Consider the following 114990-nt stretch of genomic DNA (forward strand, 5'->3'; position numbering starts at 1 on the left):
GCGCCCCAGAATTTGCAATTTTCTGGGCAAAATTTCCTCTTCAGGGCCAGGGCCTTTGGCGCCCGTGGCGGCATCCACCTGCCTGGCCGCGGAGCCCACGCCCCAGCCGCAGGCCCGTACCCGAGGCAGGCCGCTTCACGTCCCCACCCCGCCTCGTTTGCGGAACAGGGATAACAATAACCTCAGCGGGTTTCTCCCCCGTGGGGTTGCGGGAGAAATGCACGGCGTTTGGCATACATTCAGCATCCAGCTTGGCAGCTCCCGGCGGCATCTGCATCGTCCTGGGCGAGGTGGGCCGGGCCGCGCTGGGCGGACCGGCGCTCGGAGAGGGTCGGGGGACAGGGGCCGGGCGGGCGCGGCTCACCCACCTGCAGGCGGACGTTGAGCATCATGGAAGCCACGATGTAGAGGTAGGGGAAGTTGATGCGCAACCGCCAGGCCAGGTCGAAAAAGATGAGCAGCGTGCGGGTCAGCCCCTTGCAGAAGACCCCATAGGAGCGGGCGGCGGCCGAGCGCGACAGCCGGACAGCCAGGCCCGACAGAGCCGCCGCCATATAGACCGGCGCCCGCCGCCCGCCCGCCGCGCACCGACCGGCCGCGGACCCGGCCCTCCCGGCTCCGAAGCCTGCCCGCCCGCCCTCTCGGCGCCGCGACGCCTCCGGGCCTCCACCCCGGCCGCTGGCCCGCTCTGAGGGAGCGAAGGAGGCGGCGGTGAGGCGGGCGGGCGGGCCGCGGGGAAGGGAGTCCACGGGGAGGGGAGTCAACACGTCACGCTCGGGGAAGAGCCGCAGCGAGCCGAGGCCAGGTCCTAGCCCGGCCGCGCAGCCTGACGTCACACTGCCCGCGCCGCGCCTGCGTGCCCCGGCCCCGCCCCGAGGCTCCGCCCAGGCCCCGCCCCCGTTTACCTTCCCCAGGTGAGAAGCGCATGCGTAGACTAGGTGGCGCGAAGAGGCCGGCTGATTGCGCTGTGTTCGTCCGCCCCCTAGTGGAGGAGCTGAGGAGCTGAACAGTGGGTTTAGGGTGGCACAACGACGTGAATGTACTTGATGCTGCTGAACTTTAAAATTATTAGAATAGTAAATTTTGTGTTCTGTGTCTTACCACAATTAAAAAAAGAAAAAAAGGAAAGCTTGGGGCCAACAGGCAGAACTTACTCCTCGTGTAGATTACAGTGTCAACTTACATATAGTTTAATCTTTTAATAGTTATGATATTAATTATAAAGCCTCTGATGTAAAAATTTAAAATATTGAAACTTTCAAAACTTCTAGTGTTCTGTGGTTTTAAGCGGATTTTTTTTACAGTGAGTTTTTACATTCCTGCTTAAGCATATAGGTTTCTATTAAAGATTTGTGGGCGGTGTTTGTGTTTCTCGTTTCAGACACAGTATTTCATGTCATTACTTAAGCCCACCCAAGAGAAAGTCTGGGAATGTAGTTCAGGTGGGAAAAAAGTTTCATTGGTTAAATGAAAAACAAGTCAAGTCCTTTAAGAAAGAGACAATAGAAAGCAACAGTGTAAGATGGATTTAAATGTATTTAAATTTAAAAATCCTTTGTCCCCAAATGGATTTGTGATAATAATTGTTTTAAAAAATCACTTAAGGGACTTCCCTGGTGGTGCAGTGGTTAAGAATCCGCCTGCCAGTGCAGGGGACACGGGTTCGAGCCCTGGTCCGGGAAGATCCCACGTGCTGCAGAGTAACTAAGCCAGTGCGCCACAACTACTGAGCCTGTGCTCTAGAGCCCACGAGCCACAACTACTGAGCCCACATGCCACAACTACTGAAGCCCGTGCGCCTAGAGCCCGTGAGCCACAACTACTGAAGCCCGCGCACCTAGAGCCCGTGCTCTGCAACAAGAGAAGCCACCGTAATGAGAAGCACGCCCACGGCAACGAAGAGTAGCCCGCGCTCGCCACAACTAGAGAAAGCCCGCGTGCAGCAACGAAGACCAAACGCAGACAAAAAATAAATAAACAAAAAGTAAAATAAAAAATTTAAAAATCATTTAAGAGAATTCCCTTGCGGTCCAGTGGTTAGGACTCCAGGCTTACACTGCAAGGGGAGCGAGTTCGATCCCTGGTAGGGGAACCAAGATCCCGCAAGCCTCCCGGCGCTGCCAAAAAAAAAAAAAAAAAAAAAATCAATTAAAATTTCTCTACCACAAAATGAATTCATATTCAGAATCTTTTTTAAACATGCTTTTTTTTCCCTCTGTAGTGCAAAGGGGAAGATTATAAACTACATAGGGCATTTCTAGTATTGTCATTGTAACTATTATTTAGATTATCATTTTTCTTTATATGTCTACTGTTTAAAAAGAATTGTACTTTTTTTAAAAAATAAATTTATTTATTTAGGCTGCATTGGGTCTCTGTTGCTGCGCAGGGGCCTTCTCTGATTGTAGCGAGCGGGGACCACTTCGCTGCAGTGCGTGGGCCTCTCGTTGCCGTGGCCTCTCTTGTTGCGGAGCACGGGCTCCAGGCACACTGGCTTCAGTAGTTGCAGCACATGGGCTCAGTAGTTGTGGCTTGCGGGCTCTAGAGCACAGGCTCAGTAGTTGTGGTGCACAGGCTCAGTTGCTCCGCGGCATGTGGGATCCTCCCGGACCAGGGCTCGAACGGTGTCCCCTTCATTGGCAGGCGGACGCTCAACCACTGAGCCACCAGGGAAGCCCAAGAATTGTACTTTTTGATGTTCAGTGTTTTGGGCCAAGAAATAGATATTTGAGGGTTTTTAGCTTTTGGCTAGTTTTTTTAATATATAAATTTATTTATTTTATTTATTTATTTTTGGCTGCGTTGGGTCTTCGTTACTGTGTGTGGGCTTTCTCTAGTTGTGGCGAGTGGGAGCTACTCTTCGTTGCAGTGCACGTTCTTCTCATTGCGGTGGCTTTTCTTGTTGTGGAGCACAGGCTCTAGGTGGACGGGCTTCAGTAGTTGTGGCACATGGGCTCAGTAGTTGTGGCTCGCGGGCTTCAATAGCTGTAGTGCACAGGCTCAGTAGTGTGGCTCACGAGCTCTAGAGCGCAGGCTCAGTAATCGCGGGCTTAGTTGCTCTGTGGCATGTGGGATCTTCCCAGACCAGGGCTTGAACCTGTGTCCCCTGCATTGGCAGGCGAATTCTTAACCACTGCACCACCAGGGAAGCCCGCTTGTGGCTAGTTTTGTTATTATGAAAATAATATTTTTTCAAAGGATTTGCACAAACTTTTAATTTCCCTTATTTTTGCAGCATTGCATTTTGCCACATTTATCACTGACCTTAAAAAGCTCACTTCGCTTTTTTTGTGAGCCATGTTTTCCTTTCGGTGCATAGTGGATGCTATCTTTGAGGACAACAGAACACATGCTGCTGAATTATCATTGTTTTTCAATCCATCCCCTCCCAAAAGGAAAATGAACTATTCTTTATACAGTTTTTAGAAGACTAAATGTTAAAGGCTAGGGTCTTCCATGGAAAATTTACCAAAAGACACAAAACCAGTCTGACAATGTGCAAACAGGTTTGGAGATCAGCTAAATTTATTCTTGGGCCTATAAAGATTTTCATGGGTGGAGAATTGGCAGTCCTGTTTATTAGAACTATGTTGAAGAACCAGATGGGCTTCGGAGATGTGAGAGATATATATATATCTCCTCCCTGGTTACTCATTCTTTGTCTCCAAATGCCATTGAGGCAATGAGGCATTTTTAACAAGCTCTGCGGTTGCTGTAAACAATGGCAAACAAAATTACCATAAAGCTTAACTGAGCAAGGTGAGAAGCCTATTGTAATTAGATGTAATGAGAGGTCAAAGAGAAGACATGGGAACCCGAACAAGATTTGAAGTTTACTATATATCAAGGTTAACTAGTTCCTTGCTACAAAGCAGGCGGGTAAATCAGTGTAGCCTCATGACTTAACATTTAACTCAGCCCCAATCTTCTGACATCTCTGGGAAAGGCAGTCTGCTAGTTATAATTTGAGAAACAAACAGAACTAATTATGTCAGTGTGAAAAGTATTTTCATAGACGTACAATGGATTATGAGAGGAAAGAGGAGAAAAGAGGCAGAGGCAAAGAGGAAAATATAAAAATTTTTAAAAAAAAGGAAAATAATTTTATTAACAATCCTGATTGTTGATCAACAAGATCCAGGTGATTTGCCTGTAATCTTCTCTCTTGCCATCAGAGCAGCATCTCAGGTGAGGAAAATAGTAAAGCCTTTTTTTCTTTTCAGCATGACCTGGTGAGAAAAGCACAGAGAGGTCAGGTTCCAGGTTCAGCAACTGCTCGATGCCCTGTGAGCTGGTTCTGTAAAATGAGGATAAGGACACCCATCCTACAGCATATTTTTGAGAAATAAGTGAGATCAGGGATGCACAGTACCTGGCACATCCTAGGCAGACAGAGGGCACCCAAAAAGTAGTAGCTATTTTCATACTCAGAGCCCTTGAGTCCTTAGAAAGCAAGTTCAGTTGATTCTAATCATTATAATTAATAATGTTTAACTCTGGATCACAAGCACCTCGAAGAGAAGATGGACACAAACGATCCAAAATGTGGGTCAGAAGTAATTAAAATTCTTGTGCTCATTCCCATGGAGACTTGGAAAGGGGGGGTAGATTTCAACACACTACCTTAATTGTCATTTTGGGAAAATGCAAGTTTCCAGTCTCCTGCTAAGGGGTTATTTTCAGGCACCTGACTTACTACTTCAACAGATCAAAGTCAACATGAGTTGCTGAGTCAGTACTAGCATGGAGCATTCTTACGTGAAAACGTATTCATAGAATGCCACTGTTCAGCTAAGAAAAGGAGAGGAATGCATACTCATATACACACACATATATATATACATCTAAATATACACATATTTTAAAATACATATTTATAGGGTTTGAGAGGGGTCTTTTGTTTGTTTATTCTTTAAGTAAAACGATAAACCATAAATTTCTTTTAAAGTGGTTAAGTATCAGAAATAGTCTCACAGACATAGAAAAAAAACTTATGGTTACCAAAGGGGAAAGGGCAGAAGAGCGATAAATTAATAACTTGGGTTTAACAGATACACATTGCTATATATAAAATAGATAAACAACAAGGACCTACTGTATAGCACAGGGAACTATATTCAATATCTTGTATATAATTGAAAAGAATATATACACATATATATATATACATATATGTAACTGAATCATTTGGCTGTATACCTGAAACATTGTAAATCAACCAGACTTCAATTTTTAAAATTAACTTTTTTTTTTTTTTTTTTTTTTTTTTTGGCAGTACGCAGGCCTCTCACTGTTGTGGCCTCTCCCGTTGCGGAGCACAGGCTCTGGACGCGTAGGCTCAGTGGCCATGGCTCACGGGCCCAGCTGCTCCGTGGCATGTGGGATCTTCCCGGACCGGGGCACGAACCCGCGTCCCCTGCATTGGCAGGCGGACTCTCAACCACTGTGCCACCAGGGAAGCCCTTAAAATTAATTTTAAATAAATAAATAAAATGTTTATCTATAGTGAGAGGGAGGGAATAGAGCCAAGGCTACAGAGATAAAAGCTATTCTCTGAATATACCTTCTTTTCTAGAATTTGAGTTTGGAACCATGTAAATATTTTACACGATTATAAAAACTTTTTTTTTAAATTTAAAACCCTTAAAACAGAAAGCAAAATGAAACAAATGAACCTGTGTATCCAATTGGTGGCATAATACAGAGCGAGCAGCTGTTCCCAGAAACATCACAACTGTAATTTCACTGTATAAAAAAAATTAAAAACCAAGATAAACTCCTAAACTGTTTTCACTAACTGTATTGTGGGTAGAGGCTTCGGTATTGTTGCTCTGAAACTCATATGTATGTATTGTAATCAGTAATTATTTTGGTGTTTCTGAGAACAAGGAATTTTGGCATGGGAGAAGGGAGTTGCCCACATAAACTTGATGGGTTTAAATAAAATACTGTAATTCTGAATTTGAATTGGAGGTATGCTGTGAATTCATATGTATTTATCTTAAAAAGATGAGTGTGTGTTTATCTGAGTAGGACCCTATGGGGCCTTCCCAGGACAGACCTCCAACCATGTCCTCTGCCTGCCTCTTGTTTGTAGAAAAACTTTAGCCTCCTAGGCTTTCCCTGAGTTCCAGAGAGCAAATTTAATCCGAGAAGTAAGAAAATGCAGAAGCAAAGGAAAACAGTCAAGCAAGACAAAATAATAGTTTAGCCATAGAACAAAGTCAAGGACCTTTGGCTCCTCTTCAAGGGCTGTAGGTAATATCTTGAGCCTTATCTTTGAGCTGTTTTGCAGAGACTGAAACCCACCTGATGATGCAAACTCCTGATTACCTCACCACCAACCAATCAGAAGAATGTCCACGAGCTGATCACACACCCCTTTACCCTCTCCCTAGCCCTGTCTCTAAACAACCCTTCCCTGAAATCCACTGGGGAGTTCAGGTTCTTTGAGCATCAGCTGCCTGTATCCTGGCTTGGCCTTGCAACACATGCTGCACTTTCCTTCACCACAGCCTCGTGTCAGGAGATAGGGTTTACCGCGCAAGGGCAAACTGACCCAAGTTTGGTTCGGTAATGTACGTGTGTTTCCTAGCTCTATTCACCGAAAAAGCCTAGGAGTAGTGACCAATCTAGTAGCAATGAGCACCCCTAGTGTCCAGGTTAGAGTCTCTAAATACTGCTTCCTACTCAGAGGCAGATACCTGATCTGGGGCAGACGATGTACAAGATGAGCCTAGAACTTCCTGTCACACCAGACAGCAGGGAAGTTCTCATAGATGCTAGGGTTGTGTCAAAAAGACTCAGGAACCAACTTAAAGAGGATCTCACTGGCCAAAATGGGATGGTTTGAGCACCAATAAGGATAACTATGATGAAATGAAACACACCAAGCATGGGCAAATCCCTGAGTTCATTATGGTATTTGTATGTCTCCTAAGGCTGCTGTAATACATTAACAAGCCAGCTTAAAACAACAAAGTTTATTCTCAGTTCTGGAGGCTGTGAGTCTAAAATCAAGGTGTTGTCAGAGCCACACTCCCTCGAAGGCTCTAGGGAAGAATCATTCCTTGCTTTTTGTGCTTCTAGAAGTTGTCAGGAATCCTTGTCTCCCTTGGTTTGTAGCTAGGTTGCTCCAATCTCTTCCTCTGTCTTTACACGGGCAACTTCCCTGTGTGTGTCTCTCCTCTTCTTAGAAGGACACCCACCAGTCATTGGATCTAAGGCCCTCCCTATTCCAGTAAGACCTCATCTTAACTATGTCTACAAAGACCCCATTTCCAAACAAGGTCACATTCTTAGGTTCTGGGTGGATATGAGGTTTGGGGGACATTATTTAACCCAATACAGTACTCAATAACAAAACAAAAGGAAACAAAAACAGCCTCACTGGTCCCCTTAGGAATATGCTTGGAGACAAACTTTTTTTATAAACTAGTCAGTAAAGGGAAGAAATGAAGCATTTATCTTACTTTACCTGTATATACTGTACTTCAGGATAAGTAAGTAGTTGATGAGGTCACTTTCTATATATGGGTCCAGCTAATAAGTAAAACAGGAATGCCAGAATGAGAACATCACCATTTTGCAGAATTTAATGAATGAATGAATCTAAGCAGTGATCGCTGATGACTGCTAACATCACGAAAAGGAAAAACTGGGACTTTCCTGGCAGTCCCATGGTTAGGACTCCACGCTTCCACTGCAGTGAACGGGTTCAATCCCTAGTCAGGGAACTAAGATCCTGCATGCCGCTCGGTACAGCCAAGAAGCAAAAACAAAACAAAAACAAAAAAGCACACAAAGAGGTAAAACTACATATGACTCCTGACGAAATATTATTGGGAAAATATGTGACCCTAAATCTAGATCTAATTACCAGAGGAACATATTAAATGTCTACAATGATGTGGTCAGCAAAATCAAGACTGTGACATTTTTAAAAAGGTACTTTAAAAAGGAAAGAGAAAGAGTGGTGGGGAGGTGATGGATTAAAAGATGCTTGTGAGATTTAGCTACCAAATCTGATGTTGGACTTTATTTCAAAAAAAGTCAACTGTAAGAAAGACAGGGGGCAACAGGGAAAATTTGATGATCTTAGGAATTATTCTTATTTTTAAGGAGTTTATCCTTTAGAAATACCTGTTGAAATATTTACAGATGTAATGTATGATACAAGGAATTTGCTTCCAAATAATGAGTGTGGAGGAGAGTAGATAGAGATGACCCAAAAAGACCCATAAATTGATGACTGTTAAATCGGGTGATGCGGGGACTTCCCTGGTGGCACAGTGGTTGAGATTTCACCTTCCAAGGCAGGGGGTATGGATTCGATCCCTAGTCAGGGAGCCAGGATTCCACATGCCTCTTGGCCAAAACACCAAGACATAAAGCAGAAGCAATATTGTAACAAATTCAGTAAAAGACTTTAAAAAAAATCGGGTGATGCCTATAGATGGAGATTCCCTCTACTATTCTGCTGCTTCTGCATACATTTGAAATTTTCCATAATTAAAAAAAAAGGTTTTTTAAAAGTTATTTTTGGGCTTCCCTGGTGGCGCAGTGGTTGAGAATCTGCCTGCTAATGCAGGGGACACGGGTTTGAGCCCTGGTCTGGGAGGATCCCACATGCCGCGGAGCAACTAGGCCCATGAGCCACAACTACTGAGCCTGCGCGTCTGGAGCCTGTGCTCCCCAACAAGAGAGGCCGCGATAGTGAGAGGCCCGCGCACCGTGATGAAAAGTGGCCCCCGCTTGCCACAACTAGAGAAAGCCCTCGCACAGAAACGAAGACCCAACACAGCCAAAAATAAATTAATTAATTAATAAACTCCTACCCCCAACATCTTAAAAAAAAAAAAGTTATTTTTGAGATAGAGAAATTTGGCCATGAATTAGGTATAATATTTCTAATATTAAAGAATTATTGCGTTAGGTGTGCTAATATAATTATAGCTATTTTATTGAGTTTTTATCTTAGAGATTCATACTCAAGTAATCATGAACAAAATTATATGATGAGGGGAGTTTGCTTTAAAGTACTCCAGTGTTGACAGTAGGGAGATAGATGAAACAAGACTGGCCTTATATTGATAATGATTGAAGTTGGGTAATAGGTACCTAAGAGTTTGCTACTCTCTTCTATTTTTCTGTATATTTGAAAATATCTTTAGTTAAGGGTTTAAATAAAAATAAAACCCAGGGACTTCCCTGGTGGTCCAGTGGTTAAGACGCTGCGCTTCTAATGCAGGGGGCACGGGTTCGAAACTAAGATCCCACATGCCGCATGCAGTGGCTAATAAATAAAATGTTTCTGTTAAGCCACAAAGTATCAAAAGTTTTCCTTAGCTGTAAATTGTTTTTTGTTGTTACCAATATCAATTAACAATAATGTTCATGATGTAGCAGATGGAAAACAGATATTTTTTGACTGAATCATCACTCCAAGAATGTGTCAGAATAAAATGCGTGACATTCCGAAAGTCAGGGTCATCGAGGTAAACTCAGATTATTCTCTTTGATGTTAACTGTCATGAAATAAATTGCAAAATCCAAGTATCCGGGACTTCCCTGGTGGCGCGGTGGTTAAGAATCCGCCTGCCAATGCAGGGGACACAGGTTCAAGCCCTGGTCCAGGAAGATCCCACATACCACAGAGCAACTAAGCCCGTGCGCCACAGCTACTGAGCCTGCGCTCTGGAGCCCGTGTGCCACAACTACTGAAGCCCGCGTGCCTGAGAGCCCGTGCTCCGCAACAAGAGAGGCCACTGCAATGAGGAACCTGCGCACCGCAGCGAGGAGCGGCCCCCGCTTGCCGAGGCTGGAGAGAGCTCGCGCGCAGCAACGAAGACCCAATGCAGCCAAAAATAAATAAATTAATTTATTAAAAATAATCCAGTTATCCATGAGTAATCCATGAAATACTTAAAAGTTTTATACAGCTTGACAAAAAGCTAAGAGTAATGAAAATTATAGATGAATTTTTAGGAATTGATATGGTGATCCTCTATTTTCTCATTTCAAACAAAATTTTTGACCAAAATAAGTGTCCCTGTGATGCCTTTTTAAAAATTTTGTTTTATTGAAGTATAGTTGATTTACAGTGTTGTGTTAATTTCTGCTGCACAGCAAAGTGAGTCAGCTATACATATGTATACATTCTTTTTCATATTCTTTTCCATTTTGGTTTATCACAGGATATTGAATATAGTTCCCTGTGCTATACAGTAGGATCTTGTTTTTTATCCATTCTATATATAATAGTTTGCACCTGTGATGCCTTTTTTTGGGGGCGGGGGCTGCATTGGGTCTTTGTTGCTGTGCGCGGGCTTTCTCTAGTTACGGTGAGCGGGGGCTACGCTTTGTTGCGGTGCGCGGGCTTGTCATTGCGGTGGCTTCTCTTGTTGCGGAGCACGGGGTCTAGGCGCCCCAGCTTCAGTAGTTGTGGCGCATGGGCTCAGTAGTTGTGGCTTGCGGGCTCTAGAGCGCAGGCTCAGTAGTTGTGGTGTACGGGCTTAGTTGCTCCGCGGCATGTGGGATCTTCCCGGACCAGGGCTCGAACCCGTGTCCCTTGCATTGGCAGGAGGATTCTTAACCACTGCGCGACCAGGGAAGCCCCTGTGATGCCTTTTATAAGGAGTGCTACTTGAAGACAAAAAAAAAAAAAAAAAAAAAGGAGACACTGAATAGCCTGTTAGTGTTTCTCTCTGCTTGATAAGTTAGTACTCTCCCACTCTAGTATTGTGAGTGTGTACTCCTGGGGCGTCACCAGCTCCACAGGATGACGTAGAAGTGTTCACAGTCATTCTACAAAACCCTGCTTGCTGTTTATTGTTCTTTTAAGCCTTCAAGTTTGGGAGTCGTTAATTACCCAGCAATAGATGACTGATCCATCAAGGGTAAAGGTTTTAAAAGATGCCAGAATCCCTACATGTGCTGGACCATCAGGGACTTAGACCTCTTAGGAATGAAGTTTTGAGCAAATTAACTAACTAACTAGCTTTGACTCTGGCCAAAGGCAAGGGGATCTCAGAAAGGGTAGTGAAAAGGGAAGTGATAAACGTCAGCTACAGGATTATGACTGCAGAATGGGGACTGTGGATAGTGCCTACCTGCATTTTCTTGCATTCTGTGTCATATTATTGTTATTTTAAAAAGTTTACATCTCTTTCCTCCTCCTTTTCCTCATTATTATATATAAGGTGAGTTGGCACCTGCTAAACTTCTGTTTGGTCCACAAGTTTCAAAACACTGAGAAGGGATGGAAGAAAGAGGACACTCCCCAGAGGTGCTGGACTTGGTGCTCTTGCAGCACCTGGACCTGAGGACGGGGAGTGTGTTCTTGGTTGAGTGTGAGATGTTGGTGGTTCCATTGTGATAGGTGGGAACATTTAAAAATATTAAATGTGGGGCTTCCCTGGTGGCGCAGTGGTTGAGAGTCCTCCTGCCGATGCAGTGGACGCGGGTTCGTGCCCCGGTCCGGGAGGATCCCACGTACCGCGGAGCGGCTGGGCCCGTGAGCCATGGCCGCTGAGCCTGCGCGTCCGGAGCCTGTGCTCCGCAACGGGAGAGGCCACAACGGTGAGAGGCCCGCGTACCGCAAAAAAAAAAATTGAATGTGGGGAACGATGTATACGTGTGAGTACTGGGCAGCCAGATGGTGGCTATGGTAGGACCTGGTCACAGTCCTGGATCCAGGCTTTTCTTCCTTAGGAGCAAAGGAATTTTTAGCAGGGACGATATTTCCCAGCCTGCACTGCAGCTTAGTGTGGTCGTGTGACAAAATTCTGGCCAGTGGGATGCAAGGAGAACCATGACGTTTTCCCAGGATTGTGTGGACACACACTCTGCTCCCTTTCTGCTCTGTTTCTCCATCCTGTACTCGGAACTTAGACGTGCTGGCTAGAGCTCCGTCTTGGTATGTGAGGAAGGAGCTGGGCCCTGAGACTTCACAGATAAGAGGGATATACCAGCCTGAACCATTTACCTCTGGGTTTTGACACACACAGGAGGAGTCAACTTTGATCTTGTTTAAGCTGTTGTCACTTTAGGTCTCTGTCACTGGCACGGAACCTACTCCTACAAATGTTTTTTGGCTTTGCCTGCATAGCCACAACTGCCCGTTGTTTTGGTGGTGGTGGGGGGACTTCCTCTACCTCATTCCTTGTGGTTCTGGTGGGCTGTGAGTCACTGGGTCCCTCCCTTTTCCCCAATAGGCAGGCAGGTAACCAGACCAGCCACCAGAATCCCCCCTCCCCTTCTCCAGGAAGGGCAACCTGGGTGGAGTAGCACAGGGTCCTCAGGCACGTGGGTCTAAGGTATTGTGATGTCTGCCCCCAAAAGAAGATCCTTGAGGGCCCCAGAGTGGTCCTGAATCATGTCCTTTTTGAGTTCTGGTTACTTATCATTTCCTTTGATTCTCTGAGCTCCCCGAGTATTTTTCCTATTAATCTTTTCTCTCTTTCTTAATTTAGAGTAGGTTTTGCAGGACTTCCCTGGTGGCACAGTGGTTAAGACTCTGCACTCCCAATGCAGGGGGCCCAGGTTCGATTCCTGGTCAGGGAACTAGATCCCACATGCATGTTGCAACTAAGAGTTCCCATGCCGTAACTAAGGAGCCAGCAAGCCACAACTAAGACCCAGTGCAACCAAATAAATATTAAAAAAAAAAAAAAAAACAGAGTAGCTTTTTGTTACTTGCAACCCAAGAGCCACAGCTGCTGATGTTCTCCCACATGCCCTTTGCTTCTCTTTCTTCCACCTCTGTTGGTGCCAAGGTCTCTCCCTGGAATCCCTGATACTCCACAGTCACTGTTGTTCCATAACAAATAGCCCCTAAGCGGCTTAAAACAACCACAACCATTCTGCTATCATCTCTCATGGTTCTAGGGTTGAGTGGGCTCTGCTGAGTGGTTCTCACTTGGGGTCTCTTATGTTTTTGCAGTCAGATGGTAGCAAGAACTGCAGTTGTCTTGAAAGCTTCCTGTATTTTCCAACTGAGCAATTCCTTGAGGCCAACTGGGTGTCCAATAATTCAACTCCATTCTGACACTAGACTCCACAGGTGTAAAGGCTCAGTCCCACAAGACAGCCTTCACTTTGGACTCCAGCCACAAGTCCTGGGGGCTGCTCGTAATTCTGACAGGTCGGCTGTAAATTTGGGGGTTTCCACCACCCCTGTTCAGGTTTGATAACTCACTGAAATGATTCATAGAACTCAAGATACCACTATTACTTATGATTATTGGTTTCTTATAAAGGATACAAATGAATAGCTAGATGACGAGTCCAATAGGATACAATGGAATATTATTCAGCCTTAAAAAGGAAGGAAATCCTGCCATTTGTGACAACATGGGTGAACCTGGAGGACATTATGCTGAGTGAGATAAGTCAGACGCAGAAGGACAATTACTACATGATACCACTTATATGGAGGAACCTAAAATAATCAAGCTCCAGATGAGTAGATAAAGAAGATGTGAGACACACACACACACACACACACACACACACAACTGCTGAGCCTGCACTCTAGAGCCTGTGAGCCACAACTACTGAGCCCATGTGCCACAACTACTGAAGCCCGTGCTCCTAGAGCCCATGCTCTGCAACAAGAGAAGCCACCGCAATGAGAAGCACGCACACAGCAACGAAGAGTAGCCCCCGCTCACTGCAACTAGAGAAGCCCGTGCGCACCAAGGAAGACCCAATGCAGACATAAATAAATAAATAAATTTTAAAAATAATAAAACAGTCAAACTCATAAAAGCAGAGAATAGAATGGTGGTTGCCAGGGGATGGGGGAAGAGGGAAACGGGGAGGTGTTAGTCAAAGGGTGCAAAGTTTCAGTTATACAAGATGAACAAGTCCTAGAGAGCTAAGTACATAGCATAGTGCCTGGAATTAACAACACTGTATTATACATGTAAAAACTTGCTAAGAGTGCAGGTCTTAAGTGTTCTTATAACAAATAGTAATAGTAAGTAAAGGAGGCAGGAGAAACTTTGGGGCTGATGCATATGGTTAGGGCATAGATGGTGGTGATAATTTCGCAGGTGTATATTTATCTCCAAGTTCATCAAGTTACATACACTAAATATGTCTAGCTTTTTGTACGTCAATCATACTTCAATGAAATGGTTAAGAAAAAGAAAGAGGGACTTCCCTCATGGTCCAGTGGTAAGACTCCCTGTTTCCACCACAGCGGGCACGGGTTCCATCCCTGGTCAGGGAACTAAGATCCTGCATGCTGCACTGTGCAGCCAATAATAATAATAATAATAATAAATAAAATTTAAAAAGAGTTGAATAGGACGAGCTCCAAGGTGGCGGGAGGCACAGAGCTTCCATGCCCTCTCCTCATAGCATCTAGACACTCCGCCCTCCCGGCATGAAGGTGTGTTCATCAACCCAAATCTCCTCCAGGCTCATGGTCTCAGGTTTGTATCACACAGGCACAACTGATTAAATCACACTCTTGAACCCAATCTCTTGTCCCTGTCCTACCTCTGGAGGTTGGGGATAGTGCTGAAGGTTCCAACCCTCTTTCTGGTGCTTACCTCCACCCTGAACACACCTAGGGACCCAGGTCTGAGTCACCTCATTAGCATAAACTCCGATATGGTGGAAAAGGTCTCCTTATGAGTAACAAAAGACACTCCTATGGCTCAGGAAATTCCAAAGGTGTTAGGATCTCCGGGCCAGGAACTGGACACAAAACCAGGTATGTTTTTTGTTATACCACACTTCCTGCTCACGAATCCGGCAGCTGATGCCAGCTATTGGCTACACCAGTTGAAGCTGTCATTCTGAGCACCTGTCTGTGGCCTTTCCAGGTGGCCTAGGCTTCCTCACACTGTGGCGACTGGGTGCCAAGAGCAAGAGATCCCAGGCAGACCAGCGGAGCCACTTCTGTCAGAGACATAATCCTGCCCAGGCTCAGGGGTGGGGACTGTAGATCTCATCTCTCAGTGGGAGATGTGTCAATATCACTTTGTAGGCGGGGCCTGTAGGATAGGAGATCTTCCAGTGGCCAACTTGGAAAATATAACCTGCCACGAGTATGGAAACCCTATGGACACCTGTCCTTTTAGATCCAGGCCACGTCTTCCTGTGGACACGTCTGATGCATCTCCCTGGCATCATGTTTATCTTCCAAACCACAGATGGTTTCTTTTTGTGAGTGTATTCATGGCCTTGCTATCCTGGAAGCTTCTTGAGGGCAGGGACCAGACCTTTAAGAATTTATAATGAAAGAATGAATAAATGAAGTAGCTTAGGGTAGTGACTAAGACAGAAGGCACTGGCATCCAACGACTTTGGTTCAAAGTGTCATTTGCAAGAGACATAATCTTGTACAAGTTACTAAATGTCAATATGCCTCAATATCCTCATCTGTGAAATGGGTATAATAGTACTGTCTCATCCACAAGCTGTTTTGAGTCTTAGAAAGAACACAATAAAAGTATATGCAAAAAAAAAAAAGTATAGTATATGCAGTGCTTGGTAAATAGTATGTGTTCAATGATTAGTTGGGTTTTGTTCTTGTTATTAATGAGCAATTATTATTATTAATGATGATAATAACACATCCCCCTCAATACCCATAATAGTAAAGGTGAAGGTTAATTTTATGTGTCCACTTGACTAGGCCATAGGGTGCCCAGATATTTGGTTAAACATTATTCTGGGTGTGTCTGTGAGAGTGTTTCTGGATGAGATTAACATTTGAATGAGTAGATTGAATAAAGCAGAATCCACTGTAGGCTTGAGTAGAAAATGTGGGGTAAGGGAGAACTTGCTGACTGTTTTCAAGCTGAGACATCGGTTTTCTGCACTCAGACTGCAACTTCCTGGTCCTTTGGCCTTTGGACTTGGACTAGGGCTACCAGCTCTCCTGAGCTTCCAGCTTACAGCAGGTGGCAGACCCGGGCGCTTCTCAGCCTCCATAATTGTATGAGCCAATTCCTCATAACAAATCTCAGCCTCTTTCTTTCTCTCTCTGTCTCTCCATATTTCTCCTATTGGTTTTCTTTGAAGAACCCTAAGACAGTAAACAGTACTGCATTTTTAAAAATAAATTTATTTATTTATTTATTTTTGGCTGCATTGGGTCTTCATTGCTGTGCACTGGCTTTCTCTAGTTGCGGCGACCGGGGCTACTCTTTGTTGCGGTGCACGGGCTTCTCATTGTGGTGGCTTCTCTTGTTGGGGAGCATGGGCTCTAGGTGCATGGGCTTCAGTAGTTGTGGCGCACAGGCTCAGTAGTTGTGGTTCGCAGGCTCTAGAGAGAAGGCTCAGTAGTTGTGGTGCACAGACTTAGTTGCTCCGCAGCATGTGGGATCTTCCTAGACCAGGGATCTAACCCATGTCCCCTGCATTGGCAGGCAGATTCTTAACCACTGTGCCACCAGGAAGTCCCTTAATGCATTTTAAAAACATTTCCAGGGAGATAAGCCAGCATGACACACCACACCTAGAAACCTTAGGAAACAAAGGAGCAAGCGGCAGCTGGCTTGGGGTCTGGAGGGGTGGGAGACGATCCTAACATCTCTCCCACCTGAATTCTGGGCAGGACTTTCACCTTCAGGCTTCTACCCGTCCAGATGTCAGGGACAAAATCGGTGAACCCTCCAAGGAGGCTGGGGCCCAAGCAAACAGCCTGCCTTTGGGTCAGAGGCCCAAGCAGGTTGGCTGATGCTGCCTTGGTCACTCTCTGTCCAGGCACAGCACCTGCTGGCCTGGGTGAGCCTGATGAGTTATCCTCATCTTACCCAGGAGGATCCAGAGATGATAGTGAGTAAAGCAAAAAAGAGAGGGACAGTATGTTACTTAAAGTTTTACTGGTAACCAAGAGAAGAACTGAAATCATGATATATACAACAAAGGGGGGAATGGTGATAGCAGTGAGCTTAATCTTTATTTATCACAGCACAAAGCCAAGATATAAGGTTGACAGTTGATCAAGCAAGAAATCGTGGTATTGGCTCGTTATTTAGAGATCGGGGAAATCACTGCAGGAAAACTGATAAAACTAGAAATGTACATTTAGGTTTAATGCCTTTTTCTTTCATTTGTTATATTTCACAGTTAAAAAAAAAAAGTGGTTGGCCCTTGGGGGCAGACTTGGGGGTAGGAGATCCAAAGAGAAGTTGGGCTGAGCACCGTGGTCTTTAGTATAAGCTTTGCTGTACTAGTTGCTGGGTTTTTTTTGTTGTTTGTTTTGTTTTTGCGGTACGAGGGCCTCTCCCGTTGTGGAGCGCAGGCTCCGGACGCGCAGGCTCAGCGGCCATGGCTCACGGGCCCAGCCGCTCCGCGGCATGTGGGATCTTCCCGGACCGGGGCACGAACCCGTGTCCCCTGCATCGGCAGGCGGACTCTCAACCACTGCACCACCAGGGAAGCCCGCAGTTGCTGTTTTAACGACGTGCATGTGGCTTTACTTACCAAAAAATTCCAATAACGTAATGAGTGATCGGTACAGCTTGTATCCTCCTCATGGTTACAGCCCTTGCTGGAACTGTGGACCCATAGAACTGAGAGCACAAAGTTCATTGTCATTGTGCGGACCAGCAAAAAAAGGTTTGGTGACTCAGCAAAGCCACAGAGCCCATTGGTGGCGAAGCTGGGCATTCTCGGGCTCCTATTCCAGCGTTCCTTCCACTGTGCCAGGCTTTCAGCATCAAATGTCAGCAAGTTTGGCATGATGAAGACAAGGCAGTCATTTCTTTGGGCCATGGGTGCCCCTTATTGAAGGAATCTGAACCATATCCTGGGGTTTTGCTTCTTTCCATCAAGATAGCAAAGTACAGCCACACTCTTGAGATCTTTTTGATTTCCTTCTTGCAATCTCTTACAGCAAGTTTAATTTTTATTCTGATTTTGAGCTGGTATTCCATGCACATAGGATAAAATATGAAAGGAACAAGGGTAAACAGTGAAAAGTCTCCTTCACAACCCTTTCCCCAGGTACCGAGACCCCTCCGCAAAGCCAGCACTGTCACCAGCTTCCTGCGTCTCCTTCCAGAGAGAGTCTACACGTAAATAACCATGTCTATATGACAGAATTTTTCTTATTGAGGCAGATTTGTGAATTTTTTTTCTGCATTACTGTCCAGAAAAATCAGAAGACTCTTGCTGAGTTATTAGTTAAAAGAGAGGCATGGTGATAATCAAACACACCAAAGTGTTCAACATCATTTGCATTTCCACTAGGAAAAGGCAAATTAATGAGATGCTGCTAGAAACCACCAGAATGACTAAAATCAATAAGACTGATTAAAAAAAAAAAGTCAATAACACCAAGTGTTGGTGGGGATACCTTGATGATGGGAATGTGAAATGGAACAATTTCTTTGGAAAAAAATGTCACAGTTTCTTTTTTTTTTTTTTTTTTGCGGTACGCGAGGCCTCTCACTGCTGTGGCCTCTCCCGTTGTGGAGCACAGGCTCCGGACGCGCAGGCTCAACGGCCATGGCTCACGGGACCAGCCGCTCCGCGGCATGTGGGATCTTCCCAGACCGGGGCAAGAACCCGTGTCCCCTGCATCAGCAGGAGGACTCTCAACCACTGTGCCACCAGGGAAGCTCCACAGTTTCTTTTTATTTTGAGCACAGAACTAATTTATTTCCCTTCAGCCACCCTTGTTAGTGCAAGCTGGGTTTGGTTCAGCAATTGCCCACGGCGGTGAGAAACAGTGGGGGCAGCGCCTTACTTCCAGCTTGAGATGATGCAAATTGTCCTCTTCTCTCTCTCACCTTCCCAAGCTGAACAGAGTGTAAAGCGTGTTTTTGTAAAGCTTGTTCAAGTCCAGAAGCTGGCCCCGACGTGAGTGGCTAGAGGCCACCGTCCTGGAGATGGCCTAGGGAAAGCACGTGAAGCCCTGTTTCTAGGGTTTGGGCCACACATAATGCAGAACTGAGCATCCTTGTATGGACTTTCCCACTTGGGGTTTATAATTTTCATTACTATTATTCTCATGACTCATCTAATGTTCATGTCTAGTCAACCTCGTTAGGGTGAAGTCCAGTCTGCTGTGATAATTTGTAGGGACCAAGTATATCTTTTTTTTAAAAAAAAAATTATTTATTTATTTATTTCTGGCTGTGTCGGGTCTTAATTGCGGCACACAGAATCTTTTGTTGTGGCTCGAGGGCATCGCATAGGTTCTGTAGTTGTGGCACACGTGCTCAGTAGTTACAGCGCATGGGCTTAGTTGCCCCACGGCATGTGGGATTTTAGTTCCCTGACCAGGGATTGAACCTGAGTCCCCTGCATTGGAATGTGGATTCTTAGCCACTTGGACCACCAGGGAAGTCCCAGACCAAGTATTCCCATCAGAACTGACTCGCAGATGCCAAGTGAAGCTTCTGACGCCTCCAGCAGGGGGATGGACAGTGAGACCCAGTTCTTCTGACATCCATTGCCTTCTCCACTTGGGCCAGATTCGGTCTCAGCTGCATCTCAAAGATCCTTTCCAGTTTGATTTTACTTTGGTTCTGGAGCTTCTGAACCAGGCCATCCTCAACCAACTCACTTCTCCTTTGCTGCTGAAACAAGAGGACAGAGTTTTCTCTCTCCCAATCCTGCAATAGGGTCAGACTGTGCCCAGTATCTGAAATCCCCCGCCGTTGTTGGAGAAGCTTTGAACGCGCTGATTAGGGTTCTTTCGGAATGAAATGGGAGGGAAGACGTGTTCTTTTTGTTTACCAGTTTATTGTGAAAAGATATGATAGGGACTTCCCTGGTGGTCCAGTGGCTAAGGCTCTGTGCTCCCTATGCAGGGGGTCCGGGTTCAATCCCTGGTCAGGGAACTAGATCCCACATGCATGCCACAACTGAAGATCCTGCATGCTGCAATGAAGATCCCGTGTGCCACAGCTAAGACCCGGCGCAGCCAAATAAATATTAAAAAAAAAAACTGCCCTAAAAATAAAATCTATTTTTTTAAAAAAAAGGGTATGATAAAGGATAGAGGTGAACATCCAGATGGAAGAGATGTGTAGGGCAAGGTACGTGGGAAGGGGCACGGAGCTCCCATGCCCTTTCTGGGTGTTTCAACCTTGCGGCACCTCCAAGTGTTTACCAACCCCTCACAGTTTCTTATAAAACAAAACACGCCTATCCTATGACCCAGCAATTCCACTCCTAGGTACTTATCCATGATACGTGAAAATACATGTCTAAAAAGATTTGTACAAGAATATTCTTAGCAGCTTTATTCATAATGGCCCACATTGGAAACACCCTAGGTGTCCACAAACAGGAAATCCATAAACCAAGATATACAACACAAATGAATCTCAAAAGCATGATACTGAGGGGAAGAATTCAGATGCAAAAGAGTATATACTGTATGATTCCTTTTAGATGACTTTCTAGAACAGGCCAAACGATCTCATTTCACCTGTGAAAAAGATCTCAACAGAAGTTGCCTTTGTGAGTTGCGGCAGAGATCAACTGGGCAAGGGCATGAAGAAATTGCCTGGGGTGATGGAAATGTTTTACATACAGAGGGTTTTTGCGTTACACAGGTGTATATACCTGTCCAAACTTGGTAAATGGCAAACTTAAGATTTGTGTATTTCATTGTATGTAATTTTTACTTTAAAAGAAGCAAACTATAAGCAACTGTAATTAATGATATGCACACTGAATTGTTTAAGGGTGGAATGTCCTGATTTCTGTAACTTGTTTTGAAATGCATAACATTAGATGAATTGTTGAATGGATAAATGGTCAGATAGCAAGAAAGCAAGTATAGAAAAATGTTAACTATAGAATTTCGACGGATATGTGGGCGTTCACTGTATATGCCTTTCAACTTTTCTGTGCGTTTGAAAATGTTTACAATAAAATACGGGTGGGGGAAAAAGAAAAAAAGAGAAGTATGGGTGGGAGTATACTTCATATCAAGAAGTAAGTACTTTTCTTTTGTTTCATTGTTACCGACTCACTGGTATCACATCCTTGCCCTGTCATCAGAGCTGAGCTGGTCAACACAACTGCAGTACTGTTTGTCTTTCACTATCTCCAGCCATTCGCCCTGAGGGAAGTGGCCAAGAATAAGACTGTGTGTGGTTTCTGGCCATGAAGTTTCCCTGCTCGGAAGTGGCCTGATCATGCAATAGACACTATGCCCGGAGTTGGGGAGGTTGGGGGGATTGCCCTCCGCTCTGCTCCCATTTCTGCCTCTTGTGGTTTATTTCCTTCTACTGGAGGAACACATGTGCCAGTAGCTTCCCGAGACATGATGTGCGGGAATGTTCCTGTTTTACCCGCCCACTGGATCCATAGTTCAGCAGTGAGTAGAATTCTTGGTGGAAGATCATTTTTCTTCAGAACCTTGAAGGTGTGGCTCCACCAGTGTAACTGTTGGGAAACCTGAAGCTGTTTTATTTCCTGTTTCCTTATGCCTTGTGTTTTCTCTTTGGAAGCTTGTGGGATCTTATCTGTTCCCATTGTTCTGAAGTTTCTCAGCGAGGTGCTCTGGGGTGGGGTATTTCTGTTTGCTGGGCTGGTGCTTTCCCTCTGTAAATGCCTGTCCTTCAGATCTGGGAAACTTCCTTCAATTTTTTCATAGATGTTTTCCTTCTTTGCTTTTTCTTTGTTCTTTCTTTTCTATTACAGGATATTATTAGGATGGTTGGACCTTCTGGGCTGGTTCCCTGATGTTCTCACCATTTCCTATTTTCTCTCACTCCATGTTTTTGGGTCCTCTGAGAGACTTCCTCAACTTGCTGTTGCAGCCTTTCTGCCGAGTTTTTTCAGCTGGCTTGTTTTTAATTTCTGAGGGTTTTTTGTTGTTGTTTGTTTTAATCATCTGAACGTTCCTTTTTCTAAAAATAAAAGCACTCCCTTCTTATTCATGGATGAATTATATTATCTTGAGTTATTGATAGTTTTTTGGTTTTTTTTTTAAGTTTCCTTCTCTGCTCTGTTTTTGTTTTCTCCAAATTTACTTATTTTGATTATTTTGATTTCTACCTACCATTCTGGAGGTTTACCTCATGTCTTTTTTTTTTTTTTTTTTTTTTTTGCGGTACACGGGCGTCTCACTGCTGTGGCCTCTCCCGTTGCAGAGCACAGGCTCTGGAGGCGCAGGCTCAGCGGCCATGGCTCACGGGCCCAGCCGCTCCGCGGCACGTGGGATCCTCCCGGACCGGGGCACAAACCCGTGACCCCTGCATCGGCAGGCGGACTCTCAACCACTGCGCCACCAGGGAAGCCCCTTCCCTCATGTCTTTTAACCCATGGTTCCGTTGCTGATCAGAGGTGGGAAACTAGGGGGTAATGGGAAGGTCTAAAGGAGTGGGAGGCTTCCTGAAGACCCTCCCCTGTTTGGTCTTTCCTCCTAGACTGGACAGTTTCCCCAGAGAAGAGCTCCCACCCTCCACCCTCCTACGCTGAAGTAACCTTCCAGCCGGAGCCGAGAAGGAGGGGGTTAGGGAGGTCCAAGATTCAGCCTAGGCTACTCAATCCTCTGGTCTTTGTTCTGTTTTCCAGATCCTATGCCTGGAGTTACCCACCCCTGCCCCCCATACCCTCTGGTTTACCCTCTCTAGAGAGGGACCTCCAGTCCTTTGTAGGGGAAGGCGGTCACCCTGCCTGATGCATGATAGGAAGCCACACAGGCTGCCTGCTCTTGCTTCTCAGCTCTCATCCCATCTTCCTTACTGTACACGCCCAACACCCCCAGTCCCAGAGGTGCCTGGGGCTGCCAGTTCCCAACCCTTTGACAAGTCTCTGCTCTCGATCTGCTGTTGATCACCTTTTCCCACTGCTGGTCTAGGTGGCTAAACCAGTCTGTCCCCTCATTCCACCTTCCACTATCTCTTGTCTTCTCCATACTTTCTGTTCTAGAATTACATGTCTTTTTTATTGAAATGCCTTTTCTGAAATTCTAGTGGAATTTTGGATAGAAGGGATGTTAGATACAGTACTTGCAACTAATCATGTCAACCTGGAAATGAATACTGTCTGTTCATTTGCCTGTTAAGCATCTTCCCCAACAGACTGTAGGTTCCCTGATGGCAGGGATTCATTTTGTTCATTTCACACTTTCAACATCTGGACAGTGACTGGAGCGGAATAAATGACTGACCTTGAATGAAGGACCTAAGTAGGATATATGATTGCATACGTAACAGGTACTTGAGAAACAACTATGTAGCACATTCAGAAACACACATGGTCTGATATTTGCTTATTTAATTTTTTTAAATTGAAGTATAGTTGATTTACAATGTTGTGTTAGTTTCAGGTGTACAGCAAAGTGATTCAGATACACACACACACACACACACACACATTCTTTTTCAGATTCTTTTTATTTAGTTTTAATTTTTAACTTTTTTGGACCATTCGTTGCCATGTGGAACATTGTAAATGGCCACTCAAGGCCAAACTTGGAGAAGTTTTCAATTAAGTTGTAAACTCACTCAGTTTTCATTTAAAGCTGATTTTCATATGTGGTGTGTACATTAACTTTATTATTTTATATATATTATTATTTTATATTCCTGGTCAAACTTCTCATATGATGGAATTTCACTTTATCAATCTAGAGAAATAATGATCTCCATGTGGTCAAGTCACATGTTTGCTCAAAAACTCCTGTCTTATCAGAATAAAGTCCACACCCCGTCTGTAACTCCGCCTGCAGTTACCTCCAGGATTCTAGACCTGGAGCAGCACAAGTGCCTCTGCGTCAGGACTGAAGACGGCCCTGGGCCTCTAAATTCCTGGACTTTGTTCTTTCCGTGGAAAACTCTTTTCTTCTTCTTTTTTGTTTTTAATTTTTCAAATTTATTTATTTATTTATTTTTGGCTGCTTTGGGTCTTCGTTGCTGCGCGCGGGCTTTCTCTTGTTGCGGCGAGCAGGGGCTCTTCTTCGCTGTGGTGCGCGGGCTTCTCGCTGCGGTGGCTTCTCTTGTTGCAGAGCATGAGCTCGAGGCGCGCGGGCTTCAGTAGTTGCAGCACGTGGGCTCAGCTGTTGTGGCTCGTGGGCTCTAGAGAGCAGTCTCGGTAGTTGCGGCTCACGGGGTTAGTTGCTCCGCGGCATGTGGGATCTTCCTGGACCAGGGCTAGAATCCATGTCCCCTGCATTGGCAGGCAGATTCTTAACTGCTGAGCCACCAGGGAAGTCCAACTCTTTTCTTCTTATTCCATCAAGACCCATTCTACCCAGACGATCTTTCAACTCTCATCTCTTTGGGGAAAGCCTTTTTATTAGCATAACTATAGTTTTTTGCCTCCTGATAAGCACCATATTGTCCCCCACTTCTGTAACCGAGCAGGACCCTATGAGGCTTTCCCATAATAGATCCCCCACGCATGTCCTCCGCCACCTTTTGTCTGTAGAAAAACTTTAGTCAAAGAATAAATTTAATCAGAGAAGCAAGAAAATGCAGAAAGAAAGGAAAACAGTGGAACAATACAAAATAATAATACTTTAGCCATTAAACAAAGTCAAGGACCTTTAGTTCCTCCTCAAGGGCTGTAGATACTGCTCTGAGCCATGTCCTTTGAGCTGTTTTGCACAGACTGAAACTCCCACCAGGTGGAAGAAGTAAGTTAACTGCATGCTGCCCACAAGCACGTAGACCCCTGACCAGCTGGAACCAGAAGGCTGATGATGTTGAGTCCCCGTGACCTCACCACCAGCCAATCAGAAGAATGTCCATGAGCTGACCACGCCCTCCTCCTTGAACACTGTAAGACTCCTCACTACTCCCTCCAGGGAAGGACACACAGTCTTGAGGGCATTATCCTGCTGTGGGCCCGGCAAAGCAATAAGAGCTACTCTTTTCCACTTCACCTATGACTGTGTCTCCATGTTTCTGTTAGGCTGAGTTTCGGCAACACTTCCAGCACTGAGCTCAGAAGGACTGAAATCCTGGCAACTGTGTCCTTGTCTGGTTCATTTCCTATCAGTCCATTATGCAACAACAGCACTGAAATATTTGTTCAGTTAAATTGTTGACTGGAGGCCCCACCCTTTTACTTGCTCCTGGTCTAAAGATAGGAAGGTAATTACACTGAGTAGTTGAGGTTTTTCATAGATTCGCTGGACATTTCTATCAGCAAAGGGACCACAGTTGCTCTACAGTCCTTGAAATCTCAACTCCTCTTTAAGGAGGATCTTTTCTTCTTGAACAACAGACATTTATTTTCTCAAAAGTCTAGAGAAACTATGACTAGAAGTCTAGGATCAAGGTGTCAACGAGTTTGGCTTCTGAGGCCTCCTTCCTTGGGTTGCAGATGGCCACCACCTCACTGTGATCTCACGTGGTCTCCCCTCAGTCTATGTGTTGTCTGTGTCCTAATCTCCTCTTCTTAAAAGGACACCAGTCATGTTAGATTAGGGCCCACCCATAGGACCTCATTTTACCTTAATTATATCTTTAAAAATCCTATCTTGAAATACTCACATGCTGAGGCATTGAGGGTTAGAAATTCAACATATGAATCTGGGAGAGACACAGTTCAGCCCGTAACACCCCTCTTCCTTGGACTAGTATTATGTCCTCCTAACCAGCCTCTCCACACCTCCAATACCTTCTAGGGGGAATCTTTTTTTTTTTTTTTTTTTTGAGCAGAGAAAGGTTTATTGCAGGGTCAAGCAAAGAGAACGGGGGGTGGCTCGTGCTCACAAACCCCGAACTCCCTGATGGTTTTGGGGGAAAAGTTTTTTTTCTTTTTTCTCCTTTTTTGCGGTATGCGAGCCTCTCACTGTTGTGGCCTCTCCCGTTGCGGAGCACAGGCTCCGGACGCGCAGGCTCAGCGGCCATGGCTCACGGGCCCAGCCGCTCTGCGGCATGTGGAATCTTCCCGGACCAGGGTACGAACCCGCGTCCCCTGCATCAATAGGCAGACTCTCAACCACTGCGCCAACAGGGAAGCCCAAGGGGGAGAAGTTTTTATAGGCAAAATTTGGGGTGAGGGCTGCAGGCGGCGTGGCCTTCCTCTGATTGGTTGGCTGTGAGGTAACAGGGCAGTGTTCCGGGAATCTTGTGCTCAGCCTGAAGTTGCCATCCTCCACCTGGCTGGGGGCCTTAGTTCCCAGCCAAGTTGTCAATGACTTGCCGCGCGCAGTCTTAATTTGGATATCCGGTGGTCGTCTGGGTCAATCTTCTCGAGTCCATAGAGATAGAGCGATAGGATAATGAGAAAGATTGAGAGGAGAAAAGCCTTGGCCTGTGGGCTCCTTCACAGCCAGAGAACTTGTCTCTGCCAGATCTTGCAGGCAGTGTCAGTCGCCACCTAAGGGCCTCCTGGAATCTACACAGCTCAGGAGAAGTCCCAGCCACCCTTCAGAGGGGAAGCCGAAGCCCAATAGGCAGATCGAGATTCTGCCCTTTGAGTTCCCACGTTGGGCACCAGAAAAGATGCTGCAGGAAAGAGAGTGCGGGGCGAGAGGATGGTCACGTCCCAGGTCTCAGGTGAGTCCCTGGGGCGGCTGCCAAGGGTGGGTTCTTGGCTTTGTGCAGGAAAGAATTCAAGAGCGAGCCACAGTAAAGTGAAGGAAGGTTTATTCAGGGAGATACACACTCCACACACAGTGTGTGGGCCCTCTCCTAAGGTGAGAGAGGCCTTCAAGGGGGATCTTAATGAACAAAGAAGAGATGCCCTTTGCTCTGGAAACGTTTATTTTGAAATAATTGCAAGACAAAAATGTTAAAAAAAATTGTATAGAAAAGGTCTGATTTCAGAAAAATTGTTATAGTACTGAACAACTGAATGAGTTACAGGAAGAGAAGACCTACAAGATGAAAATATTATTGGAAATAACTCCTCCGGAAGATCAGCTCTTAAACAGGGTAAGGGGAGTGTGAACTGGTTATCACCTTGCAGAAGGGCATTGCAGCAACATGTATCAAAACTTTAAACAACTATTCACCTCTTTTTTTCTTTTTTTTTTTAACATTCACCTCTTTTAACCCAGTAACTCCATTTTGGGGGAATGCAGTCTAAAGAAATAAAGCTACAAAGATTCTTGTACATACATGTTCATCCCATCATTCTTTCTCAAATAGGGAAATATCGGCTGTCTGATAATAGAGAAATTGGTTAAATTAAGGCACATGCGCATAATGGAATGAAAAGTAAGCAGTCATGAAAAATGTTCTAACAATGATTCAGCATGATTTCCCACTTTTGTTTAAAAACATGTTCATTATATATATACAGATGTAACTAGGAGGAGATATACCAAAATATTCTCACGTTAATGGTCTGCTAAGAGGACATTATCTCCAGAACTTGGTGCAAATCAGTAGGACATAGTAAACGCTCAACGCATTAAAAATAATTAAGGGGACTTCCCTGGTGGCGCAGTGGTTGAGAATCTGACTGCCAATGCAGGGGACACGGGTTCCAGCCCTGGTCCGGGAAGATCCCACATGCCGCAGAGCAACTAGGCCCGTGCGCCAGAACTACTGAGCCTGTGCTCTACAGCCCACGAGCCACAACTACTGAGCCTGCACTCTAGAGTTGGTAAGCCACAACTGCTGAAGCCTGCGTGCCTAGAGCCCGTGCTCCGCAACAAGAGAAGCCACCGCAATGAGAAGCCAGCGCACCACAACGAAGAGTAGCCCCCGCTCGCCGCAACATGCAGCTCGCTCGCTGCATGCATCAACGAAGACCCAAGGCAGCCAAAAATAAATAATTAAAAAAATAAAAATAATTAAGAATAACTAGAAAATGCATATGCAAAGGAGGAAAGTTCAACCTATTTTTGGCTGAATGAACATTAGTTATCTGATTAATGGTACCATGTATGGTCTTTTCTTTATAGTTCTAGGTTGCGAATTTTCTAGAAGGGCCTTGTCATCACCTAAATTATGGGGATCACAAAGAACAGATGTTCACCCCTTGGGCGGCCTCCGACAGCAGTTGGTCGCGGGCTTGGGGAGCCGGCTCCTGGAAGCCGGGGCCTCCCTCGAGGCCCACCTGGGCGGGCGGGGCGGGGCCAGGACCGCGGCCGAAGCGCACAAAGATGGCTGGCGGCCCGCCCCGCTCCCGGCTCCCGGAGTCCGGAGCCGAGCGTTCCCGAGCGTTCCCGAGCGCTCCCGAGCGCTCCCGAGCGTTCCCGAAGCCTAGAGAAACCCCGGGAGTCGCGCGGGCGGGAGCGGCCCCGCCCCGGAGCCTGGGAGCGGAGGCGCCGGGGCGGGGGAGGGGAGGCCGGATGTGAGTGGAGCGGCCATTTCCTGTTTCTCTGCAGTTTTCCCCAGCTTTGGGTGGTGGCTGCTGCTGGGCTCCGGCTTCCCATCGGCGGAGGGCAAGGCGGCGTGGACAGCGGCCCCGGCACCCCGCGCCCCGCCGCCCGCAGCCGCGCGCCCGCCCGCCCGCCGCGCCCCGAGCTCTCCGCTCTTCGCCTCAGTGCCCGGCCGCCGCCGCCGCGGCCCAGAGAGCGGCCCAGATGCAGGCCATCAAGTGTGTGGTGGTGGGAGACGGGTGAGTGCGCGGGCCGCCCCGGGGGTCGAGGGCCGGGGCTAGGGGCCTGGCGGGCGGGCGGGCGCCGGGGGCTGGCCTGGGGCCTGGCCGGGCCTCTCCCGGGCGGGGGGCGCGGGGCGGGGGGCGTGGGCCGCCACCCTCCCCGGGACCGGACGGCGCGGGCCTGGTTCCGGCTTTTTTATTTTTTTATTTTTTGGTGTGTGTGTGGTGGTGGTGGGGGGAGGGAGGGGATCGGCGATCGGCGGCCGGAGGGAAAGTGAACTCCACCCTCCCGCTTTCTCCCCGGCCCGCTGACCGCCCGGCAGAACTCGACCCGGGCCGCCACCCTCCCTCGTTTGCCTGTAGTTTGGGTGGGTTTAGGGAGTTGCCTTTCTTAAAAAAGGACCCCCTCTTGATTTTCCCATTAACCTCGAGTTTCATTGAGACCTTTCGTGGGTCCCGGCGGTCCCAGCTCGGTCGTGGGGGAGGAATATGTGCACGGGCTGGTTGGGGGTGGATCCTAAACTGATTCGCCAGGGGTGCCTTCCGCTTGTACTTAAGCCACTTTTCTGATTTTTTAAGGGACTCTCTGTTTGCTATTAAGGTGGGGAAACTTTTAGGATTTCTAGCTGCGAGGAGCTGGGTGTGCTTAAGACGGTTCCTTTCTCGGAATGTGGTGTGGTCATACATTTAAAAAAAAAAAAAGGAAAGAAAGAAAAGAAAATAAGAAGAAAAAGCTGGCCTTCGCCTCATGCGTTAGGTTTGGGATGTAGCAGAACAGCCTCCCTGAGCCGGGCCGCCCTGTGACTCAAAACAGTTCTTTTCACTACTGTCTGTGGTGGTTCCCGGCCCTAAAGGAAGACTTGTCTTAGGCAGTTTTTTCCTCCCCTGGAAACAAGAATCTCAGTGTAATCCGAGGAAAATCGTGCGTCTCAGCATGGTTCGAGTACATGAGCATTAACAAGGAAGCTCCAAGAATTACTACCAGTTGCAGCAAAGTCAGAATGCAACTGGTACCTATTTGGAGTCTTGTAAAGTCGAACGAAGAGTTCTGGCATCCCTGTACCCTAAACTTGTTATAAGGGCTGGTTTGCTTTTATGCCTCGATGAATTTATGAGTTCTCGGTTTCTTTAGATCATTGTAAATTAGACATTTGACTTGTTTCTATAACTAATTCAGATCCATGAAGGACAATCAGACAACTGATTGTTTTAAAAAGATGCCCTCTGTATGATTTGTCAGGCTCACAAATGTGAAAGATTATTGACACTTCATAGTTCTGTCTATATTATTAAAAATTGTAAGTTTCTATTTAGGAATATGTATAGTAGTTTTGTGTTTTTTAACCCTTTAAAAGAAAGCTTTAATTTGGGGGAATGTTCAGTTAATTGGTTTAACAGTGAAATCACTAAATTCATTTAAATGAAGTTTTGATCCTTTTGCTACTGAATTAACTGAGCATATGTCACTGTCTTAGGAACATTTTAAATTATCTGAATTTCCTTTAAAAAATAAGAATGCGGAATCAGTAATACATACTAGTTTTTTTAAAGTCATATTGCTGATAATCCATTACCTAATCCTAGAACGTAATATTCTTATTTGAAAAATTTAAAAACATATGCACAGAAGACATATTCAGTTTACTTAATTATACTTACAGACTGTGGACCTCTACTGTTTGCTTGGCTTGTTTATCTAGTTAAATACTTGTTGAATGCCTACTGTGGAATCTGGATCCTTCCTTCATATCCCCACCTCACCACTTACGGGGAAACCCTGAGCATATCACTCATCCCCCAAGAGAGGTGCCTCAAGGGGAAATTGTGAGATTAAACAAGATGCTGGCTATTAAGTGCCTCACAGGTGCCTGGCCCCTACTGAGTGCTTACTGAGTGCCAGCTGCCAGTATTTTTATTATTATTGCTGTTTCTGTTACTCTGAGGCATTGCTAGGCTCTGTGGAAGGAGTGTTAGGCATAAAACACGGTGACCTAGAGTTTATTGTCAGTTTTTTGTGCTGTATTTGACATTGATGTTGACATTAGAAGTGAAATGTACCTTTACAAAAAAAATTGAGCTGTATTACTTTAAATCAGGGCTAACATGTAGCAGACATGGCTTAAGTGAAAAATCTAGATATATACTTTTTCCATCAAAAGTATTTTCCTGCTTTTATCTGAATAAACTATATTCCTGATGGGAATGTTTTATTAAAAAATTGTTACAGCTATAAGTGCGGGTCTAAATTTTGTGGCGTGAAAGTTGCTTAATGTTATGGAATTTCAGGCAGTTAGGGGCAGTTTAAGCAGGGAAGGCAAACTGGTTGAGGTTCCACAAATTGGAGGCTTCCTTATTTTAAAAATATTCTGGTTAAAGGCTCTGTCGTAACTGTATTATAATTAGCACCAATTAGCCTATATTCTTCTTCTTTTTTTAGAACTTAGCTTCTGCCTCTGACATTGTTTTTTTTTTTTTAATTAATTAATTTTTGGCTGCACTGGATCTTCATTGCCATGCACGGGCTTTCTCTAGTTGCAGTGCACGGGGGCTACTCTTCGTTGCGGTGCGTGGGCTTCTCATTGCGGTGGCTTCTCTTGTTGCGGAGCACGGGCTCTAGGCGCACGGCCTTCGGTAGTTGCAGCACGTGGGCTCAGTAGTTGTGGCTCGTGGGCTCTAGAGTGTGGGCTCAGTAGTTGTGGCACACGGGCTTAGCTGCTCCGAGGCATGCGGGATCTTCCTGGACCAGGGATGGAACCCATGTTCCCTGCATTGGCAGGTGGATTCTTAACCACTGCGCCACCAGGGAAGTCCCCAAGCCTATATTCTTCTAATGGATTATTTTCTATACACCAATTCAGTTGGCATTGAGTATCAAATGTGAGGTAAATTTTGATACTTTTTAATTGTGTTAATCCTTCTGTTGATCCTGATTCTGTTAGTCCTTCCTGAACATGGGGTTTGTCACTTTAATTTGGGGAACTTCTGCCCCACGATTTTCTCTCAGCTTTACTTAGGTAAGACAGCATCTCACATTTATGATCAGCCACATTTTAAATTTTTGGCTGCACTGTGTGGCACGTGGAACTTCCCCAACCAGGGATCGAACCCGTGCCCTCTGGGTGGAAGCGCAGAGTCCTAACCACTGGACTGCCAGGGAGGTCCTGAACAGCCACTTTTAATTGTGTGTTGTTTCGGCTTTGCTTGACTGGGAGGCTGGGGGTGAGTGACTTGAGCCCCCGTTCCCCATTTCACTCCAGGTGGCGTTAGTGGTCTCTCCAGCCCAGTATCTGATTTAGACATTGCTGTCCAGGAATTTTTTTAGTTGAGCATGATAAATGCCTTCCATGATGTCATCTTGATAAGAATGTACACCAGTTCCTGCCTACTTCCATTGAACAAGCAGTAATGGTGTGATCCATGAGTTTAAGTTTCTGCATTGCCTTCCAAATTTATGTTTAGTGTTTGAATCTGATCTTGGTTGATAAAATTCTGTGTAATGTGTTTTTTGCTGTTGTTTTAATTTCAGGTGATAATTCCAGCTAAAAGTTTGGGGTTGGGTTCAGTGAAGGAATATCAGGAGTCCATTTTTAGAAACCTTAAAGCCACCCTTTTATAATCTGTCTTTTGCATTAGTCAGTTAATGTCTTTGTACTTCCTACTTTTTCACCTTTGCATCATCAGGTAGCTCTAACTTAGAATTGTAGTCTTCCTAGAAAGGAGATGTTTTACCAGGGATCCTGCTACCAGGGCAGTTACCACATGTCACCAGATGGGATTTTTTCTTCCACCATCTTAATGTGAAAAATGTCAAACATGGGAAAGTTGGAAGAATTGTGCAGTGAACACTCATATGCCCACCACTTAGATTCTGTAATCAAGAGTTTGCTCTATTTGCTTTATCACATGGTAACGTGTTCCCATTTGGGGGCAGTAGTTTAAGAGGATTTGATACAGAAGCTGATTTTGGAAGGAGAATGGGGGTGACACACAGTTAGATATAAATTCTTGGTTTTGAACTCTGCATCTTTAGCTGACCCATATAATCAGCTACCCCAGGGTTAGGCTTGGTGGTTCTAGAATGACAGTCTGGAGTAACGGCTGCTTCAGATTTGAACTCTATCGTAGGTGGCATCTTCAGCCTTGAGTGTTCTAGTAACCTAAGTGTTGAGAATCTGAACTTTTTGAAGCCTCCAATGGTGATAATGACTGGCTTTCTCTAAGTTGGTTGGAATGTCCCCTGTTGGTGGCAGAACATCAGAATTTCAGTTAGGGTTTTGTGTTTTTGTAGCACTAAATTGCTCTATTAATCCATACATTTTCTGAACTTAACTCTCTGCGTAGTTATACATTTACTGAAGGGCTGGTGTCTTCAGTAAACATATAACTGAAGTCCCCAAAACCCATTTCTTGGCATAAATTGAGGACTTTCATTCAGGGTCTTTCATTAATGCAATAAGTATAAATGTATATTTGATACTTATAATTAACATTCCACTACATTCTATTAATTTGTTCTTAAGATCCTAGGTACTTTTAGGGGTTAGGGGAGGGGGAATTAGAAGGGAGTCAGAAGGAGCAAAATTCCAGTTATAAATAAGTACTAGGTATGTAATGTACAACATGATAAAGGTAATTAACACTGCTGTATGTTATAGATGAAAGTTGTTAAGAGAATAAATCCTAAGAGTTCTCATCACAAGGAGAAAAATTTTTTTCTATTTCTTTGATGTTGTACCTTTAAGAGCTGATAGATGTTCACTAAACCTATTGTGGTAATCATTTCATGATGTATATAAGTTGAATCATTGTTAAACGCCTTAAACTTATATAGTGCTGTATGTAAAATATACCGCAATAAAACTGGGGAAAAAAAGATCTAGGTACTTTTAGACAGCAATACAGGCTCCTTAGTTTGGTTTACAATAGTCATTGGAGAAATCTGGTTTTTCTGTCCTACTAAGATCAATTTATCTTTTTTATTTTTTTTAAGGCAATGCAGAATCTTCTTCTTTTTGAGTTGCCTGGATCCCTTACTTTTTTCTTTTCTTTCTTTCTTTTTTTTTTTTTTTTTTGTTTGCTCTGGGTGGTGTGTGGCATCTCATTAGTTCCCCCATCAGGGCTCGAACCCATGCTCCCTGCAGTGGAAGCACAGAGTCTTAACCACTGGACCGCCAGGGAAGTCCATCCCTTACTTTTTTAAAAAAATAAATTTATTTATTTTATTTTTGGCTGCATTGGGTCTTCGTTGCTGTGCGCGTGGTCTTTTCTCTGGTTGCAGCGAGCGGGGGCTACTCTTCGTTGCCTTGCGAGGGCTTCTCATTGCAGTGGCTTCTCGTTGCAGAGCAAGGTCTCTAGGTGCATGGGCTTCAGTAGTTGTGGCACGTGGGCTCAGTAGTTGTGGCTCACAGGCTTTGTTGCTCTGCGGCATGTGGGATCTTCCTGCACCGGGGCTCGAACCCGTGTCCCCTGCGTTGGCAGGCACATTCTTAACCACTGCACCACCAGGGAAGCCCCATCCCTTACTTTTTTAATGTGAGGAAATTGCCAGTGTTTACAGATTTATCGATTTTTATGTGCTTTTAAGTTTTGGCTTACAGGTTTCAGGAAGTAACACTGAAGTTTACCAAAAATTTTTTAAGGAAAAGTTTTCCTTGAGGTTCTCCTAATGGAAAAATAAAGGACATAGTAGGAACATAATTTACTGGCTTTGGTCTTGATTATTTCTACAGGATAGAGCAGAAGCATAGGTTAAAAAAATGTGCTCAATTGCCGTTAGATTAAAATGTTGTGTGATGACTCACTGTCACTTAAAACTTAAATAAATATTTTCTATCTACACTGTCAACTTTGTAACCCGTAAAAAAACTAGTAACAGTTGCGATTATTTATCACAAATAAGATACTTCTTAAATTAAAAAAAATGTGTTTATGTGAATGTTCTTCTAGTAGACTCATTCACTTTCTAGAGTTACAGCATCTTTCAAAGATTAAAAAGAGACCGAACCGAATAGTTAAATATATAAAATTGGAAATTCCAAAGCAAATAGTAACTTCCAGAAATTATGCAGCAGCATCAGTCAAGGCTGACCAAATAACTGCTTCTATTCTTTCTGTGGGGAAAAGCTGTGACTTTGTCTAGAGCCGATGTTGACTTTGGCCTCTAGCATTTATTTGTGGAGTGTGTTTAAAAGCGGTGAATAAATACTCTAATGGGAGGTAAATAACCTTTTCTTTTTATCTGTTTTTTAAAATTAAGTAAACATTTAAATCAAAGGTTGGACATGTACTTATTTAAAAAAAGTCAGAATTTTATACTTTACTAATTTTCTTATAGAATACAGCTTTTTAGCAAATGATGATTGGTAACAAAATTTCATTTATTATCAGGTGATGCCAGTACCTTGAATTCCTTTACAGTTAAACCTTTCAAAAGATGAAGGCTCAGCTGAAGGTGGAGTTTCAGGAAAAGAAATTTTGGAGCATTTAAAACACAGTTGGTGGTATTTATAGTGATGGCTTTGTTCCTCATGCATAGAGGAGAGACTTAGGACAGGGTCTCTGAAGTGAAACTGTGATATTTTAACATAACAGTTAAAACTTTTAGAGCTTCTTATCTTTGACGTTAAGAGGCAATAACTATTAACATTTTTACACAGCAACATTTGTAATTTTGAAAAGAGATTCACTTATCCTGGCCTTAGAGTCCACTCTCTTCCTCAGCTACCACATCCAGCCCCTGGCCAAGCCACGCTTGTTTTGCCCCACATCTCGGTAGCTCTTGAAGTGGCCCACTTCTCTGCACCCTGAAACCCCCTCCACGGTCCAGGCCACCAGGGCTGGTTCCTGGAACACAGTGGCAGCTGCTTCCTTGTTTACAGCCTCCAGTTTCAACTTCTTTGGTCCTCTTTCCACACTGTCATCAGAGGCTGCTTCTGAAAATGCAAATCTAATGGTTTCTCGGCAACAAAAATCTTCTGTTACTTCCCAAGTAGCATCAAGTTCCAGGCCCTTAACGAGAAGAGAGGACAACTTCTTCAGATTTCCCTCTGCCACTTGCCCATTCTTTCTTCGTCCTTCAGTTTTACTGGGCTTCTTGTAGTCTGGGTCTCGCCACGTGCTGTTGCGTTTGCCTAGAATGTTCCTCCTTGCTGTGTCCCCACTCATCAGTCTCAATGACATTGCTGCCGCCTCTGCCCCCAAGACTAGGTTAGATCCCTTTGCTGTCCATCTCCAGAGCATCTTTAGTAACACTTATCACACCTATAATTTTGTGTAATGACTGCATTTTTCATTTTTTAGTTTAGTAACTGCATAAGTTCCATGAGATCTTGTGCGTTGCAGTGTCTTTAGCACCTAGTGTACTTCTGGCATAGCACCCAGTTTGTTGGTATAGATTGAAATTGCATTAATGCTCACAATAGTTTGGTGATGGAGTTGGTAGTTTTGTATCCATCTTACAATTGAGAAAACTGAGGCATAAGGAAGTTGAAACTTAAACAATTCCAGCCAGTAAGTGGTAGAGTTGGCTATGGGTCGCACATCTGGGACAGTGACTTCAGATATCTCAGACTCCTACTCATTCAGGTTTTTTTTTTTTTTTAACATTCTAAGCTTTTAACAAAATGTATGGCCAATGAGTCATTTCTGTTTAGAAAGCCTTTAGGAGTTGGACGCTAGCTCCTGATGATGTCATGTTTGACTATGAGGTCTTTGGGGTGAGGGAGTTCCAGCTTTTGTTAAGCCTTGATAATGTTATGAGTGCAACAAGTATTGGCAAGACTGCCTGGGCCTGTATGTAATCTGCTCTTGTTGAGAGGTTTTTGCTAAGAGTGCAAGGAAAATAGAAAATCACTTAACTTCTTTATTGTGAGTCCTAATTTATAGTAGTAGTTGAGATTGAACAACAAAATCTTACGACTCAGAGCTCCAGTGTATCTCGTGACCTTGGTGAGCCAACAGAGGACAGCAGGGAGATGGGCCCGTGTAAGGAGCATTTATTTGGTGAGCCCTTGGGAGGCCAGGGACTCTGAGAAGCCCCTGAAGCCACCCTGTGAATGTTGTAAAATTTAGAGAATGTGTGTTGGCTACTGGTGCAGTGATCGTCTTAATTTTTAGGTGATACCCCCCTGAAAAATTTTCCAAGTGGTTGGGAGACTTTCATCACCGCCCTGGCACCCTGTATCTGCTTCCAGTTGTGCGGGAGGCCCTCCTGTCTCGGGAGTATTTCTACACTCTTCTCTGTTACTTCTCCTCTTTGCAGCTGTTTGGGAAGTTTACTCCAGCGTCCCTGAGCCATTAATTAATGTGTCTGGAATGTAATGTGTTAGCTGCTCTAAAAGTTTATGGTGGGGCTTCCCTGGTGGCTTAGTGGTTGCGAGTCCGCCTGCCGATGCAGGGGACACGAGTTCGTGCCCCAGTCTGGGAAGATCCCACATGCCGTGGAGCGGCTGGGCCCGTGAGCCATGGCCGCTGGGCCTGCGCGTCTGGAGCCTGTGCTCCGCAACGGGAGAGGCCACAACAGTGAGAGCCCCGCGTACCAGGAAAAAAAAAAAAGTTTATGGTGGATGTGAGGATGTGGCAAGGTGGCACGTGAATGCAGATGAATTAAAGTGAGAGCAGTTGTGTGTGGTGGTTGGTAACTAAGCACTCTCTTTAGAGAACAGCTGTCACTGATGGCCAGAGGGAAGGCTTTAGGAAGGTGGTGGGATTTGAGCTGCCACTCGGAGGCAGCAAAATATATTACTTAGCAACAAAATGGAAGCTGGAGAGGAAAGCTATGTTTGCATATTAGTATTCATCAAAATAATTTGAGGATAGATTTGCAGATTCTTGGATGAAAGCCTTCTAGAGATCTTCACAGAAGAGACTTTCAGTTTAAAAATACTTTTCCCGGGGACATCCCTTGTGGTGCAGTGGTTAAGAATCTGCCTGCCAATGCAGGGGACACGGGTTCGATCCCTGATCTAGGAAGATCCCACATGCTGCGGAGCAGCTAAGCCCGTGTGCCACAACTACTGAAGTCCACGCGCCTGGAGCCCGTGCTCCGCCACAAGAGAAGTCACCAAAATGCCCATGCACTGCAACGAAGAGTAGCCCCCGCTCGCCGCAACTAGAGAAAGCCCGTGCGCAGCAACGAAGACCCAACACAGCCATCAATCAGTCAATTTAAAATACTGTTCCTGTTCAACCTTGTGCTTATTAACAAGTATTTCCTGACTACTAGTGCTAATACCTAAAGCAAAAGCAGAGTGTGAAGCCTCTGGACTCTGCCTTTCTGAGTAGTTCTAGTTTGTTTACTTTAAATTTCAGGATAAAACTATGTGTAGTGTTAAATAAAAGGTTATAGAAACTCTTTAGGGCTAAGTACTTGATGTATATACTTCTTAATTTTTCTGTAAGTTATTTTCACCGAATAATGAAATCTAAGACTGCATTCATGTTGACTAAGCAACTTACACCATTTTTTTCTCTCTTTAGAGCTGTAGGTAAAACTTGCCTCCTGATCAGTTATACGACCAATGCCTTTCCTGGAGAGTATATCCCCACTGTGTAAGTATCCTGAGTTAAACTGGAAATTAACTTGTCTGTCATACGTTGCTTTGGATTCTATTGACCTTTGTTCTGCTCTTTCTTAATCCTTATGCAAACAGATGTGATTAATTTTCCTTTCAGTCACTGAGGTCTCATTATAAGGTATTTGGACTTTTAAAAAATACTTAATGCAGGGGCTTCCCTGGTGGCGCAGTGGTTGAGAATCTGCCTGCTAATGCAGGGGACACGGGTTCGAGCCCTGATCCGGGAAGATCCCACATGCCGTGGAGCAACTAGGCCCGTGAGCCACAACTACTAAGCCTGCTCATCTGGAGCCTGTGCTCTGCAACAAGAGAGGCCGCGATAGTGAGAGGCCTGCGCACCGAGATGAAGAGTGGCCCCCGCTTGCCACAACTAGAGAAAGCCCTCGCACAGAAACGAAGACCCAACACAGCCAAAAATAAATTTAAAAAAAAAAGTAACAAATGTGCAAGTACAATTGGTGTCTTTAAAAAAAAAAAAATAATCTAACGTAAAGTTTCTGCACAGTGATGAAGCACACAGCTTTCCTAATTGGTTTTTAGATAGTCGGGAAGTGAAAGTTAAACCAACTGTGAAGTACAGAGACTGGATAATATAAGAGTTTCGGATAAGTTTGGCTTTCTGGGCTCTTTGTGTGAAGGGTCAAGGAACTGGAACAAAATACTCCATTATGTTTTAATTGGCCTTTTCTGGCGAGTAATTCAACGGTTACATGTCACTGTTGAGTTATTGGGCTTTGGAATTGAAATCAGGGTGTGTGTGCGTGGTGGGGTGTAGAGTGGGGGGACGGATGGGAGGACGGAATCAGCTACTGAGCTGCTTATTCCCTGTTGGCAGCAGAACTGGGCGGGGGTGGAAAAGTGCTTTTCTGATGGTGGGGTTACCAGGGAGCCTCGTAACGCACCGCCCTGCTGCTGGGAGCTCTGTCCTCATGGCTGCGGTGCTGGTGGAGAGGAAACGCCTCACTTCCCACTGTGCTCACCCCCTCAGTCACAACAGGCGCATCTCGGTGTCCTGTGTGTGTTTTAACGTAAGTGGGATCACACTGTCCTGAATTTATGGTGGGGACTTTCTTAATCTCCACATGTAGCTAGAGCTAAATCATTAACAGCTGTTACTGACTAAAGTGCTGTAGCAGACTTAACCACTGGTCACTTGGCATTGCAGACAGGGCTGGCTAAATATCATTGCACGTGTCTTTGTGCACATGTGATAGATAATTAGAGGAACTGTGGCAAAGCAAAGGAACGGACACTTTATGCTTTGATAGATGCTACACAGCTGCTGTCCCACAGGCTGTCACTTTGAGCAGCTGTGACTGAAACACCCCCTTCATACATACTGTGGTTAACATGAGTTAAAAAAAGTGACCTCATCATTTGCATTTCTGGTCACCGGTGAGGTTAAAATCGTTTGAATGTTTACTGTCCATATATAATATTCTGTGAATTGCCTTTTGAAATCCCTTGCTTGTTTTTCCACTGAAAATTCTTCTTACTGTTGGAACTGTGTGTATGAGAAATATTTATCCCTCTGTCTCTCATTTGTCTTTGAACTTTGTTATGGTGTCTTCTGCTTTTTTATGTAAACATGCCATCCTGCCTTTTCCCTGAGTTTAATGTCTTATTAAAAATGTTCTGTAGGATTTTTGTAGCTGAAGTTTTTATTTTTCATTCATTTAGAGTTTATTTTTTGGTATGGTATGAGGCAGGAACCTGATTCTTCTTCACAGGTTGAAAAGAAAAAAAGTCCCAGTACCGTTTATTGAATAATCTGTCATCTTCCCACTGAAGCGGAAATACAGCATATGAGACCTTTTCTTTATGAAAGCTGGTTTGGTCATTAACTTTTATAAATCACAATGGAACTTACTCAGACCATGACTTTGCTGTCACAGGGTAGTAAGATCCTAAGTTTTAGTCTTAAGTATGCAAAAATTAATTCTGGAATTCTATTTTAAAGGCTGATGTGTTGTATTCTGCTTGGCACTTGCCCTGGTTTACCTTGTGAAGCCAGATTTTAATGAGCTACTTCATGGTACTCGCCGTAATTTTTTAATGTCAACCTTATTTTCCCCCTGTCAGCCTGTAGACCTTCTAGGCTTCCTCTTATAGATAAACTAATTTGTGTGTAGCAGCCTCAAATTAATTTAAATACCTGTGTGAACTCACTTTGAAAGCGTTACACCATAGCTTCTCAGATCCAGTTTGCTTTGCGTTACCCTGCACTTTGGTCGCAAGGTGGATGACCAAGGCTCATCTTGGGGGGGTGGTGTTGTTCTGGAAACACTGCCAGCGCAGCCGTCCTGGTGTGCCCCCTAACTGAGAATGACTCACACGTGTACATGGAAAAGTCAACACGTGGGGTTTGAAAGAGGGATTAATTTTATACTTTATTTCTTCCTGGGGAGAAAAACTTTAATGCTCTCTTCATTAAAGGCAAGCAGGTTTTTACTGCTGACAGCGACTTGTTTTGGTTAAATTTAGTAGCTTGTTCCTGTTTCTCGGGTGTTTTTCTCAAGTGCTGCCTTTGTTTCCCTTACACTCCAGTTCCCGTTTTCCCTCTGCTTCTCAGCCCTTGGGAGCCTCGCCTCGCACCTGCAGGCTGGGCTGGGCACCTGCTGGCCTGGCCGCCTCTGGGCCTGCCTCGGCCTCCCCAGCTTTCTGCCCCCGCGACCCCAGCCTGGGCACCACTCAGCTCCCAGGTCTGTGCCTTGTGCTCCACGGCTAGAGACTAACCATTTTCACTCTGTTCCACAGCTTCGACAACTATTCTGCCAATGTTATGGTGGATGGAAAACCGGTGAATCTGGGCTTGTGGGATACAGCTGGACAAGAAGATTATGACCGATTACGTCCCCTATCCTATCCGCAAACGGTAAGGAGCATGACTGATTTTTAGTTTGTCCTTTACAATTCCTGATTATTTAATTAATTCATATCACCTCTGGATTTGCTTATATTGCCATCTTTTGGGTATATCGAGTAATAACAAATAACGTTAAATTAGTTCAATAGTGAATATCCGCCTGGATGCAAACCACGGTTTTGCTTGTTTTTATTTTTTGAGCATTACCAGTTATTAACTACGGCGCTGTGCGTTTTACATTCTTCCGTGTAGTTTTAGGACAGCCGTCTGAAATAGGTATTGATTGTTTTGTTTTGGCTAAATAGTTTTAAGAGCAGTTAGTTTCTAGATGAGTTTGCTTTGTGACAGTTTTGTACCACAGAATCAAATTAAGCAGTGAAGGTTAAGGTTTCTTTAGATCAAGTTAGTAACTAATCTAACAGGTTTAATGCTGTTTTTCTATAAAATACATGTTCATTTTTTGCAGCTTTAGTACCTAAATCTTCTCAATGTAGATTGAGGTTTTAGCTTTATAAAAATGTGTCCACCGTGTCCAGTCAGAAAATTGTTAGATTGGGTTTGCTTGCCTACCAGCTGCCAGCTCGTCTCTACCAGAGCTAATTATATGGAGCCGTAGCTGGTGGACACATGGTCAGAAGCCACTTTTCTCTCAATAAGCAGTTGTCTTACTTGTATCATTTGCTTCTCGTTACATGTCTGTTCTTTGTTTTAAAAGTGCTTTTTAAAACAGCTTTGGAGGGTTAGTGACTAACTGGCCAGGGCAGTTTGCACAGAGGCAGTTGAGCGAATTCCTCGGGTTCAAATTCCACCCTCCCCTTCCTCGCCCTGTGACTGGGCAGGTTTCTTCACCTCTAGGCCTGCCCCGTTCCTCGCAGGGCTGGATGAGTATAGATGTAGCGCGTAGAGCACGTAGAACAGCCCCAGGCATGTCGCTGCTGTTGGGACTCCTCCTTGTGTTTGTGTAGCTGTGCTGGTAGATGTGGGGAGGCCCTCGGTTCCGAGCTGCATCCAGAGGAGAGGAAGATGCAGGACTCGCTCTCAGCGAGCCGGGCAGCCAGAGGGGTTGGGTCAGGGAAACATCTCGGAGAAGACAGGCCTCCGCCCTTGCACTGATTTAATTATCACTTTGTTCTGGGGGGGAGTGTGAGTGAAAAGAAGTAATTAGTTCTAGTCTACCCAAATCTTGTTTTTTTTGCTTTTGAAATATGGCTTTTTCCAAGCAAAACTTATTGTCTTTTCCAGTTGCTTTCTGCTAGAGGAATTGCCAGGTTTCTTTCTTTCTTTCTTTCTTTTTTTGGTCCGTGGCATGTGGGATCTTAGTTCCCGACCAGGGGTTGAACTTGCACCCCCTGCATTGCAAGTGTGGAGTCCTAACCACTGGCCTGCCAGGGAAGTCCAGGCACAGTTTCTTTGAGCTGTAGATTTTTGCTGATTGTCCTTTAGCTGAATTCTGGGAAGGGTGCTAAACAAAGACCAAAACCATAAAATGGGAGGCTTGAATTGGCTGGCTTCTCAGTTAATCTCCAGGTAAAAGTTAACTGTGATTATGTATTAAAAATCAGCCCATAGGGCTTCCCTGGTGGCGCAGTGGCTGAGAGTCCGCCTGCCAATGCAGGGGACACGGGTTCGTGCCCTGGTCTGGGAGGATCCCACATGCCGCGGAGCGGCTGCGCCCGTGAACCATGGCCGCTGAGCCTGCGCGTCCGGAGCCTGTGCTCCACACCGGGAGGGGCCACAACAGTGAGAGGCCCGCGTACCACACACACACACAAAAAATCAGCCCATAGTCACCAAATGGTTTGAATTCTTCAGTATTTTTCAGTAGAATAGTTTAGGAAACTGTTCCATCCCCAGTGGGTGCTTGCTGAGTCCAGGTTTCAAAGGCATCTGCGTTGAGTGGTAGAGTAGGAGTCCCCAGTCAACTGGATACATCTGGGAGGGCGGCGTGTCACCACTGAGAAATGAGAACCATCTGCTGTGACTCGGGGGGTCCAGGGCAGGGTGCGGCTTCTTCCTTTGAGGCGGTCACTCGCAGTAAGTGCAAGGTGACTTGGCAAGATCCCCACTTTGCATGCTGAAGAACACCTAGATAAGCGACACATTGAATCAGGCTGTAGTGTGTGAGGCCTGAAATCCAAGTGGGTGTTGTCCTTTCGGGGCCAGGACTTGAACTTTTCACATCCCATCTGGGGAAGGCAGTGGACCTGCACCGCAGTGTGTAACCCACCCCTTGCCAGCTTAGGAGCAAAGAGGGGCGGGCACCCCACTAGCAGTTAAAGCTGGGCCTGCCTGGGCTCCTTTGGAGACGAGAGGGTTCTCTTGGCTACTGAGGGCCGCCCCGAGCGCTGAGACGCTGGGGCCTGGAGGGTCTCCTTCCTTGGGCCATGCTGTCCTGCCAGGAGGAGCAGACCCTGGAAGTGGCAGGCTGGCACCTGGATTTCTTCTTGGCAAAGAGAAACCTCTGAACTTTGTATTAAATGAAGCCCGGCCCCTGGTTTGCAGGCTGTTTCCGTGGCTCATCCGTGACACTGCCCTGACCCATGCCTGAAGGGCCAGCTGGGTGATTTCATACCAAGGTCTCCCCACTCTCTAGGTCTTCGTGACCTACAAAGAGACGTGTATTTCCTGTGGTCATTTAATCCTGGCATCCTCTGTGTGGCTGAGTTAAAACTGTTTAAACCATTAGCTTCCACTTGGTTCTCCAAAAGGTGGTGGGCACGGGGTCATCATTCGGAGCGGTGAGGTCCAGCCCCCTCATTCTCCTGGGAGAGGCTGGTCCATTTGCGGACGGCTCTGCCGGCAGGCGGGCGGACGGGCAGGAGCGCCGAGGGCTGCTGTCATTTTGGGGCCTGTGAGGGAGATGGGGCTGCGTCACAGGAGTCAAGGTCGGTGGAGGCCCAGGGGCGTCTGGTGTGGGGAGGACAGGCCGCCACGGAGGGAGAGTAGCCTTCAGACCAAAGGGGAGATGGGCCTGAGACCCAAGACAGCAGCTCAGGAGGAATGACGCCGCTCCAGGACACGAGAGTGACCCTGTGAGGAGGGCTGAGGACAGAAGGACAGCGCGTCAGGTCGGAGAGCAGAGGTGGGAGGGACTGGACGCCTGAAGGTTAGTCGTCAGAAGCGCTAGAGGCGTTTTCTTCAAGCCGAGTTTGGGCTGGGGGCAGAAGGAAGAGGAAGGAACAGGCAGACGGTGTCACGTTAATGTGGGACGGAAAGCATGTTCTTCTCCATCAGAAAGATGTTCTGAAAGATGCAAAAGGGTAGAACAGATGTGGTTAAAGGGTATTTTGAAGCTGAGTTTTTGTGGCCAATCCCCATGAGTCCCTGTATCACAATGAAGCTTTGGCATCACTTCAAGGTCTCCGGAGGACCAGGCTTCAAAAATAGCCCATAGATCAAATCAGGATAGTTAGAGAGACTTTAACATTCGCTTTAAATTGTAAATCGGAGAAGCTTGAGTGAGATGAAATTAAAATAGTTGTCTCGCCTGTCTTTCTGTCGATTCTAGAATTCCAGGTTCTCTGTTGCTGAAGAGCAGGCCTTCAGTTCTTACTGGAACAGAGGAGTGAATTGAAAGCACAGTGGTACACGCTGGAAGTGCGGTCCCTTGTGGGCGGCCCCTCCATGCACACGGGGGGCGGGAGCAGCGCTGTCCTTTCAGTAGAGCGGGTCCCTGCATTTGAGCCGCACTCCCGTGAGGTCACAGCCCTCACACCCGGCCGCCTTGCTGGACGGTGTCTGGGCCGAGAGGCCTGCCGTGCAGACGGCCACGCCTCCTGTTGGCTCCAGCTGGGCTCCTGTCTGAGAACTTGGCCGGAGAGCTTTAAGAGGTGTGTCGTTGCTGATGGACGCCCTCGCTGAGGGTGGGACACCCCTCTGGCATGTCCTTGCTGAGCAGAAGCCATGGGCTTCATGCTGGGGAGGGAACCTCCCTGTGCCACCACAGGTTGAAGCGCGCCTCGGTCTCCACCGTCTCTGACCTTCACAGAGTGATGGAGCGATTCAGCAGCGCCTGGCGTTATAGACCCGCTAGATCATCATCTGCTTTTAGATCCCTTGGGAGGGTTGAGACAAAATTCAGATGAAGAATAGGTAACTGGTTATATTGATTTTTCTTCTCGCTTTTTACTAAACTCAAACAAAGTTCTCATGCATTACTAGGTTGGAGAAACGTATGGTAAGGATATACCCTCCAGGGGCAAAGACAAGCCGATTGCCGTATGTAAAACTTTCAATCGACTTCAGTTTCAAGCTTTATCTGTTCTCTCGTTTCACTTAGTTTTCCTAGGATTTCCTATTGAGCCTCACGTTCCTTGAGTGTTTTATATTTAACGCACTCAAGGTTGGGGTTTTGCCTGATAGTTTACCTACTGGCTTGAATCAGAGCAGTGTGTGAACTGCTTTCCTCCCCCTCCCAGGGGACAGGAGGGACTGTCGTGCAAGGGCCCCTGTCCAGGCTGGTTGGGGAAGGAGTGCGGAGGCTCTACCTTGCAGCTCACGTGGCCCGAGTGCTTGGCGGGAGCGGGACTAACCACACTGCGGGCCCTCCTTCCTCCCGCTTTGGTGTCCGGTGCAGGGCCTGTCGGGCGAGGCTGCGCGACGCTGGTGAGCTAACCCACCCCTGCTTTGAGATGTTGTGATCAGCCCAGGTGCCGAGATGCTGTGGTGATTCTTGGACGAGCTTGTGCATGTGCTAGCATTTTCAGTGTCGTTTACGAAAAGCTGTTGTGTGGGATGTTTCTTCCCTTTCAGGTACAAGATAGCAGCTGGATGATCGCAAGGAACTTGGGAATTGTGTGCATTTCACAGAGTAGCCTAATTGCCTTTTTCCAGGAAAGTGTTTCATAAATCTAGCATTTTAGAAACTCGTAGGCATTTTTTAACATGGGTAAATATTTAAATTTCACTTTTTCTTTTTTGGCCACGCCTCGTGGCACGCGGGATCTTCGTTCCCTGGACCAGGGATCCGACCTTTCCCCCCCTGCAGTGGAAGCGCAGAGTCGTAACCACTGGACTGCCAGGGAAGTCCCAAATTTCACTTTTTACACAACATGGTGCAAGCTTTCCGGAGGCCCTCCTTGGGTCTGAGAAGCTCTGACAGCTGGCAAGGCGCCCCTTACATACCAGATCATCCTCCCTCCCAGAGGGACGTGCCTGTTTAGCGAATTCTTGAGACCCGGCTTTATGCCTGGGACTCTGACGGCAGTTCTTTAAGAAGCAGTTTATTTGGAACCCAGTGACCATCTAAAAATGTTTGTACTTAAGATTCTGATGGGAGCGTAATGCAAAGCATACCATTTGAGGATAACAGTTTTTAATTTGAATCTGCTTTTGACGGACTGAAACCAAGTTTTATAGAAATATTGCCATAGTACCTGCCACTCGTTCTAGTCCCCGTGTAGTAACAGAGCATCAAGTTAGTTCCCAGTGGGAGCTGGGAAGGATGGAAAAGAGGCCTCCCAGGGGTCTGAATTTGATGTCTCTCTGTAGCCTCGAGTAACTTACAGCATATTTCGTACTCCACTCCCCTTCTCACTGGTAACTGGTGCTTCACATGCTGGTTCTGGTCTGGGAGCGTCTGACTACACTGCAGGCGTGTTGGGGAGAAGGCGTATGCCCTGGCCCCATGCTTCCCTCCCAGCAGCACTCAGGAAGCAAAGTGCATTCCTCACTGTAAGACCATTTTCTAAACACCTCCCTGTTTTCTTTTTATAGGATGTATTCTTGATTTGCTTTTCTCTTGTGAGTCCTGCATCATTTGAAAATGTTCGTGCAAAGGTAAGTGGGATTTTTTAGGAAAATATTTTGTTACATAATGTCACTCTCAGGAAGAAACATTAAAAAATAAAATACCATTTACTGATAGAAACTTTCAGTTATTTAAGTTGATTTTAGTAATTCTACTACTTAGGTAATTTTTTACATAAGTCATCAGTTTTTTAGGTACATGACTTGAGTATGCAGAGTTCTAAAGTCTCAAGGTCTGATTCAGAAGTGCCGTGTTCCTGGTTAAAATAATGAAGCACTTCGGAGTCGGTCTAATAAAAATAATGACCATACTTTCTACTCTGGCATCTTTCATGAACGTAGTGAAAATGACGGGTGAGAGGCCCTTCAGTTGGGATCGGGGACGTGTCTGGTGGGGGTAATGGCGGCAGAGCTGAGACCTGGGTCCAGATAGTTTTATTCTCATCCTTGAATATGTAAGGGATTTTGAGATGACCTAAGAACCTGGCCTGTTTTACCAAAAACAAAGTAGTTGGGTGGGGGGGTGGGGGGGTTGTCCTTCCTCTCTCCTCTCTCACAGACAAGTATAGCTGTCAGTAGGGGCGTGAGTCCTGGGCTCCAGGCTGGCTAGGCACACACCGCAGCCAGTCGGTGGTTCTGGAGGGTGTGAGCTAGGCAAGGGGACGCGGTGACCAAGTGGGTGGTTGATGCAGTTGGGCACCTGTGTGGATACAGTTCAGGCGAGGGCGGTTCCGAAGGAGAGGCTGACTGCCTCCTCTGCTGGTGCCTAGTGGTACCCTGAAGTGCGACACCACTGTCCCAACACTCCTATCATCCTGGTGGGGACGAAACTTGATCTGAGGGATGATAAAGACACGATTGAGAAACTGAAGGAGAAGAAGCTGACACCCATCACCTACCCGCAGGGCTTGGCCATGGCCAAGGAGATCGGTATGGAAGCCCCCATTGTCATGTCTGCTTTGCCCACGTTTTTATTTTCGTGATGGAGGCTGCAGTCCCGCCTGGGGGAGTGGACTCGGGGTCTGGCTTGCCTTTTGGGACCCCGCAGAGCAGGACCCTCGGTGCCGTGTCAGGGTGGGGGGCGCCCCCGTTCTGATCTGAGGGTGAGGCTGTGTTTCCCACAGGTGCCGTCAAATACCTGGAGTGCTCGGCGCTCACGCAGCGAGGTCTTAAGACGGTGTTTGATGAAGCTATCCGGGCGGTTCTCTGCCCGCCCCCCGTCAAGAAGAGGAAGAGAAAATGCCTGCTGTTGTGAATGTCCGGGCCCCTCCCGCCTGTCCCCGTCCCCCAGGACCCTTTGTACGCTTTGCTCAAACGGTGGAGCCTTCGCACTCAATGCCAAGTTTTTGTTACAGAGTAGTTTTTCCATAAAACCGTTTTGAACCAATCAGTAATTTCTAGGTTTTGTTTGTTTAAGGTGTAAGAGTTCAAACTTTCACATCCTAGTAAAGTTTAGCCCTAAGATGACAAGCTTCCTTAAAGCCTTATTTCTCAAAGCCCCTATTCTTGCTCAGATTAAGAGTTGCCAAAATACCTTGTGAACTAAGTTGCATTGTTGGGCTAAGAACACTAAGCACTAAACTGTTCAAAGACCTTTGTCTGGAAGAGACTAACTTCTGAGGCAGGAGATGCAGACGCTCGCTAATGAGTTTCAGACGCGAAGAGCAGTACAGCCTCCTTCCTGAAACGTTGCCATTTAATGCATCCTGATTTACCAGCCCATGTTCGCTACCTAACACTGTACTGTACATCATAATGAACGAGTGTAACAGCTCAGCTCTTTGGATCAATCGTTGTGATTTCGTAGTGAGATTTTTAAAACAAATTAGTGTATTAGCTTTGGTGAGATTTTGAACAGAGCTTTTACTGCCGTGTTCCCTCCGATGAAGCATTCTGCTCTGGCCGCGGGTGCACTGGGTGGAGTGTGTGGAACACTTGTGATCAGAGGATGAAAACAGTATTTTAACAAAATATGGAGATTAATTTACACTACATTGTATACGTAATAAACTATTAAAAGTGTCACGGGTAAACGTTTTAAAAGGTTAATTTCTGTCAAATGCAGTAGATGATGAAGAAAGGCCGGTATTATCAGTAAGTGTTTTCTTAAGCTTTTCCTTAAACGTGCCCATCCCTCCTGAAATTGGGCATTTAATCCATCTTTGACCTCATCATTCTCATAGTTGCTAACTTAGTAAGTGCTTTTCTTATAGAACCCCTTCTTAATGAGCAATATGCCTCCTTGTATTATAAAATCGTCTGAATATGCATTAGAAAATTTTTTTTGTAGATTAGTAAAAGTGCATTCCTGTTTTCATGTTACCTTATCCAAAGCTAGTAAGTGCTTTCCTTGGTTTTCTAGTAACTAGGTGTAAAAATCCTATGTTGCAGCTTTACAGTTTTTAAAATACTTAGATATTCTTAAACTGTAAACCCTGCCAGATCACCGACACTGCACCTGGACTAACAACACTGACCGCCTCTTGCCTCACAGCGTGCACACGCTTCCTGTCCTTGCCCTAACGATGTTCCTTGGGGTCTGTGAGGTTCTGTCAACCCCGTGCTCGTGCTAACGAAGTTCTGTACAACTTACCCACTGGCAAGAATACGAGCTTGGACCTTTCAACCACTAGAACAAAATTTTTTAAATTGACAGTTGCAGAATTGTGGAGTGTTTTTACATTGATCTTTTGCTAATGCGATTAGCAGTATGTTTTGCATGTATGACTTAATAAATCCTTGAATCATGATTGGTAATACTGGAGTTCTTGAGAGCTTGGGGAACCACCTGCTGGGGTATGTGTTTGTTTGCCTCCCTGTAAAACCCTGGGTCGTTGGATGTTCATTTCCAATGCATGTTTTCGTGGTGGGGGGACAGGGAGCAGTCTCTCTATGGGGAGAAGACGGAGGAGCCAGCAAACAAAGAGGGGGCGTTGAGTGACGTTCGGTTTGAGACCTGGCGAATGTTGGTGAGACTCATGTGATGTCCACGCGGGGACGTGTGTCAGCATGTCGGACCAGAGCTCTGGGCTGAAGATGCACATGTTGGAACCCGAACTGGCAGCCTGGTAAGGTGGAGACTGACGATATGACTTTAAGATCCTTTCTGGAGCCTAAACTTATACTATCAACAGTTCATGTTAGAAGCAGTTTTTTAAATCCTCTTTTTTATTGCTTGGAAGAGTTTTTTTTTTTAAACCAAAGATAAACAATGCAGTTTTAAGACCAAATCTAAAGATTTGCTACAAAAACAGCAGTCTTCCCCCTTCGCACCCTCCCCAGAGGCACCCATTTGAGTTCTCTTAGGTAATGCTTCGTACTTGTCTTCACATGTCTAAAGCATGTGCTTGCTTTTTTCTCTTTTACTTACCAGATGACTGGTTTATCATAAAAGGATGTAACTCGGGAACAGCCAGACGGAAGAGATGTAGAGGGCAAGGTATGGAGGAAGGGCTGGGCGCTTCCCTGGGTGCACGGCTCTCCCCACATCTCCATGTGTTCCCCAACCCGGAAGCTGTCCAAACCAGGTCCCTTCGAATTTTCTGGAGGCTTCAGTTCAGTCACTGGCCATTGGTGACCGATTGAGCTGTCAGCCCCTCCCCTCCCCGGGGCTCAGGCTGAGCTGGGTGCTCCGCTGGAGTCTCAGTTCCAGCCACCACTGACGACGTCCCCTCCCCGGTGGGGATGCAGTAGCTCTTAACCAGCCGTGACCCCAGCCTCAACACACCTTTCCCACCCCTTCAGTACAGTCGTTTGGGTTGGCGCTGATATTCAGTGTCTGCATTACCACTGCCACGTAAACGCTCAGGGCTGAGCCATGTAGTAACAGAATCTGCCTTTCCTGCACAACTTTGGTTTCTTCTGGAGTACTAGTTTATTTGCTTTGTTTTCTGTGTATTTGATTAACTTAACTGACTTTTCCATCTGTTGTCTGAATCTCTCAGGACATTCGGATGTAGCATGTGTTTCACCAGTTTTCATTTCCCTAAAGGCACAGAGCCCTCTGACCACCACTTCTCTTACGTGTTGATCTTTTATTTTCTACATCTTAACTCCTTGTTTTCTAATTTACTTTCTCACCTTGATGGACAGATTCTCCAAGAGTTTCCTGAGAAGTATGTGGGTCACCTATGTTTTTGAGCACTTGTATCTTTGAAAATAACTTCATTCGAACCTGGTACTTTTTGGCTGGGTCTGAAATTCCAGGCTGGAAATAACTTCTCTTCGGCTTCTTGAAGGCAGATCTCCCCGTCGTCTTGGCTGTTTGCACTGCAGGGGGCGGTACGTTTATCTCCACGTCTTACGGGGTCTGCCCTGCGTCTTCGTGTCCTGGGTGGATCTTTGTCTCCCGTACCCTGTGCTTGGTGGGCTTGTTCGTCTGGAAGCTTGTCTCCCATTATTCAGGTATCCCTTTCCCAGCTGCTTTTGATTTCATTTCTTATACTTTTCATGTCCAGGAGTTCTTTTTTCCCTAAATACTATTTTTCAGCCTTGTGGATCAGTTTTGTGGTTGCAGCACTCTTTCTGTTCCTAAGCTGTATGTAGCTTCTCCCGTGTCTGTTTCTTTTGGTCCTTTGTTCCCCAAGTGTCTGGCAATCCCTGGCTCGTGCTTGAACACTGAAAACTAAAAAGCAGACCGGACACTGAGCACGTAGGTGGGTCACGCCAGGGCGGTGTGGTTCAAGGTGCTGGGATCGCTTTGCTTCCTGCCGCTAGGAACGTACAGGAATTATGTTTAGAAACGAAACTTGTAGCAGTTGGATGTTACCGCAGCATTTCAGTCAGAGACCTTTGTGGGTTTTCAAAAACTAAGGTGGTATGGCTGTGACAGCTACTAGGCCCTGAGGGGGCGGGTATCCCTAGAGGTCTCATTTCCTTGGAGCACCTTCTTAAAGGTTATGGGGGCCAAGTGGGAGGAGTTGTTCTACTGCGCTGGTGTCCAGCGCCCCCTCTACCCTGAAGCAAGCGAGGAGCCAGATTTCTTCCAGCCGTCACTCCGGCTGGTCCCCCGCTGTCTGCTTCATGCCCGGGTCCGAGGTACCTGGGGCATCTGGTTTGTAGACTGGATTTATTCTTGTCTTTCCTTCCCCACTTCACCCAGGAGTCCGCTTACCTCTGGCCATCTCATTGTTCCTGTCTCTTCTTCCCCCCGTCCTTGTGGGTCTATGCTTTCTAAAGGAATCCCATTACTCTCATCTTACAGGGTTTGGATCGGGGGTGGAGTGCAGTCAGACGCCTGGGCAACCTTCAGTCTTTAGCCAGAGCTCCAGGAAAACCTAAGACTCCATTTTGTTGTTTACAGTGGACAGAAAAAAGATGTTTAAAACAGGACTGTTGTAAAACTACCCAGTAAAATAGACCTTCCCAGACACACCCACTGGGAGAGTTCACGGCTGTGCAGGCACTCATGATACGTAAGTGCTTTTTTTTTTAACTCACTCTGAATCCACTGGCCGACCTCTGCGAATACCCCACGAGAACTGGGCCATCACCCTGAGGCTGGTGAAGCAAGCAGCGTGAGCAGGGCACAGGGCACCCGGAGGCCAGGAGCTGCAGTCTCTGCTCGCCTCCCCGACCTGCTTTCGTCCGATTCCCAGTCGGAGCTCAGGGCTGACCCTCACTTAGTGCCACCCATGACAGACCCCAGTCTGCACCCTCGCAACTGATACTGAGTTTGTGCAGGCGGGAAAGTCCAGTTTGCAGAATACACTGCACACCTGTGTGCCAACTCGTAAGGCAGGACCCTGTCACTGAAAAGGTGGCCTGAGGGGCGGGCGCCTACAGATCGTTAGGGCCTTAAACCTGGCTGTGGGACTCCCGGGAATCGGCAGGCCTACAGAAAAGGGCGTGACACCCACTCAGTCTCGGGGGGGCCGTCACCTCAGTGCTCTCCTGGCTCCTGATAGTGTGAATATTGTAGTCAGAAGTATTTCTCAAATTACTCAGTCATTTAGGAGACCACTGAAATCCGATCATTGGCATCATGGGAATCACTCAGATGTCCACGGCCCGAGCAGCTCCCAGTTGCCCTGGTTACGCAACCTCCACACTGGAGCCTCCCTGGGTCGGACAGGAAACACAAGCGGCCCTGTCGGACACCACGCTGTCCAGGGCTCTCATCAGGATGTCGGGCATGTGGTCTGTTAGCATCTTCGGGCCGATGAGTATTTTGCTGAATTCCGATTCGTGTGACCATTTCACACTATACCGAGCAGCAGGATAGCAGGAAAACCTGAAAGAGGAAAAGCCGAGCATCTCTTCAAGTCTCACCCCCGTGAGTCTCCCTTCACCGCTGGTGGGTGACTGACCGCGTCAGGCCCGCCGCACTCACCTCCCTGAAGTGCCCACTTCCTCCAGGTGGATGATCCTGCCGGGAGGGTAGAGAGGGGGGTACTTGGTGGGGGACTCGAGCGGGGAGTCGCTGGAGAAGCTGTAGGCCGGGGACCCGTGCGCCAGCAGGCTCCGCTCCCCGAGGAGAGGCTGCGTCAGGTCGCCCCCATCCAGCTCCGTCGGCAGGTCCTCGGGGTGCCCTCCAAACAGCTCGTACCAGCACGCGCGCAGCAGGATCTTGTACTGAGGGCGAGACCGAGAAGACGGCATGCGTGTGACTCCGTGAGGCTTTCACGGTCCCCGGAGACCTCCTGCGACCCGTGAGCTAGTGGCGGCAACCCCACAGCACTTAGAAGCCTGGCTGCTTTGTTTTTCAACATGGACCTTAGGAGTGTGGAGGTCAGGGGCCCAAACTCAGGTTTCTCTGGGGCAGTGACGCCATCACACTTGAAGCAATATTTAAAAACCAAATTCAGGCAGATTTTGAGGAAAAATTACCCTTAATTCTTTTTAGGCAATTCTGTAAACCAGTTTTACCCTTTACCCTTAAAGACATTAGATACAAATTTTTTTTTTTTTAATTTGGGGGAGTGTAGCTGATAAGGAGGAAGTTTATCTTTAAATTAAAAAAGTTTTTCTAATTAGCAACAAAAAACGTCACAAAACAAAGATGTTAAGTGAAAAATCATCTCTAGTCCCGTTATCTAAATAAAACCACATTTTGGTGTATTTTTTTGGTGAAAGCTATATATACCTCGTCACCTACCCCTGCCTTGGATTACATTCTAAGAAGCACTTTTAATCCTTCCGTTTTTAAAAAAACTCTTCAAAACATCATGGATATTTTTCTCTACTGGTAAATAAAAATGCATTTATATTTGTAACAACTATGATATCCCACAGCCCAGCTATACCAGCGCCTTCTAAACTCTGTATCTGGCAGCCTTGTTTTCTAAGCTTTGGGACCAAAACCATCAGAACGCTGTTAGTCATGACAGGACTAAGTATGACCAAAAAAACAAATCACTTAACCAAACAGGGATGGTTCTAGTATAGTATGTTCTAGTTGCAGCTTCCCTGCGCATGGTTTAGCCATTTGCTTCTCAGGCGGCCTCTGCAGAACAGCAGCCAACAGTCTGTGCCGGGGGTAGAAGAGCTTCTAGCAGCATCAGTGCCCTGCGCTATGAGGCCACAAACAGCCTGGTGGGGAGGCCCTAACCCCTGCAGGTCCTCTTCCGCACCCCCCACCCCCGCGTTACCTTGGGCTTGTTGCAGTGAGCAATCACTCGCAAGATTCTCCTCTTCAGATCTTCCAAGTTGGTCACACTTAACCTGTTGAGCAAAAGACCAGACTGAGGCTTAGAACTGCCTTTCCCGCCAGCCCAAGCCCAGACAGGACAGCCAGCAGACTCACCTGGGAATCACGTCCTTGCCCAGAACAAGTGACACGATGAAGGTCTTAGAGTATTCATAAAGGGATTTGCTGAAATAAAAAAATAAAGTGATTATATTGCCCACAGAAGGCTTCCAAGAGAAAGCAAGTAACTGTACCAAGTTAGGAAGAGGTCAGTGTTCACAGAACTCCACTCTATTCTCCACCCTCTAAAGGGGAAGAGAAATAAGAGATTCCAGGTAGAGCAACTCACTGGCCAGATTCTCTTGAAAAAGTAAAAGGCATGGGGGTTTGCGTTACTAGATGTCAGCACTGGGTAGGCAACTAAGGTACTTAACCCAGTCTGGCGTCAGCAGAGTCAGACGAAGCCAGGGGAAAAGTGAGCATAGACGCCTCCCACAGTAGGGGAAGGATGGGCTTTTAGTAAACAGTGCTGAGATAAAGCACTCAAGGTGTGAGCGGGAAGATGAAACGGAATCTCTACCTCATGCTGTACACAAAAAAAACCCCGAATTAAACATAGATTAAAGACCTAGGTAAAGGTGAAAGGTCAGACTAAAAGGCTTTTAAAAGATACGATAGGAGACTAGCTCCATGTCCTTGGGACAGAAAGATTTCTTAAAACGAAAACCTGGGACTTCCCTGGTAGTGCAGTGGTTAAGAATCCACCTGCCAATGCAGGGGACACAGGTTCGATCCTGGTCTGGGAAGATCCCACGTGCCGCAGAACAACTAAGCCTGTGTGCCACAACTACTGAGCCTGCGCTCTAGAGCCCGTGAGCCACAACTACTGAGCCCATGTGCCACAACTACTGAAGCCTGTGCTCCACAACAAGAAGCCACTGCAGTGAGAAGCCCACGCACCGCAATGAAGAGTAGCCCCCGCTCGCTGCAACTAGAGATAGCCTGCACGCAGCAACGAAGACCCAACACAGCCAAAAATAATGACAAATTAGTCAATGTTAAAATTAAGAACTGATAAAGACTTGACCCAGACACATCAAGGAGTGAGTATATTTACAACACATACTTAGAACCAACAAAGAAGTGATATACTGAATATATATACAAACCAGTGAGAAAAAAAAGACAATACAATAGAAACGGGGGCAAAAGGAACTTCATGAGAGTGGAAATTCAATAAAAATATGAAGAGACTCAACTTCATCATGGAAATGCAAATTAGACAGTGAAACATCACTGCGTGCCCATCAGATTGACAAAAATGTTCAAATTGGACTCTATTAAGTGTTAGAATGTGGAGGGGTATGCACGCTGCCGGTAAGGTGTGAATGGGTGCAGCCACAACACGCAAAGCGCGAGCATGTGCACACTCCATGACCCAGCACGTCTGTGACAGCCCGATGTCCGTCACCAGCAGAACGGATAATTTGTGATATGTGATGAAACAACGAGAATTTACACAATAACATTTCAGACATCAAACAATGTGCGGGAAAAAAATAACAAAAAAAGTATAATTCCCTTTCTCTGAATTTCAAAATCATGCAAATCCAGACTATGTAGAGACATGTCTACAGGTGGTAAAACTGATTTTTAAAGCAAGGGAAGGGACTTCCTGGCGGTCCAGTGGCTAGGACTCTGCGCTTCACTGCAGGGGGCACGGGCTCAATCCCTGGCTGGGGAGCTAAGATCCTGCAAGGCCACATGGTGCAGCCAAAAATTAAAAAACAATTTTTTTTAATTAAAAAAAAAAGCAAGGGAAGAATTTTCACAAAGATCAGGACAGTGATTCCCTGTGAACAGGAAAGGAGAGGACACACAGGGACTCTTCTAAGGGACTCTTCTAAGAGTATTAGAAAAACACATATCCACACACAAAGAGCTGGAAGAAAGCAAACATGAATAGTTACAGTGATGACTTCTGGGTAGATCCTGATCTCTCCACTTATTTATATTTTTCAAAAATTCTACGATGGATACAAATTTAATTTTTACCCCTTTCATTTTTTATTTTTTTTAATGGTCATACAGATTTCTTCTATCATCAGGCCAAAGATTATACAGGATTAAGTATGTTGAATCAGAAAAGAAAAATAATTTTCAAACTCAAAAAATGAATTAGTAACCAAATTCAGTGAAGTTGCAGGATACAAAATTAATATACAGAAACTGTTGCGTTTCTATATACTAATAATAAACTATCAGAAAGAGAAGTTAAGAAAACAATCCCATTTATAATTACATCAAAAAGAATAGGACTTCGCTGGTGGTCCTGTGGTTAAGAATCTGCTTTCCAATGCAGGGGACGCGAGTTGATCCCTGGTCAGGGAACTAAGATCCCACATGCCGCAGGGCAACTAAGCCCGCACTGCAACTACTGAGCCCGTGTGCTCTAGAGCCCATGCACCACAACTAGAGAGAAGCCCAAGCACCACAACGAAGATGCAGTGTGCCACAACTCAGACCCAATGCAAACAAATAAATATTGAAAAAAAAAAAGAATAAAGTACCTAGGAATAAATTTAACCAAGGAGGTGAAAGACCTGCACAGTGAAAACTAGAAGCCACTGATGAAAGAAACTGAAGAAGACACAAATAAATGAAAAGGTATTCTGTGCTTATGAATTAAAAGAATTGTTACTAAAATGTCCATATTACCCAAAGAAATCTACAGATTCAATGTAATCCTAATCAAAATTCCAATGGCATTTCTCAAGAAATAGAACAAACAACACTAAAATTCATTTGGAAGCACAAGAGACCCCAAACAGCCCTAAGCAATCTTGAGAAAGAAAAACAAAGCTGGAGATATCGTGATCCTTGATTTCATAATATAATACAAAGCTAAAGTAATCAGAACAGTATGATGATTAGTATAAATACAGACACACAGATCAATGGAACAGAACAGGGAGCCCAGAAATAAGCCCATGCACTTACGGTGAATTAATTAAGAAGGGAGCTGAGAATACACAGTGGGGAGAAGACAGTCTCTTCGATAAATGATGTTGGGAAAACTGGACCACTATCTCACCATACACAAAAGTTAATTCAAAATGGGTTAAAGACATTTAAATGTAAGACCTGAAATCAGAATACACCTAGAAGAAGACACAGGCAGTAAGCTCCTTGACATTGGTCTTGGTGATGATTTTTTGGATTTGACACCAAAAACAAAGGCAACAAAAGCCTAATCAAATGGGACTACATCCAACTAAAAAGCTTTTGCACAGCAAAGGAAACCATTGACAAAACGAAAAGGCGACTTACTGAATGGAAGAAAGTATTTGCAAATCATAGACCTGGTAGAGGTTAAAACCAAAATACATAAAGAATTCATATAACTCAATAGCAATAAGACAATCTGACGGGGACTTCCCTGGCGGTCCAGTGGTTGAAACGCCGAGCTTCCACTGCAGGGGGCATGACCCCTGCAGGGTTCAAGCCCTGGTCCGGGAACTAGGATCCCACATGTCGCGTGTCCAAAAGAAAAGGGCAGACGATCTAAGTAGACATTTTTCCAAAGAAGACACACAGATGGCCAACAGGTAACGTGAAAAGATGCTCAACATTACTAATCATCAGGGAAATGCAAATCAAATGAAAATGCAAAGCTTGAGATGGTACCTCGCACCTGTCAGAATGGCTATTATCCTAAAAAGATAAACGAAATAACAAGCACTGGCCAGATGTGGAGGAAAGGGAATGCTTGTGCATTGCTGGTGGGGATGTAAACTGGTGCAGCCACTACAAAAGAACAGTATGAAAAAAAAAAAACAGTATGGAGGTTCCTCAAAAAATTAAAAATAGAACTACCATATGATGATCCAGCAATTCCACTTGTAGGTATTTATCCAAAGAAGATGAAGACGCTGACTTGAAAGATACCTGCACCCCCATGTTCACTGCAGCATTATTTACAATAGCCAAGACATGGAAAAAACCTAAGTGTCCGCTAACGGATGAATGGACAAAGACGTGTGTGTGTGTGTGTGTGTGTGATGGAATATTATTCAGCCATAAAAGGTAACGAAATCTTGCCATTTGTGGATGGACAACAACCTGGATGGACCTTAAGAGCATTACGCTAAGTGAAATAAGAGACAGAAAGGCAAATACCATGTGATCTCACTTATATGTGAAAACTGAAAAAACAAACCAAGCTCACAGATACAGAGAACAGACGGGGCTGCCAGAGGCGGGGGGTGGGAGGGGAGGCAGTGAAATGGGAGAAAGGAGTCCAAAGGTACAAGCTTCCAGTTATAAAATCAATAAGTTATTGGGATGTAACGTACAGCATGGCGACTGCGTATGTGAAAGCTGCTAGGAAAGTAAATCTTAAAAGTTCTCACAAGGAAAAATGATTCTGTAACTATCTGTTAGCTAGACTTATTGCGATCATTTCACAGCATATACAAATATCAAATCGTTACGTTGTACATCTGAAACTAATATAATTATACCTCAGTTTAAAAAAAGTCAAATCAAAGCTATGGTTAGAGAGACCTATGAAAAGCTATCCAGTCTTTTTTCAACCAAACAGGGCTTTGAAACAAACTTCTCCTGAGGATGAGAAATTGTTAACTAACTCGCAGATAAGAGACCAGTTCTGACCATATGACTTGTGGGTAGCACCTCCTTACAGGAAAGGAAACAAAGAAGTACCTCAGCAGCCCCCTGGGCGGGGAAAAGGCGTAACACCTGACTTGTGGGTATGGGCTTCTGAGCATGATGGTCAACAGGGCTGCGGCGCCTGCCCCCAGGCTGTGCCCCACGATAACCAGCCGGTATTCCTAGGGGGCAAATGCAGAATGAGTAAAGGTTAAGAAAACGAATAGCTAATGGCAGAGAAAACGAAAGAAAAGAAGAATTAAAATCTCACAGGTGCAATGCTGAACGCCTGGCTCAAAATCCCGTCGTTGATGAGTCGTCGGTAAACGTATCTGGCAGCTTGAGAAATCCCCTGAAAGTGCAGACACAGAGGTGGCTGGTGACTGTCAGGGCAGGCCTACACGGGGTCTCCTATCGGTGACTCTGTCCCCCCAGACAGGAAAGGCATCCTGGGATCAGCGGGCACATCTACCGCTCACCGCTGTATTCCTGGCACCTGGCACAGAGCTTGGCAAGAAGCAGGGGCTCAAAAAATATTTCCATGAGTGAATAGGTGACGTCAGGAACATCTTTCCACGTCAATGGACATTTCTAAGGCTTCTTCAGCTGCAAAGCGTTGTGCTGCGTGGACGTCCCTCAATTTACTTTAGCCAAGTCCCCATGGTCCGTCACATTTAGATTATAAATGGCTGGGCTTTTACAAGTATGTTAAAATGTAGAGTTCTGAATCAGTGACAGTGACTAAGCAGCCACTGTTCCTGCAAAAGCAGAACTAAAACCATCGGAAATGAGTTCTAGGAAGGTCAGGCTTTGGTTTCATTTCCAAAAATAGAATGTAAAACTTCCTAACAAATACAGCTATCTCACAAAACAGACTTTTTGAAAATTAAGTAGTTCCCATCGAGGAGAGAAAACCCTGTCAACCAAAAGCATTTTCGGAGTGCTTCCTGCATGACAACACAGGACGGGCCTGGCCACCGGCCCCGGCAGTCTAACCTCCAACAGGATGAAGTGGGAGAAATTCCACATAAGATGGGAGGCTGTTTTGCTCCTCTCTGAAGCTGCTGCAAATTCCTGATTCAGTAGCTCTATAACCCTGTGAGCAGAACGCGGAACCTGGCCTCGTATGTGAGAAACCAGGAGGTCTGAAGGGTTAACACGCTGTGCACAGTCTGACGGCACTTCTGGACAAACCACCAGATCTCCCTTTCCTCCCCCTCCTACCACACGATGCTGTCGACTTCCGCCAACATTTATTAGGCACCTACCGCGTGTCTGGTTCTGGGCAGCCAGAGCCACTCGGCATCTGGACCACAACTCGGCCGGCTATGAGTCTCCCTGGCACAAGTGTTACAGGTGAAACGCCAAGACCGTTTTCAGCTGCACAGCTTTGAACTCCAACCATCGTGGACAGCGTCAGAGCCAAAACTCGGTACCGAGGCCAAGAGCAGAGAACAGTCCGTGCCCTTAGGCCCTGAGCAGCTGTCTTCCCGGGGGGGGGAGGGCAAGAGCTGTGTCACTGAACGAAACGGTGCTGGAGGAGGCCTCCGCTGAGAGCTGGCCAGGCCTGCGGGTCGCAGCTTGGAGGCACAAAGCCTTGGTCTGCGGCCCAAATTCTTCTAAGACCAGAGCCACAGCTGAGCCCACAGGGCTCTGAGGGTATTCCGTGCTTGGCTAGTTGATACGTCTCTATAAGAAGTTTTAAGTTTCTTATTTGTTTTTCTTTATGCACACCCAGTAATAGTTAAACTGGACTTGTCGGTGAATTGAGGTGTGAAAAGACAGCTAAGGGATAAAGGAAAAAAGTTCACATTCCTAGGACTGTCAAGCTCCTAAGTGGCGGCAGAACAAAAGCCAAATGCCTCCACGCTGGCTTTTCCCTGAAGTGTCCAGGCACAGAAGAAAACAAAACCCCCCAAAACAACAATAACAAAAAAACCTGGAAGGAAAAAAAGTTGTCCAGACAGGACACTGGGGTTCAATTAGCAGCACCGCAGTCTGGCAATAACACGTGCTTTTATAAAAAGTAAGCATTCCAGCCTAGGTAGCTCAGCTGGGAGAGCATCAGACTTTTAATCTGAGGGCCCAGGGTTCATGTCCGTGTCCAGGCACCAAGAATAAATAAACAGAATTAAAAAAAAAAATTAAGCATTCTATTTAAAAAACTATTACTACAGAAGTAATGCATGTTTTGGTTAAAAACCACACGAAGTGTATAAAAATAGTGGAAGGCCACTGCCCTCCGCCCCCGACATCCTTCTCCCCAGAAGCAGCCGCTGTAACCTTTAGGGAAGGAATCATCCCAGACTTTCCCTCAAATGTTAAAACGCTCAGCTCTACAACCTCGTTAGTCATCAGGAAAATGCGAATCAAAACCACAGTGAGATACCCACTTCACAGCCACTAGAACAGCTACGTTCAAAAAAAAAAAAAGAGGTCTTCCCTGGTGGTGCAGTGGTTGAGAGTCCACCTGCCGATGCAGGGGACACGGGTGTGTGTCCCGGTCTGGGAAGATCCCACATGCCGCGGCTGGGCCCGTGAGCCATGGCCGCTGAGCCTGCGCGTCTGGAGCCTGTGCTCCGCAACGGGAGAGGCCACAACAGTGAGAGGCCCGCATACCGCCGAAAAAAACAAACAACAAAACACAAAAGTAACCTCTCAGGGCTGTGGTGAGAAGTTGTGCTGGACAGCACCTGGCGCAGAGCAGCGTTAACGCGGGAGACCCCGAACTGAAAATACTCCAGCGCCTTCGAGGTTCCCCTTGGCAGAACATTCCAGACCACACGGCCTCGGCTCCTACCTTGTGTGCCCAGCAGTCCTGCACCTCACACTCGAGGTCGACCGGCTCGCTCTCCGCTGACAGGTCCGTAAGGATGTCCTGGAAACAGTGCGTGGGAAGAGGCCGTCAGCTGGGCTGGGCTAGATGAGGGTGGCTGCGTGGGACAGTCCCCTGGGTCAGGCTGTTGAGAATTGGACCCCAGGTGCCTGAACTCGGGAGAGATGCCAGGTGGCCAGGAAGCTCCTGAGGAACCCACGGCGCAATCAGACATGAAGACTGGGGAGGGGACACGTCTAAGACGCACCCTCTGCCCCCACTCCCTGCACACAGCATCTAAGCACCCACGAAGCACAGAGCCCTGGGCCAGGGTGTTGAGCAAAGCATGGTTCCCGTCCTCCATGGGCCCAGTCAACGGCTGGTTGAAACCTAAGGGAGGGTAAGAGACACGTCACACAGAGCAGAGGAGGGGTGAGCGCTGCAGGGCACGGGGGGCTTCCTGGAGGAGGTGGCCTGAGCCAGAGCCTGATGGAAAAGCTGGTTTTCAGGAAGCAGAGGAGAGAACAGAGGCCGGCATCCTCACCCAGGGGAGCAGCAGGACCCAGGGCAGAGGCATCTGAGCACGGGAAGAGGGCAGTGGGCTGGGCTCACGGGCACTTGACTCTGGAGGCATCGAGGGGCCGCGGGCAGAGCCTGGGAGGCTGGTGTGTCCCTCGGACCCGGGGAGGCCCACCTGCGGGGGAAGGGGCCCCAAAGGTGGCTCTGGCGCTGCCAGGGCTGGGAACTGTGCGCCGCAGTGCCGACAGCCTCAACAAGAACCAGGAACCGTGTATAAAGCGCAGCGGGAACGGCCTGAGGTTTGCAAGCAGCGGCAGGTCTGACTGTGTTCTAGAAAGAGTCCTCTGGACAGTACAAAGGGCAGACTGGGAAGACGCGGGACGACAGACAGGGACCGAGGTAGAGGACCTGTCGCTGGCCCAGGAAGGAGAGGCCTGGGACCAGAACCAGGGCTGCGGTGCTGGGACTGGAGGAGACGGGCCAGAGAGGGGCCGGGCAGGACCACACGCGACAGACTGGGCAGGAAGCGAGGAGAGAGCCAGAGACGACTTCAGCTCTGCGGCTTCTTGGTGGGCAAGGGGGCGCCGCATGGTTACTGGGGTGGGTGGTGCCGACGGGAGAGGAGACCCAGGAGCGGGGGCCCGGGCAGACCCAGATAGCTCCTGGCGAGGCAGGGGCAAGGTTGGCGGGGGGCGGGGGGAAGCAGAAGAGGGTGGAGTCTCGTTTCATTTCCTGGGTCAGGAGAAAAGAGAGAACTAGGAAATGAGACTGAGGAACAGCCAAGAAGAGACCAAAAAGCACAACACAGGAGAGAAGAATGTCGCCAGGTGTCTTCGTGGGGCAGAGACCGAGCAGGACGGGAGGGGGCCGCTGGGTGGGGCTGGGCAGTGCTCGTTCCCACGGCACCGGGGGAGCAGCGGCCAGGGGAGCAGCGGCCAGGGGAGCCAGGGGCAGGCACGTCGGGCCGGCTGAGGCCCCCAACAGGAACTGGGGAGGTGGGGTGGGGGGTACCTAAGAGTGGGCTGACTTTGGACTGCATGACTTAACCTACTGTTCTTTCTGGCTTTGGGTGCAGAAAATTCAAGGGGAGGGTCACCCGGGTTGGGGGCCCAGGGAATCCAGTGGGCACCCGCCCGGGAATAGGGGAGCCCAGCCCAGCCAGCGTCTAAGTTTCCAGTATTTCTTGGTTAAAAGGAAATGGCTTTCTCTGCTTTTTCAAAGGGAACATTTGACAGCCCTGGACTCGCCTCCCTGTTTTCCACACCCGGTGTTTCCCTGTGTCTGATGCTGTCGCTTACGAAGGTTTCCCCTCAGTTCCAGGAAAGCTGGGTCTCCTGGCGTCTGAGCTGCTGACTCCCCGCCCCCAGCCCCCTGGGCCAGCGTGCCAGGCTCCGTACCTGGAGAGACATGGTTCCCCTCACAGCCACCACCACCGACTCCTTCCTGTGGTCCAGGGCCACTAAGAAGGGGAGCTCGTACACCTGGGAGAGAGGAATGAGCATTAGCACAGGTGTCTGCGGACACGGCCGGGCCAGCCTGCAGCGTGTAACACGCGCTTCCGAGCACAGCGCGGAGGGGTGCGCTGATCCCCACCTCTGCTCGTTCTCAGTAGACAGTGTGACTTCTGATTCTCAGTGATGAAAGGCTCTCTAAAGCCAAGCCCCTTTTACCCTCGGGGGCAGGGGATAGAGCCATCTCAGCGGGCAAGACCAGAGCCTCCACTCTGGGTCAGTGCAAGCAGCGGGTGACAGGCTCTGGGCGCCGTAAGCACCCACTTGCATCAGCACTGACCGCGGGTCCAGCGGTAACCCTAGGCTCCTGCCTTCGCATCTGCAGAGGCTCCTGGAGGAGCAGCGAGAGGGTCTGGGTTAGGCAGACCTGCCTCAGGAACTCTGCTCCACCCCATTCCTGCCGTGGGACCCCAAGCAAATGTCTGAAGTTCTCTTCGACCCCATTTCCTCATCTTTAAGGAGGACAGCATGGTGTGCTGTCCTCCAGCTGGTGTGACACCACGGGGACGGCCACCTGTGCGTGGTGAACGGTCGTGCATGTGGAGCCAGCAGGAGAGGACAGACTGCCGACTTCACTGCCCTGGTTTCCGCAGGAGAGGGACTTCTACTGATGACCTTGTGGGGCGCTCCTTGAAAGAGCCCACAGAGAAGTCACGAGCCTTCTGTGGAAAATCACCTCCTTTAAACCCCATCCGCTTTCTGTCATCACCACGCAGTGACAGGGCAGCACAGGGCTCACGGGCTCCTGCGCGTTGCTGGGTACCAGATTCACTGCGGACATGAAAACAAGATCCTGGACGTTCTGATCTCAGTGGGGTGGGGTGTGACTTTCACACCTCCCAGGTGAGTCTAAAATGCAGCAGTTTGGGAGCCAGGGGGGTCAAGAACAGGACACCAGTGGTTGCCTGGATCATCTGTGCGCTGGAACCGTGGGGGGCTCCTGAGCTGGGGTCCCATCGCCACAGATTCTGACTTCATTCATGTGGGGTCTGGCCTGGGCTTCTGAGTTTTAAAAGCTCCCCAGGAGATCCCAGTAGACAGCAGACGTGAGAGCCGCTGCACTTGGCTGCAGGTTCTGGGCTTCCGGTGCCTGTGAGGACCGTGTGGGGAGCCACGAAGCAATGCAGGACGGGTCCCTGACCCAGACTGGCTTCCGCAGGTTCACTAGCCAGCCCTGCGATTCCGGGACCCTCCCAAGGGTGAGACCCACTGCACTGCACTGCACTGCACTGCACTCATGGGATGGAGCTCAGACCCAGAGACTAGGATTGATCAACCCCGGGGACCTGTGTGGGATTAACGCCAAGTGCAACTCATTGTTCTTCACTAAAAATGGGCTCAGGTGAAACACAGCATAGTCTCCCTGATGAAGACTTTCTGCCCCATCTTATGTTAAACCTGTGGGGGCTTCAAGAGCGTTTGTGAACCTCGGAGATAGCGCGCTAAACTTGGGGTACGTGTCTGTGTATGTGTCTCCACACACTTTTCCGGGGGAATAGTTTATAACGCCCACCAGAATCTCGAAGGACTCCAAGACCCAGAAGAAGTTAGGAGGCACTGCTCACTCTACCTTGTCGTGAAAGCTGACATGAATGAAATCCCGGTACTGCAGCCCCGTCGTCTGCAGGATGGAGCCAAAGTGACAGTTGAGCTGATCACCTCCAACCAAGTCATAATCGGTTGTCCGGCTTCTGAAACTAAAACGGGGGCAGAGGCGTTACTGCGCCAACCAGAGCCACGTACCGAGGAAGACCCCACCCTGCCGTCCCGTTTCCTAGCAAACCTGAGGGCGCCCGCTGCAAGTCTGCACAGCTCAGTCTGGCGAACCTATAGTGGCCTTGAAATGACACTTCTGTGTACACGACTTACTACAGTCTGACCTATTTATTAATGCTTTACATACTCAAAACTTAAACCAACAAGGATGGGAGAGACCCTAAAAGCACCAGGAACGGGACAAGCCGGCATCAGGGATCTCCTGATACGATGTACTAAGAAGGACGCGCGCTCCGCATGGAAGCATTCCTGCCAAAGATGTGTAACTTGAACCTAATCGTGAAGAAGTCACCAGACGAATGCAGAGTGAGGGCAGCATACAAAGCACCCAGACTGTCCTTTTCAAAATGTCGATATTGTGAAAGACTTAAAAAAAAAAAAGACTGAGGAACTGTTCCAAACTGGAGGAGACTCAGGAGACATGACAGCTAAATGCAATCCACGCTCCCGGACTGGAAGAAAATGTGCTACAAGGGGTATTACTGGAACAACTGGAAAAATTGGAATAGCTAACGATTAATGATAAACTTCCTGAATTTTGTAACTGTACTGTAATTTATGGCAAAGAAAGACCTCGTTCTTAAGAAATACAAGCTGAGGTAATTCGAGGGAAAGGGGCATGATGCCCGCAACGGAATCTCCAGTGGTTCTGGGGGGAGAAACACGTATTTATGGAGAGAGTGATACAGCACATGTGACAAAACTGAGTCACCACTGGTCATTTTAGATAAAGGACGTGGGCGTTCTTAGCACTGCTCTTGCGGTTTTGGAAATATTTCAAAATAGGAAGTTTTTTTAAACAGGGAAATGGGATTATTTTTAGAAAATAAAGTACGGACACCATAGCAAGCAACATCCGGGGCGGAATGAGGATGGAGGCCTCAGACTGCCGACCTACCAGTCACCACCAATCCTGCACAGCCCTGTAAAAGGGTTTCTGTAAATATAGAGGGGCCACCCATAGGCAGCTGCGGCGAACTGCATATAGTGATGACAGTTTTCTAATTCTGCGTCCAAATCAGCTTCCTGGAAGAGAAGAAGAAAAGCTTTTTGTTTAGGGGAGCCCATCAAGGAGAGGATCAACACACTATGATCTTTCTTTTTTTTAACCTGATTTTCATTTTATATTGGAGTATAGTTGGTTTACCATGTTGTGTTAGTTTCAGGTGTACAGCAAAGTGATTCAGTTATACATATACCTATATCTATTCCTTTTCAGATTCTCTTCCCATATAGGTTATTACAAGACGTTGAGTTCCCTTTGCTACAAAGTAGGTCCTTGTGGATTATCTATTTGATAAACAGTAGAACACACTATGATCTTAAACCTGAACTCAAGTTCCTGATTCTTCCCTTTCTTTCTTCAGGGAATAGACCTCTCGGAGGACTTCCACTGGGAAAACTGGTCCTTAAATACAGACAGATGAACCCCTCATTTTCGGAGAATGCAGAAGTTAGCAGCAAAAACCCCTAATGACTTTCCTGACTCCTGGTGAAATAAGCCCAGGACCTCCTGCTGGATGCAGATGCAGACGCCCCTGCAACAAATGGGCTTCTGGGAACTAGGTGCAGAGATAGACACACAATCCGTATGCAATTTTCTCTTTCAAAAGCACAGAAGTCTGTAGCGGGAAAGCAATCATCAAGCAAAGCTGAACTGTCTCTGTTCCCCAGACCCAGAGAAGAGAGCAAACACACTCTGGGAGAACCAGGTCCCACCCCAGAGGGAATTTTCGATATGCAGACAACAGCCAATTTCCTAAAAGAGAATCTCAGGGAAAAAAAAAAAAAAAATACAACGGTGGTGAACGGGCCAGGAGTGGGCTCCCTCTACGTGAACTCCAGGTGACGAGGAGATGCCCCACCGGACAGGTGACAAACCACAACTAGCAAAAGCCTCAAGTCAGATTCCAATCAACTGCTCCTGAAACGGTTGCTTTTTTTTTTTTTAATTTACAAGTAGGTGTAAATGTCAAAACGGTACAGCTCAACGGAGACGTGGGCTTACCTGGGAGGGCCCTGGGGAATGGCTGACCACCTCGTCAGGCTCCTGGTTGTTCCTGATGCTGTCCTGTTGCTGGTGGAGGAGAGCGAGCCCTGCTGCAATGTCGCTGGGCACCAGGTCCGTGTCCTGGGTGGGAAACCACAGGGCTTATCATAAACCCAGCGGGAATGGCGCACGAGCTCCCGAGGGCCCAGTTTTACGCAGTTCACATGCACACACATGCACATACACATACACATACGGCTACGTGTGAAAAGGTGTTTTGAAAACTATTTCCCTTTCAGGACTCCTGCATGTGGGCTTCGTGTCTCTCGCCATCCTGCCCTCACACAAACCTGCTCGAGAACATAAATATTGTACTGATCTCTGCTCTCAGGTTTCACGTCAAGGGAGTCGGCTATTTTTAATCTACTTCACATCGCCTGTGAAGTGGGTGAGTAAATGGGTAAATCTGCCCTCTTTGGAGTAACGTCTGATTTTGGCCCAGGTTTACACTCTTCCTGCTCAAGATGCTGAGAAGGTTTTGTTGTAAGAGTCCACGGCAGAGATGCATGAGACTGGACTTATACTCACTGGGCAGAAAGAGCCTCAGAAAGACCCGCAAACTAGGAAAGCAACCGAGTGAGTGTCCAGAGCCTGACCCGACCCTCTCCTTCCCGAGGGACACGGAGCAGACAGGAGTCCACGAGAAACCAGGTACTGGCTACTCGGCCACTTGAGCCATCGGTTCTGCCCACGATGCAGGTTAAGACGTCCTCTAAGAACAGCCAGGTTCTCTTCCTCCTTCTTTCAACAATCTTAAGACCGGGTTGAAGTGCTCCTTTGAAATTATTTAGGGGGACACACTTCTCTCATCCCTATGTGGAGGCTGCTGGTTACAGAGCCAGCCTTGAACAGGGCAGGCCTGGCCACCACAGAGAGGTGAGAAAAAGACTGGCGGGCGGGCACGACGTCAAGAGAACTCCTCTCTCTCACTTGGCTGCAGTACTGAACATAAGAGGAGTTTATCAGAGATCATTATAAGAGAAATTGGATGTGAAAGAAAAACAAATGTTTCCAAATCACTGAAGAAACTGCTCTAGAACCATGACACCCTTCTGCATTGCAACTGTCTTTAAAAAGAGAATCATCTGTCATTTCCATCATGCCATAAAGTTGTAAGAAACCAGGGCCCGATACTACCTCGGAGGCACGACACTGCCGGGACCTGGCATCTGCTGAGAACCAGCTGGACAAAGAACGTAGGAAACGGCTGGCAAAAGATTCTCAAAATGTACAGGTTCCACTACTTAGTTCCTTAAGAACTAATTCAAAATCTTAACTGTGTAACAGATGGGCGTCAACACAAGGATGCGCCGACCAGGGCATGGGGTCCGTGAGCACAGGGCCCTGGGTCCCTGCTCCCTGGAGCTCTCGGGCGCTCACCCCAGGGCACACCTCCACCCGCCGCACCCACAGGGGACTCACTCTCAGGAGGTGTTTTATGTCAACAGGGAGACAACAGGGTTCAAAATGCAGAGAACTCATCTTCTCAAAAGAAGTGTTTACTTAAACAGAAGAAAGAGACCAGAGCAGACCCCGTCGGCTTACTGAAAAGTAGGTTGAGAAAAGCTCTGCCGTACTCGAAAAAGCAACTCGAGTACGGTCGTCTTTGCCGACGCAGCAGCACAGGAACTTGATTCTCGTTTCCCACACGCTTGTAGCTGCCGTCTTGAGGCCATTAAGTAACTGGCTGGACTCACGACTATCCAGGTGATGGGGGCCCGCAGGGGGATACGGAGCCATCTTCCCCCCCAGCGGGTCAAAGACGATGACGATGGTGACCACGGTGGAGGCGATGATGATCCAGCTGCGACACAGAGAGAGGAAAAGGCTTGGGGGCTGCAGTCCTGAAGTGACCCAGGGGGTCACTCTCTGCATCTGTACAACTTGTGGCTCTTGTTACTAAGGAAGATGGGGGTCTCCCAGAACCTGGCGGAGGTGGGCAACTTGTTTCTTCTAGAAAGTTCCTTACGAGCCCATGGCCAACCCAGGCACGACAAAGATCAGAGCCCCAAAAGCCACAAAAGGAAAAGGGGAAGTGTCTGGTGGGCAGAGCCTCGGCCTGGGCATGGAAGTCCCTGACCTTGACCCAGGCCTACTCCCCAGGATCTCGGGGTTCCCCTCAGTAAAACCAAAGGAGGCTTCCCGTGCCACGGGATACCCTCACAGGTCTTTCATTCATACGTTTCAATATTTCTAGGTTGTCCACCATGCGCAAGGCGCCCTGGGTCCATGAGCACGTGTGCTCCTGGAAGGTGGCCCAGGAAGGGCCGCCACGGCCTCTCCCGAGAGGCTCAGCAGGGCAGCGGGAGCCTCCATCCCCTTATGTACAGCATGAGGGGGTGTGACTAGATCATCTGTAAGATTTTTAGTCTGGAAAGGGCATAAACCTTATTCCAGCGGATTATTTCCTGCAGCAATTCCAGAGACTATATTTCTTCACGTCCTACTTTTAGTTTTGGCCCTATTTTGGTCTTCAGGTCTCTTCCTTCTTGTAAGGGAAGGGAGGGAATGCAGAAAAATGAGAACGGGTAAGAAAGGAAACTACATCAATAAGTGCATAACGGGAGATGAACTATTCCTCGTGTATGAACAAGTGCCTCTGCATTTTTATGATTTACTCAGAAAGATTCCTTTCTGGGCTTCCCTGGTGGCACAGTGGTTGAGAGTCCGCCTGCCGATGCAGGGGACGTGGGTTCGTGCCCCGGTCCGGGAGGATCCCACGTGCCGCGGAATGTTTGGGCCCGTGAGCCATGGCCGCTGAGCCTGCGCATCCAGAGTCTGTGCTCCGCAACGGGAGAGGCCACAACAGTGAGAGGCCCGCGTACCGCAAAAAAAAAAAAAAAAAAAAAAAAAGATCCCTTTCTAACTATATTAGGAAGCTTGCACGACACTGGGCCACCTCAGTTATTCAGAAGGTATTTGTTTACCTGCATCTCGAGTACATTTTGGACAAGAAATTGCAGAAGACTGGAGACCTCACCTGACGGCGACAGTCGCAATGATGCCATTCCCCACCGTCCTGTCACACTGAACACCGTCCTCTATCCAGGCGGCCCCCAGGGACGCCCAGACCATCTCTGGCAGAAAGAGTGCCAGGCGCACGTAGAGCAGCTTAGACATGGATTTCCGTGGTCCAGGATTACAAATGGTCCCTGAAACACAGAAAATGTTCAAACTGGTCACTTGCCCCTTCAGAGATGAGTAGTTGCCCTTCCACAAAAAAACAGCTGTCACAGCACACATGTGTGTCCCATAGGCTCACCCGCCACCTGACTTTTCTGCCTGTACTTGGGCAACAATGCCTAAGTTTGAGAGCAAGAGACAAAGCGAGGGATGGGAAACATGACAAAAAGCCTCAGATTCAATTCTTAGACTTACCAGCGTTTAAAAACACTTCTGGGTTCTAACTAGAGTGACAATAAAATCACTGTCCAAATTGGGATACTTCTGAGAGCAAAGGGAGGCTCTATTAATAATGCTGGGACAATCAACATAAAACAGAACTGTCACCAGCAAACAGAGGTATACGGTCACCCGCGTTCCCACAGCCAGGAAAATCCAGGCACCACCTGAAACGGCATGGGCCCGTTATTCTTTAATCCTCCCAATGGCTGTGACATCGTCATCATCCCATTTTACAAATGAGGACGCTGAGGCTCAGAGGGCTTAGCAACCACTTTCTAAAACATAATCCAGATTCGCACGCTGCAGGCTCTCTGCCTCACCAATGCTCCGTGGTCCTCACTTTTGGGAAGCGAACAATTCTGATGTGTGAGACCACTTGTAGAAGCTCACCACTTAGACACAACATTTAAAACTGAGTTTGGGGCTTCCCTGGTGGTGCAGTGCTTGAGAGTCCGCCTGCCAATACAGGGCACACGGGTTTGAGCCCTGGCCCGGGAAGATCCCACATGCCGCGGAGCAACTAAGCCCGTGCGCCACAACTACTGAGCCCACGTGCCACAACTACTGAAGCCCGAGCACCTAGAGCCCGTGCTCTGCAACAAGAGAAGCCACGACAATGAGAAGCCTGAGCACTGCAACGAAGAGTAGCCCCCACTTGCCGCAACTAGAGAAAGTCCGCGCGCAGCAACGAAGACACAACGCAGTCAAAAACAAACAAATAAACTTATAAAAATAAATAAATAAATAAAACTGTTTGTAAAACAAATCCAAGTATCATTAGAGGCCTGTGTACTTTAATTCTTGGTGTAAATCAACTCTCTCCCTTTGGGAAAAAGTTGTGATAAACACCAATTTCAGCAACATAAAAATGCCACATGATTAAAACAAAAACAGTGACTGAAAAAAAATCTAAGATCTAAAAAATAATTGGATAAGGAAATAGCTTTTAAATTCCAAAAGCTACCTTCCATTAGAATGAATTACTCAGAGTCATATTTTAAAATATTAGACACTATCCGGCCTTCTTTTTGGCACAAAGACACAATGTTCTAAGATAACTGAAACAGCACGCCCTCTCTCTCCCTGAGGGACAAATAGTGCAGGTATGTAAAAACCAGTCCTGCATCTGTAGTGTATTATTATATAGCAATAGTCAACCAGCAGAGAGAAACAGGAAACAGCACCTGCTCACATCCTACCTCCTGGAGGGCTAGGATTCCAAAGAAGAGGCTGCTGGAGCAGGGAGGCTCCAGCCCGGGACCCTGCCCGGATGAAGCAAACTCAGAGGTAAGGAAGCAGGAGACGGAGTTCTGGTGAAGGGTCCAGAGAAGACGTGAGAGACTAAAAAAGCCTTTTTATGTTTACGCTTTGCCTAGAAAAGCATTTTTATTTTACGCAGACCTTTATTTTCTCCTCGACGTAAAGAGCTGCCGGTGTGGATCTGGTGCTGCAGCGAGCATCACAAGGCTGATGCCCCAGAATGAATGAGCGTGGCTACGTTCCCGATCGTACTATCCCTGACGCCGTCTCAGGAAGGAACCCTGTTGCCCTTCACATGGCAGAGCCGATGACATGAGAGCCACACAAGGAAGGCCCGTGTCACAGAATCTCGGGACTTGACGCCTCTAGCCACTGCAGTGATTTTCTCCGGCATAAGAGGAGCTCTTAAGACAAACGCCGAGGCCATGCAAGATGTCCCAGGATACAAACCAAACACAGCGAAGGGCAGACCTTGGAAGTGGAGGGCGTTCTCTCAGAACACCATAGGCACGAGGGTGGATCTTCCCTAATTAAACCTCCCACATGGCCAAAACAGTAGGATTTCATCAGGGAGGTTCTCAAATCAAAACTAGAAACTACCACGATATCAAGATTCTACAGTGAAGACCAAGAAAGAGGTAACTACACAAGCGTCGGTTTTCTGGATAAAGATGACTGAATGCTCTTTGTTCCAAATGCACCCTTACAATGTGCGCTGTTTCGTTTAGAGGTGTATCAGCCAAAAGCTTCAGAAACAAGGCCTTTCCGTTCAAATGACAGATTAACTATTGAGATGACTTACGAAACAGAAGGGGTGATGGGAGTTACCCATGTATCAGTAATAAGGTTTACCAAGGGGTTCACGGTTATTAAAAGATACACCTAAAGTTTATAACTTGTAAAAAACTCTGGTTCTGTGCAGGCAATGCAGGTAAAGGGTGAAAAGTTCAAAGCGCTCAAGTGGGTATAAAGTAAATGTTAAGCCTCCCTCCCACCACTGAATCCCAGCCCTCGGTCACCTTCCCTCAAGGTAAACTAGTCACTCATGTACCCACCCCAGAGAGTCCACACATAAACCAAACAGGTAAGTTTATCCCTTTACAAAAAAGTAACAAACTACATACAGTGTCCTGTAGCTTAGCATATTGGAAATCACTCCTTGTCCATTCACAAAGCATTTCACATTCTTTTTAACAGGTGCACAGGAGACCATCATATGAACGAGCGACACTTAAACCGGCGGCCTATTGACAGGCACCTAGTTTCTTCCAATCTTTCATGCCTACAAGCAACACTGTGGCAAACTTCAAGTATTTTGCACACATGCAAATATATAGGGAAGAAACCGGCTGATACCCACACGTACACAACACACACAGCCAAATTAGGCTTCCAAGAGATTCAACAAATCTACATGCCCACCAACAAAATGAGCGGCCTGAGCAGAAGGGAGGTTCTGGGGAAGGCGTTCCCTGCTCCAGGAAAGACCCAGAAGCAACAGTCTCACAACTGCACAGATTCACCAACCCAGTGTATCACCTTGATGAATTTTCCTTACTGTGATTGAGGCTGAATGTTTTTTTATATATGTAAAAATCTCTTTTACTTATTTTATTGTTCACCATATTTGCCCATTTTTGCGCTATTGGTCTTTTTCTTATTTATCGTAGAGCCCTTCTATATTAAGGAGATTGGCTCTAAGTCTCATCTATTACAATATTTTTTCCCATTTGTCTTTTTTTTTCTTTGAAAAAGTAAGAGAAAAACTTTATTTCAAACAGGTTCAGTGGTATGCATGCTACAGCAAAGGCTGGTTGTAACAGCAGTTTCATTTCAAACCTGAATTGATGCACAAATGTGACACTGTTAAGCAATGATCAATTACTGCTAAAATGTGGATTAAATCCACCAATATGCCAATTCTGACATTTATTATAGATTCTATTATTTATTTTAGTAGTAGAGGTTAATTTTCATCAGAAGAAAATGAAAACAACCTTATGGCTTCTACTAAGGTAATGAGCTGTATCCCCAGTACTGCTTTGAAATTATACCCCTAGGTTGTTAAGAGAAATTCTGACTTCATCCAAATGTATTACTTCACTGATAATCTTCAGTCATCATCTACTGTCGGCTTGATGGTTATTCCTCTTCTTATCTGACCCTAACCATCATCTGTCTTTTTTTTTAACTTTATGATGTTCTTCACTGAAATTTACATAATATTTAAAATAAAGCATATGATGTTATTGATTTGTAACAAATTGGCAATTAAACTAACATGTTTTTATAAAATACTGTCTTCAGTTCAGTTGTGGTATCTTTACCTACAAGTATCAGAAACTCAAACTGGTTTAAAAACAAAACAGGGTGCTTCCCTGGTGGTGCAGTGGTTAAGAATCCGCCTGCCAATGCAGGGGACACGGGTTCGAGCTCTGGTCCAGGAAGATCCCACATGCTGCGGAGCAACTAAGCCCGTGCGCCACAGCTACTGAGCCTGCGCTCCAGAGCCCGCAAGCCACAACTACTGAGCCCATGTGCCATAACTACTGAAGCCCATGTGTCTAGAGCCCGTGCTCCGCAACAAGAGAAGCCACCTCAATGAGAAGCCAAGAATAGCCCCCGTTCGCCGCAACTAGAGAAAGCCCGCACGCAGCGATGAAGACCCAACACAGCCAAAAATAAGTAAATAAAATAAATAAATTAAAAAACATAAAAACAAGCAGGACCTGTCTTGACTCAAGGGGCTGGAAATGCAGGGCCAGGACTGGCACCAGGGTGTCCTCTGCTTCTCAGCCCTGCCCTCCTCTGTATTCAGCTCCTCCTGGGCTGTGAGTGGAGGAGACTCAGTGGGAATTCAGCAGCTCACTCATGCACAGTGCCATCCAGAAGGAAAACCATATGCTGCTTCTGGATCTTTCCCAGAGGAGCAGGGAAGGACTTCCCTGGAACTTCCCAGGAAACTCCCTGAATTTCACTGGCCCGAATCAGGGCACATGTCCAGTCCTGAACCAACCACCCATCCTGCACCGGGCACAGGGCCGGTTTCTGTGAGGGGTGGGGGGAAGTCCTGTCTGGAGGAGGCTGCTGCATAAGCAACCCACCCAGAACACCCCACACAACCGACAGATGCCTGCCGAACTGTGACGTGTGACGGTGCCTGCGAGGAGAAGCCTGAGGCATGCGGCCATCCATCCACCGCAGGGGTGTGACTGTGCCCTGACACCACCCAAAATATCCGAAGAAAAACATTTAAGGAGAAAAAGGCTTGTACTTAACCCACTATTACAGTTGTAAACCTGGTGTGCTAAACAGAATGTGCTGTGAACAGATAGGGAAACTAAATTAGATACCCTGTACCTGAAATGACACCATCTTTCAGAAAATCTGAGCTCAATAAGAACCTCATAGCGCTAAATCCTCATCGTACACATTTCAGCTCCTTCCTTTCCTTCAGCATCAGTACCAACGACGATCCAGACTTGGGGTCCGACAGAGACCAAAGAACTGGGACCGTCTTTGATCCAGACCCCATGCATTCACGTTTTCAGAGGTAAACTAAAATAGCCAGGGCTCTCTTTTCTACGTTGCTGCAGTACGTGGGCGTGCGCCATGCTTCTTGGTCCTCCAAACCCTAAGGGCTTTTTCTCATGAAACACTCTGCCACTAACATTTCTCTCTGTATTTCTCCCCACGAACTACCATCTATTAAGTTTCAGTCTATCGTTCCACCCTATCGAGATCTTGATTCCATCACCCAGGGTATCAGCTACTTACTCCCTCCCAGTTTTATCATCATCATCTACAATCTGTAAGCCTCCCTCCTACATCCCGATTCAAGCAGTGATAAAACACGTTGGATGGTAGCATGCCATGCAGCCCTGCCTTTGACGGATGAGTTTTCATTTACTGATGCATTTCTTTATCAGCCACAAGAGTGCTCAGCTCATCCTACAAACCACAGTAATCGACAGGGAAGGTTTCCAACGTTTTCAGACATTCTCAGCTAAACGACTGTCTGCAGAAAATGGTAACATATAGAAAAAAACTATCAAGAAGAGATATAACTTTTACAACTCATTAATAAAGGACAAAGAACCCAATTTAAAATTGGGCAAAGAATCTAAACAGACATTTCTTTAAAAATAATATAAAAATGGCCACTGAGCATATGAAAAGATGCTCAATATCATTTGTCATCAAGAAAATGCAAATCAAAACCACAATGAGGGCTTCCCTGGTGGCGCAGCGGTTGAGAGTCCGCCTGCCGATGCAGGGGACACGGGTTCGTGCCCCGGTCCGGGAAGATCCCACGTGCCGTGGAGCGGCTGGGCCCGTGAGCCATGGCCACTGAGCCTGCGCGTCCGCAGCCTGTGCTCCGCAACGGGAGAGGCCACAACAGTGAAAGGCCCGCGTACCGCAAAAAAAAAAAAAAGAAAAAAAACAACACAATGAGATAGCATTTCATATCTACCAGGATGGCTATGATCAAAAAGTCAGATAGTAAGTGTTGGTGAGGATGTGGAGAAACTGGAACCCTTATAAAGTGCTGGTGGGAAAGAAAAATGGTCCAACTGCTTGGAAAACAGTCTGGCTGTTCCTCAGGAAGTTAAACAGATTTGCCATGTGATCTAGCACTACCACCCCTACGTACATATCCAAGAGAAATAAAAACATAAGGGTATGTAAAACATGTATGCGAACACTGAAAGCAGCATTATCTGTAACAGCCAGAAAGTGGAAACAACCCAAATGTCCACCAACTGACAAATGGATAAACTGTGGTATACACGTTCAGTGCAATACTAATCAGTCATAAAAAGGAATGAAGTGCTGATACATGCTCTAACACGGACGAACCTTGAAAACGTTATCCCAAGTTTAAGAAGCCAGACCGAAAGGCCACATCGTGGATGAGTCCACCTATATGATGTCCAGAACAGGCAAATCTACAGACAGGAAGTAGAGTAGTGGATGCCTAGGGCTGAGGGAGTTGGGGAGAAATGAGGAGTAATTGCTAGCGGGCACAGGAAATTCTTTTTGGGGTGATGAAATGTTCTGAAATTGGTAGCGGGGAGGGTTGCACGACTCTCTGAATATACGATAAATCACTGAATTGTACACTTAAATGGATGAATTGTATGGTATGTGAATTGTATCTCAAAAAAGCGATTAAAAATGAAGGGGTGTTGGGAATTCCCTGGTGGTCCAGTGGTTAGGACTCCCCCACTGCAGGGGGCCCGGGTTCCATCCCTGGTCTGGGAACTAAGATCCCGCAGGCTGCGCAGCCAAAAAAAGAAGAAGAGGAAGAAGCAGTGTCAAACAGAAGAGACTAGCGTTTACCTTTCATGCTGACACACACGATGGCTGACACGGTGCATATGATAACCGCCAGCAGAATGATGAGCACGATCAGGTAACTGCTGAGCAGGACGCCACCAGGACAGTCCAGCTTCCCTCTGTGCATGAGGTACAGCGTCAGGATGCCGATCCACCTGCCAGAGACACAGGTAGCGTCAGAAATGGAATCCAAGGAGCCGCTTTGAAAAACACAATGGAAGGAAGTAAATGGAGTTAATACTTTCCAAAACAAGGCGAGGTTCACTTTGGAACTGAATCTTCCTCAATAACATATTTACTAAGTCAATTAAAGAGTATGGCTTTTTTTTATTTTTAATGAGCTTTATCCTTTCTATGCTTACATCATCGTTTTTATTCTGTACCTGTTGTAGTACATTTAAAGCTATAAGTAAGCAAATATAATGTGAACTGCTGGAAAGTTGCCCCATCATGACTCCAAAGTATATACTTGATCAGTCATCAGCGAGAGACTTTTTACTTCTGTGGATTAACAAGAAACTGACAAACGCACGTCGTAATCTGCTTGGGTGTAGTACAAAAACAAGGGGATGGGAAGCAAGCTATGGAAAGATGTTCTGTGGTGAACACTGATCAACTTGAAAGGACAAGGACTGCAGACTCATAAGTATATTTTGTAATTCAGGACAGAACAATGAAAGGCAGCACCCAACAATGCAACGTCATAGTGGTTCTTCACTAGAGTTATTTCAGAATCCGGCAGGGAACCATTTCGCGAGAACGCGGTATTAGAGATTCAAGGCCAGAAGAGGAACTGGACTAGATAACTTTTTATGCTTTTGTCAGTTTTGTGATATTACATCCTTGTCTAGAAATAATAACGGGAAATGATCTCAGAAAGACTGGCCCTGAAAACTATGAAACAACTAAGAAGCAGCTCATACTTTCATGTTTTTAAATTCCTCTCCCCTTAAGAATCTACTTTTTAATAACGATGATATTACTCTTCGCTCAGACCCTCTGGGAGTGACTTTCAGGCACCCAATTCCACTCCCCACGGATTCCACATTTTGAAAGACTAGAGAGAAAATGCCAGTCCTGTGTGCTCGTCGAGGGATTCAGCCACAACCGGCTCAGGAACGGCACGAACGGTATTGTTGCCATTCCTGCGTTTGGCAGACAAGATGCAGTGCGTTTCCATGCAGAACGCTGGAGCGATGCTGATGGCTGTTCCCGGCTCGAGGCAGGAGGTCCCGAGGCCACGGCTTTGGGCGGCAGCGCAGTCCCGGCGGCTCCCGGGCCCGGGTCTCGACGCCCCGGAGGGGTGCCCGTGCCCTGCAGCGCCGACGTCCCGCCGGCGGGCCCACCCCATGACGCCGGGCACGGCGTCCCCGCTCTGGGCCGCCGTATGCTGTCTGGAAATGGGGAGAGCAGCGGCACCCACCTCCTCGGGCGGTGGAGAGGACCAGGTACAAGAACGCAGGGCAGGCGACACGGTCCCTGCCCTCGACCGCCTCGACCCCGCTCCCTCCTCCGTCCCGGCCGCCCGCTGCCCGCAGAGCCCGCCCTCACCACAGCACTCGCACGAACAGCTCGAAGACCCCCGGGAAGACCAAGTCGTCGCTGGCGATGGCCCAGCGCCGGCCGAACAGCACCATCCCCGGCATGGCGAAGTACCCGCCGCCCGGGCTCGGGCCGGCTCGCCGCGAGCGCGCTGCCACTCGGAGCCCCGAGCCCTCCGGTCTCCACCGCCGAACCGCGACTCCGCGCAGGCGCACGCTGGGGCGGGTGAGGGGGGAAGGGGGGAGAGAGAGTGAGAGGCCGAGACCGGCGCACGCGCACTGAGCTCCACGCAGCGGCCGCTGGGCCTCTGCGCCTGCGCAGGTGAGCTGACCCGGAAGACGCAGGTGGGCCTCGTAGGGACTTCGCAGGTATGAATTTTGTAGATAAGGAGTCTTCCTGACCCGAAGGGTTAGCTAGCCCAGAGACCCCCAGCAGTCAGTGGCGGATCTGGAGTTCATACCCAGGTCTGTGGGGCTGCAAGCCTATGACGAAGTTGCCCCCAGCCCCGACCGATCCTGGGATCAGGAGTGCCTCTTTGGGACCATTCCCTGGTTCAGGGCCTGAAGCCACACGGCAGCTTTGTGCTGGGGAGTGGGGAATAACCTGATCTGCCCTCCTTCCTCCCGAGCAGGTTCTGACCACTTCTCAGCCCCTCCACGCCCCTCCACCCTGGCCCAAGCCCCCTTCATCGTGTACCTAACCCGGTCTCCCTACTGCTCTCCCCCACTCTGCTACCCCACCTACGGTGCATTCTCCCTACAGCAGCTGGCGTGACCTTGTTGAACCGTCAAACGAGGCCCATCAGCTTAGGATCTTGCAAGGCTGCACTCCAAACCCCTAGAGAAGCTTTTCCTTGGTAGTTATACAGCATAAGTCTGTAAATGCGTGATTATCTGCCTTCCCGGGTTAGGGTTACTACTTTCTCCCTCCTTCACTCCACTGCCTGCCACCTTTTTTCCCCTGAAATACATCAAGCTTATTCTCGCCCCAAGGTTTTCAAAGTCCCCGTGTCCTTTGCCAGGGACGTTCCTCCTGCAGGTATTTCCCTGTCACTCTCTCACTTCATTCAGCCCTCAGCTCAAGTGTCACTGCCTCAAGAGCCTTCCCTGGCCACTTTATCTAAAACAGCCCACCCATCGGTTCCCGTTCCTTTGCCCAGCTTTAGTTTCCTTCACAGCTCTTAATCACTCCCGGACATTGTATCACATGTGTTACCGCTCTCCTTCCACCTTGAGTGTGTTAAGTTGCCTGAGCCTGGAAACCTTGTCCATCTTGTTCACTGCAATGCACATAATAGAGCACATTAAATGCACTTATTAAATACTTGATTAATGAACAAACAAACATTAAATGTCAAAATTTTCCAAGTCCGAAGAACCTTCAGTGGTCTTCTAAAGGGCAGAATTTCAGAGTTAAATAATGTTAAAAAAAAGTAATAATAATAAACTGTATTGACGATTGTGAAAATGATACAGGGAATTGTAAACAAGGAAGTTATGAGATTTTTATAGAAAAAGAGGATCATTCAATCATTCATAAAATAAATATTTATTGGGCACTTGGTGTGGCCAGAAGTGACTTAATCAGAGAGGTCAGGGAAGACTTTCCCTGAAGAAGATATTAAAATGAGATCTGGAGGAAGAGTAGCAATTAAGGTGAAAAAGGGTGATTCAGAAGTTAGAATGTTGTGCCTGTGATCACATACATTCTTTTTTTTTTTTTCCCAGTTTAAATAAAAGAGGGAATTTATTAGAAGAATACAGTTTCTTATGGGGACTCCAACAGCAGAAGTGGGTTAAGAGCTAGAAAGAAGCCTTTCTGGAGGACAGGTCATGTTGTAACCACAAACGTTTACTTCTGGGTTTTGCAAGAACATGAATAGGATATCCTAGAGGTCAGTCCTCCCTGCATAGTGCATAAGGGACTAGAATGTGGCTTCATTTCTGCTGGCTTTTTGATCCTTACATTCCTTTATGCTGGCTTCAAACGTATCAAGCACATGTTGGCAGATGTCTATTCATGAGCTCAGTCAGGCCTCTCTGAAAGGGCTCAACAGCTGGAAGGGCACTTCGAGTCTGTATGTGCAAATTAATTTTGCTCTCTGAAGGATGGGTTGTAGTGTAACCACGAAATTCCACTTCCGGGTTCTTCATGATCATGTAACGAAGAGAATTTCCCAGGATATCGTCCTCCTCGTGCAATACAAATGTCACACAGTGTCTATCTGTCCCAGCTGCCTGGACCATTTCCAGGGCTGTCTTCCTCTCGTCTTCAGCCATTGGGGTCTTCAATCCAGCCAAAAATAAATGAATTAATTTAAAAAAAGAGTAAACAAATTTTTTTAAGGTAAATGTATTTTTTTTAATTAATTTATTTTTGGCTGTGTTGGGTCCTCGTTGAGGACCGAGTCCTAACCACTGGACCACCAGGGGTGAGGCGTGAGGCGCCGAGTCCTAACCACTGGACCACCAGGGAACTCCCTGGGAAACTAGGATGCCTGTGATTGAACTGGACAGGGAAGGGATTGGTGTCTGTAAGCAGCCAACAGCCAGCAGCTTTTCAGAGTTACTTAGTGGGCAAATTTGTTAACTTTTTAAAATTTCCCTGTATGTTTACATTAAAAAAAATTCACACAAATAAAACAGCTCTATCAAAAGTATGAATTACCTGATAACCTTTATTCAGGAAGTGAGAGTAATTCTGAAACAGTGCTTCGTGAGGTGCATCAGACGATGCCTTTGTTTCCAGCGTGTGCAAGGATGCTGCCCAGTCCTGCGCTCCCCTAAGGCACCTGTTAAGATGTCATCCTGGTGGGCCACAAGATGGTGGCAGCATCTTGGCCAGCTTTACAGTTACTTGGGCAGAATGACTGAAGGAGGCACTGACACTTCGTGAATCAGGTGCGGAAGTCCCAGATCCTCGCTCTACGCAGTGTGCTCTCCAACCAATGATCCCAGCCTGTGTTTGATTTACATGCACAAAAACAAGTGTGAGACCCCCACCCATCCCCAGCTTGGGCCGCAAGGAGTCTGCTCCACTTAGGACACGATTTCCTACCCTTCCTCCACACTATCAGAATCTTCCAAGGAGGATGAAAACAGAAACAAAACTAGGATGCCAGAAAGAAAGATACTCTGATACAGAAAAGCAAAGACATGCGGGGGGTCGGGGGGTGGGAATGAGAGAGAGAAAGACAGGAGGTTAAACTATGCAGTTATACTGCTTATTTGGAAAGATGTTATGAGACACACTAGATAAAAGTAAAGCCCATCCAGCTCCCTTCCTCCACAAGGTATTTTAATGCAGCAAGCAAGAAGACTACATCCTTCTTGTAGTAAGCACTGTTAGTATTCAACACGTTAACATTTATGGTGCATCACATAAAAACAAAGTCAAATGCTTTTGCATAAATCAAAAAAACACAGCAAACCAATACAATGGCAAAATCAGGAGGAAAATTCCAAATTTTCTAAAAAATACAGAGGGTTTTAGATTATTAAGTGGAGAACAAATGTTTGCAGCCCTATGTAGAGCTTTTGTTGCCAATCGAAAAACATAAAAACCCATCCTGACACAGGATGTTCCAAAAGCCTAATTCAGAAAAAAGACAGTTTCTTCTATGTTTAGTAAAATGTTTATTTAGGATGGTAACACAAGTCACGCAAGAGCTCAGTAAAAACAAAACAAAAAACAAAAAAAAGTAAAAGGAATGGCAATTGGTGCTGCCAGTTAAAAAAAAGGAAATCACTTTGCTATCCAAAAGTGGTATGAAGAATCTGAGCATAGACATGGTTGTAGTAATCTTCTGTAACTATAAATTAAAGTGATAGGTAACTACTCGTGTTCCACTTCTCAGAGGAGTCCTAGATCCAAAATAATCACAAATGCTTCCTGCACCTCACGCTCAGACAGCAGGCAGCCCACAGCCCCTGCCCACCGAGCTCTTTAACAGCCTTGGGACAGTCTCAAACTGACACTTCTTAGTAGGGGAGGAGGGCAGGCACCTTTGCTGACTCCTAAATGAGACTCCATCGACATTCAGAATCTTAAAATTTTGGCAATGAAAACCGTAAGACTTTCAAGTCACCCTTACCAGCCTTAAATGTAGTGTTGTGACGTCCAAGGAAGGATTTCCACATCAGGTGGGAAGTGATTTGAACAGATGTACCAAACTGGACACAGTGTCTCAGATTTCAAACAAAGATAACTCATCTCTTGGCAAAAAAATAAATATAGTGGAATGCAAGTTTGATAGATGGAGGAATATATAATCTACCAATTGTCAAGGAGTATGATTTCATCGCAGACACAAAGAATCAACAATTTCAAAGAATTTAAAAAAAAGTTTGCACTTATTCCTCACAAAATCTTCACTTTTGCAACTATCCCAATTGAAGCTACACACTGACTTTATTAATACAGCATTAAGTTTCTTTGTGTAAAAAAATCTTTGTACATAGTAATAAAAAAAGATAAGGCAAGATGCACTGAACAGAAACCTTCTGGTTCTTTCCCTCTGGGTTCTTACAGAGCCATAGATGACTATCTGCAACAAAAGAGTTAAGTTTCTGATTTTCCATATGAAGCATCTTGTGCCTTTGCTGTGGTAAGAATTCTGTCCGAGCACCCTGAAGGACAGATGCTGGTCATGGTCTTTGGCACTTACGCTGGCAGACTGAGCTTCTTTCCCTTGAGTACTAGAATTTTCAAGAGAGGGAGAAAAAAACAAAAGGTTACTGATCCTGACAAGCTTACAGTTTCCTCCTTCCCATTCCCAGAAGTCTGTCATACAAGATACTACATAGTAAGGTCCAAGGAAATAAGCTTCTGGCAACCAACAGGCGTCTGATTTTGGTGTCAATAAACAAAGCCCTCTGAACTATGGAAGTGTCATGCACACACAGACCGGAATTTTCTTCATGTATCTGGATGCCACAGCAATTGAATTTAAAAATAGTAATTCAATTGAAATTGTCACTAAATTCACAGCAGCTTTTTTTTATCATGACTTTCTTCCCTAATTAACATATACTGAAATATAACTGTTATGATATTTTGGATGTTAAAAAAGGAGATAAGATACATATGCCCTTATAACTAGCAATTCCACCATTAGGAATTTTATTGCATAGCCAGGATTCTTAGCCTGGGATCTGTGGTTGGGTTTCAGAAGCTCCTGAATTCCCTAAAACTCTACGCATAAATTTGTGTGAATATGTCTAACTGTGCATTTTTTTCTCAGCAAGGACCATGGCTTTCATCAGATTTTTGTGACGTTCACACATCCTCTATTCATACAAATGCAAAAATATACACATACAAGGATGCTGATATAAGCACTGGATTTTTAAGCCCAAACACCCATGAACAGGGGGCTGAGTAAGTAAATTATGGTAATCCACATAATACTCTATCGCTATTAAAAATTATGTAGATGTCTGGGGAAAAGAGCAGATTATAGAATAACATGTTTAGTTGAAATCATGTATCATTAAATGATTACATTTACTGAAGCGTTAACAATGATTATCTCTGAGTGGTAGGATTCTGGGTGATTGTTTTCAGAATCATTAGTTCTGACTGATTTTACAATGAAAACGTGTCATTGTAGAAAACAATAAAGTTACAGAAAAAGAAAAAAAAAAAGCCTGACAACCCTGACCGAGAATTTAACTGGACAGTCATTAAAAGGTTCCTCTGAAGCCAGTTCTGCTTTCTGAGCAAGTGTCAGATTAGGAGCATGCGAGGCAAGGAGAGCCCCTAGAAGAACACACGGCCGTACAACAAAGCTGGCAGGACGCAGCCCAATGTACCTTTTGTGATGTACAAGTAGAAGAAGTCGCAGTATAGGATGGTCTGGACAACGCCGGCCACCACAGCGATGAGGTCAAAGAAGCCCTCAAAGTAGAAGCGCCAGATCCAGTTGACAAGATACAAAGCACGGTAGAGGCCCAGGAAGAACAGGTAGTGGGTGGTGATGGTCTCGGCCTCCCCGGTCTTGCTGATCATGAAGAGCTGTGGTAGGATAGCCACTGACTCAAGGTAAATGGAGAAGGTCCACAAAATCTGTAAGAGAAACAGCACGCTTTGGTCAGCATCCAGTGCCCGCCATGAGTTCACAGGAAACACTCTTGCTTTACTGTGAAGTAGCACAGAGTGGGGAATCTGGCATCAGAGCCCAGGCCAGAGTAGCTTTGCAATTTAATAAATCACAGAAACTTCAGCCACAGATAAAAGGCACGACGCTCCCAGTGACAGGCTGGACAACCTGCACAGCTCTACCTCTTGGACTTTCATCACCTTGTCTCTCCAGCGTTGCATTCTTCAATTTTCTGGGACTCTACGTGTATGCTGCTTCTCCTGCGTCAGCTTATCCCACTCCGAATCTAGGGTCCCTAATTTCTGCTTTCTGCCAGGGTTGACAGGACTGATGACTGGGTCCTTCCACTCCCTCACTGCTGTTTTTCCTCACCAACTGGGTCTCCTTTCCAGGCTATTTAAATCGTCTCACTATTTTTCTTACCCTTCAGGCTTTTAGCATGGTTAAATCAAAGGGGTAGGAAGTCAGAGCTGTAATCATGCAAACTCTCTGCCCAACACAGCACTTCATTCACGATGACGAAAGGAGGACTTGTGAGTAGTCCCTGAAGTGTTTCAAAACCCAGGCGCTCCCTGCACCATCAGATGACCACCGTCAGTGCGGTAACTGAATCAAGCCCAGGACGCTCAGGGGTGGGCGGAGCGCATAGGAGCGCTGGGGCACCACGCTAACTGCGCTTCCTGAAGACGAGGACTGAAGCAACGCTGCTTAGGTGATTCGCAGATGGCACCAATGAGCGAAGCCCGCGCACGAAGAGTGGGAGCGGGGAGAAGACCGTGTGCTTCAGACACTCGGACAGGCAGTGCACTGTGCTTGGAATCACAGAAGCCAAGTTTATATTCTAAAGGAGAGTCAGAGACACCCAAAGAGGTGTCTAACCTGGGTGCTTAATTCCTGCCCACGATTTATTTACACCAAACCATGTATGTCTGCCAACCCACCGCCCCGCCCCTCAAGAAACCAAACCAAAACAGAACCCCATTACCTGCAAACGGGTCTATTTCCCTAGGGAACCAGACAGGATTACTAAATAGCCTCTTAACTAACCTCAAGAGGAGAGAAGTCATGATTGACTAGAAACGAGAGGCCTCCCACAGGGACCACCAGAAACTCCACTCGGAAAGTATCATGATTTCCATCGTAGGTTGCCTTAAATTTCATGTAGATCAGGTACACTGTGGCATAGGAGCAGGCAATGTAGATAAGCTACAAAGAAAAAAAAATACTGGGTCATCAATATCTTAAAATTGCTCACACTCTCTTGGCTGTCTACATCGTCCATATGTATACACATACACACACACACACACATATGTGTATATATATATTTTTTAAAATTTAAAATATATACTTTTTTGGGATATACGGTTCTATAAGTCATATAACCACCACCACAATCAAGACACAGACCAGTCCTAACACCTCCGCCACCCCAAATTCCCTCATGCTGCCCCTGCAGAGTCAAGCCTTTCTCCCAGCCTAACCTCTGGCAATCACTGATGAGTTCCTGGTCCTTGCAGTTTTTGCCTCTTCTAGAATTCCATTCCATAAATAGAATCATAACCATATGTCAACTTTAAGATCAGCTTCTTTCAGTTAGCATAACGATTTGAGATCCAACTGTGTTGTCATGTGTATTAAGAACTGGTCCCCCCATATTTCAAAGCAACAGCCCATGTCTGGGTGCCACAGCTGTTCATCCACCCAGCAGTTAAAGGACAGGTGGGTTGTTCCCAGCTTGGGAGATGGTGGGGAGAGCTGCTGTGAACATTTGTGTACAGGCTTTTGTGTGAACGTAAGTTTTCATTTCTCTTAGGTAAATACCTACAAGTGGGATTGCTGGATCATATGTTAAGTGTTAAGTTTAACTTTACGTAAGAGACTGCAAAGAACGTATTTTTAATCTCTTTTAAACTATTAGATGGTAGCTTTAGAAAAAAAGTGAACGGGAAGTTCAATGCAGTTCAAAACCAAGGCACTTCCTTACAGCATGAAGATATTTCTGAGCTAGTGCCTTATCTAAAGATAAGATAAACAATGTAACTCATGTTAAACTTTGCAATGATGGTTTTAACTTATATATTGCTGCTATGAAATTCTGCCTGGTAACATAACAAAAGCAAAACCAAACTAAGTGGTAATTTGTAAAATACTGCTGCCTACATGTTCGTCTTTCACATTCAAAAGGTAAAACACTATATATTCATCTGAACCCAAGGAAAAGTCTGATATTCTGAAATTACACCAATTTTCAGACTGCAGAATTTTAGGCTCAAGAAGCAAACGGCAATTCCAGCCTATAAACATAGACAACCAGGATGTCAGCCGCGTGGCCTGGTGCCACTTCTCTCCAGGAAAGGCAACTTATGAAACCTGATTAGGAAAACATTTGGGCAAAACAACTTCAGAGAAAAATGAGAGCAAGCATCCAGTCCACATACACTTAAAAACAAAACAAAACAAAGACCTAAACTGTCCCTGGCATCTTATCATGAAGTTACATTTGCAAATAAATAGGCAATACAACGTCAATATTAAAATTGTTGACGATACCCATACACCAAGAAGTAACACACACACTCCCCTCCCCAATGCAAAATCAAGGAAGGTCAGTATCTTATACTGTGAGTTCTCTCCACATGAAAATATATGCATGTATGTATATGAATAAAATAACATATAATCCACATGTATAAACAAAACACACACACACCTATGTACAGAGCCCCCCCCCGAACATCCTGTGAAGGCACACGGTGGCCGGGGGTCCCTCCCCAGCCCCACTCCTGCAGCCAGCCCAGACTGCGCCCATAAAGGCTTAGCAGCCACTGGGAAAAGCAGCTGCTTTTCTCCTCTCACCAGTGCTTGGCATTTAAAGTAAAAAGCTATGAGCACATAAAACTTGGCTCTCACTGCCCTGATTTTCAAGACATTATGTTTGGAAGCAACAATTAAGCAAGTAAGGATTCCTCTGAAAGCTAGGCGTCCTGGGGATAAGGGGACTCTCACTCATACACTTCCAGTATCTACAGTTGTAACTTGCCTGCACAGCAAGCAAAGACCTAGGCTTTCTGTTTTGGGCAGCGCCATGCAGCTTGTGGGACCTTAGTCCCCTAGCAGGGATCGAACCCGGGCCCCTGGCAGTTTGGCGGTGAAAGCGCAGAGTCCTAGCCACTGGACTGCCGGCAATTCCCGGACCTAGCCATTTTTAAGGGAGCTAATTATTTCCTGATAATGACGCTCCCATCACTTAGTAATAAAGAATGGAATGATTACAGGTAACTCAAATTTGCTTCTTAGTAAAGACCACAGGCTCAAATACTGCTTTGTCTACTTTGACCTGTGCTTATAAAAATGCTTTTGAACACAAAGTGTTGGGGGGAGTTGCTTTAAATACCATACCCATGGCTTTAAACATTGCTTCCCTGGGTACCAATAACCAAGTGCCTACCATAGTGCCCAGCACGCAGGTGCAGTTAAGCATTTGAAGAATGAATGAATGAAATCAGACATCCTTTACACATGCTGAGAGCCCCATACTTTCCTTCATGGCACCAATCACACACCGCAGTCATCCATTTAGTGCTGCTATGATAGTCTGCTCTCCGCTGCCAGACGGAGTGCTGCTTGCTGTCTGCCCCACCCTCACTGCGCCCTGGCGGTGCTCACCAAGTGTGAGGTCAGTGCCTGTGGGAAAGAACTGAGGCTGCCGTAAGCGTGGAGCGCGTACCACCAGTGGCACACAAGAGGCTGGGTGGTATACAAACATTTTGTATTTTGAGAGCTATACATTTGTTTTCATGCGGGGATATATGACACCAAAGGTGTCATGGATACTAATACTTAGGACAAGTTAAAGGGTTTAAAATCCATATTAAGTAAATTATGGTGCAGCTGTTGCTTCAGCACAGCACAAGTGACACCCAGATGGCACAGCCTGGCCCTCCCAGAGCAGCAGGACAAGGCTGTGCGGCGAGGAGCCCCGGCTTTCGCTTCTCGTTCTGAACCAACTTGCTGGGTTTCCCAGGGAGTCTATAATTTCCCACTGCTTGAAAACATGATAGTCACCCCTCTTTCTTATAAGGTTTTCAAGAGCTTTAGAACTTTATCATAGTTGAGGAACTTAAGACTAAGAAATCTCTAAGTGTGAAGCACTTTCATTAAATAGATACTGCTTTGATGTAGGAAAAAATTATGCCTAAAGGTAACTATTCCTTCTTATATGTACTAGGTGGTCTAAAAGTGCCTACAACAAGAACAGCATATTTAGACATTATTCTTGAAGATGTTTAATTAAGTGCACAGGTGACATAAATTTAACAGTTTCCATAGGTCTGTGAATTACGGATAAAATACATTCCACTGGATGCCACACCATACCTTCATAGACGTATTATATAATGAAATAAATGAAGTAAAAAGATCCAGGTAACGAGTTGTGAAGACCAGTGCAAAGAGAAGCTGGCTTTTCCCAGAAATACCTAAAGAAACAAAAGGAAAGCATTAGAAATGCCTCCAAGAGCTTTATGATTTTTGTAGACAACACCGTGCAGGAAACGCAGGAACGTGGGACACCAGGGGTCAAGGCTGATGGTCGGGATGACTCTAAATAAATGACAGCAGTTTCAGGTTTTCTTTCCCTTAACATTCTTGAACATAACCGTTTGGGAAGGTTCTAACAACTTTTCTGTCTTACTATGATGGGTGACCATAGAAAGTGACTTAATTATGCCAGCTCCAATATACCAGGATGTGCATTGTTCAAATGAACATTAAACTTCTCAAATATGTCTAAGCAGGAAGAAATTTATTTCAAAAACCCTGCTGTTACTTAGTGTTGTAACTTGTCTGTTACCTTTAGCATCTTTCCATTTTAAAACAATGTCTCGTGGTGACAAATCTTTCGAGGATGGAGCTGGAATCTACCTGGATTAAGGAACCCTGTGGGGGACAGTGTTTCAGGGCAGAGTTTGAGCAGTAATCCTCCTGGATTGGCCTCCCAAGGTGACTTCTTTTGTGAGGGCAGCATTTACTTGGGACAGGTTAAAAACTTTAAAAGAAGTTCTCTTAGAGGAATCACACAACCAATCTCAGACTCACATAAAAATGCTCCTGGATGCTATGGCAACAAGAGGGTAGGAACCTGCTAGTCCCCCAAAGAGCAGTCTTCTATTGTTTTCACATTTTGAAACTGTTTCTCCCTCCAGAGCACTGTTGTGGCACATGGAGACACAGCCGGGGACATCTAGTAGATCAGGTGGAGTGTACCCGACATCTGGATTTGGCCAAATATTTGTGTGACAACAGACTGTGAACTGTGGGTTTCAGAGGTTGGAGAAAGAGCGAATTCATTAAGGAAACTGAGTCTTACTAGGTGTCAGAACCGGCCCAACCTCACCTACATTGCAAACTTCACACCATCAGACATTTAAGCAAGTTTGTATTTAGCAGAAATGTCACTGCAGCCAAATCATTAGCAATATTCTTCCAGAATGTGAAAATCACATTGTTTTAAATGATATTTTACAAACAACACTACTTTACAAAACAATTTTAAAGCCTGTTGAAGCGAAAAGCCTGGATCTAAAAATGTTACTTTCTACACATGCATAATTGCAGTTCCAACCTATTCACAAAAATACCTAAATAGAAACCGAAGAAAAAGTTGACTCTATCCCTCTGGATCCATCAGTAGTAACCAATTTCAAGCGCCAAAGGTGGAGATACAGATAGTCAGCCTGCCCCTTCTAGTCTTTTCTCCAGTAATAGGGACTTTTTTTTCTTATCAAAGATCAGTGTTCCAAAGGAGAAACAATGAGGCTGCCATTGACATAGAGAAGATGGGAGAGCGAAGACAAGATGGGGGAAAAAGGACAGGGAGCATGCAGTTCACGTTTGGTGATTGCTGAAGCCTTGAGTGAGAAATTTCCAGTTCATTTTCTATACGGTTCTTTCCAATATTTTAAATAAAAAATTATGGAATACACATGGGCAAATTTTGTTGTAAAGGGTTTATTCTAATGTCCTCATTTTCAGCATTCCTATACTAAACATCAGGGACTATCATATTGCTTTTACCACTCCCCTTTGGGACCCAATTCACATCACTTCCTCTGGGAAGTCGTCTTTGAAGACACCCTCCCTCATTGCTGTTTATTCATTCAGCAAGTATATACTGGGAACTACTTCATGCCAGCTGCTGCCCTAGCTCCTGTTACAGTGCTTATAAATACACTGTGATTACCTGGTTGCCTGTCTCCCTCTCCCCCAAACCCCCACCAGACACAGAGATCTCCAAAGGCCGGGGTCATGCCTTATTCCACTTCGTGTTCTCTGTGCTGAGCACTGGGCCTGACACACAGCAGGGCCCAGAAAATACTTGCTGAATGAATGAGCAAATGGAAAAAAGAAAATGCAATTCATTTTATTTTCATGTCATGGGGGTAAACTCTCATTTTATGGTATTTTGGGGTAACACTTCCAAAGAGTTTCTAAGTCATACTGTGTCTCTATGACTGTAAATAGGCGACATGCTCTGGGCTCTGCCCTAATTTACTGCCAGCCAGAGGGTGGGGCAGAGGAGCAGGGGACAGGCAGCGAGTGGCCTGCAGCTTGTCCCGTGGTGCAGAATCCATGCAGGAACCGCCATGCTGGAAACCTGAGTGTGCTTACACAGTTTTACCCTATTCTTCCTGGCCTGGGATCCTGATTAGCAGGTAGCAGCTTTTCCCTTTAAAACAGAAAAACTGTTCTGTCTTCCCGGGAAGGCAGGGATCCCAGCTGAAGACAGATCAGGCAGGGGCAGGAATCTCCTTCCAGGGGGAATACTTGCTATAAGCCAGAGGGGCTCCCACGGTCAGTTTCGGTGTCGAGACCGAAGCATGCGAACGCTATTGGTAACGAGCTCTCAAGAACACTCACTCTAAATGTTTCTGTAACAGCCACATCCCCATACCAAATGCACCAAATACCCAGAGTAAGGAGTATAGCTTGTAAAATGGAAACCAGTCATTAAACTTAACACCATTCCTGTCTTTTCCCACTGGGCCAAGTTAAGTTTAATAAAAGCCTACAACTAAATACTCCACTGTATGTTACTTTAAATTAAGCTGGTTAAAAGCTGCACTTCTCATATTCCCATTGTATTTATAGAACAAAGCCCTCAACCAAAAAGAAAAGCGTTCAATGAATTATTTTTGTCCTGGCAACAGCTGGGATGCAACCAAGCACTGTAGGTCAGACTACCAGGATAATCTGCACGGCCGCATTCAACAAGGGTCCCAGGCACCATGCTCTGCCCCATTGTCTCAAAGGATCCAGATGCTCTCCTAAAGGCCATTAACTTACCCTGGAACCAGCAGCCCAACAGTCAGCACCTGACTCATAACACAGCTCTTGGGACTTGGGGAAACAGAGGCTTTGGGGCCAGAAGGTTTGGGTTCAAGCTCAGCCCTTGAATGCACCGGGTAAGTCAGGGCCCATTGCATTCTTGGCCCCCCTAAACCTCACTTTCTGCAGCTGTCAAATGGGGACAAATTATGCCAAATTGTGGGACTATTGGAAAACGTGGTTTTGACTATACCTGCCATGCTGCAAATGCTCAATAAATGACAGCTATTACTATGTATTGCTTTGCCATCTTTTCTTGTTTTCAGAGAAATCCATGTTATTTTATTAAAAATAACAACTGGACTAACATACATGGAATAAAAATCAAAAGGACCTTTTTCACACCCCTCCCACCTCCATTTTAAGTGCAATGTTCCAGGCTTTTTGTTAAAGCCGCTTTCCATATGTGTATTTATATGTGTACCCACACGTTTGCCCCTTAAAATGGGGCCATACCATCTCTCGCTTTACAATTTGCTCTGTTAACTCAGTGTTTCAGATATACCTTCTCCTGTTAATACTTCTGGCTCATTCTTTTTAATGGCTGCATAGTGCTCCATAGTGTCATTTGTGTGACCCTTCCACTAATGGACATTTGGGTTGTGTACAATTTTTGTTCTTATAAAAACATCTTTGTATCTATAAACAGTGTTTTGTATTTATTTATGTACAACAAACATCTTTATACCTATATATAGTTTGTTCACATATAAGACAATTTCTGTAGTTCAAATTCCCTAGAAATGCTGGGATAAAATAAACACTTTGTTTTGAAATACTGTCAAATTTCCTCTACATAGGCTGTGCCAATTTACATATTCCTTAACACCAGATGAGAATACGCCTTACTTCACACCCTTGCCTACATTAGATCTTGTAAACCTCTGACTTTTTCCCACCCAGCAGCAAATGATGGCGTGCACTGCTATTTTAATATCCAGGTTCCTAACTACTAGTGAGGCAAGGCATTCTTTCATGTTTAACTGGCCTTCTGTTATTCTTCTGTGAACTGCCAACACTGCCCATTTATCTATCAGATTGTTTTTTTTAATTTGTAGGAGTATTTTATTATGGATATTAACCTTTTGTCACTTAGATATATTGCAGATTACTTCTCTCAGTTTATTATCTTTTAACTTTGATGATATTCTGAATTAGTAAGTTAATCTGGGGAGACAAATCATCTTGCTTCCTCACCAGCCTGCCTGGTCCTATCCAGGACATTGGTATGAACATACATTCAAGGTCACCTTCTATGTCCATGAGCAAAGTTTCATACTTTTCCTCATAGAGGTCTTATACCCTCCTTGTTGGGAAATTAAGGGAGCCTTCCCTAGGGTCTTGCCACTTCACATCCATAGGATTTACTGCCTGTATGGTTTGATACCCTGTGTTTTTATCTTTTTATATATGTCTTATTATTTCAACTAAATTGCAGCTTTCTTGAGAGCAGAAACTTTGACAGCAACAAGCTGCTGCTCTGGACTGTGTCCCCAGTGCCTTGCACATGGTGGGTGGTCAGTAAGTGAGAGCAATGATTACTCACAAGACTGGCACTCAAAAGAACAAAGGTGACAGCTGCTACCAAGAGGGAGCTGGGAATGTGAGGCAAAAGCTTCCTGAAGTACTCAGTGACAATAAAAGAGGAGGTCTTTTCCATGTGCTTCAAAAATATAAACTGTCACAACAAGTTTTACAACAAGTTTTACAAAAAGTTTTACATACTGTATAGCACAGGGAACTATACTCAATATCTTATAATAATCTATAAGGGAAGAGATTCTTAAAAAGAATATATATGTATACACATACACACACACACACATATATATGTATATATATATGAATCACTTTGCTGTACACCTGAAACCAAAACACCGTAAACCAACCACACTTTAATAAACAAAAAAAAAACAAAACAGAAAGAGGGAAAAAACTCCCCACATCTGGAAAAGCAACTACAAAAATCAATCAATAAATCAAAATACCAGACACTGCGTACTACTTAAGACAATTTAAGATGAAATATATTAAAACCTAAAACTTCAACACATTTAAGAGCCAAGAAAATGGCTGCTTTTTGTAAATTAGATACATTCATTGCAAAAAAACTACCTCCTAATAAGTTCAAAATATAAAGGTAAATATATATATATACATATATACACACACACACACACACACACACACACACACACACACATACACACATATATATAAAAACTGTCCAATTACAAGCAATGCAGGGACACTGTACATTACAGTCATCTTCAGGAGAATGAAAAGTCTGCAACTTACATGACAACAGCTAACAACAATCTAAGCAATAGGTGGAGGAGGGAAGGGGAGGACTAGGGGAGGATGGCTGGGAGCCTTGGAGCTCAGAACTCCACTAGTACTTTAAGCACAATAGATACAGTACTAATAATAACTATCAGCCTACAGGAAAATGTAGATAGGAAATCCTTCACCTACAAACCAAGGCTTGTTCTCCCAACACTACCCAGGTCAGTGTTGAAGACAATAAAGTGACAACTTGAGCATACTGTGGATCCAGCTGCAGTCATAGTTCAGGAAGATGAGGAACTCACACTTCATTTGGGTACCCCTCTGTCATGACAACGGCAGACACCGGAGAATGCCAGTTCAAACTAAACCAAGATCAACTCCCCTGCCCTCACTTTACAATAGGTCCTTTAAGGCAGTTGTTCAAGAAAACAGAATCTTCTTCACTCACCTGTCTCATCCCTTACCCTAAGGAGAAAAAGCCCCGTGGTTCTATAGCTGCAGCTATGTTTGTTTTTATTTATTTGTTTGTTTGTTTATTTATTTATGGCTGTGTTGGGTCTTCGTTGCTGCACACGGGCTTTCTCTAGTTGCAGCAAGCAGGGGCTACTCTTCGTTGCGGTGCGCAGGCTTCTCACTGCAGTGGCTTCTCTTGTTGCGGAGCACAGGCTCTAGGTGCGTGGGCTTCAGTAGTTATGGCAAGCGGGCTCAGTAGTTGTGGCACGCAGGCTCTAGAGCACAGGCTCAGTAGTTGTGGTGCACGGGCTTAGTTACTCTGCAGTATGTGGGATCTTCCCAGACCAGGGCTCGAACCCGTGTCCCCTGCATTGGCAGGCGGATTCTTAACCACTGCGCTACCAGGGAAGTAGCAGCTGCAGCTGTGTTCAAAACAAATGCCAAAATCCTAAAATGAACCCCAATACCAGTATTTTCAAAGTGAGAAACACAACCTGAATGTACACGTCTCCTATTTTAGTTGAGAACCTCATATCAAATTCTTACTCTTTCAAAAGTCTCCAAACAACTTTAAATTAGGATGGAAAAAACAAGGCAGTTAGTCAAATTCAGACTTTAATTCTGAATAAAAGATCTTGGTGATTTTGATTTTTACAAGGCCAGGAAATCTCACATATAAGAACTGAAATGATCCTAAGTCTGATAAAGAGGATAGTTTAGTAACTATTGGGATACTGGGCAAATGCACACAAACTTAACTCACCTATCCACCTTCCTTATTATTTTGGCTGAAGTATTTTATTTTCCTAAATGCTCCTAAATCTCCCAAATGAGAACATTTAAAAATGTTCTAAATGAATGTTTTAAAACAAACAAAATAGCAAACCTCCTTACTTTCTCCTATTACTCAAGGTTCCCTCACGAGTTCTACATTCAGCATCGCACTAACTTCTCCCCAACATCTTAGTTTAGATACACACTTAGGAGATCGCGTGCTTCAACATTGAATGACTTGACAGAGAAGGGGATTCTGAGGAACGTGTGAAGGATAAAGAGATTCACACAAAGATTTTCATACAAAGAGATTCATACAAAAATAAAGATTAACAGTAACATTTTCTGGTGGGGGGATGGGCAAAATGGGTGAAGGTAGTCAAAAGGTAAATCCTGGGGATGTAACATACAGTGGTTAACTGTAGTTAGCAACACTGTATCGTATGTTTGAAAGTTGCTAAGAGAGTAGATCTTCAAAGTTCTCATGGCAAGAAAAAATGTAGCTATGTGTGGTGATGGGTGTTAACTAAACTTACTGTGGTAATCATTTCACAATACACATATCAAATTTCTACCTTGTACACCTAAAACTAATAAAATGTTATATGTCAATTACAGCTCAATAAAGCAGGGATAAAAAATAACATTTCCTGAGTGCAACAGAAAATGTCCTAAACTACTCACCTGAATAATTTTGAATAATTTAAAACAAAATTGTTCAGGCCAAATAGATATTTATTCAAATCCTTAATTGTGAGTTACTGATCACCTGTGTTCCAACCCTGGCACTAATTTTCTCACCTCCCTGAGCCTCAGTTCCCTGGTCCACAGAATGGGGGCAACAGCACTCACCTCATAAGGTTATTTCAAGGACTACACGGGATAAGCCATATAAGGTACTTAGCTCACTACCTAATACATAGCAAGCGTTTAAATGTCAGCTATCACAATCGCTGAAATTACTTCGCTGTCTTTGGAAATCATACAACTGAACCTCTCAGAACTATACATAAATTGAGAGATCACCTCCAAGCCAAACACACCAGCTTCAGTACATGGACTTTGTAACATCCACTTTGATTGCTCAAAGGTCTTTTTTGGTTTTGCTTACTTCCTGGATTTCAGCTATGTTCCAGGGAGACAGGTGAGGCCTGAAGACAGCAGCCAAAGATGTGGTGTTCCTTGACAGGTGAAAATATTTAGAAATCAGTCACGTAAATGGAATCTCTGCCACCCAGGTCCTTTGGGACCCCATCTTTTACTGTCTCTGCAAAAATTAAGCTCTTTAATTCATCAAACGTTATTATACTAAGGCCATGGCATCAAAAATATGTTTAAGGAAGACGCTGTAATTTTAAGAAATCATTTAAAATTCGCCATTCTTAAGCTTTTAGGGTTAATGAAATGCAAAACCGCGCAACTACTAGCCGGTAAAGATTTGTCTCACTGCCTCCCAGCAGTGTGAGCATGAAATGTGTACTCCAGAGGAGCGAGCCGCCAACTCACTGGTGACGTGGAGTGAGGAATTACAGGAGACCACACGAGACCTCGGCGGTACCCGGCGCCGCGCCGCAGGTTGAAGAGAACCCATTATTAGATGAAGGCACTCGGAGTTTGACAAACTAGATCGTCCCTCAAAGCAGCATTAACTGCCCCAAGAAATTCGCTTAGAGACCTCCCCATACCCCCTCCCGTGGCAGGCGTGATCCTGGACCCGAGAGCTGGCGTGTTAGAGCAGGACTCTAAGGACAGGCCTGCCCGGACACCCTAACGTAAAGGCCAGTCCTCGAAGGGGCAGGGTGGGGAGCAGGGTGACCTCTCCCCACACCAGCCCCACCTACCGGGCTGGGTAGTCTGCCACGTCAGGCCGAGCCGCCGCCGTCCTGCCCATCCTCCTCCCGCGCGTCCCATTGATTCGCGGGCTCTCCGCACCTCGGGACCCCCAGAACAGGCGCTCGGAGAAGCGCCCACTAAAGCCGCGGGCGGAGGCCGCGCCTGCCGGACCCCCGCCCCCCCCATCCAAACTTTTCAGAGATAACAAGGCCCCGCGCTGTCCAGTTGGCGCCTCCCCCGCTCCGACGGCTCAAGTTCGCGAGCCGACCAAGTGCAGAGCTGGGCCCAGCACCGCGACACCTCACCCCGGCCTGAGCTTCCACCCCGAGGGGCCGCAGGCTCCCCCGGGGCCCCGCCGCCCGCCAGGCCGGCCGAGGGGGTGTGTCGGGCCGGCGCAGGCCCGCGGGGCGTGGGGCAGCCGAGGTCGCCTGGTCCTCCCAGAGACCCGGCCCTATGCCCGAGCCTCTCCTGGGCCTCGTCCGCCGCTTACCGGCGCAGGAGCGCGTCTTCCAGATCTTCAGCAGCAGGATGACGATGGCCGCCAGGTGGGACAGGTCCCCGGTCAGCCGGAAGATGTTCATGGCGGCGGCGGTCTGCGCGGCGTCCCCAGGCTCCGCGGCTCAGGCTGCGGCGGCGGCGGCGGCGGCCACAGACAGGAAGCTGCGAAGATGGCGAAAGCGAGCGCGACGTGGCCAGGGACGTGGCCGAACTGCCGGCGCGCGCGCGGGGCAGCTTGGGAGAGCGGACGGCCGCCAGGCCCCGCCCCTTCCCCGCCCCTTAAAGGGGACGCTTCGGGAGCAGACCGGGAGGGCGGGCAGGCTCCGGGGCCCCCTACCCAGGACCCCGACTGCTTGCGAACTTCCCCCTGCCGGGTTTCCGGCTTCCCCTCGGGTGCCAGCGATTTCCTTTAAGTTTTGAAATGACACTCTCTTGTGGAGGATTTTTTTTCCCCTCCCACTGATCTTAAGAGCTCTATAGGCTTACTGTATGAAAAAGTATGAGGGGGGAAAAATTAATGTGATTGCATCACTCAAGATAAGGTGGATATTGGGGTTTCGGGGACGGTGCGGCTTATGCCGGGATCTGAAGGTTTTACCATTCTGGGGACTCTCTTTGACAAAGAGTGTGCAAAATTAGGTAGAAAACGAACATTTCTGTAGGATGTGAAAATAAATCATAAGAAATTACTAACGGAACGAAGCGGACGAACAGGATACGCTGCATAATTTGCGGGGCCCAGTGCAAAATGAAAACGGGGGTTCCCTGATTGTTTAAATGCAGGAAAAAAAAAAAACCCTGCTGCTAAAGGTTCTAAAATGTAAACCTTTTCCCTTTATTTTGCAGTCTCTCTCGACTTCATGTCATTCTAAGTAAAGAAAAAAGAAAATGTTAAACTATGATCATGAATTTTACCGTTTGTCTTTATATAGAGCCATGTCAGTTTTGAGTGCAAATATCAGAGCATTTAACACGGGTGCGGAATCGCGGAAAGTGTAGTTTGTATTTTATGGCTTGTGCATGGAGGGCGCCTGGAGTTGGCCAGAAGAGATGAACACAGGCCAGACCCAGGAAGGTTGGAAGGAGGAAAAAGGGGTCCCCAGGGACAGTGGAGGCCAAAGGAGCACATCTTTGGGCGTGGGATAATGGATGGGCCAGTGCCACTGCTCCAGTGAGCCAGGGTCTTGCCCTGGACTTGGCTGGAGGACCAGCATGGGCCTGATGGCTGCTGGTTCCCTCTCCCTCCAGCTGAGCTTGCTGGGGCAGCGAGGTGAAACCAGGCACCTCCCCTTACCATCCTCTACCACCTCAACCCATGGCAGAGGGCAACATCAAGCGTATTGCAGCCTCGGTGCCAGGATACATGAGGTACCTGGATCAGGGGTGGGCACGAGGCTTGCGCCTGCCAGGTTGGCCGCTAAAAGGTGGGACAGCCATCACCATGTCCTGCTCAGAGAAGCCGCAGGGCACACGAGCTCAACCCCACCCACTCTGACCCACATTGCACCTGCACCCTGGCCCCCACGTAAGCAGAAGATGCAGCGGTCACTGGGCAGGAGAGAGAGGAGGAGGCCGGGCTCCCAGGGCACAGGGGAGCAGGCACGCTGAGGGACAAACGACCAGGAGCCAAGACTCCAAGTCTCCGTTGCATGTGCCATTGTCTCATGGGACCTCACTTGCAAAACATAAATCCAAAGGTAAAATTATTAAGAGTTTGAAGAAGATGAGGGTAGAGCATTATGCCTTGATTATGGGACCTTCTGTCCCTGTGAAAATGCATGAAGTCAGCCCTTCCAACAGATACCACAAACAACACTAAATCCTGAAAATGAAACATGTTTTTATTAATTAACTCACTGGCGCACTTCTGTAATGCTCATTTTTCCTACATTTTTTTCATTGTACACTCTTCAGCCACCTCTTCATAGGACGATGATTTTTTTGTATGTCTGTGTGTTGGGATTAACAACCTTAATAATGCAGAACATTGCCATTTTTTTCTATTTTTTATTGAGATATAATTGACATAAAACATTCGTTTCAGGTGTACGATGTAATGATTCAATATTTGTATATATTGCAAACGATCACCGCAATAAATCTAGTTAACATCCATCACCATGCATAGTTACACAATTTTTTTCTTGTGATGAGAACTTTTAAGATCTACTCTCTCAGCAACTTTCAAATATACAAGACTCTATTATTATAAACGATAGTCACCATGATGTACATTACATCTTCAGGACTTATTTTATAACTGGAAATTTGACCTTTTGACCACCTTTATCCATTTTGCCTAGTCTCACCCCAACAATGATTTGGAAATATTTTCTATAGAGAGAATAGAAAAATTATGTTTTCTCCATCATGGTTAATTGAAAAATGCTTTTGATAGTTTGGAAACATTTCTTTCATCTTCTCAACTTGTTATTGGTAATATCATGGACATTATTAGGACAGTTGTCACATTCAGAAAACCTCAATCAAGTTATTTCATATAAAAGCTGCAAGTTTGGGACTTCCCTGGTGGCTCAGTGGTTAAGAATCCACCTGCCAATGCAGGGAACACGGGTTCGAGCCCTGGTCCCAGAAGATCCCACATACACAGGAGCAACTAAGCTCACGCGCCCCAACTACTGAGCCTGAGCTCTAGAGCCCGTGAGCCACAACTACTGACGCCCACGAGCCAAGAGCCCGTGGTCCACAGCAAGAGAAGCCACCGCAATGAGAAGCCTGTGTGCCACAACGAAGAGTAGCCCCTGCTCGCCGCTCGCCGCAACTAGAGAAACCCCACGCGCAGCAAGGAAGACCCAACGCAGCCAAAAATAAATAAATAAATTTATTAAAAAAGAAAAAAGCTCCAAGTTTTCAGGGTGTTTTCTTGCGCAAGGACTAATGTAATACTTTTTGGATTGATGACACTAATTAACTAGCTTGTTGGCACTTCTTGTTGTATTTCATGGTTTTCATACGCAAATTCATTGACACTTCCCTTAAGAGGGAAGCTTAATCCCCTCCCCCAACCTTGAATGTGAGCTGGATTTAGAGACTCACTTCTAACAAATAGAATACGACAGAGGTGATGTCATATCACTTCCGAAAGTAGGTCATAAAAGTTCTTCTTGCTTCCTCCTTTCTCTCTCATCAGTCACTCTGAGAGAAGCCAGCTATAGGCCAGGAGGACACACAAGCAACCGTGCGGAGAGGATCACATGGTAAGAAACTGAGTCTTCTTGTAAACAGCCAGCAAGGAACTGGGGCCCGTTGCCAACAGCCGTGTGAGTGAACCGTCCTGGAAGCAGTATCCCAGCCCCAGTCAAGCCTTTGGATGAATGCAACCTCGACTGATGTCTTAAATGCAACTATTGGGGAAATGTAATTGAAAATAAAATCTCCGGCCAACCCAGTAAAACCTCTGCTCAAAATATAGCAAAGAATACAATAGTTTTGCTATTGAATAAGGATCAAACCAAACTGTGGTGTGCATCACAGACAATCCACTAAAGAGATTTCGGACAGAAAGAAATCTCACCCTTTTATTAATATATAGCCAGGCAGACACGACTCGTTACATATATATGAATTGTCTTTGTCCAAAAGAAAAGAGAAAACTTATCTTTTCAACAAGCAAGAAGTTATGACTGTGAGCCAGGCACAGTGGCTAAACTCCCACACAGACAGGAAGCCTTGGTGTTTGCATTTCAAAGAGACAGCTCCAATACCCCCCAAGGACAGTCCTAGGATGCAAAACTGGCAAGAGGCTTATTTAGTTTTTAAAAAGATTTACGTGCCTGAAAGAGACAGAGAAAGGAGTTAAGATGACAAGTTCTCTGAAGGAAATGCTGAAAGAAAAGGTGTGTTGGGGGGAGGGTGTTTTTCCCTTTTGGCACCAGGAAAATTGTAAACTTTTTAGATTTTTATTTACCTAATCTCATGATATTTCCTGAGCCTGAGGCACCCAGCTGAGCCGCTCCCAAATTCCTGGCCTTCCAAAATACATATTCATTCCAAAATGAATATTTGCTGTTTTAAGATGCTAAGTTTTGGGGTAATTTGTTACCCAGTCACAGAAAACCAGTGCTGGAGTGATACATAAGGCCTGCAACGTCATCCAAAGACCCACGCGATGTTTGAGCTCCACCAGGGTTTGTGCTTCACACAGAGGTACAGAGGCACTGTGATCATTCTACTTCACTGGAGTTCCATGAACGCAAAAATGAATCCTGTGTCCATAACTGTATACACTGGGTTTTTGAATCTATTGACACAGGAGAGATTTTCCATTTTTATGGAGCATCACTGAGAACCCAATCGTCCACCTACCATTTTACCCTCTTAATGGTTGGAAGAACTTTTTGCACACTAGCTTCTGGCCCTCTATACTGCACACACTGTCTGTGCCCCACTAGACACAGAGATGCATCCCAGCTGCCGAAGTGTGGTCAGGATCCAGCTGGCAGCTACAGAGATACTCCTCATCCAACGTCACACCTCACCCAAGCCCATACCTGCTGCCGGAGAGTGAGATAGGGTGTCAAGGCCTGGCCATGTCACCTTGAAGAGGGACAGGCTAGTGGACCACACTCAGTCTCAAACTCCGCATCATGCGGCCGTGACTTTCTTGGGCCTGTGTAACCACTGACTTCTCCATCTTCCCAATCCTGCTTCCTCTTCTGCCCTCCACAGGTTCAGATTCCTAATAAACATCTCATACCCCAAACCGTCTTGGTAGCATCTGCTTCTGGAGAACCCATCCCGTGACAGTTGGAGGTGGGGGTCCAAGAAAGCAGGTGATTAGATCCTGATTGGAAAACTAAGATCCCACAAGCTGCGCAGCACGGCACGGCCAAAAAAAAAAAACAAAACACACATACACACACAACCCCCCCCCCAAAAAAAAAAACAAAAACCAAAACAAATGTGGTGTTCCAAGGGGCCAAAGGATTGGGCCTCTAACAAGTTGCCAATCAGCTTACACCTGCCTTTCCTGCATGCAGAGCTCTGTTGACACCACACGCTGAGAGCTTACTGAGTGCTTGGTCTACCAGCACGGGATCCCCCGTAATACTACAACCCACCGGAGGATCCACTCCTCAGCAAAGGAAGTAGGAAGCGGGCCCATGACCCCTGGAACCGCTGGCGATGTCACACGCCACACCACCCAGAAGCTGCCATCTAGGGGTGACGTGAGGGCACCGCCTGTGGATGGTGCAGCTGAAATGCCAGCTCAAAGGCAGTGCTCGGCAAGATGGGGTACCATCCCCCAGGATGGTGTGTGCCCTAAACCTCTGCCTGGCACTGTGTCCTCACAAGGAAGAATGCATGGACCTGGACACCAAGGGGTGGAAGCAGGAGTGGTCCCATGTATCATATCTGTTGCTGGGTAACGCATCACCCCCAAACTTAGCAGCCGAAAACAATGCACATTCATTACCTCGCTGTTTCCGTGGGTCAGGGATCTGGTTGCAGCTTGCCTGGGGGCCTCTGATTCAGGAGCTCTGAAATCAAGGCATTGACCATCTGTGGTCATCTCAAGGCTTGAGTGGAGGATGATTGGGGCCGATCGGCTTTCAGGCTCACTGGTATGGCTGTTGGTAGGCCTTGGGCCCTCTCTGGCTGCTGGCACGAGACATCTGTCCTTTGCCACGTGGGCCTCACCCTACTGCAGCTATACCATGGCAGCTGGCTTCCCTTAGAGCAAGTGGGCAAGAAAGCAAGAGAAGATGCTCAAGGCGGAAGCCACAGTCTTTTTATAACCTGATCTTGGAAGGGATATCCCATCACTTCTGCTGCCGCAACTCTGGGCTCTGCGGGGCTAGAGTCCTGGTCCCCAAAGGGGGACTCTTCCACCAAAGGACACAAAAGAGTCCGATGGGATGGTAAGCCACAGATGCTGCCTGGGCACTTCCGGCTTCTTATGGGCAGACACCAACTGGCAAGAAAAGCCCCCACCTTGACAGGGAAATTGACCCTAATACCAAGAGGAGGTAGCGCTGCTGCAACTCCATAAAATTCGGGTGATCTGCTCAGAGCCCCCTGGTAGCCCCTTGCACAATTATGACCATAAATGAATGGGTACAGCAACCCCATCAAAGCCAGCAGAGGCAGTAACTAAAGGTGAGGGGAGTCTAGAATGGAGGAGGGAGAGGATGGGTATCCCTTGCAGCTTTGAGGCTGCCTACAGTGACAATGGCTACAGTTCATCCTACTAACTTCCCTCTTCTAAGGAAAGCAAGAAGAAAGGCCGACTGAAATCCTGCAGGATCAGAACCCTCAAAATATGAGAGAGAGGGAGAGAGGTGTGTGCGTACGAAGAGCATGGGCTATGAAACCCAACCATGCACCACCAGGATCCCCTTGGAGGAGGAACTTCCCGTGTAGCTGTGGAGAGCTTGGTCAGCCGAGCAGAGGGAGGTCAGGGTACAGCATCTGTAACTTCAGTCTGTCCATGCACTGGGAGCTGCTTCATCCCAGGTCATGCCCTTCCCAGGGCAGCCACACCCAGCCACTGAGCATAAAGGCCCTGCCCCTCAGCTCACAGGACACCCCCGTGGACAAACCTCGCTCCAGAGCTTCCACCTGGTCGGCTAAGGCTGTGTCAGCCCTGTGTGGCAGTTCACGTTCTCACTCCTTCCCCTCCCAAGCTTCGATCCTCAGTAAACTTCTTGCACCACGGGCTCTATCTCAATATCTGCCTCCAAAGAGCCCAACCTTTGACACGTGCTACGGGACGTGTCTGTATGATGATCTGACCTCCGGCCTTACACCTGCCCCAGGTGAATTGGCACAGGTATTCCCGGAAGCCATTCAGACACCGGGAGAGCTAGCAGTCACATGACTGGATGTGTACAGGATTGTGGGTCCTCTAGATGTGTCCCACTAAACCTAAACTGAATATGTCCCCTATGCAACTTCCCCTTAGCCAGACCACAAAAATGCCTGGGGTCTCTCCATGAACACTTAGAATGTGCGGGGGCGGGTAGAGTGGAGTCAGTGATCTTAACCAATTGTGGTTCAAATATCTCACTTTTGCAAAACTTGCAAAGACACATGACCCTGGGAATGCATAGTTAGAGCCCCTCCCAGGGTCTTCAAAGTAGCCTGTACAAGTGAGGGGCCCTGGAGCTTAAGCTTCATTCACTTCATGGTAAGTAGCCTGCCAACGTGTATTTTGTCCTGTTGTTTAAAAAATATGTACTAGGGGCTGCCCTGGTGGCGCAGTGGTTAAGAATCTGCCTGCCAATGCAGGGGACACAGGTTTGAGCTCTGGTCCGGGAAGATCCCACATGCCGCGGAGCAACTGGGCATGTGCGCCACAACTACTGAGCCTGTGCTCTAGAGCCCGCAAGCCGCAACTACTGAAGCCCACGGGCCTAGAGCTCGTGCTCCGCAACAAGAGAAGCCAGCGCAATGAGAAGCCCACCGCAATGAAGAGCAGCCCCCACTTGACGCAACTAGAGAAAGCCCACGTGCAGCAACAAAGACCCAACACAGCCAAAAATAAATAAATAAAATAAATAAAATTTTTAAAATGTACTATATATATGTATATATAGTAAAATTGCACCTTGTTTTTGAATAATTAAAAATTATAACCATTCTTCCATATCATTAACTCTTCCTGAACATCATCTTTCCATGGTACTTCTTAAACTTGTTTTCTTTTTTTTTTTTTTGGCCGTGTCAGTCACAAGGCTTGTGGGATCCTAGTTCCCTGACCAGGGACCAAACCCGTGCCCTCGGCAGTCCCAACCAGTGGACCCCCAGGGAATTCTCTTCTTAAATGTTTTTTAATATCCTTTTTGTAGTAAAAAGGAGTCCATACTCATTATAGGAAATTTGAAAATATAAAAAGGTAAAAATAAGGGGGGGAAGTCACCTATAAGTCCAAACTCTAGAGCTGAAGCTCAGAGAAGATGTGGTATCGAGTAGGGGGGCCTCCCCATAATGATTCCCCAATTCCCAGGGGAGATTTGGAGTTGCAGAGTCTTGCTGATTATGGGGCAAGATGGGGGAGGATTGAACAATGTCTGAATTGTGGTGTCAGTAAATATAGACTTGTCTAGGAAGTCTGGAGGGGAAGCAATGGAAGTCCAGCTCCAGACAATCCTGTGAGCCCATGAGGGGACTCCCTGTATGTGAAGAGTGAGTGGGACTTGGCTGGTACTGGAACAGCCTTGTCATCATGTTGGAAGGTCTAGGTTGAGGGCCTGGGACAGCTGGACCACTGGAGTCTGTAATTGGGGTTCTAGACATTTTGCTCTGAGGTTGCATTGAAGGAGCAAAATCTGGGGAAGGGGTAGAGAAAGAGGCTCTCCACCTCTTTGCTTCACAATAGCCTGCCAAGGATGGTGTCCATGTGTGGTAACCCCCATGAGCCATGCCACCTGGTATGCATGCACGTGTGTAGTCTCTCCCACCCAGGGTCTGGGCTGGGGCTGTGACTCACCTTAACCCATAGAATGAAGCAGAGTGATGCTGTGCTGGCTTCACACTATACTATAAAGCTACAGTAATCAAAACAGTATGGTAGTGGCACAAAAATAGAAAAATAGATCAACGGAACAGGATAGAGAGCCCAGAAATAAACCCACCACCTATGGCCAATTAATCTACGACAAAGGAGGCAAGAATATACAATGGAGAAAAGACAGTCTCTTCAGTAAGTAGTGTTGGGAAAATCGGACAGCTACATGTGAAAGAAGTAAATTAGAACATTCTCTAACACCATATACAAAACTAAACTCAAAATGTATTAAAGACCTAAATGTAAGACTAGATAGTATAAAACTCCTAGAGGAAAACATAGGCAGAACATTCTTCGACATAAATCACAGCAATATTTTTCCAGATCCATCTCCAAAAGAAAAGGAAATAAAATAAAAAATAAGCAAGTGGGACCTAATTAAACTTAAAATCTTTTCCACAGCAAATGAAACCATTGACAAAACAGAAAAAACAACCTACTGAATGGGAGAAAATATTTGCAAATGATATGACTGATAAGGGATTAATATCCAACATACATAAACAGCTCATACAACTCAACATCAAAAAAACAAGCAACCAGGAACTTCCCTGGTGGTCCAGTGGTTAAGATGTTGCCCTCTAATGCAGGGAGTGTGGGTTTGATTCCTGGTCGGGGAGCTAAGATCCCACATGTCTCGTGGCCAGAAAACCCAAAAAATGTGAAATAGAAGCAATACTGTAACAAATTCAATAAAGACTTTAAAAATGGTCCACATCAAAAAAATCTTAAAAACAAGCAAACAAAACAAGCAACCCAATTTAAAAATAGGCAGAAGAACTGAACAGACATTTTCCCAAAGAGGAAATGCAGATGGCCAACAGTCACATGAAAAGATGTTCAACATTGTTAATCATCAGGGAAATACAAATCAAAACCACAGTTAGATATCACCTCACACATATCAGAATGGCTATCATCAAACAAAACACAAATAACAAATGTTGGAGAGGAAGGGGAGAAATGGGAACCCCCTAACACTGTGAGTATGTAAATTGCTGCAGCCACTGTGGAAAACAATATGGAGGTTTCTCAAAAAACTAAAAATAGAGCTACCATATGACCCAGCAATTCCACTCCTGGGCATATATCAGGAAAAAAAACCACTAATTCAAAAAGACACATGCACCCCAGTGTTCACAGAAGCATTATTTACAATTGCCAAGATATGGAAGCAACCTAAGTGTCCATCAACAGATGAATGAACAAAGAAGATGTGTCATATATACACAATGGAATACTACTCATCCATGAAAAAAGAATGAAATTTTGCCATTTGCAGCAACATGGATGGACTTGGAGGACATTATGCTAAGTGAAATAAGTCAGACAGGGAATTCCCTGGTGATCCAGTGGTTAGGACTCAGCACTTTCACTGCCAGCATCCAGGTTCAATCCCTGGTCGAGGAACTAAGATCCCACAAACTGTGTGGCATGGCAAAAAAAAAAAAAAAAAAAAAAGCCAGACAGATAAAGACAAATACTGTATGATATCACTTATATAAGGAATCTAAAAACCCCAGCAAACTAGTGAATATAACAAAAAAAGAAGCAGACTCACAGATATAGAGAACAAACTAGTGGTTACCAGTGGGGAGAGGAGGTGAGGGACAATATAGAGGTAGGGGAGTGGGAGGTCCAAACTATTGGGTGTAAGATAGGCTCAGGGATCTATTGAACAACATGGGGAATATAGCCAATATTTTGTAATAATTGTAAATGGAAAGTAAACTTTAAACACTGTATAAAAAATTTTAAATTAAAAACAAATGAATAAAAGAGAATGAAATATCTTTCTAGACACAGAAGAATGTCAAGAGCAATGAGAAAGCTTTGAAATCAAGCACAGAGCCTTTTCTGTGTATCTGATATATTTATGGTGGAGACATAACCTACTGTACTGGGTCAAATAATGCTCCCTCCCCTACTGCAAATTCTTGTCCACCTGGAACCACAGAGTGTGACATTATTTGGAAATAAGATCTTTGCAGATGTAATTAGTTAAGGTGAGGTCATGTTGGATTAGGGTGGGTCCTAATGCAATGACTGGTGTTCTTATAAGAGAACACAGAGATGCAGACACACACACACACACACACACACACACACACACACACCCCCTATCATGTGAAGACACTGACAGGCAGGGAAAACACCACATGATGGTGGGGGATAGAGTGGGGCATCTATAAGCCAGGGAATGCCAAGGATTGCTGGTAACCTAACGACCACCAGAGGCTAGAAGGGAGGCAATGCTGCTGACGTGAGTTTGGACCTCTGGTCTTCCAAACTGTGAGAGAGTACACGTCTGTTATTTTAAGGCACCCAGTTTGTGGTAGTTTGTTACAGCAGTCCTAGTAAATGAATACACTTACCTTTTACAACAGAATGCTTATTAGACTTACTGCTGACTTCTCAATATAAAAAATGGAAGTCAGAAACCAGTGGAATTCAAATTGATGAGAAAATATAACTGTCAACCCGGAACTGTATATTCACTAAAACTGTCTTTCAAGAATGTGGTTAGTTACAAAGATATTTTCAGATGCAAAAACTGAAAGAATTTACTACCAACAGACCCTCACTACAAACAAAATTCTAAAGTAAAAAATGTACTTGAGGAAGAATGAAAATGATCCCAGAAAGAAGGCGCAAGAAGCAAGACAGGATCACAATTCAGGATGTGAAGATAAGAATTCTGCAGGGGTGGAAACTTTGGGAGCCCCAGGGAAACACAAGAACTCAGCTGCCAGCCTTTCAGTAGGCAGAAGCTCTACAGCTAGGGGACAATGGGTCTGATTGTTTCCCAGGATGGAGTTTTCCACCAAGCAGGAAAAGAAGCTGACAAAAAAATGTCTCCTATACCGGCGATCCCTTCTGACTCAGTAATTCAGCTCCTGAACCAGCGTTATTAGTGTCCATTTACACAGCATTTTTCAGAAATATCACTTGGTGCCTAGTGTAAGGAAAGGCTAATCGAGATTTTGCGATGAGTTTCTTTTTTTTTGCGATGAATTTCTTGAGCAAATGAGAAACGGCTCTATATTCTTGATACAGGTGTAAATCTTCTAATTTATTTTTGGGATTCTTAGATGGTTTGGGGTAACTAATATGTAACTTATGAAAACTGCAAGTATTTTGTATTTCAAATACTTCTACCTACTGATGAGTGTAAAAATATCAGACTACTTAATATCTGGGACCACTTATTGGCAACCGTCACAAAACAAATTGATTTGTATAGTGAGATGTTGCCAAATTGTTTAAATATTTACATACAGCATATACCTGTGTATTTTAGCAATGACTGGGGTCCTGTCACTTCCTTTTTTTCTTTCATAAGTGAAAAAGGTTCAGAGCACACAACCACTTTTCATTCTTAGAAACAAATGCATAAAACGATCTTTTATCAGAGCAGTAGAAAGTTAAACACTGGAAGTACCCAAATACTTTGAAAAAGCTGTCTTCTTTTCATCTCTCCCTCCATTTTGGATATAGTATGTGTGTATCTTTATTGGTACACACAGACTAGGCTTTGTGAACTACTTTTTTTTGTTAAAAAATCATGGCTTGTTGGCTCATAATGACATAGTCATACCTAAGAGATTTGTAATTTATTTTCACTCTTTTCTTGAGCTTATGAGATAGAGTTTCAGTTCTAAGTAAGCGTCATCCAAACCTTCTGTACACATTTCAGTTTGCTGTGTAACATAATGACATGAAATCGTATTCCTTTTTCTCTTCTTGTTTCCTTTAGCATGTAAGTTTGTCGTGAAAATGTAGATCTCTGAATGGGTATGAGGTTAGATCTGAGATGTATTTCTGCGCATTATGTCTGAGTCTATGATTTCTCAGAAGGACCATGTGTGTATATACACACATGTGCACATATACGCTTATGAATAATATGAAATTTGAAGGAAAAACTTTCTGCAGGTGCCTTCACCAATCAGGATTAATGATTGCTTAAAGACCCTGACGACCTGAGGATAACTTTCTCACGAAGTAGATTCAATGGCTGATAACAGACGCTTAGAAACGGCAAAACAGATGAAATGGCTCAAACCAGCAGGAAGTCTGGTCTTTCTCCTGGGGTTCCCCTCCTCAAGGAGCTTCTGGGGGAATCCCTGAAGGATCTGTTCTGGAAATCTGTTCTGGTAGCGGCCTGACACCTCGACCCAGCTTTTGCACTCAGAGCCACTACTTCTGCCCAAGCTCTTTGTGTTTCCTGAATCAATTCCCTCCTTAACACATACAAGTCCTGCCAACACAAATAAGGTCACATGATGATGTCTGCCTAAAGCTCAGAGGGGGAGGGCAGTGCTTCCAGGTTGATGCTCTAATCCCACATCAGGGCCTCTCCCCCCCAGGGCCCAGTTTACCTCCCGCTAGTGCGGGAGCTCCCAGCTCCTCCCTCGAGGACTCTCCTCTTCCGCAACCTCCAGTCCTTCCAGCTCCTAGATGTTGGACATTGGGGTCATCCATTTCCTTCTGCGGAAACCCCCCACTGACCCCACATGGTCCGAGAACACACCATCAGTGCTTTTATTCAGTGCCGGGGACATCAGGAATCCAGTTAACATCTCTTTAGAGAAAATATTTTCCCTCCCTTTTAGGGCGCTATCAAGAGAAAGATTTTGCTAATTTGCACAACCAACAGACCCTTAAGCCAGTGGTCTATGCCTAGCCCTCGGTTTCCTGGTGACGTCATGGTTTCCCCGCAGAACACTGCGTGGGTCCTGCCTGCCTGTGACTCCCCATCGTCTGGGTGAATTTCCTAAAACAAAGAGCATCTTCAAGATAAGGTAATCAGCATCTTTCCATCTAGAAACCAGAATGGCCAACTAGCTTCAAACACAGCTCCCTTGCTAACATCTAAAAGTGAATCGAATCCCTTTTTGGGGGGTACACCACTATACCCCAGGATAGCCCGAATGAGTCAACTGGCAGACATGCTTCATTTCAGGGGCTGCAAACTCACAGCTGGGCTCCATCTGGCTCACAGAAACGTTTTCTTTGGCTCATAATTGATCATCTTCCTTAAAGTTTTGAATTGGTTGCCAACATTTCGTTAGGACATTTGAAATAGAAATCTGGATTTCTAGCTTCCTTTGCGAAAGCCTGAGATCAGGCATCCCAGGGTGTGCCTTCTCACATGGAGGCCCACTGACTAGAGGGTGCAGCGGGGCCCCCGCAGACAGGGCATCCGCTCTCCAGCCCTCCCTACTGTCTCTCCCTGTCCCTCCGTGTCAGTTACCTGTCATCCTTGGTCCTGTGTAGCTGTCTTCTTACACCACCCTCTTCACAAGCCTGCATTCCTCGTCCAGCCTCCGTGGGCATTCCATCTGCAACCCTTGCATTAGGGCTTTGGATACATGTGGCCAAACTGTTTCATAGAAAGGAGCCATTCATTTTCTTGAGCAGCTTGGTCACCTTCACCTTTGTGTTGTTTGATTTAATAGGCAATTACGGAACCTTGCTGTATGCAAAGGCTAGAAGCAGATGGGCCAATGGGAAATCAGGCTGATGAATGGGTTATCAGTGAGTAGACATCTACTAGCTGAAGCCTGGGTGTGAGAATTTGCGGAGGGATGGCAAACAGTGCCCAGCGCTGCTTAAATAAAGGTCAATGAAGATAAGGACAACTAGAGCTTCCTGTGGTTTCCTGTCGGGACGACAGCAGGTTCAGGGGAGTGACAGGAGAGAAAGCCAGGCTGCTGTGTGCTGAGAGGTGAGTGGATGGTGAGGATGCAGAGGCAGCAAGTGTAGACAACAGCTCTGAAAAATTTGGTCTAAAGGAGGGAGTGAGAGGGCATGAGCCACTGGGGTCTAGACTGTTCTTTGAGGGTTGCAGGAAGAGGGATGTTTATTGGTGAAGGGGAAAGAGCCAGTGGAAAATGACGTGTGGTCATAGGTGCGTTGGGACCCCTGGGAGCCTGGGGAGGTGGGGATATGGGACAAAGAATTAGCTCCGAATTGGAGTTGAGAGCAATGCCTGAACATCATGGGATGAAGATGAGGGCAAGTACATAGAAGTTTGCAGATGGTGGGGGGAGAAGGTGAGTAAATCCCGCTTGGTTGAAGCCTTTCTCTTTGGAACATCAGCTGAATCCAGAGATCTCTGAGGCCTCCTTGGAACTAGCACTATTATATCCTTGGCACCTGGTAAGAAGGTGGTATGAGCTGAATTGTGTCCCCCTCCCCAAATTCATATGCAGAAATCCTAGCCCCCAGTACCTCAGAAGGTGACTGCATTTGGAGATGGGGTCTTTGAGGAGGTATTTAAGGTTAAATGATATCATAAGGGTGGGGCTGTAAGCCAATAGGACTGGTGTCATTACGAGAAGAGACGCCAGGGATGCACAGAGAAAAGGCCACGTGAGGACACAGCAAGAAGCGGCCGTCTGTAAGCCAAGGAGAGCAGCCTCAGGAGGAACCCAACCTGCTGACACATGGATCTTGGACTTCCAGCCTCCAGGGCTGTGAGGGAATAAATTCCTGTTGTTTAAGCCACTTCGTCTATGGTATTTTGTTATGGTAGCCTAAGCAGATTAACACAGGGAGGAATAGAAGGGGGTGAGAAAAGAGGTAAAGGCTTTCTTTATGTCGAAGTCACCAGAATCTGTGGCCCCTGGAATGCTGATAGATGTTTTTAAAAATCATGTTAAGCAAAACAAAGAAGATATTTCCACTAAGAGGATGGGCTTTGGATTTAGACAGACTTGATTTTCCATCAAGCAAGTCACATAACCCTCCGAGTTTTAGACTTTTTATTTGTAAAAAGGAGATAACAAAACCCACCTGAGAGGGTTACTGTGAAAGTAAAATGAAACATGTAAAAACACGGAGCACACTACCTAGTAAACACTAACGGATTGTTAGGAAAGGCGCTGTGTAATTGGGCTAGGCTATTTTATTAGTATCATTGAGAGAGAAATACATTCCTGCTCGTCACACCCTGTCATTTGGTGAGGAAAGGGGCGGAGGGTATGGCGCACATATTGGCTCACATATAGGGTTTCGAACTGACTTGGGTGTAGATCACCATGAAATAGAACCCTGGGAAACGAAACTCAGAGAGGCTGACCCATAAGGTTATCTGCACCCAGCATTGTGGCTGGCACATGGTAGGCAGTCAAATAGTATTGGCGATTGCATTTATGAATGAAGAGAATGCACTGAGAATGTTAAAAGACTGAACATCTATAACGATCTGTTGATGAGTATGTTAGTCAACCCCCTTAACATTGCAAGTGACAGAAACCCATTCAAACCAGCCTAAGCCAAAAAATTAAAAGAAATTAAAAACATTCACACGTGGTGGCAGAATTTGTTGGCTTGGAAACTGAAAAGTTGGGATGTCTGCTTCAGGCACAGCTGGATCCAGGGACAAGAGATGGATGGAGTGGTCTTCTCTCCTTTTCTTCTGTATTGGTTTTACACCCAGGCAGGTGCCCTCCACGTGGTAGTCCTGGCAGCTCCTTCCAGGATTCCACCCTCGTTACACCCAACAATTCATCCAGAAGTAAGGAGCCTCCTTTTCCAAACACTTCAAACTTGAGTCTTGAATTGACTCTGAGCCACCCAACCAGAGTCACAAGATCATCCTTAATCCAATCAGCAGCACTCCAAGGCCTGGGAGCAGAGGAGGGATAATTTCCCAAAGGAAAAACAGGGAGCTTTCCCCAGCAGAAGGGAGACTGGTTGCTAGGCAGGTGCAGGCACAGACACAGACCACTGTGCCCCTGGACTTAGTGTATCTGGAGAGAAGTCAGGTAACTCATGGGTGCCTAAGTAAGAGAGAATGAAAAGCATGGCACCTGCAGGACACATGAAGATGAGTAATCAGCGCGGTGCTGGGTCCAGCGAGGACCGGGGCCACTGAGGATTTGAAGGAGGTTGGGATGTGCACCAGGGTGCCTGGCCACGGAGGTACGTGGTACACTGATGGCAACGATGGCCCTGACTCTACCTGACCC

General features: G+C 46.1%; 4 protein-coding genes, 1 non-coding gene and 1 pseudogene across 7 annotated transcripts in view; 2 read left to right on the forward strand and 4 right to left on the reverse strand.

Moving 5' to 3' along the window:
* The window catches only part of SMIM10L3 (small integral membrane protein 10 like 3), an 11381-nt gene extending 10582 nt beyond the window's left edge, over positions 1–799 (reverse strand). The window contains exon 1 of the mRNA XM_060032446.1: positions 369–799. Within this exon, the coding sequence (XP_059888429.1) occupies positions 369–554 (186 nt within the window). The 5' untranslated portion in view covers positions 555–799. The remainder of the gene's footprint in view (positions 1–368) is intronic.
* A 27387-nt stretch (positions 800–28186) lies between these two features.
* RAC1 (Rac family small GTPase 1) lies at positions 28187–49379 on the forward strand. The gene is made up of 6 exons (XM_060032451.1): positions 28187–28458; positions 37918–37989; positions 40773–40890; positions 46597–46659; positions 47400–47559; positions 47754–49379. Exons 1-6 carry the CDS (start codon positions 28424–28426, stop codon positions 47882–47884), a joined length of 579 nt encoding a protein of 192 aa, XP_059888434.1. The 5' UTR covers positions 28187–28423; the 3' UTR covers positions 47885–49379.
* Positions 49380–49528: 149 nt separating this feature from the next.
* Positions 49529–79336, reverse strand: DAGLB (diacylglycerol lipase beta). 3 transcript variants are annotated; one of them, XM_060032448.1, is made up of 15 exons: positions 79155–79336; positions 77607–77803; positions 70579–70750; positions 69144–69402; positions 67557–67679; positions 66447–66574; positions 65343–65469; positions 63659–63742; positions 61728–61805; positions 59199–59279; positions 58982–59109; positions 54374–54442; positions 54219–54291; positions 52961–53202; positions 49529–52861 (listed from the first exon to the last, which is right to left on the reverse strand). In XM_060032448.1, the coding sequence occupies exons 1-15, from the start codon at positions 79247–79249 to the stop codon at positions 52663–52665; spliced, it is 2055 nt and encodes a 684-aa protein (XP_059888431.1). In that variant the 5' UTR covers positions 79250–79336; the 3' UTR covers positions 49529–52662. The 3 variants fall into 3 exon arrangements, with proteins under 3 accessions (XP_059888431.1, XP_059888432.1, XP_059888433.1); XM_060032449.1 differs by having other exon boundaries at positions 49530–52861; positions 77607–77758; XM_060032450.1 differs by lacking the exons at positions 66447–66574; positions 69144–69402 and having other exon boundaries at positions 49530–52861; positions 77607–77758.
* Positions 60966–61038, forward strand: TRNAK-UUU (transfer RNA lysine (anticodon UUU)). The gene has a single exon. It is a non-coding gene; the product is annotated as a tRNA-Lys (tRNA).
* A 1650-nt stretch (positions 79337–80986) lies between the features above and the next one.
* On the reverse strand, positions 80987–81445 carry LOC132437701 (DNA-directed RNA polymerases I and III subunit RPAC2-like; annotated as a pseudogene).
* Positions 81446–83536: 2091 nt separating this feature from the next.
* KDELR2 (KDEL endoplasmic reticulum protein retention receptor 2) lies at positions 83537–98687 on the reverse strand. Its single transcript, XM_060032452.1, has 5 exons — positions 98474–98687; positions 89626–89726; positions 86293–86451; positions 84959–85211; positions 83537–83842 (listed from the first exon to the last, which is right to left on the reverse strand). Exons 1-5 carry the CDS (start codon positions 98562–98564, stop codon positions 83808–83810), a joined length of 639 nt encoding a protein of 212 aa, XP_059888435.1. The 5' UTR covers positions 98565–98687; the 3' UTR covers positions 83537–83807.
* Between the last annotated feature and the right edge of the window lie 16303 nt (positions 98688–114990).

Source organism: Delphinus delphis, chromosome 15 (assembly GCF_949987515.2).
Source record: "Delphinus delphis chromosome 15, mDelDel1.2, whole genome shotgun sequence".
In the NCBI taxonomy this organism is placed as follows: Eukaryota; Metazoa; Chordata; class Mammalia; order Artiodactyla; family Delphinidae; genus Delphinus; species Delphinus delphis.

Excerpts from the sequence above, each read along its gene's own strand:
- KDELR2 (XM_060032452.1), bottom strand. The coding sequence starts at position 98,564 with ATGAACATCTTCCGGCTGACCGGGGACCTGTCCCACCTGGCGGCCATC. Across the intron at positions 85,212-86,292 it reads ATGACTTCTCTCCTCTTGAG|ATTTTGTGGACCTTCTCCAT; the intron begins GTTAGTTAAGAG and ends TTTCTCTTACAG. Across the intron at positions 83,843-84,958 it reads CTACTTGTACATCACAAAAG|TACTCAAGGGAAAGAAGCTC; the intron begins GTACATTGGGCT and ends TGAAAATTCTAG.
- DAGLB (XM_060032448.1), bottom strand. The coding sequence starts at position 79,249 with ATGCCGGGGATGGTGCTGTTCGGCCGGCGCTGGGCCATCGCCAGCGAC. Across the intron at positions 77,804-79,154 it reads CTGTTCGTGCGAGTGCTGTG|CGGCTCCTTGGATTCCATTT; the intron begins GTGAGGGCGGGC and ends TGTTTTTCAAAG. Across the intron at positions 65,470-66,446 it reads TGCAGGATTGGTGGTGACTG|TTTCAGAAGCCGGACAACCG; the intron begins GTAGGTCGGCAG and ends CCCCCGTTTTAG.
- RAC1 (XM_060032451.1), top strand. The coding sequence starts at position 28,424 with ATGCAGGCCATCAAGTGTGTGGTGGTGGGAGACGG. Across the intron at positions 28,459-37,917 it reads TGTGTGGTGGTGGGAGACGG|AGCTGTAGGTAAAACTTGCC; the intron begins GTGAGTGCGCGG and ends TTCTCTCTTTAG. Across the intron at positions 37,990-40,772 it reads GGAGAGTATATCCCCACTGT|CTTCGACAACTATTCTGCCA; the intron begins GTAAGTATCCTG and ends TCTGTTCCACAG.